Here is a 142,542-nt window from a genome sequence, read left to right as displayed (position 1 = left end):
ATCCACATCAAGCGGCCTGCTGGGCTGTTAGCTTTGGCCGCAATGGCCGATGGCCACGGTTGCCGAGGCAGGAGCCTGACCAGGAAGGCAGACAGGCAGGTCAGAGGGTCCAACGATGAATTCCTCAGGGAGAGCGAGAACAGCCGGTCTCACATGATCCTTGGTGAAATAAACAGCTTGCGCTCTTCCTTCCTTGTGAGCAGGGACTATATAATAAACCTTGCGGAGTAGGGAGGGGTTTGGGGACGTAAACGCATTCTATTGGCTGAGGTTAGATGCTGTCAACAGGGAGGAATTCCAGGTGCTATCCTGTGACCACCTTGGAGGTCGCTGGTTGCTACCTGCTCAGAGGCAGTCAGGGAAGCAGGGATGGAGACCTCCCACTCTAGCCATCGCAGGATGAGATTTTAAATCTCACGCTGGGATGTCCAGGGTTTGAACGTGTATGTGTGCGTGTGTGCGCGCGCGCATGCGCATGCACGTGCTGGTGCTGATGGAAGGCCAGCAGAGAGCATCAGCTCCCCTGGAACCCGAGTTACTGATGGGTGCGATCTGGCATGTGATTGCTTGAGAAGCAAAACCCGGGTCCTCTGCAAGAGTGGTAAGCGCTCTTCACCACTGGGTCACCTCTCCGGCCTCGATGGCCTGCTTTGCTTTGCTTTTTGAGGACTAATGAGATGGACACACAGCTTGGGCACCGGAATAAGAGATCCAGCTTGAAGACTCGGGTAGCACCGCCAACCCTTCAGTGTACCAAGAGTGAGTGCACTGTGCTGTTAAGCAGAACTCAGGGTCAGAACAACGGCAAATTTTAGATTTCCCATCCCCTTTCAAGGAGCCCAACCTCCCTCTCAGCCCTGCTTCCTCCTGAGCCCCTGGCAACCATCTGGAATAGGCCTGTTTCCTTGACTCTTAACTGTCCACATCACTCTCTCAGCACACCATCCGTCTAGAAGTAGCAACTGCACCAGCCAAGCAACTAGGGACGTCGTTTCTCTGCATGCCTTGCGGCTGGGCACAGCCCCTCCAAGTAAGACTTCAACAAGCAGTAACTAAGCGGAGGTGATACAAGCTTAGAAGGCTATTTCCTCCTCTGGACTTCTGGACCAGCCAGCAAGAATAAATGACACAGAGGCTTTTTAATACTTTAAAGCTTAGGCCTTTGAGCTAGGGCAGTCTCCCAGACCGCTAGCTAGCTTAACCCGACTAACCCTGGCACTATACATCCCACCATATGGCTTGCTCTACCTCCCTACTCTGCTCTCTTCCGTCCACTCACCGCCATGAACACTGGCGAATCTCTGGCACCTCTTTTCTTCTCCCAGTTTAGCAAGCAACAATTGAATATACAGAGACACACCTTTATACAATGAACCCCAACAGCTCTGTTCTCTTCCCCTTCCTGGACTGTCTGAGGGAGGCGAGTGCAGCCACCAGCCCTTGTCTAAGAAGACTAACTTTTCTTTTTTTTTTTTTTTTTGGTTTTTCGAGACAGGGTTTCTCTGTGTAGCTTTGGCCATCCTGGACTCACTTTGTAGACCAGGCTGGCTTCGAACTCACAGCGATCCGCCTGCCTCTGCCTCCCGAGTGCTGGGATTACAGGTGTGCACCACCACACCCAGCTCATCATAAGCAGTCTTTTTAGCCTTTGCTTATTTAACACAGTGGGACTACACATGCCAAGACTCATATGTGGATGTCAGAAAACAATTTACAGGAGGCAGACAACTGCTGTTTTCATACTCTGTTCAAAGAAGCAGCAATCACAAGAACCAAAACGTGACAGCAATCCAGATGTCTACTGTCACCTGAGGTTGTTCTCAGACCTTCATACACACATGCCATGGTGTGCAACACACACACACACACACACACACACTGGGCCTCTGTTAGTGGTTTTGGTTTTGGCAAATTCTCAATTTGTAGACCAGGTTATCTTTGAATTATAAATTCTCCTGCCTCAAACTCTCAGACACTACGCTCTCAACTGTTGTGCCACCATGCTTGGATGCCACTAGGGTTTAACTTTGGATTTGTGTGTCTGTGTTTAGTTGGTTTGTTATAGATAGGATCTTGCTATGTAACACTGGCTAACCTCAAACCTATGATCCTCCTGCCTCAGCTTCTGAAGTACTGGGGTTACAGGAATGTGCCAATACACCCAAGGTACCACTGTGTCTCTGTCTGACACAAACACACACTCCATTGTCTTCGTGTCACAGAGCTTACACTAAAGGAGGTCGCATCCTGGCTCTTTCTCTCCTCAGAGACTCTGCATCTTTAATGCCTTCTTTTTTTGTTCTGCTTTGTTTTGCTTTGTTTTAAAGATTTATTTATTTATTATTTATACAGTGCTCTGCCTGCACATGTGCCTACAGGCCAGAAGAGGGCATCAGATCTCATTATAGATGGTTGTGAGGCACCATGTGGTTGCTGGGAATTGAACGCATGACTTTAGGAAGAACAGCCAATGTTCTTAACCTCTGGGCCATCTCTCCAGTCCTTTAGATGCCGTCTTTAAGGAGATGAAATTCATGGACCACTTTCTCACTGCTCCCTGCACAGTGTAAGGGATGGCAATCTTCCAGAATAGCAAAGGCTCCAGGAAAATAAGCTATAGATGTGGGGCCCACAGGAACCCTCTCTCACTCAGGAGTGGATATAGAGGCAATGCAGGTGAAAATTTACAGCTGGGCCCAGAATCCCAGAGGCCCTGCCAGCAGCCCTATGGCCATCCTGTATCTCCAGCCCATCCTGCAGGCCCAGCTCAGCTCAGGAGCTACAGAGCAGTGGTTTCCTACACTTGAAAATAGACCATTCCCACTGCTGACCATCCAGGATCCCTTCTTCATGTCTCTCTGCCCAGGGAAAACAGTTTTGGTTTTTTAATTTGTTGTTTTTGTTTGGTTTTGGTTTTTCCAAGACAGGGTTTTTCTGTGTAGCATTCGCTGTTCTGGACTCACTTTGTGGACCAGGCTGACCTTGAACTCACAGAGATCTGCCTGCCTCTGCCTCCCCAAATGCTGAGATTACAAGCAAAAACCAGTTTTACATTCTTATCCTCCTGGGAATAACGTGGATGCCAACCAACAGTAAATGTGGCTGGTTGTAACACACCTCCATCTTGCTTCCCCCTTTGTCAGAGCCCCAACCCTACCATACCTATGATCAGAGCCCTGAGGTTAAAGCATTTTGCCACAAAGCCAATCTCCCCTGTGGACTCCTTGCTACCTTCTCCTGCCCTCACCCTACCTGGGGGATTTGCTCTTCCTCTGCTGGAGTTACTCACATGTAACATCTACAGAAGTGGTGTCATAGGGTAAGAAAAATCCAAGGCAGCCGGGCGTGGTGGCGCACGCCTTTAATCCCAGCACTCGGGAGGCAGAGGCAGGCGGATCCCTGTGAGTTCAAGGCCAGCCTAGTCTACAAAGTGAGTCCAGGACAGCCAAGGCTACACAGAGAAACCCTTGAAAAACCAAAAAAAAGAATAGTCCTAGGCTAGAATTATGGGTGATGGTTGGGCAGGATTAAGAATGACCTCCGTTTGTCTAATAGTGGTGGCACACACCTTTAATCCCAGCATTCAGGAGGCAGAGGCAGACAGATTTCTAAGTTTGAGGCCAGCCTGGTCTACAGAGTGAATTCCAGGGCAGCCAAGGCTACACAGAGAAACCCTTTCTGGAGTTAAGGGTGGAGGTAGGGAGGCGGGTGGAAGATAGGGAAGAAATTGAGAAATGGAAATAAAAGAAACATTACCAAAAAATGGCCCCCATCAGCTCATAGATTTGAATATTTGGTCATCAGGGAGTAGCACTACTCGAAAGTGGTGGAGGAAGTGTGCCACTGGTGGTAGGCTTTGGGGTTTCAAAAGCCCAAGCTAGTCCCAGTGTCTCTTCTTTCTTCCTGCTACCTGTGGGTCCGGATGTAGAACTCTCAGCTACCATGTCTGCCATGCTCCCTACCATGAAGATAATGGACTAACACTGGGGTGAGCCAGCACCAGCTAGACGCTTTCCTTTCTAAGAGTTGCCATGGTCATGGTGTCTCTTCACAGCAACAGAACACTGACTAAGACAATGATCTTCCAGACCAGGCCCAACATGAGCAAAAGCCCTAGGCATGAAGCTCTAAGTGTAAGGCCCACAGGGGTCCTTGGCCAAGGGACTTGATCTCTCTGTGCCTCGGTGTTCAAATCAGTAATGCCAGAGTTAATAAATGGAAGTAAAGACTAAGTGAGACAACGGCCTTCAACATTACCTTCCTCCTTGTTCGGGCTCTGGCCAACCTTGTTTATTCCAGCCTTTTTCCTACCCTGGGGTCTTTGCACTCTCCTCAAACATCTACAGCTCAGATGGTCGTCCCCCCCACCCGCCACCACAGAAAGGCTTTTCTTTATCACCCACCTCCCTATCCCTTTCTGCCTTTTACCCCACTTTTATTTTTTCCAAAACCCTAAAACTACCTACTACAATAGAGGGCAATTAGACTGTTGACTACCTGTCACTGAGCTGACAGAAATGGCATTTCCCTGGTCCTGGGACAGCCAGCGCCTGGCATGTAGCATTTCATGCGTGTGTGACCGTAGAAGCAGCAGCCACTGGTGGTGGTGTAACCTAGTCGCCTTGCCTTCCCGGGAGCTCAGCAAGAGCAGGTACTGACATTTCAGCCCTGTAGTAAGCCAAGAGGCTCAGGAAGGGACAAGCCTCGTGTCCTAGAGCTGCAGAGCTGCGATGGATGGGACTCAGGGGTGCCCATGGCCTCTTCTGAAGCCAAACACCCCAGGCTGTGACCAAGGTCAAAGAGCAGCCACTGGCCCTTGGAGAACTGCCTGCCTGAAGGCTCCCTGAGTCCTGTCCTCACAGCCTGGCTCTCCCCAAGGTCCTGTAGACTGATCAGGATAGGAAGAGGCAGCCAGCTGACCCCTCCCTGCCAGAGATTTAAGAAGAAACCGACTGTCCCGAAGGGATGAGACCCCAGAGCAGCGTTTCCTCACTGACAGACCAGGAAAGCAATGAAACAAGACACTAGCCAGAGGGTACAGGGGACACAGTCACAGGTGTACACCCCTAGGCCACCCCGCCAGGAGCCTGGCACATCACAATGTAGAAAGCCAGAGTTCTGGACTCAGGAGGCAAAGGCTGGTGGATCTCAGAGTTTAAGGCCAGCCTGGTCTATAGAGTGAGTTCCAGGAAAGCCAGGGCTACACAGAAAAACCCTGTCTCCAAAACAAAACAACAACAACAAAAGCCAACCCCAATCCCTTAACTCTATGTTTATGACCCCTCAGAAAGTCATTTAACAGTTCTGTGCCTCAATTTCCCCATCTATCAAGGGGAAATACTAAAGTCCACTTCCTGAGGCTGACAGGTTGTTTCTTACCACGTCCTGCTTTACCTCATATGGTCCCCAAAACCTTTCTAATGTGAGAGGTTTCTGTTTTGGTTTTTTTGTTTGTTTGTTTGTTTGTTTTAAGATTTATTTATTTATTATGTATACAGTGTTCTGCCTGCATGTACACCTTCAGGCCAGAAGAGGGCATCACATCACATTACATTATAGATGGCTGTGAGCCACCATGTGGTTGCTGGGGACCTTTGGAAGAGCAGGCAGTGCTCTTACCCACTGAGCCATCTCTCCAGCCCATGTGAGAGGTTTCTATACTGACTTTGTAGAGAAGGAAAACAAGGGCAGTGGCCAGAGAGGTTAGTGGTCAGCCCAAAGCCACACAGCTAAGAAATGGGATAAAAGTGGGCCCAAGTCGGCCTGTTGTAAAACCCAGTTTTTACTCCCCCACACCTGGAAAACACTGGCACCTCAACTCCAGCGAGAGCCACAAAGGTCCTCAAGTAATGAGAATGTTTTCCCTCCTCCCGTAAACATCCTATCTTTGGCCATATGATGGCTATAGTAGATCAAGGAGCCCAAGGCTGCAGACAGAGGCTGCAGCAATGTAGCCCCAAGGTCCCAGACAAGCACCCCAGCAGTGTGGGATGCCCTTCCTGGCCCCACACTTCCTCCTCTCCATCCCAGGCTGACTGGGGTCACCCCACAGCAAAAGTTCCTCCAGGCCAAGTCCAGTTCCCACAGCCTCAGTGTGACCTTCTATCACCTCTCCACTCACCTTGGGGGTAGAAAGACCCCTGAAGGCGCTGCCCACCCAGGGTCTGCCAGGCTAAGCTACCACTGGCATGGAACTCTCAAATAGGACAGCCCTCACTCAGATGTGAGCCTATAAGTCAGGGAGAGTGGGGGTGAAGACATTCAGAAATCCATATCAAACGGCCCCCAAATTATGACAGATGACATGGCAGTCATAAAATTGCCCAAGCAAAACTCACCAAGCCATTAATTTCATGGCCACAGAAAATAAACAGACACATTTTTCCTCGGCCCTAATAAATTTTTAAAAACTCAAAAGAATGGTCCATCTGCTTCAAATAATTTTTAATTTCCTATTCTGTCTCATTCCCATTAGCTATTCCACAGAGATATTTGCTAAATTCTTTCATTTACCTCCACCCATCTGTATTCAATTACCTGACTCCCAAATAGACCGAGTTTTTGTTTCTCCTATGCACGGGACAAAATGCCCTCACCTGTCCCCTAAAGCAAATGTTATGTGTGTTTTATTATCTGCTAGACTGTATGAGTCATTCTAAACTCGATTGCCCACTACAGAAAGGCTTGGAAAGCATGTGATTTTGATGTTTTCTGGCTTGGGTGGTGAACACCTGCTTGGTTCTCAGAGAGAGAATCTATTAACGTGGTAAAGTGCTGTAACAGATGTTCATGAGTGAGCAAGGGACCGGGCGGGCCTGTGACCGGGCCCGGTGTCAGGCGTGCCGTGGAAACGCTCAGAGATCAGAGGCCAGCAGTGCCGAGAGTGTGGCCAGGCTGTCAAAAAATGGCATTTTCTGGCTGGACCTCTCCTTCTTGCTACCTGGAGGCTCTTGACTGCCACAAAAGTTGTAAGGACTTTTCAAGGTCATTTTGGATTAACAGAAAACACACTGAGGACTAGAGAGGACAAGTGTCTTGGCCAAAGCCACACAGCACACTAGAGGGCTGCAGGTGGAGGCGGGGACCAGAGCGGTCAGCATAGCCTCCTGCTCAGCACCTTCTATCAAGGAAAACCACGCCATTCACTATGTTTTCAATCTCCTGTCACTTTCCCTCTTCCTGCAGGTGTTGGGCCAGGGCTGTGATACAGTAAGAAATGGAACAGAGCCGAGGGCCAGAGTCTGGCCCTGGGATGGTCTGGTTTCAGTGCAGCCACCCTCGCCCTTGAAGTACTCTTCCAAGGGCTCAGAAACATGGGCTTACAGAGCAGTAAGGTCTGCCCACCTGCAGAGTAGATGCCCCCTTCCCCTCAGAATGCCCAGCTGCCCTGGAGCTGCCAATCTCTCTCCATGTGCCTGCCTGCAGTGCTGTTCAGACACTGTCTCTTGATGAACAACGCCATATTTAATCGGCTTTCCGGATAGTCCAGGGACATAGGGCCTTGAATGTCCTCAAGAGCAACTCTAAAGCCATGATGGTGAGCCAGGCAGTAGTGGCGAACACCTTTAATCCCAGCACTTGGGAGGCAAAAGCAGGCAACTCTCTGAGTTTGAGGCCAGTCTGGTCTACAGAATGAGTTCGAGGCCAGCTAAGGATACGCGGAGAAACCCCGTCTCCAAAAACAAAAATAAACAATAGCACAAAACAATGATGGAGAGCCCCTCAACTCCTGGATGAGATGCTTCTGGGCCATGTCCTACTGTGTCTTGTCCAAGGGTGATTCCGCTCCCGTGGGAAACATCTGGTAACATCTGGAGACATTTTGGTTGGAAGGTTATGACTGACACCTGAGGTAGAGGCCAGGATGCTGCTAGCACCCTGCAGTGCCCAGGATATCTCCCCACGCCCTGACCACCAAGAGATGAATTGCTCAGCTCGCACTTTCCCACTGCTTCACCCTCCCTGGCTCAAGACCCATTGCCCCTGCCAGCCCCAGTCCTGCATCGCCCCACATAACTGCTTTCACTAAAATTCTAGTCTCACACCTGCTTCGTGGGCCACCAAACCTAAGATCACCCACAACTAGGGTCACATAAGAGCCTTAGAAGGGTCTTGCAGGCATGTCCACCTTTTCAACATGGCAATACGATATCTCCTTTACAGAGTTCATGTTTAGAAATCATGCAATTGAGTTATAAAAAGAAATCACCCCCATCTGGTTTTTTTTTTATACGCTTACAATTTGGTGTTGAACCACATAGGTAGCTATCATAGCCCCACGAGAGACCCACTGAGCATGTCCAGAACCCTTGGGCTGCCATTTCAGCCATCTAGACTCTCACCATATTTTCAGTCCCAGGGACAGCCACACCAGACCAACAAGAGCTAGCTGAAGGTGTACTTGCTCCATAAATACTGAGGTGCACACCCAGTGTGGCCCCATCAGAACATGGATTCTTTGCAGCTGGTTATAAAATCCAGAGGCGTGTACTGGTTCAACCAAACCAATCTTTATAAGAGGCCAAATGTGAGGACTGACAAGGATTCCCCAACTTGCTCTAAAGCAACGGTAGGTACTCCAGAAAGGGGAAGCAGCCCTTGACAGAAAGCAATGGATGGCAAAGGTTAGCTCAAACTGGATCAAAGACCTCAACACAAAACTCTTAGTAAAAGAACATAGCCAGGCTGATGCCTGTAATGCTAACATTTGTGGGAAGAAGTTCAGGTTTGAGGCTAGCCTCGGCTATGTAGGAAGACTTTGTTCTAAGAGGTAGAAATAACATGAAGGACTTCTCTATCACACAGGGGGCCCTGGGTTCAGGCCTCAGCACAACATTAGCTGCTTGGAGCACTCCTGTAATCTCATCTCTCAGGAAGTGCACACAAGAAGTTCAAGGTCACTGAGCATGGTGGCACACGCCTTTAATCCCAGCACTTGGGAGGCAGAGGCAGGTGATCTCTGTGAGCTCAAGGCCAGCCTGGCCTACAAAGAGAGTCCAGGACAGCCAGAGATATACAGAGAAACCCTGCCTCAGAAAAACAAAACAAAACAAAAGCAAAAAGAATGGCCTCCATCGGCTTACATATATTTGAGTGATTAGCAAGCAGAGAATGACACTGTTGAGAAGGATTAGAAGGATTAGGGGGTGTGGCCTTATTGGAGAGGGCTGGGATCAAGAGGTAGCTCTCAGCGACCGCCCCATCACCATGTATGCTACCATGCTCCCAGCCATGAAGATAATCAACTAAACGCCTGAAACCAGAAGCAAGGCCCCAATTCAATGCTTTCTCTCATAAGAGTTGCTTTGGTCACGGTCCCTTTTCATAGCCATAGGGCAGTGACTAAGCCACACAGTGACAAGGAAACCTACCACACTTGATAAGCAATGTCACATATTTTGAAGCCACATCGCTAGGTGGCAGTAGCGAGTTATTTTCTCCAGCAGCGTTGGGGCTGGCCCAGCCATTGGAGGCTAGTTACCAGGCTTGGGACACAGCCCTAGCAACGCTTGCCTTGCTGAGTTCTGGTCCTTCTTTACTCTCGCGCCCATTCTAGGCTTCAACATGTCCCTTTCAGAACGGGACTGTCCAGTCTGCCATTGCATGTTGGAAGTCCCTAGGTAGTTTTGGGTTTTTTTTTTTTTTTTTTTTTTTCCGTTTTTTTGCTGTTTGTTTCTGGGCTCAGTGCTGACAGCACACTCTTACTCTCCCAGGAGACTTTGAACATGGGCTTTTGGTCAGGATCAAAAATATTATGGTTGATTCTTGGACACCAACTGAACGCATTTTGCATGATGAGATGGGGATGGGCCTTATGAGGGCTTTAAGGAGACCTGTCTGGGTGTGAAGTCCATGGGGCGGGGGTGGGCTCGTTAATCTGTCCACTTGGTTGGATTGAGACATGCCCACAAGATGGGGCAAGTATAACTTTGGGCGTGTCCGTGAGAATCTTTCCAGGGAGGAGAAAGACGCGAGTACCCACCTTCAATGTTGACGGTTCAATCCCAGTGAAAAAGAGGGGAAAGAGAGAGCTATTTGCGCAGGCATTCTTTCAGGCATTTGTCACAAAGACTATAATAATGATAAGTAATTTGGGGCTAGAGAGATGGCTCAGTACTAAAGAGCACTAGCTGCTCTTACAGACAGTCCCCATTAACACCCACATCAGGCAGCTCACAACCGCCACAACTCCAGCTAAGGGAAGCTGATACCTCTGGCCCCTGCGCCTTCAGATACACATGCCTGTGCATAATTTTAAAAAACAATATTAACACAACTAAAAAAAGAGGAAGTCTCTATTTTTCGAAGCTATATTGTTAGGTATGATTATATTGACTTTATCCCTCTAATTTTCTCTTGTTGAATTTTAATTCCATTACATTCACACGCTGTCTCTGATAATGCAGCTTTGTCTTAAAACCTATTTTGCCTGACATTAGCACGACCAGGTTGGTTTTCTTTCGGTTGGTACTTCCCTGACTCCATCTCACTGCTTTACTGATTTCTCGTCAGTCCTCCCGTTAAGGTGAGACTCATGAGTAGAAGGCTAATCTCCTTTACAGGTTATCTTGTGTGTATATGTACCAGTGCATGCAGGCACATACAGAGGCCAGAAGATGAAAGCAGATCCCCTGGACTGTGGGGACAGATGGTTCTGAGTTACCCAATGTGGGCACTGGTAGCCGAACTTGGGTCTTCTATAAAAGCACTACTCACTCTTACCTGATGATCCCCATAATCTTTTAAAATCCAGTCTGGTAGTTTATGCTTTTTTTTTTTTTTTTTTTTTTTTTTTTTGTTTTGTTTTGTTTTTGTGTGCATGAACAAACTGCTGGGTTCTCCTGTGGCACTTGCAAATTATTACTGTTCTTAGCCTGCAGCACACCTCGTGACCTCTCCTCCAACCTCTTCTGTCCATACTGGTCCCACTTCCTCCCCACCCCACCCCCAACAGATAACCCCATTCTGCTTTCATATGTATATATTTAAATCTAGTGGTCTGTGCTTTTATCTGGAAGAAGCCAGTCTGGTTTTATTTCTAAAGGTCACAAATCTATTTGGCTTTATTTCGTGCTTTGTTCTTGGTGTCTGAGGGGGAAAGGATTCTATTTTCTTTTCTTTTCCTTTGTTTGTTTTGTTTTGCTTTTTGTTGTTTTGTTTTGTTTTGTTTTTCAAGAAAGGGTCTCTCTGTGTAGCCTTGGCTATCCTGGACTCGCTTTGTAGACCAGGCTGGCCTCAAACTCACAGCTATCCTCCTGCCTCTGCCTCCCAAGTGCTGGGATTAAACGGGTGCACCACCACACCTGGCTCAATTTCACTTTTTAGAAGGAAAATTTATTTACTTATTATTATGTATATTGTTCTGCCTGCATGTACACCTGCACACCAGAAGAGGGCACTAGATGGTTGTGAGCCAGCATGTGGTGCTGGGGATTGAACTCAGGACCTATGGAAGAGCAGACAGTGCTCTTAACCTCTCAGCCATCTCTCCAGCCCCCAACTTCACTTTTTTTAAAACCTTGTTTCAAAGTTAATGCTCTGAAGTAGGAGAGATGGTTCACTGGTTGAGAGCACTGGCTGCTCTTGCAGAGGACCTCGGTTCAGTTCCCAGAGCCCACAGGGCAACTCACAACTGTGTGCAACTCCAGTTCCAGAGGATCCAACATCCTCTTCTGGGCTCTGCAGGTATTGTACACATATGGTGCACACACACACACACACACACACACACACTCGTACACATAGAATACATATAAATTTGTTTGTTTCAAAGTTAATATTTTTCTTCCATTGTTATGATAGATACTATTGTTATTAATCGGCCATTAGTCTAATCTCTTCTAATCCTAAAAGTTGCAAACCATTTTTTTCTCATTCTGTAAAGACCTTCTATTTTCTGGTATTCTTCTATGTGACTATGATGTGTCTAAAAATGAATTTATTTTCATTCAGCTTGTTTGAAATCACTGTTAACTTCTACAGATGAGGACCCTTTTTTTTTTTTGAGTCAGAGTCTCATGTAGTATAAATTGGCCTTAGGCAAAATACATCCCTGAAACTGGCTTGCACTTCCAATCCTCCTGCCCCTACCTCCCCAGTGGCTGGGATCACAGGTGTGCGCCAGCACACAAAGCTAAGACTTACGGGGTTTTCCGGGTGTGCCTTGTTTTGTGTTTTGTTACGTGTATGTATGACCTGTGTGTACATTCATGTTCATATGTGTGCATGCAGTAGGACACATGCCACGGCCAGAGAACAAACTCGGGTGTCAGTCTTCACCTTCTACCTTGCCTGAAACTGGTTATTTCCTCATTCAGCTCTGCACAGGAGCCCTAAAGCTACAGTGACTTCGCCCACCGCCAGCTCCTGTCCTCCAATAGCATCTAAGGCCTCCAAAATGGGGTCAGGCTAGTGCAGCCATCACTTTACCCAATGAGTCATCTCCTCAGACCAGACTTACATTTTGTTTTCAATAATTTGGAAAATCATGAGCTACTGTTATTTTAAATGTGGCCTCTTTCCCTTTATTTTTTATTATTCCTTTCAAATAATTTAAGTTTTAATTCCAACTTTACTATCTCTTAATTCTTTGTACATTTCCACCTTTCTGTGTTTGCTATAATTTTCTAAACCTTTCACTTTACAAGTTGCTCCTCCAGCCATGTCGATTCCGCTTACTTTCTGAGTGTTTCGTGTGTAATTAATTTAAGTGTTTACCAGATATTCCTGGCGATTTTGTCCTCTCTGCCTCTTTCTTCTGCCCAGAGACTTAAGTTGTGAAAGTCCTAGGGTGCTCAGAGGGCCACTTATTTTCTGGTAACAGTGATTTCAATCTGTTCCTGGCCTCTGGTAATTCCGTCTCTTGCAGACTCTTGCTAGAGGGGATTTCACCAGCACTTTCCCTGACATTGTTTCATGCTCTGAAGCTAATAGGTCTTTGAATCCTTAGTCATTATATAGGTATTTTTAAATCGCTTTGTTCTTTTTCCATCATTCATTCTTTGAGCTAATAGCTGTGAGATATCTACTGCGTGCCAAGAACTGTGCTGAGGATTTGATAGAAAACATGACAAAGTCTTCCTGACCCCAAGGCTGTGTAAAGTCTCCAAGGAAGCCAGACGCTCAACCGGGACACAGCACCTCAGTTAGCCTTGCTCTGATGGGGTACACTGTGCCATACAGAATCCATGAGTCTGGATTTCTTGAAAGGAAAGTATGTCCCACAAAGAAAACTCCAAGTTCATTTCCTACTGTAAGTGCTGAGAGCACACCGGCTTGTCAGGAGGCATTTCAGAGGCATCCTGTTGTTATTATTATTCAAACTCATTTTGTTACTAGAACATTCATATCTGGGAGAGAGTCTAGTCCCATCCCCAAGCTACCAGTTAGTCAGTGATTCCACACACATATAGGAACCTCCTGGAAGGATGCTCTAGGAACAGTTCCCATCCCAATGCATTTTCACTGGTGCTTTAGTTACAACCCCAGCCATCCCATAATTTGAATGCTCTAAACAACCATTGTTACATGGCAAGTGGCTCCAAAGGATGGACTGTTGTGGCTTCAACTGTGTCCCACAATGAGATAGCTTGAAATCCTAATACTCAGTATTTCAAAATATGACCTTATGTCAAAGTAAAGTCCTTGGTATTAGTTAAAAGAAGGCGGGCCCAAAGGGGACATCCCCTCACCCCCAAAGATCCAAGTTGGATGACTGGTCTTCGGATAAAGGAAAGAAAACTGAACAGAAAAACAAAAACAAAAAACATTGTAAAGGGCAACACATGGAAAGAAGTCTGAAAGCTAAGGGTATCAAACATTGCCCAAAACATTCAAGCTGAGAGAGAAGCCAGGAGCAGACTGTTCCCTAAGGGTGTCCTGCCGAGGAAGACTATGATTTGGGCTCTGGTCCCAGCAACTCTGAGCCGAAACTCAAAGTTTCAGTCTCACCCAGCATGAGTTACCTAGGAAACCCATGGACCCAAACACACAATGTTTTGCTCAAACTGGAGGCTGCTGGACTCAACCTGGCACATCTCCCTCTGGCTCCATCAGGCACTGCAGGCATTTGATGGAGGTGAGGGCACCACAGAGCCTGTGGCCTCTTAGCATCACTGCCTGTGTTCTGTTCACAATGGCTGTCCTAGATGGTTGACCACAGACAAGGCCAGGGACACAGAATGCTCCATGTTTCAAGACCACCACAATAGCCAGACTGGGACCTCTAGCTTAGGAGCCAGGAGATCTAGGACAGCAAAGCCCGCTGCCTGCCTGAAACACAGGCCACAGAGGGGTGGGCAACCAAGTGAGCAGAGCCAGCAGGCTCCAGGGAGTAGTACGGCTCCTTTGCCCTAGCCTGGGCCTCCCGGCTGCTACAGGGGAGTGCCCATTCTATCCTTCAGCTACCAGCAGCTAGTCCTCGAAAGTTCGGCTCCATGAGGATGCTGAGGGCACTGGCTCTGCCCTGGCCTTGGGCACAGATACCTGAAGTCAGCCCTGGTCTACCTCTGCCTCTGTTTAAAGGTGGAGAGGGGCAACTCCAGGCTGCTTCTGTGCTGGATAAAGACATTCCTTTCTTTCCGAGTCAAAGGCCTTCATGCTCTTGTCTTACCCACAGTGCCTAGTCTCTCAGAGAAGGGTCCCCACACAAGTAAGCAATAGCCTCCAGGAGCTTGGGGCTCAGGGTCACATGTGACATAGCTAGTAGGCCCCTTCAAACCCCAGCTGTGGCTCGCCAGGTCTCTACTTTATGGAATCTTCTTCCTGCCCCTCGTCAGCCACACTGCTAACGAGGAAGCAGCGGAGGCCTCTGGGGCTTCCAGATAACCAGGGAGACACTTACCTAGGAAGAGTCCTGTGAGCATGTGGGGCAGGGCCGGGTAGGATCAGAGAGAGCTTCCCATGCCTCGGGTCACATCTTTTGAGCTGGAAGGAACCCTAAGAGTTCCTCCCTCCCTCCATCACACAGATGGGAAACCGAGGCCCAAGCTGGCCTGTATCCAAGCCAGGGCCAAGGATCGTGGGCTCTGAGCTCCTCTTCATGGTCTGATGGAGTCCTCCGGAAGGCAAGGTTCAGGCCGGGGAAAGTGTCTTCCTACAATGTGGTGCCCCAGAGACAGCACTCCAAGGCAGGAGGCAGAGAGGGAAAGGTGAGCCAGAACACCATCCCCAGAGGAAGGACTCACAGCTGAAGAGCCTCACAGTCCTCATCCCCCCTCCAGGCTGGGGAGTTCTCCCCTCAGTTATTCCAAAGCCTGCCCACCTGCCCACCCACCTGCCCGCCCACCTGCCCACCCACCTGCCCGCCCACCTGCAGGTACAGGTGGTTATCTCAAGAGAGGGACACATGCTAGACATCAGCAGCAACCTTCCACACCTGGGGACATGTGAGCAACGAGTTAGCAGCAAAGGAAGCAGGTCTCCTCCCCAAGGGCTCAGAGCCCCTCCCCCAAAACTCCCAGCACAGAACAGGGACAGGGCTACGGCGCCCCAAGCTCAGTTGCCCCATAAAGAACCATGGTGCGTGGGCACACTGGAGAGGGCCGAGTGTCCCTACCCATGTCCGCTCTTTTTTTTTTTTTTTTTTTTTTTTTGTTTTGTTTTTCAAGACAAGGTCTCTCTGTGTTAGCCTTGGCTGTCCTGGACTCACTTTGCAGGCTGGCCTCAAACTCACAGCGATCTGCCTGCCTCTGCCTCCTGAGTGCTGGGATTACAGGCCTGCGCCACCACACCTGGCTCCCATCTCCATTCTTTTATCAGGTTCTATTCCCCATGAAAGGTCCCACTAGGCCTGCCCCACCCCCACCCCACCCCACCCCACCACCACCACCACCACCACTTCCCTCAGCGTAGGAGAACCAGTGAGACCCAGCTGGGCTTTCCACTTCATCAAGCCAAGTTCCCTAGGGAAGGCTGGAGCGCCAACTTCATGTTGGGACTGCCCCTCCATTACCCCCACCCCACCAGCCGCCTGCCTAGTGAGCCTGGGGAGTCAGTACTTCCAGACTGTAAGTACTGAGACCACACTGGCTTGTCAGTAAATTCATTACTCCATTACATGAGCCTGAATTATTCAGTGCTCAGGAGGCGCCTCAGGAAAGCAGTGAGCACAGCTGATACGGGCATTAGTGGGATGGACGGAGTCAGTGCTGGGAGTGGCTGGTGCCGGGATGACGGTTCTGGGCCGGAGAGGTTTCCAAGCCAGGAAGGTATGGGAGATCTGACCCGTGACCCTGGAAGGCGGGGAGTCTACTGAGAGGTCCTCCCTTCCGAGCGTGTCTCTGGGGATTCTCGCTGCTTCCGGCAGGAACAGCACTTCTAAGCTCCACCCTTTCCCAGCTGTGTGACTTCCAGAGGATTGTTGGCCTCTCTGAGTTGTCAATATGTGCCACTGTGGCAAATGTTCCCAGAAACCGTTCCTTCCTTCTATTTTAAAGCTACAGCTGCTTTTACATAGTTACAAAAATAAAAGCCATTTGTTGGTACAAGTGTGACCAAAAGGCTGTAGTGGGGGCAGGTGGTGCATGGCATTAATCCCAGCACTCGAGAGGCGGAGGCAGATGGATTGGCCAGGAGTTCAAGGCCAGCCTGGTCTACAAAGTGAGTCCAGGACAGCCAAGACTGCACAGAGAAACCCTGTCTCAAAACAGAACAACAAACAAACAAACTCTCTCTCCCTTGCTGCTCTTAAGTAGCCTCCCTTTCCAGTCCTGTTCTCGTGAGAGTTGGACATATCCTCCTCTATTCACTCTGTCAAATCTTTCTCTGGCTCATCTCTTTGCCTGCACTTCAGGTAGACATCGCAAACATGGCTGCTCCCTTCTGTAAACCAGCCTTACTTTCATCGTTTGGTATTAAAGGTGTGTACTAAGGACGCATCTGTACTTCAGCCAGATCGTATTGTAGTCCAGAGTGTGTCTGTATTCCAGCAAGATCACGGAGACCTAGACGGTCTTAGATGTGATCCTTTGCCACAGCAGCCATGTTGCTGGGTTAAGGTGCCTCTACAAGTCCTGAAACCAGAAGACCTGGGTTCAAATCCTTACTCTACCACTTATAAGCTATGTAATATGGGGCAAGTTGCTTTGCCCCTCTGTGCTTCAGCGTTTGTATCTATGAGATGGAGCTGAAATGGCATCTGTCACTGCAGATAGACTATTGGTGTGAGGACTATGCGGGCCTAAGGAGTGGCTTGGATACAGTAAGACTGATATTCTCCCAGCTGCACACCTGGCAGGACTCCCTGGACAGCTATGAAATTCAGGCAGCTGTGCTCTTAGCAGCACTGCCAGGGATGCTGTGAGGTCCAGCTAGGGCCGAAGCAGTTTTCTCTGCAAGGGAAGAAGAAAAACAAAAGGTCTTTGCCTGGTGTGGTGGCACACACTTTAAGCCTAGCGTTCAGGAAGAGGAAGCAGGTGGATCACTGTGAATTCGAGGCCAGCCTGCTTTACATGGTAAGACCCTGTCTCAAATGAGAAAGGGAGAGGAAGAGGAAGGGGGCAATCAGAAGAGGTAGGAAAAAGAGAAAGGTCGTAACTGGCTATGTGGCCAGTGCAGTTGCCAGCAGGGGGCGTGCATGCTCCTCTATCCGGTGGGGAGACAATAGGGCTGCTATGTTGCAGCCATTCCTGGTACCGCTGTTTCTGGTGGTCACTTCGAGTGGGCGGGGTTTCCTGGGGATTTAGAACAGCAGCTTAGAAGCCTCCTCGCAGGTCCTCTCCACGTTGAGATGATGCTGGCCACTGTCTGATGTCTTCCTTCCCAGCAAGGAAAAACCAGGCGTCCCAGCAGAGGCAGGCGGATCGCTGTGAGTTCGAGTCCATCCTGGTCTACAAAGCGGGTCTAGGACAGCCACAGTCAGTGCTACACAGAGAAACCTGTCTCGAAAAAAAACAAAAACAAAAACAAAAAAAGAAAAAGAAAGTAAACACACTTCCCAGAAACTATTAGATGCACAGGAGGTGGCTTCACCCAATCAGATGCACTGTAGCAGCAAACGTGCAAGACCAGTCAGGTGTTGATCCAGGAGAAAGACATTGTGACTACCCGTTCGGCGGTGGCTGTGGTGGAGTCTCACCGTGACATGAGGGCTGAGGTAGGCGCTGGGTGTTAGGTAGAACAGTCTTACAATGGGACAGGTGATGCTTCCGACATCCCAGCACGCTGTCCGGAGAAAATTCCGCTGTGTAGTAAAGTCGAACCTGCTGTTTGCCACAAGGTGGCGCTGTGGCTTGTCATCAGGAGACCCTACCGTTCTGAATCTGCTCATTGGAGCAAGGAGGCAGGAAGGGGGTCAAAGTCCATTCGGGAAGTCTGGGGTTTGCGGCAGGCAGATTTTTTTTGCCCCAGGGCCTCTACCATCAGCGTTACTCTTTAAATCGTTATCTTACTTGGCAGTAGGGACCTTGCAGATGATGCCAAAGTTCCTAGCAAGCTCACCTGAAAACAGGGAGTTCATGAGGATTTTTTTTTTTTTTTTTTTTTTTCGAGACAGGGTTTCTCTGTGTAGCCTTGGCCATCCTGGACTCACTTTGTAGACCAGGCTGGCCTCGAACTCACAGCGATCCGCCTGCCTCTGCCTCCCAAATGCTGGGATTGAGTTCATGAAGTCTCCACCTGAGCCCTTGGAAGAAAAGGAGGAAGGCAGAGAAAACAGAAGCCTGCCTTGAAGACGGAGAACTCACAAAAGAAGGTGAGCTGTGCTGACAACCTCTGAGCTTGGAAGAGACACCCGCACCCCGAGAACTGCCAGCCTCGGGAGACCCCGAGTCCACAGCCCTGACCTCACAGGGCTTCCTTCCCTCGCTGATGCTGGACCGTGCACTGGTATTTTTAAGCTACTGGGTTTGTGGACATTCAGGACATAGCAATAGAAAACTAAGAAGCAGCGTCCCCGTGGCAGTCAGTGACAAACATGTGGGGCAGCATAGTTGGGGGCCCCGTAATTATGGCACTTGAGAGGCTAAGGTGGGAAGAACAGAAGATTAAGGCTAACCTGGGCTAGGTAAAGAGAGGCCTTTTTTTTGTTTTGTTTTGTTTTTCGAGACAGTTTCTCTGTGTATCCTTGGCTGTTCTGGACTCACAGAGATCCACCTGCCTCTGCCTCCTGAGTGAAGGCGTGCGCCACCATTGCCTGGCCAGGAGAGGCCATCTTGGAAGGAGTCAGAAAGATGGTTTATTTGGCTCATAACTTCAGAGTTTGGGGTTCACAGTCATTCGGCCAGCACCTCATGGTGGCAGGGGGCGTTGCCACAAGGAAGCAGAACTAGAGAAACAGGTGGGGTCCCGATATTCCCTTCACGGTCACACCCCCAGTGAGCCAGCTTTCTCTTACTAGGCCCCACTCCCAATATCCCCGCAGACTAGCCCCCAAACCTCTAAGGTCCAAACCATAGCGATCCATTTTATCCAAATGAGAGGTTCTGAGCTCAGGCAGGGCTGGGTCAGTGATGGGTCCCACGTTTGAACCCAAGTCCACCTAACTCAGGAGCCCATGTTACTGTTTCCCTATTTGGCTGTTCCGGTGAGGAAACTGAGGCGGTTGGGGGCGTTGCCAGTGCCAAATGCCCAGCATCCAAGCACCCTCTGTCCAGCACAGAGGGTGACCCAGTCTGTAAGTGCCTCCCCAGGCAGTTTGAGGGACCCCAGAAGGCCCCACCCCCACCCCACCTCGGCTCTGTGGTCCATCTCCTCAGTCCACTCACTTGAATTGCCCTTAGGATCCTTGGAGTCTCAACCTAGCCTCCAAGAGCCTGAAGTTCGCCTTCTCTGGGGAATCTAGCCGACCTGCCCAAATATGATGAAGCCAGGCTGCCAGTTTTTCTATGAGAGAGATGGGCCAGGAAAGGCCTTGGGAATCTACTCAAAGATGTCTTCACAGCCCAGGGTAAAGGGAAGCTAAGCAAATATAGAAAGGGTCCTAGAGGGCCCTGAGGTTAGAAGAGGCTTCCTGGGGGCCACACAGGGGTGGGCGGATGGCTGCTAAGGCCCTCTCCGCCCTGAGGGGTTCTAGTTTCTGTCCTGACTCCTCTGCTCTGCACCGGAAATGAGCAGAGTGTGAGCTGGATCAGACACGGTGCAAAGCTGTGTACAGGTTGACTGCCAGTGTTTAAAACACCAAACACCAGCTGGGTACGGTGGTGCACACCTTTAATCCCAGCACTTGGGAGGCAGAGTTAGGTGGATCACTGTGAGTTCAAGGCCAAGCTGATCTACAAAAAGAGTCCAGGACAGCCACGGCTACACAGAGAAACCCTGTCTTGAAAAACAAAAAACAAAACAAAACAAAAAAACCCACCAAACACAGGTGTTTGTAAAAATTCAAACCAAGACCCAGAAGCCCTGGCCACACGGGGCCATCTTTCTGTCTCACAGTGAGTGCTGAGTGGCTACAGTGTCCTCTGGTAGAATGTGAGCCCTGTAGTGACATAACCCCCTGTGAAGCCCGCTCACCCCTACCTCCCCTGACATGCCTCCCCTGCCTGGCTCCTGGAGACACTCAAGTTCCCAGCTCTTCGGCTCAATTTAATCTTCCACCTTTATCTTGTGCCGGGTCCTGGCTATGCCCACGCCAGGGCAGGGTAGGATCTGAAGGGGAGAACAAGCCTACGCAACAACATTAGCAGGGATGGAAAAAGTAGAAGCCAGAAGGCATCAGGAGGAAACAAACTCAAGGGCCTGTCCCAGCCCTGTGTCTGTGAACAGCTGGGACCCAATTTGGCCAAGGCTGCCCATTTATCTGCATGCATCCAGTTCCATACCCACTGGCAAAGAGAAGGACCAAACCTTGCCTTGACTCAACCCCCGCCTTTTAAAACAAGGCCCTGCGAACAGAGTGGGAGGCACACTCTGCTCTCTTCTCTGTGAGTACCTGGCCCTGCAGTGGAAGAGACGAGAGACGAGGAGTAAAAGGGGAGGGAGGTGGAAAAATTAAATTTTGCGTGATCAGCAAGGCTTCAAACAATGGCTCGCCAACTGAAGTGGGTGCCACGTGAATAAGTCATCCTGTTTTATAGACCATTAGGGTCTCCAGAGAGAATCTGCATAGAGACCAGTGCTTTCTGTTGAAATTAAAATGTCAGAGAAAAAGAAATAGAACAAAACAGGGAATCTGCAATTAATTACCAGGCCATAAAAATTCAATAATCAGGAGGCAGGGCGGCCGCAGGCCCAGAAGCATCAGAGCCAGCGTAACAGGAATGGAAGGCATTAATCTTTTCAAATTAGTTTTTTAATCTGACGGGGATATATGGTGACATGGCTCCCTCCTCTCCTGCTTCCCCCACCTCCACTGCTCCTGCCTGAAGCCAGGTTGGGGGAGGAAGGCTGTTGTGTGCACTGAGGACTTTCAGGCCACCCAGACCCCCAAATATGAGGCAGAGGGCTCCAGCTAAGGCCAAGGACCCTGTGCCACATGCTGGCTGGAGGTCCCTAAAGGGGACAGGACCGCAGGTGGCTTTAGGAGGACGAGGCAGCTGGGCAGAGAGCATGGAGCAACGACTAGTTCAAGGATGTCCTTTCACTCTCTTGAAACCGAGCAATACCGCTGCTTCGAGGGATGGTCCCAGTAGGTGCTCAGTAAACGCTTCCAATGCCATGTTTTCACCACTGGCCGCTGTATGGCACTGCCCGGACACTACTCAGAACACATGCATTTTGTGCCTGCTGTGTGCTCAGCCCTAAAGAACCTCGGTCCTTTCCTAGGAGAACATGATTCAAACTCAGACATTATCAGGGCTGAGAGGGAGATCAGGAATCAAAGAGGACAAAGAGCTTGTCCTAGGGGCGGTTCTCGGAGTAGCTAAGAGCACCTGCGATCCCACCACACACGCAGAGAAAGCAGGTTCCTTATCTGTCGGGCTGCGCCAGGGGCAGATGCTGAGCCGGGCGTGGTGGCGCACGCCTGTAATCCCAGCACTCGGGAGGCAGAGGCAGGTGGATCGCTGTGAGTTCTAGGCCAGCCTGGTCTACAAAGAGAGTTCCAGGACAACCAAGGCTACACAGAGAAACCCTGTCTCGAAAAACCAAAAAGAAAAAAGGAAAGAAAGAAAGAAAGAAAAGGGGACAGTAACACTCGGGCTGCCTACCGTTTGTCTCCAAGCCACAAACCACCGCCACCTTTTGCTTCCACCAGAGTTCAGAATACAAGATGTCACCGCCTCCCAATGACCATAACAGCAGCTACTGCTAGTGAGCACTTCCTATGCTCGAGGAATCTGGTGCTTTTCATGATAAGAATGTAATCCCTGCTTTACAGAAAGGAAACTGAGACGGCACAAATGCTACACCCAGCCTCTCAGCCCCTAAGGACAGTGTCTTGGAACCCACTAACCAATTGTCTCCAAATCCGACCCTTGGCTCCTTCAACGTGGGCACCTCTCCTGGAGGCGTCCCCTCGAGTGTCTCTGAGTTCTTCCATTGGCCACATTGTCACTTTATCCCCAGTACACAGCATCTGACACAATAGGAACCCCAGGTGTGGGACTGGCTCCGCGGCGGACGCAGTTCCGTATGCGGCCACCGGGTGGCGAGCGGTTCTCTCCGCCTGACCTTGCAATACTACGTTGTGTCACCAGATGGTGCCCGAGGGCGCGGCTCTGAGGGCAGGGCCTGGACAAGGTGGGGTCCAGGCGGCCCACTGGTCCCAATCCCATCCCGTCTACTCCGGAATAAGTGACCTTCAGCGCCGCCTGCTAATCCGGATCATGACCCAGCCGGTACCTCGGCTATCTGTTCCCGCCGCGCTGGCCCTGGGCTCGGCCGCGCTGGGCGCCGCCTTCGCCACCGGTCTCTTGCTGGGTGAGCTGGGTTGTGCTGCAGCAGCCCCCGGGAACGGGAGGGCGCGGAGCAGAGCACACGAACCGAGTCAGAACCCCAAATCTAGACTCGGCACCCTCTCCCCGGCAGGGAAACGGTGGCCTCCTTGGGGACCCAGGCGACAACTGAGCCTGCTGCCCCCTAAGGACAATCCCCTCTGGCAGTATCTGTTGAGCCGCTCCATGCGAGAGCACCCGGCGCTGCGGAGCCTGAGACTGGTCAGTAGGACTGGGGCTGAGGACGGGCTCCCCACATCCAGCGTGGTGGATTTCACCACGTGGTGGCTGTGTGACCTTGGGCTGGGCAGAAGCCCTCTCTGGGTTTCTGGGTTTCCGGGTTCCCTGCGACCTGTACCCTCTAAGTCACACCTGCCATCGAGCTCCTGCAGGATTCAAAACCTGTGCGGGATTGGATAACTGGCAGGAATGGCACCACCCTCTCCCCACACACAGCTGACCCTGGAGCAGCCGCAGGGGGATTCCATGATGACCTGTGAACAGGCTCAGCTTCTGGCCAACCTGGCGCGGCTCATCAAAGCCAAGAAAGCTCTGGACTTGGGTAGGGGCGCGCATCTAAGGTCTCTGGAAACTCGGGTCACGGGACCATCCTGCACCCCAGACTGAGCTTGTGGGTGTCCCCATCCACAGGTACTTTCACGGGCTACTCGGCCCTGGCGCTAGCCCTAGAGCTTCCGGAGGCTGGCCGCGTGGTGACCTGCGAGGTGGACGCGGAACCCCCGGAGCTAGGGCGGCCTTTCTGGAAGCAGGTGAGAGTCCTGCTTCCCCATGTGCGGCCCCATGTGCTCGGGCTCAGGGGCCTGACAGCCTGACCAGCCTCCTTCTGCAGGCGGAAGTGGAGCAGAAGATGGACCTTCGGCTGCAGCCCGCCCTGCAGACTTTGGGTGAGCACCGGCGCGGGAGGGGCCTGCCTGCACTGTCCACCCCGGGAAACAGCTGGCGAGCCCTCGGCGGCCCGCCCTGGGCAGGGGCTTCTGGCCACCCGGACCTCAGCTCGGCTTCACCTGCCCTCTGTCCCCGTAAGATGAGCTTCTGGCAGCGGGCGAGGCCGGAACCTTCGACATAGCGGTGGTGGACGCGGACAAGGAGAACTGTGCCGCCTACTACGAGCGCTGCCTAAAGCTGCTACGCCCTGGAGGCGTGCTCGCCGTGCCCAGAGTAAGGACTAGATAAGGGAAGCCTGCTCCCGCTCTGGGCCAGGTCCCGGCTCCGCCCCGCCCCAAACCCCGCGGCCCCGCCCCTGCCCCCGATGGCCCCACCCCTCCCTCTACAGGTCCTGTGGCGCGGAGAGGTGCTGCAGCCTCGGCCCACCAACAAGGCTGCAGAGTGCGTGCGGAACCTGAACGAGCGCATCCTGCGGGACGCCAGAGTCCGCATCAGCCTCCTGCCCCTGGATGACGGGCTCTCCTTGGTCTTCAAGATCTAGGGTTAATCCCAAGCCTAGGGCTTGGGTGAAAGAACCCGAGAACCCCATCCGGTGTCCTGAGTCTTTAAACCTGACAATAAAGAGACCGGGACACGTGATCTTCTGAGCATCACTATCCAGTGTTCACTAGGTGGAGAGTTCTCTGCAGGAGCACAGGCAGCTTTTCTATAGTAAAGTGGTCTCGCTGGCACCAAAGCTTGCGACCTTATCTGATGGGGTAGTGTCAATAACCGGTCCCAGCTGTACACACTGGGTGGAGTTGCAACAGGCTCTGAGGACTAGGTTAAGGGATGGCCTCATCCCGTCTCCAGCCTCCCAGCCATACGCCACAGATGCAAGGTCCTGCAGGGACTACACCTTGTCAAGATACGGGCCCTACAAGAAAGAGCCCAGCCTAAGCGGGGCGGTGGTGGCGCACGCCTGTAATCCCAGCACTCGGGAGGCAGAGGCAGGCGGATCGCTGTGAGTTCGAGGCCAGCCTGGTCTACAGAGTGAGTCCAGGACAGTTAAGGATACACAGAGAAACCCTGTCTTGGAAAAAGAGCCCAGCCTAGTCATGGGTACTTTTTCATGCTTTTAGAGCTGTTGCCTCCCTGCCTCACCTGCGCAGTGCAAGCTCTGATCAGTGGCCATCACCTAAGAACCAACCCTCTTGGCCTACACCCAAGGTTGGCTTCTATTTCTACCTGCCCTCCACCCCCAGTCCTAAGGGAGGGAACTGATGCCCACGGCATAGGCCGACAGGACAGTAGGCAGCAGACTTGTTTAAGGCACCTCAACAACTTGGGCCTTCTCCAGCGTTGTCCTATAAAGGGCAGTGGAAGGCGCCAACCTGCGGCCAGGTGCCCAGAGGTGCCCAGCGTTGTCCTATGGAGGGCAGTGGAAGGAGACAGCCTGCGGCCAGGTGCCCAGCGTTGTCCTATGGAGGGCAGTGGAAGGAGACAGCCTGTGGCCAGGTGCCCAGCGTTGTCCTATGGAGGGCAGTGGAAGGAGACAGCCTGTGGCCAGGTGCCCAGCGTTGTCCTATGGAGGGCAGTGGAAGGAGACAGCCTGCAGCCAGATGCCCAGCGTTATCCTATGGAGGGCAGTGGAAGGAGACAGCCTGCGGCCAGGTGCCCAGCGTTGTCCTATGGAGGGCAGTGGAAGGAGACAGCCTGCGGCCAGGTGCCCAGCGTTGTCCTATGGAGGGCAGTGGAAGGAGACAACCTGCGGCCAGGTGCCCAGCGTTGTCCTATGGAGGGCAGTGGAAGGAGACAGCCTGCGGCCAGATGCCCAGCGTTATCCTATGGAGGGCAGTGGAAGGAGACAGCCTGCGGCCAGGTGCCCAGCGTTGTCCTATGGAGGGCAGTGGAAGGAGACAGCCTGCGGCCAGGTGCCCAGCGTTGTCCTATGGAGGGCAGTGGAAGGAGACAGCCTGCAGCCAGGAGCTTTGCTGCTCTAGAAGGAAGGTAAAGTTCCTTGCATGCCTAGTGCATTAAGAATTCAGACAGAAAGAGCCGGGCGTGGTGGCGCACGCCTTTAATCCCAGCACTCAGGAGGCAGAGGCAGGCGGATCAATGTGAGTTCGAGGCCAGCCTGGTTTATAAAGTGAGTCCAGGATGGCCAAGGCTACACAGAGAAACCCTGTCTCGAAAAACCAAAAAAAAAAAAAAAAAAAAAAAATTCAGGCAGAAGGGGCACTTCCTGGGACACCACAGGTTACAGGTTAAGGCCGGGGTGAATGAAGCATGCTTGGAGGCCGCTGCAAGCGCAGCTGTATAAGCCACAACTCAGTATGTCCAAGCCCCACAGCCCCGTGTTCACAGCCCTCAGCCCAGCCCTTCCTCCCTCAGTCACAAATACATACTGAAGTACACACAGGTGACGTTGACGAGCATTTCTGGTAACTACTAACCCACATGTGTATACTAGCCTGGAGCACTGAGCAAACATGAGGTGCACTTGTTAGCTGGGGGGCACCAGGCCATCCAGAGACCGCAGGGCAGTGACCTGCACTATTTCTGTGGGGTAAGTCGCAAGTTCCCCCATTGTCTTAGCTGTCCTTGCAAGCTTCCAACTGAACTTCCACCTCTTATGCCAGAAGTGACCCTTGTCTGGCCATTCTCTCATCTTTCATTTTCCCTCTTTTGACAACTCTCCCTGGGAAGCTTGGGCCATCTTAACTTTTCCAACCAGAATCACTGGGTTATGTGGATGGCTAAAGGGGCTCTCCCATGCCCCAGACCTCAGCCTTTCAGCGTCTGTCTAGAGAAAAGGGCAACAACTTCTGGCCGGCACGCATTTCCTTCTCTCAGCCCGTCACTGCACGGGCTCACTCTGTCCCTTCCCACCTGCCTTCCCAGGACCCACTCCTCGCTCTGGGGCGGGGCAGGGCGGGGCAGGGTGGGGCAGGCCTGCTTGACCACTCAGCACCACCACTGCCTTTCCCTTCAGCATCCACGAGATGAACAGTGATTCACTATAATTTTGCACAAACTTAGAAACTGCAGAGTGTAAAAGCATGTATCCTCATATTTTATTAGAGTCTCAAAGACCTCGTGGAATTATGCTAGGGACACAGAGAATTTGGTTGCACAGATTTAGGTAAAGAGCAAAATGCTCATCAGAAAAAAGTATTAACCAAGGAGATGAAATCCTAGCTAGCCAATCTGTAACTGCACATACGTGGAGCCATTAGTTATGTACACTTGTTTTATTCATAATTTGTCATGTTTGGGGTTACCAAAGTAAATCTAATGATGGTTGAATATAACAAAAAAAATCTTTTACCTCATCTTAAAACATCCACTAATCCATGTCATTCAGTACAATAGTCAATGTTAAAGAAACATAAAACAAACATGCACACCATGGCACGGTTTTCATAAACGTCTATTTCATCATTGGTGGGTAGCACATTTAACAGTTAAATACATTTAAATAGTGTCTAGGTGGCCGCACGATGGCAGCCCTGACAACTAGAAACCAGCCCACAGGTAACTGTCTACATTCTTAAAATACAGCTCGTGTTTAATCATCCTTTGATGTGATCACCTTCTGGGGAAAGGGGGAGCCTGCTGGTCGCATGGAAATATATTAAGGCCAAATCTTCTGATATCCGTTCCCAGAGGTTTCTTTCAACTGGATTAAGCCTCCAGTTCCAAGGCAAGCCCAAGTTTGTGGCCTCCAGCATTAAAGCTCTTCCCGTCTACCAGAGCAGACAGCGTAAGCTTCACACCTGAAAGCAAAGCAAACCACCATGACAGGCCTGAAACCACTCAGCCCTGCCAGGCCCATCCTCAGCTGCAGCTACTGTACTAATTCCAGGTATTCTGGTGAACAGAGCTGCTCAATTCTGATGGCAAATGTACATCTTAGTAATACACCAGTTCAAAGTGCTCTAAAAGCCACAATCCTGTCCACTATACTACCCACACTAAACAACACTGAAGACCAGCTCATAACTGAGCCCTAGAAAGAGGCACCTGGAGACAAGTGACAACTGCACAGTCGGTTAAGTGAGTGCTAAGCTAAGAAGAGTGGTATGTATAATCGGTGACTGGCCTCTTTACTGTTCACTTCCGCTTTACTTTAGGTTTAAAAAAACATCAAATACAATTTAGGTGTAGGAAGTAGGGTCCCTGTTAGGAAAGCTGGGCTGCCAGTGCTTTAGGACTTTGCTGATCAACTGTTCTAAGCCGCTCTGAGCTCCAGAGCCCATTAGAAACACAGACCTCTCCATCATCTCAGATCTAGTGGGTGGGCATCTGTGTACGACCTAGACACTCCCCAGTCTGACACTGCTCTGGTATCCACTACCTGGAGGGACTGCAGGGACAGACAAGTGAAGCTCAAGTGAGCTATGATCTAAGACAGTATTTATACACCAGTGGGGAACCACAGGATGGTTGAAGGTGAGGGGTGGAGCCTTGCTTATTCAGAGCAGCCCACTCACTATAAAGAGGGGGCGGGGTCATGATAATCTGCAGCTTCGCAGGAAAGGAATAGCAGCCCCACTATGTAGGCTTGAAAGGTTTACAAAATAATAAACTAAAAAACGTAACTTTGAAAATAATGTAAAAATGGGTCTGGAGAGATGGCTTGGTAGTTAAGAGCACTGGGTACTCTTTCAGAGGTCCTAAGTTCAATTCCCCGCAGCTCAAACCCATCTGCATATGTTGTCTCATGGGACCAGATGCCTTCTTCCAGTGTGCAAACATACAAGCAAACAACCACACTCTTAAGTTGACTGTGTGTGTGTGTGTGTGTGTGTTTGTTTGTTTGTTTGTTTGAGACTAGTTTGTTTGTTTGTTTGTTTGAGACTATATGTACACTGGCTGTCCTGGAATCACTCTGTAGACCAGGCTGGCCTCGAACTCAGAGATCCGCCTGGCTCTGCCTCCCAAGTGCTGGTATTAAAGACGTGCACCACCACTGCCCTGCAAGTGACTCTTTTTTAAAGGGAGGAGGGAGCTGTAAAGACAATCCTACTTCATCAACAATACTTACCAGGCCTCAGAGTCTGAGTATAGCCCACTCCAATTAAACTAGAGTTGTTGACCTTTGCCTAGAAAGAGAAAAAAACATTTCTGAAGGAAGACAAAAGCTCTTGGGTATTTCTCCATCATTGAAATATGGGGCCTGTGACTTTAATTCAATGGGACTCTAAAACTTATTATCATGTTATTAAGCAGACACCAAATGCCACTTAAGAATCTGTCAGTCAGGCTCAACAACACTTTAGGATATGTACACAGACCCCACATGATCCACACAGCATAAAAATGACTCAAAAAAACTCACCCTTGCGAGCCGGGCGTGGTGGCGCACGCCTTTAATCCCAGCACTCGGGAGGCAGAGGCAGGCGGATCGCTGTGAGTTCGAAGACAGCCTGGTCTACAAAGTGAGTCCAGGACAGCCACGGGTACACAGAGAAACCCTGTCTCGGGGAAAAAAAAAAAAAAAAAAAAACCTCACCCTTGCATAACTCACAAAAGCATGATAATGTGGCTGATGCCGCCTGCCAGGCTCACTAGAGGTGAGACGCATCTTTGAAATGCAGTGAGGAGTTTATAAGCCCCTGGCTTAGACCCACATATCACTATGTCCAGGGTTCTTCCTCAAACCCCCCACAACTTAATTCCTTCCTCACATCCTTTCTTTTCTTTTTTTAAATTTTGTTTTGTTGTTTGTTTTTGTTTTGTTTTTCGAGACAGGGTTTCTCTGTGTAGTCTTGGTTCTCCTAGACTCACTGTGTAGACCAGGCTGGCCTTGAACTCACAGCAATCCATCCACCTGCCTCTGCCTCCCAAGTGCTGGGATTAAAGGCGTGCGCCACCATGTCTGGCCCCTTCCTCGCATCCTTACTTCATATTCAAAGCTGCTGGATTTTCGATGTAACTAGTTAGGGCCTGATAAAGCTCCAATAGAGCATGGTTTATCAATTCCTTATAGACACCAACAATTTAGGATTTAGGCCACAGAGCTTCAAGAGCCCAGAGAAATGCTGAGGGGCAAATATAAGAAGCAGCAGCTCCTCCTAGCACTAGCTAATATCTTCACTAAGCCACCTAGATGCTAGCAAGGGTATCCAAACCTTACACTGCATCCTGATGCTGTTGCCCACAAATGAGTTGGGCCATATTCATAGCTACACAGGACACATGCAGCCTGGAGGCCACAGCATGAATATGCCTTGGGGGGCGGGGGGGAACGCTTTACCCTCAACCCCAGAGCCTAGCCAAGCAACTAGGCTCTTCAGCACCCTGGGCTCCAATCCAGTATAAAGATAAAGCTTGCTGTAAGGACAACAGATCTGGAATGACTGAGTGACTATTCTTATAACACCAAAACACAGTCTAGAAGAAGCTGATGCTTCTTTCTGGCGCTACTCCACTGGGGCATCAGCAGCTCTACCTGGGTGGGAAATGCTGTATGTTTCCACAGTGGCTGTCAGCAGTCACTCATTCACACATAGGTCCCAAGCCACCGTCCCACAGAGCCCACGGAGACTAGTAGCTGAAAGGTGTTTCTGCCGGCTGGCATACAATCTGTTATGGTGCCACAAGCATACATCTGAAGAGAACACTCATGTAAAAGAGAACCCTGGCTGAACACAGTGCAGTTAAGACACAGTAGCAAGTCACTGGTCAGACCAAAAAGCACTAGATACTTTTCACACTATCTCTGATTACAAATGTTTTAACAAAGTAAAGACAGGGCTAAAATATAACTGTTTAAGGTATCAAAACATACTGCCTTTGGGGATCAAGAGTTCTTTATGTAACAGAAATAACTCTCCTGGACTGTTAACTTCCTGTCATCCCCAGTACATATAGTACAGACAGTCCCTGACAGACAGTAACAGCTGCTGATCCACCAGAAACAGAAGCCAATTCCTGCCCCTTACAGCGCACTCACTCTTCTACCTCAAGGCACTATAACTAAAGACATAAACAGGAAAGAGAGCCAAGAGTCAGACAAGACTGGCCAGCCATCTCACTTTGCCCTTACAAGAGCAGGGAATAAGTCCTGGAGGTGCAGGTTTTTAGGCAACAGTTTGACCTAAGGGAAAAATAAAATCCCACCCTAGGTTAGGCGCAGTGCCCCACACCTTTAGTCCCAGCACTCAGCAGGCAGAGGCAGGTGGATCTCTGTGAGTTTGAGGCCAGCCTGGTCTACAAAGTAAGTCCAGGACAGCCAAGGCTACACAGAGAAACCCTGTCTCAGAAAAACAAAAAACAAACAAACAAACAAAAAAAAAACAAAAAAACAAAACCACCCCAGGCAGGATTAAAATCAAATACTGGGTCTAGTCTTGGCTTTACTCCCCCTCTCACCCCACCACCAACAGTAAGTAATATTTAGTCTTTCCTCTTGCCAAATGTGAGTCTCTTCATCTGTAAAAATGCTGCTAGACCAGTGAACTCTCAGGTAAGTATTTCATAAACCATAAAAAAGATGAAGTCAAAGAAAGTACTGTTATCCCCAACACAAATATAAGTCGTCCAGGGCTACAAACCCTGGCTACCGAGAGCTTAGGCAGGCTTGGGGGTTCCAGGGTATTAGCACAACTAATCCAGATGCTCTCAAAATGAGGTGAACAAGCACCTAGGATTATGTTAGTTTTGCTTTGTTTTTTGTTTTCTTTTTTGAGGGTGGGGTGGAGGTTTCAAGCTTTGGCTATCCTGAACTTGCTTTGAAGACCAGGCTGGCCTCAAACCCACACATCACATTCATGAAGATCCTTCTGCCTCCACCCCCCAACTGCTGGGATTAAAGGCCATGCCCAGCTCTTAAGTCATTTCTATTGCTGTGGTAAGACACTATGGACAAGGCATTTAATTCAGGGCTCCTGCTTCCATGACCACCACGGTGGGACGCACGGCAGCAGGCGAGCAGGTAGGCAGGGTACTTGAGAAGCAGCTGATCCACAGGTATCAGGCAGGGAGACCTAACTGGGAATGGCTGGGCTTTTGAAACCTCAAAGCCTGCCTCAAGTGACACACCTCCTCCAACAAGCCCACACCATTGTTTTTTCCAAGATTTATTTGTTTGTTTGTTTGTTAGGTATACAATGTTCTGCCTGCACGCACACCTGCACATCAGAAGAGGGCACCAGATCTCATTATAGATGGTTATGAGCCACCATGTGGTTGCTGGGAATTGAACCCAGGACTTTTGGAAGAGCAGCCAGTGGTGCTCTTAACCTGTGAGCCATCTCTCTAGCCCAAGCCCACACCTCTTAATCCATCTAACCAACTGGGGACCAAGCATTCAAACATATAAGTCTATGGGGGTGACATGCTCATCTAAACCAGCACAAAATTTAGCTTGAAAGTCACACCTCTATCACAACTTCCATATAGGAAAAGCAGCATTCCAATTCTAATCCCAGTACATCTGAAAACATGGACTGTGTGAATTCCAGGCAAGCTTTCCACACCATCCAATATAGCCGGAGTAATTCTCATGACCAAAAACCCCACTCGAAGCCGAAGAAGTACTCACAGAAATGGAAGCAGTAGGATCCAACTGGTATTTAGCTGCAATGCCAAAACGAGTGCAGTTGGTACCTGATGTCCAGGCAAGATTTACTGAAGTGTCAAAATCTTCACATACTTTCTGATAAATTGATCCTCCAAATTCTGTCCCATTATTGCTATAAGATATTTTGAATTAGAATCTAGAATAGACAATGTAACCACTCCTAAGGCACAGGGTAATACTAAGCCCCTCCTAGCCACTACTACAACTGAGCAGGTACCACAGTGGCAGAAGGCCTACTACTGTGCAGGCCTTGGGCTCACTCCCCTAGAACTGAGGGGTGGGAAAAGATGGCATCCTCATAGTGCTCTATAATGTTCTACTGACATGGTTGAGACAAGATGAGTCTTCCTCTGTAGCCCACACTAGATTCATTCACGGCAATCCTTCATGCCTCAGCCGCCCAAATGCTAGGATTAAAGGTATGAAGCACCACAGCCCACCAAGCACCATATGCATAGCTGTTAAGACAGTCTTGTCAACCCACGACCCCATACATCACAGCTCATTGTGCCAGAAAAGACACTGGAAGCAGACCGCCGGTCTAACTCTGAAGGCATATAACACCGTAAGCCCAACAGCAGGCGCATTCACTCCTGGTACCCACACTATATGCTTCTAAGAACACCTTAGAACCAACCATGTCTACAGAAAGCCTTCAAATTGAAAAAGATCAAAAGGGCTGGAGATGGCTCAGAGCTTAAGACTGCTCTCCAAGAAGTCCTGAGTTCAATTCCCAGCAACCACATGGTGGCTCACAACCATCTATAATGTAATCTGATGTCCTCTTCTGGCCTCCAAATATAATGCAGGCAGAGTATTGTATACATAATAAATAAATCTTTTTTTTTTTGGGGGGGGGGGGGTTGTTCCAGACAGGGGCTCTCTGTGTTAGCCTTGGCTGCCCTGGACTAACTTTGTAGACCTGGCTGCATAATAAATAAATCTTTTTTTTAAAAAATTTAAAAAGAAATCACACACCATCCTCTAAGAGCCTGTACCTCAATACCCAATAAGAAATACTTACACATTTGTGTGTAACTGGAAGTCCCCAGTCCTGTAGCCTACTGCAAAGTTACTCCTTGTCAGCTTTGACTTGGCACTGTCAAAGGTCATCTGGTACCCAGCAAGCCAGCCCTCGTAACCAAAGACGGCTGACCCATGGATTGCAGGTCCAGCAAAATCAAAGTCAACATCACAGCCAAGGTTTATACATTCCCTCTTGTACGCAGACTTGATTTTACCACTTTTCTTTCTGGAAAAAGGAGGCTGATTTGAAACTGATGCCAGTGACAACGACTTATACACGTAGAGCTGGGCGTGGTGGCACACGTCTTTAACCCAAGCACTTGGGGAGGCAGAGGCAGGCGGATCTCTGTGAGTTTGAGGCCAGCCTGGTCTACAAAGTGAGTCCAGGACAGCCAAGGCTACACAGAGAAACCCTGTCTCAAAAGATAAATGAAGGAAGGAAGGAAGCAACCCACAAGGAGCAACGGGCCTGCCCCATCATAGCAGAAGCACTGGGTAGGACTCGCAGTCACAAAGTCCCTACAAACACGTAATGAGCATGGGTGGCTACTATGAAAAGAGGCATGCAGCAGCCAGGAGCAGACTCATCAAAACAGCAGCACTTACCCTGTGTTTGGTGAGAAGGTAGTATCAAATGTCAGTTTCAAACCTTGACAAATCTTTTTTAGAGGAAAAAAATTATGTTCAGTTATTCCCTTTTTGAAATATGAAAATAAAAAGTAACAGGAAAACAAGTTTGTGAACCATTACCTGGTCTTCGATGGCAATCTCTGTGCCCAGAGTGTTATCCGTGTTCCACTTCTCTGTGAAGGTCAGACCGTACTCACACCACTTGTACTTGGTCTCCAGGGTCCCACTAACTTTACCAGTGTCTGTGTTAGATGAGCCAGAGGTTGAAAATTCCTAACAAGACAATGCACAGCTTCATGAGCCGACTGCTAAGCCTGGAAGAATCCACCCTGAGCTTCTCACTGTCTGCTTCCTAAGCAAGCACCACAGCAGCAAGGAACCTCTGACCAAGTGACCACCATCAGAATGTCCCTAGCTTTTCTAACTACTCAATAAAAATTACGTACACAGGGCTGGTGGGACAGCTTACGAGGTATAGAGGCTTGCTGCCAAGCCTGATGACCATCTCTAAGACCCACATGGTGGAGGGAGCTGACCCCAGCAGGGTGTGCTCTAACCCTGTGACCACACTGTGACGTGTGCACTTGAACACACACATATTACACACACACGAATGTGAAAACTTTTACATAAGTAAAATTTAAGTTCTTTGATAATCCATTTTCTTTCTTTTTTTCCTACCGAGACAGGGTTTTTTCTGTGTAGCTCTGGCTGTCGTGGAACCAGCTCTGTAGACCAGGCTGGCCTCGAACTCATATTGATCCCCCTGCCTCAGCCTCCTGAGTGCTGGGATCAAAGGTGTGTGCTACTACCACCCAGCTTCTATTTTTCTTCTTAAAGCTCTATCTTTAACTTATGTATGTATGTGAATACTAAATGCAGGTACTCATGAAGGCAAGGAGTCATGTCCTTGAAACAGGAGTTATGGCAGTTGTGAGCCATCATGTGGGTACTTGGAAATGAACTAAAGAGTCCTCTGTAAGAGCAGCACCCACTCTCAAGTCCTGAGCCATCGCTCAAGTCCCTCTGTTTTTCTGGAATGAGTCTTTACTACATTTCATGCCTTTCCAAACATCTAACATATCTTCTTTCTGGTTTTTTTGTTGTTGTTTTCTGTCTCACTATGTGGCCCTGACTGGCCTAGAGCTCCCTTTATACCCAGGGGGGCCCTGACCTGCCTGCCTCTGCCTCTCTAGTGCTGGGGTTAAAGGTGTGCCTCACCACACCTCACCCAACTCACCATATTTTCATTTTTTTAAGCAGTAGGAAGGGCTGGAGAGATGGCTAAGTAGTTAAGAGCACTTGTTCTTGTAGAGACATGGTTTGGTTCCTAGCATCCACAAGGTAGCAACACCAGTTCCAAGGTTTCCACTGCCCTCTTCTGGCCCCTGTGGGGGTACTGCACACACATGGAGCACAGATCCACATGGAGGCAAAAACCATACACATAAACTTAAAAAAAAAAACTTTTAAAAGTAAAGCTTTATTGATTCCTTTACACTTGGTTTATGTCATGTGTCAGCAGAAAAATAATAGAGATTAATTTGAAATACAATAAAAAGCTTAGGTATCGGGCAGTGGTGGCACATGCCTTTAATCCCAGCATTCAAGAGGCAGAGGCAGGTGGATCTCTGGGAGTTCGAGGCCAGCCTGGTCTACAAAGTGAGTCTAGGACAGCCAAGGCTACACAGAGAAACCCTGTCTCAAAAACCAAGAACAGAAAACAAAAACAGCTTAGGCTTGACACTGGAGAAACGGCCAGCAAGAAAACTCGCTTGCTGCTCTTGCAGAGGGCTCAAAGCTACCAGCACAAGACAATTCACAGCTAAGTGTAGCTTCGGTCCCAAGGGGTCTGACACCACAGGCACCAGGCACATAAAGACACGAGACAATTCACAGCTAAGTGTAGCTTCAGTTCCAAGGGGTCTGACATCACAGGCACCAGGCACATAAAACACCCACACGCCTAAAATAAAAACATTTTAAATTAAAAACTTTTTTTTTTTTTGGTTTTTCAAGACAGGGTTTCTCTGTGTAGCCTTGGTTGTCCTGGACTCACTTTGTAGACCTGTCTGGCCTCGAATTCAAAGCGATCCACCTGCCTTTGGCTCCCAAATGCTGAGATTAAAGGCGTGCGCCAGCACACTCAGCTCTTTTTTTCTCTTTTTGGTTTTTTGAGACAGGTTTCTCTATGTAGCCTAGGTTGTCTTGGGCTTGATTTATAGACCAGGCTGGAAGAGATCTGCCTGCCTCTGTTGAGATTAAAGGCATGCGCCACCATGCCAGGCCTTTTTTTTTTTTTTTTTTTTTCCTTTTTAAATAAATAAATAAATCTTTTTAATAGCAAATGAATCTGCCGATCCCTGGTGGCATAGTAAGTGAAAGGGGAACAGAGGGAGGATGTATCTTAGAATCTTCTAGTGGACCTAAGTATCTGTCTTTACCAAGCACAACATGTGAGTGAAATATCCCAAGATAAAATGTAACATTTTAAAAGATTTTATGTATGTATGTATGTGAGTGCTCTACCTGCATGTACACCTGCATAACAGAAGAGGGCGTCAGATCCCAGTATAGACGGTTGTGAGCCACCATGTGGCTGCTGGGAATTGAACACCAGGATCTCTGAACAGCAGACAATGGCTCTTAAGCATTGAGCCATTCTTCCAACCCTAAAATGTAACTTTTAAACAGCCTGTCAAAAGTTCTGAGCTGGAATGTTGGCAAAAGCCTGAAATGCCAGCACTCGGGAGGCAGAAGCAAGCAGATCTCTGTGAGTTTGAGATCAGTCTGGTCTACAAAATGAGTCCGAGACAGCCAAGGCTACATAGAGAAACCCTGTCTTAAGGAAAGAAAAAGAGAGAGAGAAGAGTTCTGATTTATAGTTTCTGTATCAACATCTCTATACTCTAGCCACTTTAAAGCTATATCTAAAATTGATCTTTGTTTATCAGAAATTGTGATACCTATAGAGAAATGTCAAACCCTGCCAGGCAGTGGTGGCACATCTCTGTAATCCCAGCACTCAGGAGGCAGAAGCAGGCAGATCTCTAAATTCAAGGCCACCCTAGTCTACGATAAGTTCCAGGACAGCCAGGGCTGCACAGAGAAACCCTGTCGTGAAATACTAACGAAATAAAAGTAAAATAAAGGAAACATTAGGGGCTGGAGAGATGGCTCAGAGGTTAAGAGCACTGGCTGCTCTTCCAAAGGTCTTGAGTTCAATTCCTAGCAATGACATGGTGGCTCATAGCCATCTATAATGAGGCCTGGTTCCCTCTTCTGGTGTGCAGGCAGAACACTGTATACAAAATAAATAAAAGAAATATCATTTCATATAAAGTTAGGAATCTTGATATCTGGCTTGAGGTCTTTTGCTGAATGAATAACACTGAGGAACACACTTAACTTTTGGAGGTCTATTTTCTCAGCCTACTGCAGATAACCCGCCTGAACTGAGAATGTGAGAGTTTTGTAGCTTCGCATGCACATCAAACAATGGGATAACATTAAATACATATTGTAGTGACATTTTTGAGATTTCTTAAATTTTTGTTTCTTTGGAAAAACACACACACACACATAAATATAAGAAGATGATTTCGTTTTAATCCAAGGTGTAGGGATGTGCGGTTGCTTCGCACTGTCCATCACAGCTGACCATGATTTGCCTCATGCTCTAGCAGAGGCCTGGTTTTGCCAACTATAGGTAGTTTCTGGGATTGTTTGGAATTCTGGGAACTCTTCATAGATAAATTCAAGGTAGGGTCAGTGGTTGTTGGTCGTTTAGGGAGGTTGGGTGCAGTTTGTTAGCAGCAGTGGTCAAAGAAGAAATAAAAAGAAAGAAATTAGATTCAGGGACTTTCCTAATTCCCCTCTCCCTCTATCCTTTCTCGTCTATCTCGGGTTACGAGGTGAAACTGGGGGAGGGGTGTGTGTGGAGGGAGATGGGAAAAAGAAGAACCCACAAAGTGGCAGAAACAATATATGAAGCATGTCCTTCCAACAGTTTAAATGGGAGTTGTGTATGGGCAGCACTTTTTAATCCTGCATGATAATGATTAATGACCCACGCTCCACCTACTATCATCAGTCTGAGATCTAGAACCAGCCTAATGTATGCCAAGGGAGGCCCAGGACACAAGGCCAGCACCAGCCTGTGGGTTGAACTGGGCCAGATGAAACCAACAATAAAGCAATTCACTCCTCACTAGGAACTTATTTTCTGCATTTTGGGTAGCCTGAACATTTTTGCATTCAAGAAAGAAGGGCCTTAACATGACTTAACTGTGGTAGGTTTGTGTTATAGCGTCAGTCCTACAACTATTCAATTTTACTCAAAAGTATAAACAAAACATCTTCTCTTTAATCCAATTCCTATATATCCTTCAAGATCTTAAATTTACTTCCATATAGCTTTTAGCTGTTTTACAATAAGCCTTTCCTTTCCCACAAGAATTTCTGGCTTATAAATCTAATGCTTGATACAATTCTTTGATTATTCTCACCTTAAAGTCTTCCCAATAGAAAAGGTGCTTTGTTTGTTTTGTAGCTGGGTAAGCACTCTACCACTAAGTAACACTCCTAGTCTGAAAGGAAGCTTTTTAAAGACAAGAATGGTGAGTTCAAGGCCAGCCTGGACTACAGAGTAAGTTCCAGGACAACCAGAGCTGTTACACAGAGAAACCCTGTCTCGAAAAAAACAAAACAAACAAACAAAGACAAGAATGGTGTGTTTATTTTAGGATAACATACATGCACAAACATACTTAAAACCAAAAGGCTGGAAATAAAGATTAGCAGCAGCAATCTAAGGCCCTGGGTTCAACCTTCAACGACAGAAAGAGTTTGAGGCCAGCCTGGTCTACAAAGTAAGTCCAGGACAGCCAAGACTACACAGAGAAACCCTGTCTCAGAAAAACAAAACAAAACAACAACAAAAAAGAAGAAAGAAAGAAACCCCACCAAAGACAACTTTAAATACCAGTTATATTCAGAAAGCATGCTTACAGTGTCCAGTAATCATAATACACCCATCTCCAATCTCAAAACAAAAACCTTTTTTAGAGAAAGAAAAGGTATACAATATTGTACTTTAACCCTTTTTAACAGTTGGGAAGCATCAACACATACCAAAACAGTAAGTTCTTTAGAGACTTCAAGTCAGGACAGACATATGGAAAAATCTCCATAGATGACTGTTAGAATACAGCCATTACATTAAACGATCAGTGTGGTCAAATGAACAAGTTACTATTAAGCCCAGGACTGTGACAGGACTCAAGAGAAATGGTGAAGGAGTCTACTAGGCCTCTGGCCTTCAAGCTTGTAATAGACCTGAGTAAACAATCCCAAATAACCAATGTCTTTCCCAACTTCTTTGTGCAATCATAGTAACACATATATTCACAGCAATATAACAACACAAAAGTCAGAAACTATCAAAGCCAAATCAGATTACATGTAAATCACTCAAAACCAGTAACTCTGCACTCCTAAGGGAAAACATCTGAGGGTATTTATGGACTACAACATTAAAAGGTTCACGAGAACCTATTAGTCACTCACCACACCACTGCATGACTTGGTCTTCACATCCAGCTTAACCAACCCAAAGCCTGCAAAAAATACAGAGCAAAGGTCAGAGTCCTGCACAGTAAAGATGTATGGCCATTACTGACATTATTGTTAACATGATTCCAAAGCCCAAGGGAACAAAAGTGTACTAACAAACATTTAAAAAGCAACCAGTTCTAAGACAGCAAGCTGCTGCCCAGTGTGCTGGCAGGTAACTGGCTCTACCTCCAACACACCCTTTTCAACATTTTTAAATGTTAAATTAGAAAATCACTTCCTCAGAATAGCCTATTGTTGCCAGGTGTGGTGGCACATGCCTTTAATCCCAGAATTTGGGAGGCAGAGTCTGATCTACAAAGTGAGTCCAGGACAGCCAAGGCTACACAGAGAAAAACCCTGTCTCAAAAAACAAAACAAAAACAAACAAACAAAAATAGCCTATTGTTTATGGAAACACTATTAGGACAGTTATCCCAAAAGGGTTATCACCAAAAGGAGGATGTGCAGATGTGCTATACTATTTTCAAGAAAACTTAAATTTACTCTAAAATGCCCATAACTCTTAAGTTTCACCCCTACTAGGCATCACAACCACAAAATTAAAACAGTTCCTTGGGGCAGCTCTTTTAACCAAGGCCTGAGCTTCCACTAGAGAGAATAAAACACAGTATTTTTTCTGGGCAGTAGAGGCTCATGTCTTTAATCCATTTACTTGGGAAGTAGAAGCAGATGGATCTGAGTTTGAGGCCAGCCTGGTCTATAGAGTTCCAGAACAGCCAAGGCTACACAGAGACCCTGTCTGGAAAAAGCAAAACTCCAAGTACAAGCTTTTCCCTTATAAGGATAGAGCCCATCAGCTGTGACCTAAGCTCACCAACTGGGGTAACAGTGTAGCAAGCTAACATAAAACGCAACTGGCAGAAGCATTAATGCAAGATATTCAGTCCGGAAAGACAAAGTCAATTTTTTGAAGGGATATAAGCATATATTTTCTCTTTTAAGTTAAAATTAAAAGAAAAAAAAAGTCCTTACCAAATCCTTTGTTGAAAATATCTCTGGCAGCTTTGCCAAGGTCAGCATAGCATGGAGGGATACACATTGCTGGTAAAAGGAAACATTCTACAGTTAATGTGACTGGACCATCCAAGCAATCCAATGGGAGCTGTGGTTTTGATGCCACTAGAACTACAATAAAATTTACTCCAAGTAGCCACCCATAACAAAAAATTATTTCTAAATAGCTACGTGGGAACATAAACCTGGGACATTACTACCAATTTTCTTTAAGGGCAGTGAGAAGCCTTTCTAACTCCTAACCTTAGTGTCTACAGTCTAAGAGGGCTGGCACAAGTGTACACACACTTGCCAGAATTCGAGGGCACTGACTGACTTAACTGAGAAAAAGACGAAAATTTGAGATTAGCCATCTTCCCCTAACAAGTCTCTTGGTACTCCGTCTTCCAGAACAAAAACAACGCTCAAGGGAGGAGCTGAAAACTTAACGCTCTAGGAGCTGACATCTGGAGGCATAGGGGGTAAAATACAGCCATCTACGTTTCAGTCAACTGTCTACAGCAACTAAGTATCACTTTAAACACACTCATAAGGCTCCCAAGTCCTCGCTAAAAGTGAGGCTCAACCGCAAGGAATCTGAGCTCCCGAAGCGGCTCATTCATTCTACAATGCACATCCACGCCCTTAGGAACACGTGTAATGAATGACCTTGTAGTGCACTGTGCAAGCAGGACGAGCACTACTTCCTCATGCACAGTGACTACCTAATTCTCCCCCAAGGTAGAATTCAACCACTAGGGGTTTGTTTTGCTTTCAGATTTGTAAATGACACATCCAAAAGCAGAGGGTGGGTACGGTCAAGGACCAACGCCCCGGGCGCGAGCCCCCTATCTGCAACCCAACAACAGCCCAGCACCCTGTCCTTCATCAGGGGTGGCAGTAAGCCTTAGGGGATGCTCAAAGAGGCAAACTTTCAAAGTCCTTGCAAGCATGTGGGTCGCGGCGGGAGCAGCTATGGCTTTCTAAAGAGGAACAGAGCAGCCCCATGGCGCAAAGATCTCTTCCGCTACTTACGCCGTGGGCATGTCCGTACACAACAGTCCGCCATGGCGAAGCCGCGGGGGAAAGGTGATCTGTAGAAGGGATAAGAAGTGTGGTCAGGGGACGGTCAAAGGGCCCACCGGGGATCTCGGACAGCAGAGCAAGGGGCCGGAGCTGGTGCGGCCATCTTAGAGGAGCAGGGCCGCCCCGAGTCCGCTCAGGCGGCCGGCTTGGCCTAGGGCCCCAGGCTGGGCGTGAGGCAGGCGCCACAGTACCTGAGGGTGTCCTGAAGGACGCTGCCGCCACCACTCGGCTCGCAGCTGAGGCCACTCCGCTATATGGAGGTTGCGCTGCAGCCACGGCGGCTGGAGGGCGAAGTGAAGGAGACACCGTTGCGCCCAGCCGCAAGCCTGGCCTCCCCCAGCCAGGACCCCGCCTTGGCCGCCCAGGCTGTCCGACGCGCCTGTTCTTGCCGCGCCGCCCGCTGCCCACTCCCACCTGCTCCGGAGTGGCCACGCGGGTCGACAGCACGGCGGTCCCCCGGGATGAGCTGTCTCGGACCGTCTGGCAGGGACGGGGCGAGAAGGAGCTACGAGCCTCGGGTCAGGCAGTGTCCGGGGCAGCCCCAGGGGTGAGGGCCGGGGAACGGCGGAGGCGGCGCAACGGCACCCGCGCGGTCAGAGGATGGGAGTGGCCACGCGAGTCAGGACTCGGCAGGGTGGGGCCCCGCAGGGTCACGTGCATCTCCTCCGTCTCCCTTCTGAGTGTCCCAGCCTAAGAGAGCAGGGCGTCCCCGCCTCTTCCCGGACTTAAGGTCCACGGAAGTAGGAGTGAGATTCACTGCAGCATCTGCGCCCTTCCTTCCCCCTTTCACCGCTCACCGCAATGTCCTCCCCTGGGGGAACTGGGCTAGGCTCCAAGGGACAAACTTGTGCCGGTCTCAGTGGGCTCCACTCTCAGAGCCTCAGGGTTGCGCTCCTGCAGCCTCCTTCCTACCCATACATGGGATGACGTTACACACAAGCAGAAGCCATGCTGCAGTTAGGGAAATAAGCTTCTCCTGGAAGATAGGCCTGGAAAGATAAGGGAGAAACTGTACTCCTGTCGACGAGCCATTAGAATGCTGCTCTCGAGATCTCGACATGTGCAAGAGTGAGAAAGCAGCCAGTCCTGGGGACCTATACCTGTAATCCCAGCTCTTGAAGGCAGGGAGATTTCACCCAGTTTGAGGCTCATTTACAACGTGAGGAAAAGAGAAACGCACAAGCTAATAAATACAGGAAAGGGGCTTTGGGGAGAAGGATCAGTGGGCAAGCAAGAGGACCTGAGCTCGGACTGCCAACACCCACATTAAAAGCTAGGAGTAGCCCCTGAAATAGAAACAAGGACACTAGGGGCCCTCTACCAAGCTGATCTGTAGTGTACTTTAAGTTTTGTAACAGATTGTATCTGAAGGGAGTAAGATGAAAAGGTAGTCTCTAGTCTCCTCAGGCATGAGAGTGCACACCCATACATACACACACCCCACCCATACAGAAGATTCCAAATGGAGACAACTGAGGCTTCATCTCGATAAACTCAAATAATTTAGCCTGTGTACCTCAATGGCCTCATCTCTAAAAAGATGTTCAACAGTCTTCTATCGCCATTCCGACACAGTTGGGCTGAGAGCAAAGACACCAAATGCGTGCACACAGAGACAGAACTGATTTGTCCCCGAACTCTACCTCTGCTCACATATCATTAAGGTTTCACTCTGCTAAACCAGGGAAAAGATGGCTAGGTGGGCTCCCCTAACCCAAAACCCAAGTTTAAAGTTGTACACGCACGCCTTTAATCCCAGCACTCCGCAGGTAGAGGCAGGCGGATCGCTGTGAGTTCAAGACCAACCTGGTCTACAAAGCAAGTCCAGGACGGCCAAGGCTACACAGAGGAAACCTGTCTCAAAAAACAAAAACCAAAAAAAAAAAAAGTTGTACGTTGGTATGTTTCTCTGCCGTGAGCAAAGGCTGGCCAGCAACCTTGCCTGCTCACAGCTGGGACTGTGTTGTAAAAAGTTAACTGGGAAGAGTCTTTGTGCGAAAGCGATCAGGCTCCAGCACCCGACTCATCCCTCCACTCCAGCTCAGGCAGGCTGGTGTGCAATGCCCGGAGGGGAGGAGGGGGTGGGGGGGGGGGTACACGGGGGGGGGCGGGGGGGGGGGACGGGGGGGTGGGCGAGGGGGGAAGTCATCTGCCCAAGCTGTCTGGTGGCGGTTTGATGCTCATGGTGGACTTTTTGGCCTCCCCATCACAACTGTCTCACAACACCACCTGCCAGAAAAATTCAGTCTGCTAAATTAGTAACCTCAATTACCTAGAGCAGGGCCTATTTGTAGTATGGATTACCTGTCGCCGCTTTGATCTCTAGAGACATCACTCTCTCTGACACAAGTCTGAGGCTTTACTCTGTAAAGTATGAGGGCAGTGCTTCATGACCACTGGGGACAGGCTTATGCCTAAGTGAACAATTACGGGGGTAGAAAAGATATAACTCCTTCTCATCATAAAGACATCGCTGACACTCCCATATAAAAGACAGGTTAGCAAGAGAAATACCTAACTCATTTATTTGATCATGATTCTATATGACACACAAGCCAAACGGAAGAGCCCAAACATCCAAGGGGAATTACTGATTTTTTTTTTCAATTATTGATTTTTGTGTTTAGGTTGAATGAAGCCTGGGCAGACATAAAAAAATTTAAATGAACAGAGTATAATCTAATAAGAAAGAATGTGTAAAAAAAAAAAAAAAAAAAAGAATGTGCAAGGATCCTACAAGGCCTGTCCAGGTACCCCCTTCCCAGCTATGAAGAAGAACCCTTTCTAAAAATAGGAGGTTTTTTTTTTTTTTTTTTTTTTTTTTTTTTTTTTTTTTTGGTTTTTCGAGACAGGGTTTCTCTGTGTAGCCTTGGCCATCCTGGACTCACTTTGTAGACCTGGCCTCCGAACTTACAGCGATCCGCCTGCCTCTGCCTCCTGAGTGCTGGGATTAAAGGCGTGGGCCACCACGCCCGGCTTAGGAGGGTTTTTTTTTTCCCCTTGGGGTATTGCTGGGAATTAAACTAATGTTTAGAACAGCATTCTAACACTGAACTATAACCCCACTCCCCCCCCCTTTTTTAAATTTTTATTTATTTATTATTATTATTTATTTATTTATTTGGTTTCTGCTCCCTACATAGTCCACACATGCACAGACACAAAAACACAAAATAAATAAGTAGATAGAGGTCTTACGGTCTACTATGAGACAGGGTAGCTCAGAGAGTGTCTTTATGGCAGGCAAGGTGAGTACTTTTAAGCTTTGAGGGTTTGGGGCAGGGGGAAAGGATCTACATTTCTATGGCTCGCTTCAGATGAAAAAAAAATCTAATATCTTGGCTTGCCTTGGGTGGTGAACAAAGACAGGACACGATAAGTTTAGAGAGAAGCTCTGTTTTAAGGCCTTCACTCTGAGCAGGTTCAGTGTATTCACACCCAAACTCCTTTAGAAGAGCAAGGCCAGGGTGGTGGCATGCCTGGAATCTCCGCTCGGCAGGGGCAGGAAGGGGAAGCAGGAGTTCAGGGTCATCCTTGGATACTTAAGGAGTTTGATGTCAGCTTGAGCAACATATGAACCTGTTACCACAAGCAAAACTAAAGAAAACCCGTGATACTGAAAACGAAAAAAATCTGGCAAGACAGATCGACGCTGCAGTGTCTCGTAAAGTCAATCTGAGAGACCACACTGCGGTTCTGCAGCATTTGGTTTGCTAGGCATGGATGACTACACTGGGCAAGGCAGCACACACCTGAAAGGCCAGCATTTGTGAGGCTGAGGGAGAAGGAACAAAGTCTGACAACCAACGTAGCTAACTTAGACTCTGTCTTTTCTTCTTTTTCTCTCTTTTTTTTTTTTTTTTTTTTTTTTTTTTTTTTTTTTTTTTTTGAGACAGGGTTTCTCTGTGTAGTCCTGGCTGTCCTGGATTCACTTTGTAGAACAGGTTGGCCTCAAACCCCCAGTGATTCACCTGCCTCTGTCTCACAAGTGTTGGGATTAAATGTGTGCACCACCACGCTTGGCCTGTAATAATTTTTTTTTTTAAGTTGAGCCAGTCATGGTGGTGTACACCTTTAATCTCAGCATTCAGGAGACAGAGGCAGGTGGATCACTGTGAGTTCAAGGCCAGCCTGGTCTACAAAATGAGTCCAGGACAGCCAAGGCTGCACAGAGAAACTCTTGTCTCAAACAAAACAAAACAAAACAAAAAAGGGCTGGAGAGATGGCTCAGTGGATAAGAGCACTGTCTGCTCCCCCAGAGGTCCTGAGTTCAATCCCCAGCAACCACATGGTGGCTTAAAACCTGTCTATACTGGAATCTGATGCCCTCTTCTGGCATATAGGTGTATATGCAGATTGAGCACTCATACATAAAATAAACAAATAACACCTTTTTAAAATACAAGACAAAAAAAATCAAAACAACAACAACAACAAAAGGTTGCAGACTTGGAGAGAAGGAAAGGAGAGAAGAGAGCCAGAGTTGCTGAGGGGACTCCGACCTACAGAGCAAAAATAAAGGTCACTGCTAACTGAAGCTGGGATTTTGCTGTGAGCTGCACTAACTTCCCACACAATAGTGGGACAGGCACATGTAGGTGGCAGAGATGCTGGAGCAAAGAGGGTATTATAAGATGGTATATAGTGGAGAGGAAAACTCTGAGTCAGGGGCCAAGGTCCTCAGTGACTGAAAAGGAGAGCTCAGCAAATGGGTCATAAAGGATAATAGGACTTGGGTCCAGTAGTAGGGAATTGCCTAGTATGTGCAAGACCTCGAGTTCAGCCCCTACGCACCCCACTGCCACAGACAAAACCACATGCCTATAAACCCAGCACTCGGGAGGCAGAGGCAAGCAGATCACTGTGAGTTTGAGGCCAGCCTGGTCTACAAAGGGAATTCAGGACAGGCAGGGCTACACAGAGAAACCCTGTCTCGGTGGTGAGGAAGGGGGAAATGAAATCCTGTCTCAAAAAAAAACTAAAAACAAAAAACAAAACAAAACAAATAATATAAAGTGTCAGTCTCTTTTAAAGCATCCAATCTCTAAAATTCCAAAATCTTCCTCTCTTTCCTCACCTCCCCCCCCCCCCTTTTTTAAAGGGGTCTACAAAGAGAGTTTAGGACAGCCAGGGCTACACAGAGAAACCCTGTCTCAGAAAAACCTTTTTTTTAAAAAATTGTGCTCTTTAACTGTGAGAACTGTTTCTTACTCAACCATGCCCACTCACCCATCCACTCACCCATCCACTCACCCATCCACTCACCCATCCACTCACCCATCCACTCACCCAACATGGAATACTGCTGACAAAGACATCGATCATGAACAAATCAAAACAATCACGATTAACACACGCCAGGCTCCTCCTTTGCTCAGAAAGGTTCCTATGTTTTATTTTATTACAGCAACCTCCAGAGAACATGAGTAAGTCCCTGGCTCCAAGTGCACACAGCTGGTTCTTTAAGTGGGGGAGGCAAAGTGTAAGACCAGCTCTGTCAAGCCACAGAGGCAGAGTCTTAACCACCTGCTTCCCATACTCAGAGCTTTCCCCACTGAGGAAGACCGACACAAAAGAAGGAAGAAATCAACTGCTTCAGGCCAGTCGTGGCGTTTGATCACTGACAGATAGCTGCCTTCCTAACTTTTCTCTTTGAAGTTTTGGGTGAGGGCCTGAGTCTCCGGCAGAAGCTGAGCAGGGGTGCAGAAGCCGGCTTCACATGGCCACTGCTGGGACTGTCCCGTGACTTGTACCCCACGCCTTTCCATACCCCCCTTGACTTGTACCCCACGCCTTTCCGTACCTACTGCGTCTCTCCAGTTGGTGTGGGAGGAAGTGGAAGAAGATGGGGGAGAATTCTGGGCCCCGGGAAGTCACAAGGGCAATTTGGCAAGCTGCCTGGACACTCCATACAGAGCAAAACTGAGGAGGAAGCAAAAGGACAATGGGCCATTATTTCTAGCTGTGGGAGGTTGGTCAGTGTGGCACAGGGCGACCTGCCATCCCTCCAGCAGCCTGTACTGAGCTTTAGTTGAGAGTAACTAGGCTTTAGATGATTCACAGCCTATGTCTAGAGCAAGGGCTGGAGGGTAAACCCAGCTGGGCCTGGCTGTGAGGACTGACCTAGAGGCCTCCCTCTTCCCCGGTCTGCACTACACACTGAGCACACAGCACTGCCTCTGCCCTTTCCCCAGGAAGCAATCCACACCCTGGTCTGAGTCCAGGCTATGGGCTCCACTACATGCCTTAAACCTGACAGCCTAAGCCGGCACAGCCTTGTTTAATGCTAACTCCACAAAGAATTAATATAATTTTGTTTTCTTTTGAGACAGGGTTTCTCTGTGTAGCCCTGGCTGTCCTGAACTTGCTTTGTAGACCAGGCTGACCTTGAACTCACAACGACCCACCTGCCTCTGCCTCCCAATGGTGGGATTAAAGGCGTGTGCCACCACCACCCAGCTGGCTGAATTAATAGAATTTACACACACAAAACAACTGAGATGGAATGGATTTGGAAACCAGACGAGTTAAAGCAACAGTAATCAGCTTCTCTAAGTAGAACTTCTCTGAGCCCAGCCACTCTGTATGGCAAATCAAAGAGAACGCAGAGCAAACCCAGGTCTTTCAAGGATCTTGAGAGCCAGAGTCCCACAGAAAGTATGCCAATCAAACAGCATTCTCAACATAGCCACCCCGAAACTTAACCAGCTCTGGGTCGATCCTGGTAACTGTGAAAACAGTTTAGCTCTACTGTGGTAAGTTGCAGGACTAGTGCGTGCCCCACCTACTGCCCATGAGAACCTACTGAGAGTCACACAACTGCTCCCAAGCATGACGGGAGCTCTTATAACGGTCCATCCTTGTAAATGTCATGACTTGTCAATCAAGGCACCTTGGCTTGAAGATGTGTTGTCTTAGCTGGTTCCTCTTAGGACTGTAACTGCTTGGACCATAATCGGAAGCCTCGCTCCTTTGTCTTGAAGCCTTCACCACATCTCTTGTTCACTTTATTTCACATGCCATGGAGCATGTATGGAGTTCAGAGGAAAACTTTCTGGAATCCGTTCTCTTCTTCTACCTGGGACCTACAGGGTCTAAGGGGAGAATAAGCTGTCCTCTGACCTCTACAAGTAAGCCGCAGTATGAACATATGCATAAACAAATGTAATTTTACAAAGGAAATCCACAGATATACTCTGTGCTCCTAAATCCATACATTGAGGTGGGATTCTTTTTCTTTCTTTCTTTCTTTCTTTTTTTTTTTTTTTTTTTTTGGTGGGGTTTTTTGTTTTGTTCTGTTTTGTTTTTTGAGACAGGTTTCTCTGTATGCCCCTGGCTGTCCTGGACTCACGTTGTAGATCAGGCTGGCCTCGAACTCAGAAATCCTCCTGCCTCTGCCTCCTGAGTGCTGGGATTAAAGGCGTGTGCCACCACCACCAGTGGAGGTGGGTTTCTTTAAACCCTACAGGCCATAAGGACTATTTTAGCAATGAAAGCCTTAGCTCAGTCCAACTAGGGAACAAAGCCGGGGTAGGGAACCAAAGGAAGGAAATTGCAAAGGGTAGTAATACAATGTGCCAACACAAGAGCACAGTTAAGACATTAAGACTATGGTCTTTCTTGCCAAGGTCAGAGCCTGACTTCATGTTTCATTCAGGGTGCCAAACCACCTTGGCTTAGGCCTTTTCTTTCTTCTTCTTCTTCTTTTTTTTTTTTTTTTTTTTAATTTTTTAATTTTTTTTATTTTATTTTGAGACAGGGTTTCTCTGTGTAGCCTTGGCTGTCCTGGACTCACTTTGTAGACCAGACTGGCCTCAAACTCACAGTGATCCACCTACCTCTGCCTCCCGAGTGCTGGGATTAAAGGTGTGCGCCACCACTGCCCAGCTATACCTGTGTTTTCTGATGGCCTTAGCTGACCCCTGTGAGGTGAGGACCATGACCCACAGATTGAGAACCACTGTTTTAGAAGTTTGGCTCTGTCTTTGTTTTGAAAAAAGAAAGAACTATTATCACCTCAAAGTTGAGGGTAGAAAGATTAAGTAACTTCCCAAGATCACCTAGGCAGTAAGCAAAGGAGCTGGCATTTGAATCTAGGCACGTGGCTCGCTGCTTTCCAGAGACTACCATCCCCATGGCAAGTGAGGACGCAGAAAGAGGGTGGTCTGGTGGACCTGAGTGAACTCGAACACAGTTCCATTACTTACTCAGGACTGAGACAGAAGCCAGATCTCTCTGCTGTGAGCCACAGCGTTCTACAGTGTGCTGGTGAAGGCTGCCTGCCATTCTTACTCAAAATGTAGCAACAGGAAGGATTCTGGAGAAAATGGGGCAGACATGGTGGTTTAGTTCAGAGTAGGAAGGCCAAATGTAGTACTTTTTTTTTTTTTTTTTTTTTTGAGACAGGCTTTCTCTGTGTAGCTGTGGCTGTCTTTGACTCTTTTTGTAGACCAGGCTGGTCTTGAACTCACAGTGATCCGCCAGCCTCTGCCTACCAGACTGCTGGGATTAAACGTGTGCACCACCAACTAAATGGCCTTTACTGTAGCATTCAATAAAAAGCGCTTCTGCGAAGCTGCTAGCATTCAGCTCCACAGAGCTGAGCCCTTGACCTTGAGAAGCCAAAGTCCGTCCTGCAGGGTTCCTCTTATTTTCATTGTCCCAAGGAAGCCAGAACACCAACAGGTCACAGCCATCTATCTATGAAAGCCCTAGTGGCCAGGTGGTTCTGAACACCAGGAAAACAAAGGATCAAGATAGGGTCGGGGGATGGGGGGGGGGGGGGAACAGAGCTGTCCCCATTCGTGGATGATGTGACTGTCTACACTATGTATAAAAAAAATTATAAAGATCTTGTAAAAGAGGGCTAGGAGAGGACTTAGTCAGTAATGTGCTTGGGGTGCTCACAAGGACCCGAATCCGATCTCCAGAACCTGTATAAAAAAGCCAGGCTCGGCGTTCTGTGGTTATAATTCAGTGCTGGAGAGGTAAAGACAGGCAGCCTAGCCTCCACAGCACTTTCAAGGCAGACCTTGTCTGAAAACTAGGGGTACACAGCATTTCTAAGGTATGACCCCCAGACTGTCCAGCCTCCACACACACTTGCGTGTGCACACACCACCACACCACCACGCCCCATGTGGCACCACACACTACCAGACCATACCCTCACCGCCCCCCCCACATAATCTACAAAAGAACTCTCTAACTGAAAGGACTCTGTGCAGCCCAAGCACAGCAAGTTCGGCTCTGGTAGGCCTGGACCTTCTCCCCATTTCCCCCTGCCTTGCTAAAAACCATCAGATTACATTCCTAAAGCCAGCCGCAAAGGCCTATTCCCTTATTTGGCCACTTCCTCCTTTCACTGCCGACTACTAAGGTCCAGCTGTCAAATTCTTGGAATCCAGCAATCGAAAGCCCCCTTTGGCTCACCTAACTAACATGCTCAATTAAAATTAAACACCTCATCCTAACACGGGGTTCCTGCTTTTGCCTTTATAAGCCACCATTTTCCTGGGCCATGCCTGTCTCCTCCCTCCCCAGAGGCAGTCCTTTGTCCCACTCCAGGACAAGCACTCCTTCCCCATCTTCCTTGTCTCTTTCCTCCTCTCCTTTGCTCCCGTCCCCTTCTCCCCCTTCCTCTGTCTCCTGACTTTGTCCCTTATCCCTGCCCTCTGTTCATCTGGGGCAGATACATTTCCTTTGTGCTAAGAACGTGGTCCTGGGGTTTCTTGAGCCGACTCCAAGCTTCCCTCTACACTTACAACTTGCCAATAGCATAGGATATAAGGTCAGAATCCCCAAACGAAGTGCATTTGTAGATACTAAAATTCTACAAGTGAAACTCAAAGAATAAAACTCAGGACTCAAACCGCTTGGGGAGAAAACCTGCAGTGATCGTCTGTGCAGAGCCTGTAATTTACACAGTGCCTTCACCAACGATAAGAGGAAGCAGGAAATGAGACCTCTGGAAACATCCAAGGCTTGCTGAAATGCCTCAGGTGCCTCAAGAGAAGGGTAGATGGAGGGCCAATGAGATGCCTAGCTGTTAAAGCACCGGACACCAGGCCTGATGACAGGAGCTCCATCTCCAGGACACTTACGGTGGAAAGAGAGAACAACCCACACACAGTGTTCTGTGACCTCCACATGGGTGCCATGGTGCACACATGAAATAATAAAATGTAATAAGATGTGTGGGCTGGAGAGATGGCTCAGTGGTTAACAGCACTGGCTGCTCTTCCAGAGGTCCTGAGTTCAATTCCCAGCAACTACATGGTGGTTCACAACCATCTATAATGGTATCTGATGCCCTCTTCTGTAGTGCAGTCACACATACAAATAGAGTGCATATCTACACAAATACACAAATAAATCTTTTTTTTCAATGTAATACAATTTTTAAAAAGATGCCTGGTATTTGGGCTCAATGGCACACACCTGTAACCCCAGTAGTTGGGAGGCAGAGGCAGGCAGATCTCTGTGAGTTCAAGGCCAGCCGGGTCTACAAAGTGAGTCCAGGACAGCCAAGGCTACACAGAGAAGTCCTGTCTCAAAAAAACAAAAACAAAAAAATATGCCTATGTGTCTTCTGATCTTCTGATTAATGCCTCCCTATGGAGAAAGAACTGGAGGCTCGGTATAATCTAAGAACCTGGCAGAAATGAACATTCCTACCACATGCAGAGTCATGCTGCTGCAAATGGCAGCTGCATCGCAGTGACAGAGGAGCATGCATGGCTAGAGGTCTGGAGCACCCTCTGCTGGTTTCCATCTGCAAGAGATGAACTTGGTACCAAAAAACCAGGCTCTTAATACCAGCCTGTAGGTATTTTTTTAAAGTTTGAGGTAAGTTAAAAAGCAGCTTTCAATATCTACAGCATTTCACCCAGCGTGGTGGTGCACGCCTTTAATCCCAGCACTCGGGAGGCAGAGGCAGGCGGGTAGCTGTTAGTCGAGGCCAGCCCGACTATACTTATGCGGTCTGTCTTCTCAACAAGTGGTTTTACCGCCAGAATGTCACCAACCTCCACCTTATTTTCGGAGATTGGGTCTTGCTATATAGATCAGACAGGACCAGAACTCAGAAAGATCCACCTGTCCTTGCCTCCTGAGTGCTGGGCCTAAAAATGTGCACCACCACGCCCAGCTGCCTAGCTTATTTTCTGAGATAAGATCTTTCAATGAAAATGGAGCTCATGGATTCTGCTAGTGCAGCTGGCCAGGAGGCCAAGAAATCCTGCCTCTGCCTGCCAAGGTGCCCATCCGTCCACATGCCATGGAGGGTGGTGGGGGAGGAAGAAAATGACAGAATTTAGATCCACTACTGGTGTAGCAAACACTGACCAAGGCCTCACTAGAGCCCCCATTTTCCCATTTTTAATTATTTATTTTTATTTCTGTGTATGATGTATAAGTGGCTTTTTGTTTTTGTTTTGTGGGGTTTGTTGTTGTTGTTTTTGTTTGTTTGTTTGCTTTTTCAAGACAGGGTTTCTCTGTGTAACAGTCCTGGCTATCCTGGACTCACTTTTGTAGACCAGGCTGGCCTTGAACTCACAGTGATCCGCCTGCCTCTGCCTCCTGAGTGCTAGAATCAAAAGCATGTGTCACCATGCCCGGCTTGTACAAGTGTTAGCTGCAGAAATGTATATGGACCATGGGTGTCTGGTGCCCACAGAAGAAGAAAAAAAATCATCAGATTCTCTAGGACTGGAGTTAAAGGTGCATTTTAGCTGCCATGTTGATGGTGGGAACCAACTCTGGGTCATCTACAAGGGCATTAACTGATGAGCTATTTCTTCAGTTCCCCACTCCCACACTGTTTGCTGAGACAGGGTCTGTCTCTGTAGCCGAGGCTGACCTTGCGTTGGCAGTGATCCTCCTGCTTCAGCATCCTGATTCCTGGTGTGCACCACCTCACTGAGCCCACAGCAGCTTTTCTGAGTCAATGCTTCCTTTTCCCGTGTGCCTTTCCTCTCTCCCTGTGAGTGAAGGATGGAGAGGAGCTTGGTGAGGTTTTCACAGGTAACAGGCTTCAGGGCCAGACTAGTTGAGTTGCCTGAGAAACCAGGTGGAGGCCTCCTCTGCTCTGGCCTAAGTAGGCAGTGTCACTGTGGTAACAATATAAGGTACTTTGCATCCTCTAAGACCTCCCAAATCTTAACCTTGACCGGAGTCTTCAAGGCCCATAACCTGGAACCCTAGTTACCTCACTCAGTTTACTGTCTTTCTATTTATGAGCCCTAATGAAATTTACATTGGAAACCTTTTCCCACAGAGAATATTGAAAGAAGGCATCTGGCCAATGGCTTGAGACAATGAATCTTGGCTCTGACTGTTGTGTGCAGCCAGACAGAAACGGCTTGCAAGAAAGTTAGGACCTTGATATAACAATACCTGGCTAGATACTGTTAGGAGTCGAAAAGTTTCTTTAGAATCTGATTTAAGAGCAAGAGAAGGTGGGCTTGGAACATCATGATTCACAGATACTTTACAATAGAGAACTCCTTGGAATTTAGCCTAGGCTTAGATAGCACACCTGTTGTTTTGAGACTGTGTTGAGAACATTTAGCTAAAGCTATGTTGTTATGACAATCATGAAAACACAATGGCTTTAGCCCGGGAAACTTTATGATTATACTTTCCTGAGAACTGTTTAAGAAATAATAATCATGTCATGCTGACCATTGTTGGATATTGATTTATTCTTTGCTGTATGCTTTATTGTAGGTTACAGAGAACTGTTTGTATTTCTTTGCTAGACTGTTTTTTTGCTCTGTTGGTTTTTAAATTCTCTATTGATTGTAAAAGATGAGAAAATCATGATGTAATCTATAATGAAAAAAAAATCTGAACTTCAGTTTAAATAAAGTACTGGGGTTGGTGCAGGAGAGAAGAAAAGCAAGCAAGTAACAGAGACAAGGAAAACAGAAAAAAATAAAGTTCTCCTGGGCTATAAGATCTTTCAGTTTGCACCACATATGTCTGGGTCTCAGTATTTCTTTTTTTCCTCCATTCCTCAACCTCTCCTCAACAACTAGCTCCTTTAGCCAGCTGTTCACCACCTGCCTAATTCTCCTTACCACAGAACCACCAAGACTCCCTCTTCACTGGTTCCCAGAAATGGTCTGCAGGGTTTCTATTGCTGAGATGAAATACTATGACCAAAAAACAAGTTGGGAAGAAAAGGGTTTACTCAACTTACACTTCCACAGTTCATCGGCAAAGAAAGTCGGAACAGGAACTCAAGTAGGCCAGGAAGTCGGAGGCAGGAGCTGATGCAGAGGCCATAGAGGCATGCTACTTAATGGTTGCTCAACCTGCTTTCTTACAGAAACCAGGACTATCAGCCCAGGCATGGCCCCACTCACAATGGGCTGGAACTTCCGCCATCAATCACCAATTAGTGATGCACGACTTTAATCCCATCACTTGGGAGGCAGAGGCAGGTGGATCTCTGTGTGTTTGAGGCCAGCCTGGTCTACAAAGTGAGTTCAGGACAGCCATGGCTACACAGAGAAACCTTGTCTCGAAAAAACAGAGGTGGGGGTGGGGGAAGCCCTGCAGGCTTGTCCACAGCCTGATTGTATTAGGGAGGCATTTTTTTCTCAATGGAGGTTCCCTCTTCTCAAATGACCTTGTTTTTGTCAGGTTGACATAAAGCTATCCAGAATAATTGACCCCTTGTCAATTTGAAACACAAGCACTGACAAGCCACAGGCTTTCCTTTCTTGTTCAACCCCAAGATGGCACTCTTAATATCAGCATCACAATAAAAAACATTTTACAAACTTAAAACTGCCACGGTCCTTACAAACTCCAACACTTTAAAATTCAGGGCTTTTGTTTTTGTTTTGTTTTTTCACAAATTCAAAGCTTCTTAAAACCTAAAATCCCTTTTAAAATTCAGTCTTTCTTTTTTTTTTTTTTTAAAGATTTATTTATTAAGTATATAATGTTCTGTCTGCATGTATACCTGCATGCCAGAAGAGGGCATCATATCACACTGTAGATGGTTATAAGCTACGATGTGGTTGCTGGGATTTGAACTCAGGACCTCTGGAAGAGCAGTCAGTGCTCTTAACCTCTGAGCCATCTCTCCAGCCCCCCAGTCTTTCAATTGTAGGATCTTTTTATTATTATTATTAATTTATTCATATTACATCTCAAAACTGTATGATCTTATAATATAAAAAAATTAACTATTTCCTTACTTCAAGAGGAAAAGAATGACGGCACAGTCACAATTTAAACAAAGCAAAACTAAACTCTTGACAGTATAAACAACTCAATGTCCAATTATCTGGAATTCACTCACAATCTTCCGGGCTCCTACGAAGGCTCTGGGCTCATTTCTCCAGCTCTGGCCTCTGCAGCACACACAGCGTGTCCTCTAGGCTCTGGCTGGCCCAGTCCACTGCTGCTGCTTTTGGTGGTCATCCCATAGGACTGGCATCTCTAACATGCTGGGGTCTTCTGTGCAACTAGGCTGCACACTCATCCTGGCATGGCTCTCTGCATGGTGCCAAGCCTCAGCTTCTTTCATGACCTCTTCAGTCCTGGGCCTTCAAGTGCCACCGAGGCTGCACTTCACCAACGGCCTCAGCTGGCCTTTCACAGTGCCAATCTTCATGACTCCTTCATGTCTTCAAAACCAGCACCACCTGGATGACTCTTACACATTACCAAGTTCGGCTACCAGCACAAGACACAACCTCAGCCACTTCAGGAACAGTTTTTGTGTGCTGACTTTGAGGAAACACATGCCAGCTTTCACCTCAGCAATGCTAGTCTCTTCCTTCTCTCTCTCTCTCTCTCTCTCTCTCTCTCTCTCTCTCTCTCTCTCTCTCTCTCTCTCATTCGTTTTGTTTTTGTTTTTCGAGACAAGGTTTCTCTTGTAGCCTTGGCTGTTCGGGACTCACTTTGTAGACCAGGCTGGCCTCAAACTCACAGAGATCTGCCTGCCTCTGCTTCCCGAGTGCTGGGATTATGGGCATGTGCCACTGTGCCTGGCTTAAAAAAAAAAAAAAAGAAAAAGAAAAAGAAAAAAAGATTTCTATTGCTGCGATGAAACACCATGACAAAAAGCAAGTTGGGGAGGAAAGGGTTTATTTTATTTTATTTTTTTTCTTTTTTCAAGACAGGGTCTCTCTGTGTTAGCCTTGGCTGTCCTGGACTCGCTTTGTAGACCAGGCTGGCCTCGAACTCACAGCAATCCGCCTGCCTCTATCTCCCGAGTGCTGGGATTAAAGGCGTGCGCCACCACGCCCGGCCCGAAAGGGTTTACTAAACATATGGGTCCACATCACAGTTCATCATCAAAGGGAGTCAGAACAGGACCGTAAGCAGGGCGGGAACCTAGAAGCAGGAGCTGATACAGGGGCCAGGAAGGAGTGCTGCTTACTGGCTTGCTCGACCTGCTCTCTTACAGAACTCAAGACCACCAGCCCAGGTAAGGCTACATATCTAAAGGGTTGAAACTTTCCCCACTAATCACCAACTAACAAAAAGTGCCCTACAGGCCTGTCCACAGCCTGTTCTTCTAGAGGCATTTTCTCAGTTGGGGTTCTCTCCTCTCAAATGACTATGGTGTCAAGTTGACTTAACTGCACAGCACAGCTGGTTCTAGTTACCACAGACACCAGTTGCACCTGCTATTTCAAGCCTCTGTCTAAATGTCACTTCCCTGCCTGCTACGTGTAAAAGCCAGAGGGCACTGGGTGGCTTCTTCAACTGTCCTTTGCCTTTTTCTTTTCTTTTTCTTTTTTTCAAGACAGGGTTTCTCTGTGTAGCCTTGCCTGTCCTGGACTCCCTTTATAGAGCAGGCTGGCCTCAAACTCACAGAGATCCTCCTGACTTGACTCTGCCTCCCCAAGTGCTAGGATTAGGCATGCTCCACTGCGCCTGGCTTGTCTTTTTTTTTTTTTTTTTTTTTTAAGATGGGGTCTCTCCCTGAATGTAAAGATCATTGAATAAGGGTGGCTAACTGGTCAATAAGCTATATGGGTCCTCCTGTCTTCTGTCTCCCTAGTGCTGGGGTTATAGAAGTGCTACAAGCTAGCTCTCCAGTCTCTGTAGTCTGACTCTGGCATTTCTGAAACATAGTTTATTACACAGCTCAGGCTGATCTCAAACTTGTGACCTCTCTGCCTCTGCCTCCCAAGAACTGGCATGGCATGTGCGCACCACCACACTTGGCTTCTCCTTATTATTTGCTTTTTGGTTCTAGCGCTCTGGGTACCTGAAATGTCAATACTTGCCAAGCAAAGATCATCACGGCACACCTTAGTCAAACAGGTTAGATTTTATAAACTTCCTGCAGCAAGAGACTAAATATAGGTGAACAGAGGGCTCCCTATACAGGATTTAGGCATGTGTGATGCAACCTTAAGGAAGATATGGAAAGAAATACACTATTCTAGATCGATGCTTCTAGAAAGGCAGGGGCAAGTAACTGGTCTTTACGAAGCAGCAAAGCAAGGAGTGTACAGGCTTGTTCACCTTTACTGGCTCTGAGGCATGACGATGGTGAAAATGAGTCAGCAGTCATACCCCATCCTTGGCCCCTGTTGCTATTCTATTAAGTCGCTTGTGTGCAGGGCAGCCCTACTGGACTTTTCCAACTCTCCCTGGGAATAGATAGGGCCTGGCTTTTCCCAGGTCATCAGGGAAAACAACTGGAAATAATATTTTCAATGATAATGAATGGCCAAGTTACAGATTATGCTGTAAGTGGAAGAAATATTCTTTATTCAATTATTCTTTCTCCACTTGGACCCCTACCCCCACTTTACTACCCAGGATGAAACCTGAGTTGGTTCTCCTGAGAAACTATAGGCCTTTCCAGGAAGCATAATAATTCTGGGTTGTCATGAAGAGCCAGCCGATGCAAACAGAAGCTCTTCTTTCCTCTTTTAATGTTTATGGGTTTTTCTGCATGTGTATCTAAGCATTAAGCACATACCTGGTGCTCACAGGAACCAGAAGAGGGCATTGGATGGTGTAGAACTGGAGTTACAGTTTTGAGCTGCCATGTGGATGATGGAAAGTGAATTCCAGTCCTCTGAAGAGCAACACGTGCTTTAAGCCATCTGAACCATCTCTCCAGCCCCAGAAGCTTTCTGATATGCCCTTTTGTCACTGTCCCCGCCTCCCCCCACCTGTGTGTGAATGTGTGTGTGTGTGTGTGTGTGTGTGTGTGTGTGTGTGTGTAGTCAGCCTCTGGTGGCATTCTCAGGAAATACCATTCACCTTCTTGAAATCAGTGTCTCTCATTAGCCCAGGACTCCCAATTATCATAGACTGGCTAGCACTAGGGACCCTCCTTGTATTAGCTGTTTTTTTTTCTTTTTTAAAGATTTATTTATTATGTATACAGTGCTCTGCCTATATGTACATCTGCATGCCAGAAGAGGGCATTAGATCACATTATAGATGGTTATGAGATAGCATGTTGTTGCTGGGAATTGAACTCAGGACCTCTGGAAGAGCAGCCAGTGCTCTTAACCACGGAGCCATCTCTCCAGCCCTATTAGTTCTTTGTTGTTGTTGTTGCTGTGATAAAACACCGTGATCAGCTGGGCTTCATGGTGCATGCCTGTAATCCCAGTACTTGGGAGGCAGAGGCAGGTGGATTGCTGTGAGTTCTAGGTCAACCTGGTCTACAAAGGAAGTCCAGGACAGCTACACAGAGAAACCCTGTCTCAAAAAACAAAACAAACCACCATGATCAAGGCAACCTATACAAGAGTTTATCTCAGAAAGCTAGAGTCCATGATGGCTGAACAGAGGCAGCAGGTACAGTGGCTGGGACAGCAAGCTGAGAGCTCACATCTTGAACCACAAGCAGGAAGACAGAGAGGGCAAACTCAAAAGGGCATTAACTCTTTATTTTTATTTATTTATTTTTATGGTTTTTCGAGACAGGGTTTCTCTGTGTAGCCTTAGCTGTCCTGGACTTGCTTTGTAGACCAGGCTGGCCTCAAACTCACAGCGATTCAATCCTCCTGCCTCTGCCTCCCAAGTGCTGGGATTAAAGGTGTGTGCCCACCTTCAATGCCACACTTGCTTCAACAAGGCCACACCTCCTAAGCCTCCCCAAACAGTGCCACCAAGGGGAACTGAGTATTCAAATATCTGAAGGGCGGGGCATTCTCAAAGTACCAGACTCCAGTCTGCACTGCTGGGAGTCTATGTATGTAGCACTACATACAGAATTTTTAATGTGGGCACTGGGGATTTAAACTCAGGTCCTCGCGCTTGTGAAACAAGCACTTCACTGACTGAAGTTATCTCCCCAGGCCCATGGCCTCTTCTTTTCTAGGAGGAGACTGGAGGCCAGACACCTAGCCCAGGAGCCTTCACTGCATTACAAGATAAGCCTGCTTGCTGTAGACGTCTCCACCCAAACTTCCAGAGCTGCCTCTTTCCCCCAGAGAATGAATCATGGAAGCCTAAGCCTGGCCTATCTGCCTCGACAGGCATGAGTCATAGGTTTTTCAGTTTAGAGTCCCTGGCTCCTGGGGTACTGTGTGCCTTTCAGTTCCTGAGAAACCAGGCCACTCCCTCAGGCAGTGGAACATTCAGGCACCTCTGTTTCTGTCAGCAAAGCACATAGAGGTTTGATAGGATAATTAGCCTTAGATGGGTATTAATCTTGTTTTACCCCGTATAGCGTGCAAACGTCATTGTATCCTGGTAACTACAATGGTACTGTTTCTGATAAAAGCATAAAAAGTCCGACTGCTTGCCTGAGAGATGACATTCCCACAGACCATAATCGGGTAAGCCTGACTCAGTAAGCAAGCAGTGGCACTTACACCCCAGAAGCCCAAGCCCCTACTATGTGTTCAGCCCTGAGTCCTACACTGTGTGTGTGTGGCTTCTGTCTTACGCACATGGACACACTGTAATTGTTAATCTGCATGCCGCTGGCTCATTTCATATTACTGAAACTTCAGAGGGAAAAGGTAAGTTAAAACTTTTCTAGACAGCTGGGTTTGGTGGCACACACCTTTAATTCCAGCCAAGGGCAGCTAGGGCAGATGAGTCTGAACTCAAGGGCAGCCTGAACTCCAGAGCAAAACAGTCTCCAGGAATGATAAAGCTTTGCCACAAAGCTTTTACTAAAACAGGATAGTCAGAAATGTATTTGGAAATTTTTCCTAACAATGACCTTGTAACCATTCCACATTTGCTTATCTTACTATTTTAAAAACCCTGTGTGGTAGTGGTAACACATCTCTTGAATCCCAACACTCAGGATCCTGGTAGAAGCAAGTGGATCTCTGAGTTCTACAAAGAGTCCAGGACAGCCAAGGCTACAGGGGGCGGGGGAGGGAGGAAGGAGGGTGAGTGGAAGAGGGAGGGAGGAGGAGGAAGAGGAAGAGGAGGAGGAGGAGAGAAATTTCACAAAGACAAAGCTGAGCAAGGTAGGCAGGCCTCTTGATTCCAGCCCTTGGGAGACAGCAGCACGCAAATCTGAGTTCAAGGATAGCCTGCCTGGTCTACACAGTTCCAGGGCAGCCAAGGTTTTATAGTAAAACAGGCTTCAGATACACTTTACACATGCAAAGGAACACACCACTCTACACAAGCTGAGTTCCTACTGATTTTTATGTTTTTAGCACTAACACTAATTGAATATTAATTACAGCTTTGGTCTCAGTTCATTCTTCTAAGAGTTATACAGCTAATCAGAGATGGCTGCACACGCTGATGGCAGCTAATCTGGGATAAACCTTGACATCTTTCCTAAAAGCATCTGTATTGATTGCTGGTCTTGTTGCTACAACAAATGCCCTCTGAAGTACCTGCAAGAAGGCCTTATTTACACTTAGGTCCCAGTGGACACCGTCTACCCTGGACTGGAAGGCCAGGCAACAGGAGCATATGGCTGATGGTCACAACGTGCCCAGTCAAGAAGCAGAGAGCAATGAGCCCTAGGCTCAACTGGCTCAAGGTCATGATTTATTTAAAATAAACAATTTCCAAAAAAATTAAAAATGAAATAAACAATTTCCACCAAAAGACAGTAAGAATGACAGGCAACATTGTGGAATGACTAAAGAATGGGTAGACTCAACCAGGTGTGGCGGCTTGGCTGTCCTGGACTCGCTTTGTAGACCAGGCCGGCGCCAACCTCACAGCGATCCACCTGCCTCTGCCTCCTCCGAGTGCTGGGCTTAAAGGCATGTGCCACCACGCCCAAGCTCACAACTGCATCCTCTTAACCCATAGCTGAAGTTGGCCTCTTGATTCCTACTTCCATAGTGCTGGGCTTGTCTTGTCTTTCTTGGACACTTAGGGAAGGAATACTCCAGGAGAGACCCAGAGCCGGCTTGGTGAAATGGAAAATGTACTGGCTGTAGACTCGGAGCTGGTGTAGATTTACCATCAGATTTCACCCAGCTATATGTTGAAAGGGCTTGAGGGAGGGGCTGCCTGCCTCACACGCTGCATGGAGGGCCAGACTGTGATACTGCTGTGACCTTGGTGCCTCAATACCCATACAGAAAGACTAGAGCATTTCTTTCTTTTTTTTTTTTCCCCCTTAAAGATTTATTTATTAAGTATACAGTGTGCCACCGCACCCAGCTTACACCCTACAGCTTTGAAGCCACTATGTAGCCAGTAAGAGGACTCCACAGGGGCTGGAGAGATGGCTCAGTGGTTAAGAGCACTGACTGCTCTTCCAAAGGTCGTGAGTTCAATTCCCAGCAACCACATGGTGGCTCACAACCATCTATAAAGTGATATGATGCCCTCTTCTGGCTTGCAGGTGTACATGCAGTTAGAGCACTCATATACATAAAATATATAAATCCTTAAAAAAAAAAAAGCCTCCATAGGTAAGCACACAAGCCAACAAATGTGATGACCTGAGTTCAGTTCCTGAGAGACAATAGTGACCAACTCCTCCAAGCTGTCTTCTGACCTCTACATTATATTCTGTGAACTGTAATTTCAATTTCTTTCTCTCTCTTTTTTAAAGCTGCAGTGCTTAACCATTTGAGGAAAGACAAAAAGTTAAAACTCCACTGAACCTGACAATGCCACACTTAGAAGGCTGATGCGGAAGAACAGCAAGTTAAAGCTGGGAAGGACACAACATCTGAGCGCAGAGCACACTCACAGCAGGCTCTGCTCAAACAACAGAGACATACTGTATTGACAGTGCAAGGACAGTTAAATAAGAAGCCGAAAGCCAATTTTCAAATGTTTTATTTTTAGTGTTTAAAACATTTTAATACAACAAAGATATAAAATAATATATATTAGTTAAATCTGGATTTAATTTAGAATCAGGTATTTACTTATATACAACACTGTGCTTCATGGTATGGCTACCACAGGAACTTTCATATCTTCAAGTAACACTAGTTTCTCTGTGGAAAGGGAGACCTTTAGGTAGAATTCCCCAAACTAAACATGCCTGGTTTAGTCCAAGCAAACTGCTTCTCCATTGAGTACAAGTTTCACTTCCTTCGTTCCATATCAGAAATATTTAATTACCTAAAAGTCTGTGAATTTTCAAATGAAAAATTATTAAAATTATACATTTTAAAGATGTTAATAACAACAGGCTCTGTTTAGTTCTTCAGACAATCCAGTCGTCAGATTAAGAGACATGAAATAACAATGGGAAACCAAACAACATAACATTCCTTCTCTTGTCAAAGCACAAAGCTTCCTTATACCAAGACAGGAGATAACAGAATAAAGAATCCTTTGATTACCAAAAAGTAGAACTTAGTGTGGTTGGAGAAACAGCTTAGAGTTCACACGCATTTGCACTGAATTGGATACAGTGATCAATCACATCGGTGTATGAAATCAGTGCCACTGAGTGGACAGGCAAACCAACACCCATGTCTACGCTTAGCCATTTAAAGCTAATCATAAAGAGAAAAAAAAAAAACCCTTTTTCTTTCCATCGGTCACGGGAAGCACTCTGAGCTTTGATGGTACTTCAGTTCCCAGCTGCAGAAGTATAGGGGTGACTGGGGTAAAACTTGCTTTTTAATAAACATCGACTGTCTAAACTGTCCTGTAAAGTTGCCATTAAAACTGACATGCTTTGGTGGCTTTCACACTGTAAGAAGGAAAGCAAGTGAACTATTCTAAGGAGCAGTCATATCGCCCCAGTCTGATAACGTTGGAGGGCTGACAGGGGACTATACTATCACTGTTTTCACTGTGGGATTTCTGTCCACAGACTATCAAATAATTAAGTATACTAAATCAGAGTTCAAGAATGTTGTAAACATCCATAAGCATTTTGGATCAGAGTGTTTCACTGATAAAATTGCTTTTCACTGAACATAATCAAGACATGTTTTCATCATGAATCTATATGTATTAGTATTTCGTCATAAATTGATAAGTATTAAGTTTTACACAAAGGTGGGTGTGGTGGTGTGTGCCTTTAATCCCAGCAAGGGAAGCTTTGAAAAAAAAAAAAAAAGGTTTTGCACAGATATTCCTAAAACACACTGCTTCTTCTCTGCCATCAAAGGACTTAGTGCCTCTGTTCTCCACTTATAAATTAGTCTCAGTCATAACACAGGCAGACAGAGTAGGGCCGATCATCACTTGCAGTGTCAATGTTATGCTCTTGGCAGTGGGTTTTTCTTGGTTACAGTCCACATTTATTAGATTGGCTAGCTCTAAGATAAGCCCATTGCTTTCTGATTTAAAAGAATATTAACATATAGAACCAGCATATAAAAGTAGTATTTTTGCCACAGCAATTTTGGTCAGAGAGAACCAGAGGATACCCTCATTGGGAACTGCAACACAGACAAAAAAAGGTTTCTGCCAAAGTATCTGGGGATGAGAGCAATCTTCAATTTCTTAAAATCTTGTTCCTTTCAAAAAGACATGCTGTCTTGCTCCATAGAAAAGAGAGAGCTGAGGATGCCACTCAATAGTAGAGAGCACTTGCCTAGCAGAGCAGACACACAGCCTAGGCTTAGGGCAACGACAGACGCTGTTTCTAGAACATAGGCAATCCATCAAGGACTTCCCACAGAAGCCCTAGCCGAGGAGGAAAGCCCCGTATGACTGCACAATCAAATACAAGGTCCAGAAGCACGAGGCCTCTGCACCCAGCCACATCAAGCCCAAAATGTAGACACAGATTCTATCTTCACTACCATTAAGATTTTTACAAGAAAAAAGAAGACAAAAAAAACCTGAAAATGAATTTTGCCTCAGTTTTGAAATCTGATGATTAGCTCGTGTAAACACTGTCTTATACATAGTAGCTAACAGATTATACATCTAGCTTACCTTTTCCTCAGAACAAATGGAGTAACTGCAAGGCCACTCAGAAGCTGCACTGCAGGCTGCTGTCAGGCACGCTCCCCGCCAATAGCTCTGCAAGGCTAGCTGCACTTATTTTCCTATTTTGTTCTACAATAGAATCCATATGGAGGAGAGAAGCCTGATGTTAAGATGTTTACCATTAATACAGTTAGCATTTAAAAATTCATGTTGACACAGATGTTTTTGGAACATTTTCCCAAAAGCCAACACTGTCTTCCCTACCCCTCCTAGCTTACTAGGTCCTGCTGTGTGTGTGTGTGGGGGGGGGGGGGGCGGGCGAGTAAGGAGGTTGGTAGTTAATATCCCTTGATCTCAAGCCAAACCACTCAGTAAGAATGGAAAACCTTCTCTCCACGAATATGCAATTTCTTTAGATGAGATATTGGCATTTTTGATCCTGGCTTGTAACAGAATCAACAACTTAAAATACTGTCAGATTCGGAAGTATAAGATTTAAACGCCATTAATCCCAGCACTCGGGAGGCAGAGGCAGGCAGATGGATCCCTGTGAGTTTGAGGCCAGCCTGGTCTATAAAGCGAGTCTAGGACAGCCAAAGCTACACAGAGAAACCCTGTCTCAAAAAGATTTAAAAACATAATTAAACTTGAGTTGCTTCACATCATTTCTCAGGTGAGAAATGAGTGATGTTTCCAGAATATTCCAAGTGGGGTCATTCAGCATGGGCCAAAACCTGCTTGCCTAGTATCCCCTTTTCTGCCTAATACAGCTTCCAGAGGGTGGGACTATGACGCCAACTGCAAAACCAAACATATCCGTGGTGGCGCACGCCTTTACTCCCAGCAGAAGCAGGCGGATATCTGTGAGTTAGAGGGCAGCCTGGTCTACAAAGTGAGTCCAGGACAACCAGGACCTGTCTTGAAAAACAAACAAACAAACAAACAAACAAACAAACAAAAAAAAAAAAACAAAAAAAAAAAGAAAAGAAAAGAAAGAAAGAAAGAAAGAAAGAAAAAAAAGAAAAAGAAAAAACAAAAAAACCCAAACATTTCAACAAGCGCCTGGTGTGGTCTAATTGTGACCTTAGTATAGCCTGTACCTCTGGAAGTCCTTGTTTTAAAATGGAATGTAAAAACTATAAAATTCGTATTCCAATTTAAGGTAAATTTCCAGTTCTACAACCAGGCTAAGGTTAAAACTGTTACATAAAAGCAATACAAAATAAAGTGACAAATGGTATCAGAGAGGTAAAATTAATTACTGAAGGTAATTTTCTAATGTAAACAACAGCTAATTTATTTCAGTTCTTGACTGTCAAATTAAGACTATAGAAAGAATGTATGTACACAATTATTTTAAAAATAAAAAGCAACAAGCTTTTCTGTGTCCAAGTGTGTCCCAGACGGTTTACTTTCAATGGTCAAGAATGAGAACTTTCAGGAAAAACAGAACAAAAAACCCAAAATGAAGCCCAAAGAGCTAACAGCCTGTTGATCCCCCGCAGAGGAAAGGACTCTTTGCATGCACATACACTCATTTACTGACAGAAGGACTTCAACAAACACCCGGCAACACACACTTATTTGTCTCACTAAGTCACGTCATTAAAAAAGCATTATACTGGGCTGTCGTCTGCCTAACTAACTGTTACAACAAGAATTTATTCCAGATACTTACAGCACTAAAATGTCACCACTGTACTATTATGAACGCAGCCATTTTCCCCTCAGGAATCCTTAATGCTGTTCACACTGAAGCTTCAAAACAAAGCAGGGACTGCAGCTGGTGCTGCACCGGGGTGAAATGCCAACCCCCCATAAGTGCATCAGTGTGAAGGCCAGTGGCACCCAAAGAGTATCACCTCACACGTGGCACCTGGCGTTCTCGTCTTCTTCCGCAAAGGCTGCTGTGTTCAATATGCTTTTCTTAAAAATGGTTCAGCAGGTAAAATGTATCTAGCAGTCAGACACTTTCCAGACAGACATGGTTCTGGCCATCAACAAGTGAGACTGGCTCACTGGCTAAGGGGAAAAACTAGCTTCAAAATATGTCTTGACTTGAGTCCTACTGGAAATCAACAAAAATTCTTCAACCTGCCCAAGCTGATGTGCTTGAGTTCAGTAAGGAAACCCTCAACGTGCTCAGGTAAAGACCTGACACCACCCACGCACTGGGTCTTCCCAGAGTGAAGGGGCAGAAATCACTCCTTGATCTCTCCGTTCAAACAGCTGGGTAAGGAGTCTTGTTTCTCTCTCTCGAGTTCTGCAGTCACAGCCTTGCTCAGAATGGGAAGCCTGCCAACATATAAGCCAAGAGACACACATCCAGGACCCTGGGGACAAAGCAAAGTTATTCATTTTCATTCCATAACTATATTTGACAACAAACTCATTACAGAGATACAGTCTTCATCCAATCAGTCTTTTCATTATTGCTGGTTTAGAAAATGGCCAACAATATTCATTAGGTACTGTGCCATTAACATTGCATTCAAAGAAAGAAAACATAGGAAACCAAATCCTTGCTCTCCTACTCTGATGATATGCTCTGGTGTTGGCCAGAGTATGGTAGTACAAAAAGAGTCTCGTTGTGATATAAAAGGCAATAAAGACGTCAATGGAATAATGTTCATGGGCCGCCAAGATGAAGAAGATTCCAAAGAGGTTGAGAACCCAGGATAGAGTGTGCAAGAAATTCCAGCTTCTTGGTGTATCTAGGAAAAGGACAGAAAGGCCGTTTAAGAACACATTTCTTCCAATGCTTCTCAGGGTAGGCTGCCAGCTTTTGTTCCCGGACCTACGCCCCAACCTGCTTTCTTTGCAACTCTGTCTCATGCAGCCCAGGCCGCCTTGATCTGGATACATAGCTGAGGATGAGCCTGAACTTCTGGGATCTTACAGGCCTGCAGCATCCCAGCTGGCTTTATGTGGCGCTGGAGATCAAGCCTGCGGCTCTGTGAGTGGCATGCAAGCGCTCCACCAACTGAGTTACAGCCCATCCCAGTCCCTCCCTATTCTTCCTAGGACCTTACATCTCCACTTCCTCTTCCACTACAAGTTGTCTAATATGCATAGAAACATTAAAGACATACTTACATTCTGTGACAAAGAAATTCAGCATGGTTAGAACAACTGTGTGGCCACTGAACATGTAATCTCCACAAGTGTGGACGCCAGTCAGGGTCATACCAAAGCCGCTCCAAATGGCAAACGCACGGTGTAGTTTCTCCCATACACTTCCATATATCTATAAAGAAAACTGTGAATTAGTCTTCACATGCTCGGGGAGGTTCAGAGCTTCCCCAAATTCATTTCTGGCAATTTATAAGAAATAATTTGTTAATAAGAGCATCCAGGCAAGGTCTAACCCAGCTAATATCAAGTGGGCCCAGAAAATGACCAGAGCTTGACTGTACTTAGAAAATGCTAATTAAATGAATCATTGCAATTCAACTCCTTCAAAGTAACTCCTTTAAAGTGAAAAGGTCAAGCCAGGCATATAACATATGTCCATACTCCCAACACTTCAGAGCGAGAGGCCAGTCTGGTCTATAGTTCCAGGACAGCCAGGCCTATACAGAGAGACTCCACTTTAAGACAATAACAAACACAAAAAGTGAAAAGGTCAAAGCCAGCCATGCGTGGTGGCGCACACCTTTAATCCCAGCACTTGGGAGACAGAGGCAGGCGGATCAATGTGAGTTCCAGGCCAGTCTGGTCTGCAAAAAGAGTTCCAGGCCAGCCAGGGCTATTACACAGAAACTAAAACCAAACCAAATCAAAACAAACAGACAAAAACAAAATGTCAAAGCCAAGAACTGATGGCACATGCCAACACTTCAGAGTCACATTCGGAGGATCAGGAGTCCAAAGCTGTTCTTGGTGACAGAGGCCAGGCTAGGTACATGGAATTTTGCCCTAAAACAAACAAATAAACTGGGCATGGTGGTGCACACCTTTAATCACAGCATGCAGGAGGCAGAGGCAGGTGCATCTCTGTGAGTTCAAGGCCTGCCTGGTCTACAAAGTGAGTCCAGGATAGCCCAAGGCTACACAGAGAAACCCTATCTCAAAAAACAAACAACCCCCACCCTGAAAACCAAAACCCAAACAAACAAATAGCCAGATGGTGGTGTATGCCTTCTGCACTTAGGAGGCAGAAGCAGGTAGATCTCTGAGCTCAAGGTTAGCCTGGTCTATAGAGCACATTCTGAGACAGCCAGGACTAAATAGAGAAACCCTGTCTCAAAACAAGCAGCCACTACAAAACAAAACCATCTGTAAGTTTCATTTTTTTATTTACTTTTTTTCTCCCATAATGCCCATGTTTACATCTATATTAAAATATTTTTTTCATATTTTCTTTTTTTTAAGATTTTATTTTATTTATTATGTATACAATGTTCTGTCTGCATGTGAGCCAGCAGGCCAGAAGAGGGCACCAGATCTCATTATAGATGGTTGTGATCCCCCATGTGGTTGCTGGGAATTGAACTCAGGACCTTTGGAAGAACAGCCAGTGCTCTTAACCTCTGAGCCATCTCTCCAGCTCCCTGGTATTAAAATATTTTAATAAGCTCCAACTTTCTAAAAAAAAAAAAAAAAAAAAAAAAAAAAAAGCAAGGAAACAAGCTATGCTATAACTTCCAGGCCATTATTTAGTATCTATTGTCTCTGCCTTCACTGGTAACAGAAACACACAGACTGACAAGGCCAGGAACTCAGCCAGACCGTACCCCTCAAGGCCTTCCCTGTAGCTAGACAGAACAGTGTCATGTTCTGTACAGTAAGTTGTAAGCAGCAGTATGAAAGATGTCTAGGACAGCTACAGAGACACTTAGAGGCCTTTTCTACCACTCCACCCCACCTGCCTTCTACTACAAGCCAGACGAGGCAACTGAAGCTCCAGAAGCCACTGAGGACCACAATGTGGCCTTGAGGTAAAAGTCTCAGGTAGGATAGGAGAAGACAAAGACAAAAGGGTTCTGGGTTTATGATGAGTCAATCATATCAAAGCACCTTTTTTGGGGGTGGGGGGTGGGGGGGTATTTTGAGAAATATATTTTCTCGTGTGGCCCTGGCTGTCCTGGAACTTGCTCTGTAGACCAGACTGGCCTCAAACTCACAGAGGTCTGCTTGCCTCTGCCTCCAAGTGTTGGGATTATAGGTGTGCGCCACCACTGCCAGGCTGGATAATATCTTAACTAAGGACAGGGAACAAGTAATGTTAAGTCTCAAACAATCACTACTTAGTAAATCAAGTCTTCTTCTTCTTCTTTCTTTCTTTTGGTTTTTCGAGACAGGGTCTCTCTGTGTAGCCTTGGCTGTCCTGGACTCACTTTGTAGACCAGGCTGGCCTCGAACTCACAGTGCTCCTCCGGCCTCTGCCTCCCGAGTGCTGGGGTTAAAGGCGTGCGCCACCACGCCCTGCGTGTGTCAAGTCTTTTAATCCTTTCCCATTCTCTCTCTCTCATACATCCTTCTAGAAACGACACTGAAAGAGAAGAATGAATAGGAAGTTGTCTGGACAAGATATGCAAATTAGCTTTGTATTGCTCAGTTTCAAAAATAGGCATGTTTTTGGCTCTGTCTCAGTTCCATAATTTTAAGACATTAATTTATTACAATATCTCACTGTAAAGGATCTGACTGCTGATTGTGTTGAGACCTACTCTTTAACACAGCTGCAGCCACTTTTGTATTCAGCTTCCATTTTGTTTATAAGGTGAAATTAAATTCGAAAATTTTAAACTTTTTGGCTGTGTGTGTTGGCCCACACTTTTAATCCCAGCACTTGGGAGGCAGAGACAGGCAGATAGCTGTGAGTTCGAGGCCAGCTTGGTCTACAAAGTGAGTCTAGGACAGCCATGGCTACACAGAGAAACTCTGTCTCGAAAAACAAAACGCAACAAAAAAATTTAAGCTCTGCAAGTCAGCTTCCTAGAAGGAGTTACTCATAGCTGACACTAACATTTGCTGCCAGAGGGTCAAGTTAACCTACACTAGATGATTCAATGGTATCATAATTCATACTCTGTTGTTTAGATACTTGGCTACCCTCTGGCCGCTCTCTTGTTATCTCCACACTTGGTTACACTTTGGATGTACCCTAAGCACTACCTCACTTATCTCACTTAGGGACAAACAAACTAAAGGTCAATTAGAACTACTTGTTAGCAAAATAACTTGAGTCGGAGTTTATCACCATATTCCACCATCTACTCCCTTGTATGAGCTAGTTGCAGGTTTTGCCTATATAACCTGACTCTGGAAAACAGGTTGATGTCACAGTTAGGCTCCTTTCTGTGGCCCTGATTGCAATCAGCCTTGTCTTAGGTAGGTGTTCACTCAATAAAGCATCCGTATCTCACTGAGACTGGGGTCTGAGGGCTGTGTGGCTCCCCTTGTACTACAACCGCTGTTATCCCCATAACATTCTACTTCTAAGGCTGCTATAAATAATGTAGGTCAACAGGCGGCTACATTATACTTCAAAGCAATTAGCAGCATTTAGGGCACATTTGGATGGAAATATCCATACATTAACTAATTAGTCTTTTTTTTTTTTTTTAAAGTCCCTGGGGACAGAAAGAGAGCTGTCCACGCTGGAGAGCGACATCTAATTTGTTTTGTAGCACAAGATGTGGGTGTCTGCAAAAAGCCTTCTCATAAGTGGCTGTTCTGATAAACCTTCTCAGGAGCAGCTTATTCTCTTATCCATGTAACAAACTTTACATGGAAGCAAAAAGTTCCACTCAAACACATTCCTTTGATAACTTTGGATCTGGCTATTCAGAAAATCGCACTTGGTAATAGCTTTAAAAATCTCTCCTTGAGGGGTTGGGGATTTAGCTCATAAGCAAGCGCAAGGCCCTGGGTTTGGTCCTCAGCTCTGGGAGAAAAAAAAAAAAAAGACAAAAATCTCTCCTTGAGTAAAAAGAGGCACCTATGTACATTAGCCAGTTAAGCACCAGATGTGAACCCTGAAGTGCTGACATCTCCAGACCTACCTAGGATTTTCTGTAGGAAGAAGAGACTGGGGGTCTGATACCTCCTAGACCAGACAAAGATGAAAAGGCGTCCACGTGCTGCTACCTGGGAAATTGTTTCTGGACAACAAGATTACTATGAATAACCATGCAGAGTTCCTCTCCTAACCCTGACAAGATTTCTATCACCATCTCATACCTCCAAAAGCCCCATGTCCCTGTCCAGGCACAGACACATGCATGTAATAAAAAAATTAATCTTTAAAACTTAAACTGGCATGGCAGTGACAACTTTAATCCCAGCACTCAGAGGGCAGAGGCAAAAGGCTCTCTCAAGGCCAGTCTGATCTACAAAGCAAAGTTTCAGAACAACAGGGGTAGACAGAGAAACCTTGTCTTAAAAAACCAAAAACAAAAACAAAAAACACCAACCAACCAACCTGACAACAATTTAAGGATACAAATCAATGAAATAATTGTTGTGAAGACAAGGACATAGCTATGAACACAGCCAAAGAATGGAGTCAATAATATGGTGGACATTGTCTTCACGGTGGTACCCTACTGTCTACCTTAAAGCAATGTATACTTGTTTTATACAAGCTATTAATACAACTAAATTTGATTGTAGTCTTTTCTTTTTTTGCTAACATTTCTAAAACAAAGTCAATTTTCTCAGGTGCTTAAAAGGAAATCATGGAGAGCAGTAACCAGGAATGCTTAGAGACGCTTGCAGATCTGTCCATACATAAAGCAAAGTAAAATGGGAAACAAATACTACTGTGATGATTTTTTTTCAGACAGGGTCTTGTATCTGAGGCTGGTCTGAGACTCACTATGTAATCCAAGTGTCCTCGTTTGCCAGTCTCTTGCCACAGCCTCCCGAGTGCTGGGACTACAGTTATGAATTGCCATGCCCAGCTCCTGATGGCTCTTTTTCATTGGTGTTCTTTTGTTTTATTAACTATATGCATGAGTGGGTCTGGCCAGATGGTTCAGTGGGAGATGTGCTTCCAATGACTGGAGTTCAACCCCTGGGTTTCACAAAGTGGCAGACAGAACTGGCTCTCAAGAACTGTCCTCTGAAACATACATTCTTGCTGTGGCATGTGTGTGCCCACACTTGCATGTGAGTACTCACACTCCCTACATTTAAAATTATTTTGAGCGATGTCTGGAGACCATGAAAAGGAAATGTGATGCTCACTACTGCTCTCTGAAATGAACAAGCTACTTAAGTACAGAGTTGCCAGGCGTGGCGGTGCACGCCTTTAATCCTAGCACTTGGGAGGCAGAGGTAGGTGAATGTCTGTGACTTTGAGGACAGCCTGGTCTACAAAGAGAGATCCAGGATAGCGAGGGCTACACAGAGGAACCCTGTCTCCAAAAAAACCAAAAAAACAAAAAACAAAAACAAAAACCAACAATCAAACAAACAAAAAGTTTCATGTTGCTGGGTATGGTGCCTAACACCTTTAATCCTAGCAGTAGTGAGGCAGAGGCAGGAGGATTTCTGTGAGTTCCAGGCCATTTACAGCTGTCTAGTAAGACTTCCTCGAAGGAGGGAGGAAGGAGATAAAGAAGAAACTTCAAACCAGACCTATGTAACCAGACACAGCGTTAATAGTTTTACTTGTTAGGTGGGGAGTAAAGGGGTCTATGTAAGTTTTTGCTTTTAAACATACATTTACATATAATTTGAGTTCTTAGAAGAAACTTGTATAACTCCAAAATAAAAAAAGGTTTTTCTGCCAGGCAGTGGTGGTAGTGGCACACACCTTTAGTCCCAGCATCTGAAAAGCAGCGTGGGCAGATCTCTGAGTTTGAGGCCAACCTGGTCTACACAGTGAGTTCCATGACAGCTAGAAGTACACAGAGAAACCCTGTCTCAAAAACAAAACAAAGTTTTTTCTATATTGTAAACCATGAAACACCACACAGATTTTATGACTGAACTACAGCTCTGCTCTATCAGCTGAGCAATCAAAGGAAAGCATGTCCACACAGATTTTAAACTTAAAAATATCCGCTTTCAGCTGGAAGAGGTGGTGGCACACCTATAGTTCTAGCATGCTGGGGACGCAGAGAGAGAGGCAGAGATCTACAAGTTTGAGGCCAACCTGGTCTACAAAGTGAGTCCAGAACAGACAGGGCTACACATAGAGAAACCTTGTTTCAAAAAAACAAAAAGAAACTAAAATTTTTTTGCTTTTGATAAGTCTGAAACTGCACCAGGCCCGGTCTCACTGCTTAGTCTGCCATGCCTGACACCCGCAGACTCTGCAGCCCTTCACCTCAAGGGCAGCGTTTTTAGCTCTTCATCTAATTTAGGCGTTTAATCTTCCTTCCCTAACTGGCATGTCAGCTATTTCTATTACTGCAGTACAGGAATGGCACTTAATCTTGTTTTATAAACAATATTTTTAAAATAACAACAAAGGAGTTGATGGAGCCACCAAGTCCCCTGCCTACAAAAGTAGACTAATATTTTTTGTCCAAAATTAACCACCCAGGGGCTGGAGAGATGGCTCAGCAGTTAAGAGCACTGACTGTTCTTCCAGAAGTCATGAGTTCAATTCCCAGCAACCACATGGTGGTTCACAACCATCTACAATGTGATCTGATACCCTCCTCTGGCTGCAGGTGTACATGGAGGCAGAGCTCCGTATACATAATAATAAATAAATAAACCTTTTTTAAAAATGTAACTACCCATAACAATTTTGTGCATCAAGAACAGGTGAGTCCTTCACTTTTGTTTCTTTAGACAGGGTCTTTCTTTTCTGTTTTTGTTGTTTGTTTTCCTTTTCTGAGACAGGGTTTCTCTGTGTAGCCCTGGCTGTCCTGTATCTCTTTTGTAGACCGAGCTGGTTTGAACTCAGAGATCTACCTGCCTCTGCTTCCCAAGTGCTGGGGGTTAAAGGCTTTAAAATATGTAGCCCAGGCTAGCCTCAAACTTGTGATCCTCCTGCCTCCACCTCCTTCAGCAAATCCTACCAGCCTTCTACATAGCCCTGGCTGTCCTGGAACTTGGTGTGTAGACCAGGCTGTCCTCAAATTCAGAGATCTGCCTGCCTCTGCCTCCCAAGTGCTGGAATTAAAGGTGTGCAGCACTACAGCAGCCTGAGAGACTCAACTTTTAAAATTATTTTACTGATTTGGTTTTTTATTTTGTTTGGTTTGGTTTATTTGTTTTTGTTTTGCTTTTCAAGACATGGTTTCTCTGTGTAACCTTGCCTGTCCTAGACTTACTTTCTATACCATGCTGGCCTCAAACTCACAGAGATCCACCTGTCTCTGCCTTCCTGAGTGCTGGGATTACAGGCATGTGCCACAGTGCCCGGCTCTGATTTGTTTTTAATTAATTAGTGGGAGATGGGTACTGGGACTGAACCCCAGGCCCTGTGCACAGCAGGAAAGCATTCTAGCACTGAGCTTAACTGTAAAAAGCAGCTCTTATCCTTGATCTTAAAGTAGAAGCAACAACAATTTACAACCTAAAAGCATGCTTTGTTTGTTTTGTTTTTTGAGACAGGGTTTCTCTTCTAGTCCTGGGTGTCCTGGACTTACTTTATAGACCTGGCTGGCCTTGAGCTCACAGAGATCCGGCTTCTTCTGCCTCCCGAGTGCTGAGATTACAGGCATGTGCCACGACGCCCGGTGCTTTTTTTGTTGCAGTTGTTATTGTTGTTATTAGAGACAGGGTCTCTCTGTGTAGCCTTGGCTGTCCTGGACTCAATTTGTAGACCAGGCTGGCCTCGAACTCACAGAGATCCACCTGAACTCTGCCTCCCAGAGTGCTGGGATTACAGCCACGTGCCACCATATCCGGTCTAACAGCATAATTTATCCTCTCTGTTTAATAGAAGAAAGGATATATCTATACTACAAAAACAACAAGAACAACAACAACAACAACAAAAAACAAAAATCAAAAAGCTATAAAGCACACACCAAAACCAAAGGAAAAAATTTATCAATATTCCATATATCATGCCAAGGATAGTGGTGCACGCCTTCAATCCCATCACTCAGGGAGGCAGAGGCAGAGGCAGAGGCAGGCAGATCTCTAAGTCTGAGGCCAGCCTGGTCTACAAAGTGAGTCCAAGGCAGCCAAGGTTACACAGAGAAACCCTGTCTGAAAACAGCAACAACGAATACTGTATCTTAGAAAGTTTACAGAGTACTGAGCTAATTGTAATGTAAGAGGCTTCCACTGTGATGTTTAAAGAAAAGGAATGATCAGAGCAGTGAAGGGACCGGAGCATATGAAGAGCTAAAGATGCTGAGATCTCAAGGGCGGATGTGATGGCTCAAGTGCACGGTGAGTATGCATGAGGCTGTGATAATAAAGCCCATTATGGTGCATGCTTAATATATAATAAAAAACATTGTAAAAACGATGCTGAGTGTGGTGAGACATGGAAACTGTAGCAGAAAAAGACAATCAAAATAATTTTTTCCCATAGTCACATAGCATGGAACTAATAATATTCATGGGTGGAAGCCACAGGGAGATGACTCCAGCTTAAAGTCACCTAACCCAGCTATTCCTAGACGTGTGCTACTGATTTGCAAACACCACAAAACAAAACAAAACAAAACAAAACAAAACAAAACAAAACAAAACAGGGGCTGGAGAGATGGCTCAGTGGTTAAGAGCACTGCCTGCTCTTCGAAAGGACATGGTTCAATTCCCAGCACCCACCTGGCAGCTCACAGTTGTCTGTAACTCCAAGATCTGACACCCTCACACCAATGCACATAAATTAAAATTAAATAAAAAACAAAAAAACACAACAAACAAAAACCCACATTTTAAAACAAAAACCAAGATCTTCGACCTCTAGCATATACCGTGGCATTAATCCAACAAGAACAAGAAAGAACACATAGAAGGTAGCAGGCTACCTTTCCAGTACACTGTAGGTGCTGTCCTGGCACGGAGAGGGAGGTCACAAACATGGTAAAGCAGCGAAGCAAGAATACAGTGCCCATCAGACTACAGAGCCTTCGCAGAAGGATTGACCTGTGAACAGAGTGACCAAGGCAAAAATCAGAGACACACCAAACCCTCTGAGGCATCAGACACTTTCCTAGAGAAAGCAAGGGGAAGACCACTAGTCTTTAAGGCAGAAATCCATACCCCCCACACTTGTAAGTTCTATATTAAAGGAAAAACCATAGCGACAAATAGATCAGCCTGGAGCTGGGGCTGGGATTGAAAATAATAATGAAAGGACACAAGCGAAGGTTCAGATGGTGTTCTAAAGTCTAGGCATGGTGCTGCTTGCTAAATGTAGACCTGGGGACTTAAAGGGAGAAAAACTCGTTCCACTCGAGTTACATCTCTACAAAGCATTTGGGATACACGTGTGTGCATGTGGCTTTATTATCAGGCTTACATTCAGAGTGATGGTTTTCATTATATTTAATTCTAATTCAGAGGAGAGGGATCTTAGAAGAGCACCTTAACATGCTATTAGCCAACAGAATTCTGTAGCGATGGGGGGATGCTCTGTGTTCCATGCAGCCAGCTAGACGTGGCTGGTGAACACCTGAAATGAGGCGTATGTAACTTAAGAACTGAGTTTAATACTAACTAACTGAAATTACCAGGCAGCTAGTGCAGATCTGAGAGAGCATCCTTCCAGTGGTAAAAATATACCACACCAAAGTGGAGTTTTCAAGATAGCAGTATCCTTGGACGCTGAGAATCAGTGCTGCTACTCCTAATCTATTCAACACTTGCTGTGAGGTAGAGCGATGGTGGCCAGGGCTTCTGGTCTTGGCTTCAATTCTTTTTGTTTTTTGAGACAGAGTTTCTCTGTGTGGCCCTGGCCATCCTAGAACTCACTATGTTGACCAGGCTGGCTTTGAACTCACAGAGATCCACCAGCCTCTGCCTCCCAAGTGCTGGGATTAAAGGTGTGTGCTACCACACCCAGCTCCAAGGTTTCTTTTTTTGTTTTGTTTTGTGTTTCGAGACAGGGTTTCTCTGTGTAGCCTTGGCTGTTCTGGACTCACTTAGTAGACCAGGCTGGCCTCGAACTCATAGAAATCGCCAGCCTCTGCCTCTGGAGCGTTGGGATTAAAGGTGTGCACCAGCACGCCTGGCCCAAGGTTTCTTATAAGGTTAGATTTGTTTTATTTTCAAGAGTGGATACATTCAAGTCCACAAGGTCCTATGATGCAAAGCTAACCAGAAAGCTTTTGAACCATTTTATCTTAAAATGAGTATTTATACAGGACACAGTGAGAAATGGGTTCATTATGGCCTCAAAATGTGACAAAAATAGCAGTCATCAACCTTTCTGTCCACCTTCAATGTACGGAAATAACTGCAGCTCAGGATGTACGTGGCTACCACAGAATTTCCTGGTGAGGAGAGAGGTCTCCAAGCTGCAAGACAACACCGTTATTTCTCTCCAGGGTTCTAAAAACACGGGCAGCAACTGACCACAAGACTTTTTTTTTTTTTAATTTTTTATTATTAATTTATTCTTGTTACATCTCAATGGTTATCCCATCCCTTGTGTCCTCTCATTCTTCCCTCCCTCCCCTTTTCCCCCACAAGACAGTTTTTAATGTCTTCTTCACCACTAAGCCTGGTTCGCTTTCTTATTTCTTTTTCAATATCAAGAGAGGTTCATTAATGTAGACAAGGGGCCTTCCTACACTTATGCCTTCCTTGTTGTCTTTATTGATAATAATAAAAAGCCTTCCCTTGGTTATCTCTTGGTGAAACTGCCAAGAAGCACTCTCCCCATTTAGCAGCTTCTGCACCACCTCAGATGTGCACAACATGCAGGTAACCTTGTTTACCGGGCTTTCCCTCCTCCACTCAAACACTCAACCAAATGCTGGCCTTGGAAGTATTTTCATCCATCCATCCACCCATCCATCCACTTACTCACCCATGCACCCATGCACCCATGCACCCATCCATCCATCCATCCATCCATCCACTGAACTGGCACTTCTAGTTTGTTTCTGAAGAAGAAAGGAGGAGGTGGGTAGACGAGCAAGGGTTGACCCAAGGCTGACTTTCCCTTTCCTTATAAAATACATTCACGATATTACTAAATACATTGGTCTTATGACCTTGCTTAATCAAATTTTCCTTTGTCAAAAGCAACAGTGCACAGAAGGAAAATTTCCAGGGAAATGCAGGGGGAAGGACCAGGCTTGACAATCCGACATGACACTCAGTCAGACACGTTGTCCTTAGGGATCAGGAAGTGAGTACCTGTGCTTGTGCAGAAGAAGAACCAGGATCCAGATGTAGCACAGGATCACGCCACACACTTCCGTCATGGAGAAGGCCCATGGGATCCTAGGAACACTGCAACAGAGAAACAATCCTTTCTGAGACTGAAGACGAGCAGATCTGCCCCTTACATACAGCATTTTTCTAACAGAAATCTCAGAATTGCTCTGTAAAACTTTACTTCTCCCAAGAGATGACATCTGAACAACTCAAAAGCTGAAAATCTGCTTCAAAAACTATCAGAACCTACTAGCTGTCACTGAATTCCAGTTGTAGTTCTCTGTAAATAATCAACCCTCCTTCCCAGACTATAGCATTCAATTTCTTTTTAAATAGATCTTATTTTTAAGTATGTCCATGTGTAAGCATATGAATTCACGTGGTTGAGGAAAGTAGAACAGGGGATCAGATCTCTGGGAGTTGGAGTGACAGCAACCGTGAGCTGCCCGGAGTGGGCATAGGTTCTCTGCAAGAGCAGTGCCCACTCTGCACCCTCTGAGCCCAGCACCCAAGTTCTTAGACTGTGGGTTACAGGGCTGAATGAGGAAGGGGCCTGCAAACAAACACCAACAAACAAGGAGGAAAGAAAAGAAAAAAAAAATGGCTACTGTCAAAGGTTTCTCGAGTGGGAACAACCAAAAGACAATTTATCACCCAACGTGCAATGAGTCTGAGGTGCTTCTGGCAGTGCCTGCCTTACTTACACTGCACTACATAATCTTACTGCAGTTTTGGTTCTGAGCACAGAAGGCACACTTCAAACCGCACACCATCACTCTGTACAACAGCAATGAATGCTGCCTGCAACACCTCAGCTCAGCTTCAAAGGCTGCTGTGTGGGATGAACCCTGTCTTTACTACACAAGTCCTGTGCTCTGATAAAAAGCAACGCTTGAATCCTAGCACTGGGGAGGCAGAGGCAGGTGGATCTGAGTTCCAGGCCAGCCACGAAAGAAACCGTCTTGGGGGGGGGGGGGGGAAGGAGCCAACACCAAAACAAAGAAAAAAGGGCAATGCTTTAATTATAAAAAACAGATGTAGCTGGGGGCAATGGCCTGAGTCTGTAATCCCAGCACTCAGGTGGCAGAGGCAGGTGGATCTCTGTGAGTTTGAGGCCAGCCTGGTCTACAAAGTGAGTCCAGGACAGCCAAGGCTACACAGAGAAACCCTGTCTCAAAAAAGCTTAAACAAACAAACAAAAAAAACCAGATGTAATCAATTTTTCTATTTCTTATTCCTGAGCATATAAGCAACAAGCTATCGTACTCTTGGAAGTATTTTGTGATGATGGCTTATTTTAAACACTACTATTGCCAGGTGGCAGTTTAATCCCAGTATTTGGGAGGCCCAGGTAAGTGAAATCTCTGAGTTCAAGGCCAACCTGGTCTACAGAGAGAGTTCCAGGACAGCCAGGGCTACACAGAGAAATTTTGTCTCCAAAAAACAAACAAAAACCGTTACATTAATTTTGACTGTGTTAGAATAACATTGCCAACAGTTTCTAACTGGTCCTGAACACCTGCCATTTTCAATACCAAATTTATATTAAGTGGTATTCTCAGAAGTGAGAACTATAAAAAAATAAAAATAAAAAATATTAACTCTAAGCCAGGTGTGGTGGGGTACACAACTGTAATTCCAGCACTTGGGAGGCAGAGGCAGGTAGGTCACTGTGAGTTGGAGGCCAATCTAGTCTACAAAGAGAGTCTAGGACAGCCAAGGGTACACAGAGAAACCCTGTCTCGAAAAACAAAAATACAAAATAAATTATCTCTGAAAAACGCAGATGTCCAGTGTCCTCGAGTATCAAATAGTTAGATAACATTATTATGTACATTTGCCTTTTCAACTTTAATAATAGTAAAATTATATGTGTGCCAAAAGAATTATCTAAAAATAAGTTTATGATATATTATCAGCAAATGTTTGATTTGTTAGAACCAAATGCATGTGCTGTAACACTCTTAAAATAAAAACTTTAAAAACAATATACATATAAGACAGGCATGGTAGCGACATATTTGTTCCTAGTACCTAGGAGGCAAGAAGTGGTGGATCTCTGAGAGCCTGGTCTACAGAGCAAGTTCCAGGACAGCCAGAGCTACAAGGAGAAACTCTGTTTTGAAAAGCCAAAAAAAAAAAAAAAAAAAAAAAAAAGAGTTCAAGGACAAGGGCTAGAGAGATGGCTCAGAGGTTACAAACACTGGCTGCTCTTCCAGAGGTCCTGAGTTCAATTCCCAGCAACCACATGGTGGCTCACAACTGTTTGTAATTCCAGTTCCAGGAGACCTGGAACCCTCACATATGCATACGTATAGGCAGAACATCAATGCACAGAAATTAATTAATTAATTTAAAAAGTTCTAGGACCACCAGGGCTACATAGCAAGACCCTACCCGAAACACAAATACACACACACACACACACACACACACGTTTTTAAATAATTCTGCATGCTTAGGATAAAAGTAAAGCTTCTACTTCCTTCTACAACTAAGCCTAATTACTGCTTCTCAGAGGCAGTTTTAACTCTATCCCACATTAAATCTTTCAGTAACACACCCACACTCACCTAACACACACACACACACACTCTCTCTCTCTCTCTCTCTCATCCAACACACACACTTATAACCCTTCTTCCTTTGTATGTGTCTCTCATCCACTTTATTTATTTATTGGTTTTGTTTTTTGTTTTTCGAGACAGGGTTTCCCTTATAGTCCTGGCAGTCTTGGACTAGGCTAGCCTAGAACTCACAGCAATCCCACCTGCCTGTGCCTCTGGAGTGCTAGGATTAAAGGTGCAACATAAAATCCTTTTTTAAAAACAGATCCTAGCCGGGCGTGGTGGCGCATGCCTTTAATCCCAGCACTCGGGAGGCAGAGGCAGGCGGATCGCTGTCAGTTCGAGACCAGCCTGGTCTACAAAGTGAGTCCAGGATGGCCAAGGCTACACAGAGAAACCCTGTCTCAAAAAACAAAAAATAAAAAAATAAAAATAAAATAAAATAAAAACAGATCCTTCACTCAGATCGCCGCTCCCTGAGAACTGCAGCACTGACTTTGTCAATGGCTAATACATAACTCAGTCACACTTTCCCACTTTCCCCAACACGTCCTCTACAACTGTATTTTCTTGATTAGGATCTAATCAATTTCCCTCATGGTTCCTCCTGTGTTTTGTTTACTACGATAATGACAGTTCTGGAGAATCCAGATCAGCTCTCATGCAGAATGCTCCTTTTTAAAGTGTGTCAATTTCCTCGTGATCAGATTTATGTTCAAATTTTCTGAGGGGCTTGGGAGGCAGAGGGAGGTGGCTCTTGGTGAGTTCAAGGCCAGCGTGACCTCAGAGCAAGTTCCAGGACAGGCAAAGATGTTACACAGAGAAACCCTGTCTCAAAAAACTTAAAAAAAAAAAAAGCCAGGTGGTGGTGGTACACCTTTAATCCCAACACTTGGAACACTTGGAAGGCAGAAGCAGGCAGATCTCCATGAGTTCAAGGCCAGCCTGGACTACAAGGTGAGTTCCAGAACAGCCAGAGCTGTTATACAGAGAAACCTTGTCTTGAAAAACAAAACAATACCAAGAAGAGACTTGATACCCTATGAGCATATAAAGGGGGAGGAAGTCCCCCTCAGTCACAGTCATAGGGGAGGGGAGTAAGGGGAAAATGGGAGGGAGGGAGGAATGGGAGGATACAAGGGATGGGATAACCATTGAGATGTAATATGAATAAATTAATTTAAAAAAACAAAAACAAAATTCTGAGGGGCAAGATTATCAGAACATTGATGGGCATGGTGGCGCACGCCTTTAATCCCAGCACTCAGGAGGCAGAGGCAGGCGGAGCTCTGAGTTTGAGAGCAGCCTGGCTACAGAGAGAGTTCCAGGACAGTCAGGGCTACACAGAGAAACTCTGTCTTGAAGAAGGAGGAGGAGGAGGAGGAGGAGGAGGAGGAGGAGGAAGAGAAGAAGAAGAAGAAGAAGATGATGATGATTATCAGAACATCAAGGTGGCCCTTTGAACATTCTATCCAGCAGACACTGCCAGTGTGTGCTACTGTAATGGTAGATCTGACCACGTGGCTAAAGGTAATCTTTGTCAGGTCCCAGCTCTGCAAAGTACCTGTTTTCTCTGCAATTAAATAACATGGAAGCAGAAACTTGAATTGTGTGACTATGCTGCTGTCCAGCGGCTTTCTGTCAAATCGAAGTTAGCATCTACCAGTAGCTTGCCTGAATCAACCAATCGCACACTGAAGGATGCAGACAGATAGCGTCACTTCTGACCTACTATTTCTTGTCTGTTTACTACAGTCATAGATTATTTTCCTTGATGCTTTAAAATACATTACTATCATTTTTTTTTAAACAGGAAGAATAGCTTTGAGTCTACTGTAGGAAGTGAGCAGCTTAGCACTAACTAGAATCCTGTCACCTACAGCAGGCAGGCTCACTACTCTACTTGACATCCCTACAATATAGCTACAGATGCAGCTTGGTGCCAAAGATGCCCTCGGCCATGGGCTCACTCACCAGCCATGGAAAACAAGGTGGTGCTGCTGATTTTTAAAGATCACTGAAGTAAACCTTACTGCTTTTTTGTTTTGCTTTGTTTTTCATAACCACAGACTGTTTCTTTTTTATTTAATATAGATTTACTTAGTTTTGTTCAATATATAATAAAAACAGAATCAATCCCTGAATTAATCTGTACTACTGCAAATAAATTCAATTCATATAAAATAAACATCTTTAAAAAAGAAAGTCAGCTAGAACTATTACAAACATCCTCTTATGTAACACCCCTTACATACTGCAGAATTTGAACCTGTGGTCCACCTACCTCAGTTTCCAGAGTACAGTGTGTGCTACCACACTTGGCGGAGCACATCCTTTGATGGCACAAGACAAGGCAAACAGAGTACATATGGCAGCTACAATCATAACGTCATCATCTCACTTACTACCATGGCTGTGACCCCAGAAACCCCCACAAACTACATCTCGAAACAAAACTTACCTGTCTAAGAATATATCTGGGAGTGGCGGATAGGTCTGCATGTCAGGGACTCGCTCGTGAACAATAACCATGATGAAAGACGTGAACCCGAATACTATAAAAACATACACACAGCTCAGGATGGTCTTCCAGTACTCTGGATCCAATCTTCGAACAGAATGCTTGTTTTTGCCATTCATGTACTGGTACTGATCAGAATTCAAGTCAGTGATGGGTCCATCACAGTCGTGTGTGGGCTCTCCATTACAGAGCCAGTCTGCGCTCTGAAGAGCACTGATGAATGGAGTCATGGGACTCATAGGACTGTCGCTGTTGTAGCCCATCTCCTCCAAAACATCAGTATGTATTTTCTGTAATTTTCGGACTGAGAGCATTAACCTTTTAATGTCTCCTAGGACTTTGATTTCCAGAGGAGGAGAGCGGAGATCATATTCAGTCAGGGTGAGCAATGTAATACCATCAAGTCGGTGCTTGTTGCATAAAATGTCCACATATTCAAAAAACCCTTCATCTTTCAGCCACACAGCTACATGCTTGGTAGTCCAGCGGCGAATGCAGAGTTGACTGGGGCCTGCCATTTCTTCCTCCACTTCCTGTAAAGGAAAAACATGAGAACAAAACAAAAACTTGAACATAGTCCAACATCTTCATGGAAGACCAAACGCAATTACACACACCAAAACCCAATGAAGTACCTATACGGCCCCACTGGCATCCATAGTCAAAGAAACAACAGCTATGAGTAATGTGTGGTTCTGATAGATCAGCATTCTAATGGTTGTATGAGGGCGACGGCACATGTTTTGGCTTTACAGAGGGCTCACAAAGGGTAAGGCCAGTGATCCACCCTGAGCTACAGACCCAGCTTTAACACTTTACAAAAAGGTATTTTACAAATGACATTTCCACAGAATGTCAGCCATGATTACTTTAAAAGATTACTATTGAAACAATGAAGGGAGGGAAAATCTCATTTTAATACGTTTCATAAAATATAATCTATAAAAGATATATAAGAAAAATAAACCTCTGAGACTGTCATGTTTATGGGAAAAAATCTCCACTTGAGGAGGAAAAGAACACACAAATTATATATAGTGTAATTCTAGGAAACTTTAGGTTAAAACAGTTCTATCTATCTGTAAATGAAATGATTTGTTCAACAGATATAAAGGACTTAAACTAGCTGTGAGCTTGAGCTCAGTTTCTCTTAGTTCTTTTTGTTTTGTTTTTTCAAGACAAAGTTTCTCTGTGTAGCTCTAGCTATCTTGAACTAGCTCTGTATGCCAGGCTGGTCTTGAGCTCACACATATCCTCCTGCCTCCACTTCCTAGGGTGCTGGGACTAAAAGTGTGCTGCTGCTGCTGCTGCTGCTGCTGCCGCCGCCGCCGCCGCCGCCGCCGCCGCCACCACCTCCATGGCCCTCACCACCACCACTGGCTCTTACTAATCCTTAAAATCCACTATAGAACTGAAAAGGACCTTCTCAGAGTTAGTGGTCAAAGTTTTAAAAGGAAACTGTCATGTCAACATACTCATAAATGTGAAACAACTCAGATTATAGTCATAAAAGGCTACTTAAGATGCAGTTTTTAAAAGTACTGATAATTTTTGCTACTTTGATCTTACTTAGTTATTTTTATGTTCTGTTTCTTTTGTAAAGCCAGGGTCCATTGTAATTTTTTAAAATGTATCACGTACATGGGACATAAAGCCTACATGGGAAGAAAAGGAAACAAAGAGCTACTTCTCATGCGTCTGCCTCTGTAACTATTAAAGCTGGTGCGTTTCATGGTTTCAAATAGCTCGCCATACTTCCTTCTGAGTAATGTCTAAAAACAAGACAGGTTTTTTTTTTTTTTTTAAGCCCACAATATACAATGAATATCTAGCTTTTAAAAAGCTTTAGTAATGTTCTAGGTAGATATGAGTTATATGTTTCTGTTGTGAACATTCATTAAACTATGTGTTTAAAAGGGCTTACTTAAAAAGCAAGACAAAACATTCTTACAAATGAGTGTCCTTCAGGACAAAGGTTCTCCACACAACCAACGCAACATCTTCTTCCTCTCCTCCACCCAGATGACCCTCTGATCTCCTGATTTAACATTTAATGTGGCTCTATAGCACACATTCCGGGGTAAGAAAAACATCTTGGCTTCTTTATGTAAAGGAAAGTAAAAGGCAGGTGATGTTACAGTCTTCCCTACCCACTCAAGACATCATTGCTGAACAAAAGCAGACATTCTAACTAAAAAGCTCACTCATATCATCAAAAGTATTCAAGAAGTAAGAAATAGACATGATAGAATTCACCCAAAGATGAAAATGTCCATCATTAAGTACTTTGTCTTGATACTAAAAAAGCAATCCTCCTTTTTGGAACCCTGAAGTGTATTTCATTATGAACCCACATTTTCCCCCCAGTCCTAGAAAAGTAACACTATACCTATCTACAGGGAGTTTGAACTTTGGGTCTGTGCAAAGTTACACACAGCATATGTAAAATTCCATTCAACTACAGTTTTGCCATGTTTGAGTTTACATCCACTGCTAGATGGTTTCCCCTTCGGGTTGCAGCTGTGTCTTCTTTCCCCCAGGCATGCTGACTACAGAGTTATACTCGCATACCTAACTAGACCTACCAAGCAGCAAACCTCACTCCCAAGTAAAACCGCTCCACTTTATGTCTACTCCGCTGCCTCCCCCTTCTCCAGTGGCTTACCACCAGCAGCTTCCAAGTCACTCCCATCCTTGGAGCATTACTCCTTAGCACAGTTTCATCTCATACTCTGAGCAAAATGATTTTCTCTTCTCTCACGTTTCTTCCCCATATTAACTTCAATCAAGCTAGCTGGCTTTGATGTCCATGCTTTAGCTACTAGATAATTCGAGTTACAACACAGGAGCCTTTGAGCTTGCTGTGGGAATGCCCTAAAAGCATGACACATCGCACTGCTCTGCCTCATCAGGTTAATGCATGTCCTTTAATTGTGTGCTACCATATAATAGTTAAGGGGCCACAGTAACCACTACTTAGCTCCAACTGTGAGAACTTATATTAAAGAGGAATATTAAAAATAATAGTAAGCTTTAGGGTCCATTTAATAGTCATGCTGTACACCACAGGAATTTCAGGAGACAGAAGACTTTGAACAAAGAACACGTCAGATATTGGTTTTATACAAATCAATAAAATAAAATTTAGTCAATAAATGTTCGAGGATGCTTTCCATTTTAACTATAATTGATTCACATCACTTATCAGTAGGACTGCTACTTCTGGCCAAGATACAAAAAGAGAACAAATTTTACTCTCTGATTTGAAATAATCAAATGATAAATAAAATATATGAAAAAAATTTAAAATGTTGGACATCAGCCAGCCGCAACCCCACCCCAGACAGTAAACAAATGAGGCGGGCTCCTATTTAGCTTCATGCCTGGAAAGGCTTTTAGGCCAGAAGAGGCAATAGATGAGAAACACTGGTGTGATGAGGCCTGGTAGACACGCTGAGCTGAACTGATCAAGGTGGCTGTATACTACAGAGACACTCAGACGGAGAATTGCAGAGATCCACAGAGGGTGTCCCTTGAATCACTCATCAGAACATGCATATGCTAAGGCAGAAAACAGACCGTCCAAAGGGTTTTTTAATATTCACACATAGACAAGAAAAAGCCTGTCCCAATCAGGCTGAACAGTCATTCACAACACACGAGGCAGTGAGGCAAAATTAAATCTAAAGTCATAGTTTTCAACTAAGGCTTTAGCTCCTCACTTCCCAGTGATATTTAGCAGTATGTGGATGCATTCTTTGTTGTCACCACTTGAGGAGAGGGGTTACTAGCACGTCTGAAGTAAGACACCAGGGACATTTGTAAAAATCCTACAACGCTGCCAGTACAGTGAGACACTCTGTGCTGCGTATTTTGTCTAACTTGACACAGGGCAGAGTCCTCTGAAAGGGGGGAACCCAAACAGAGACAAGCCTCCATAAGACTGGGTTGTGGGGGAGCCTGGAGAGCATTTTCTTAATTAGTGATTGATGGAGAAGGGTTTGGCCCATTATGGGTGGGGCCATCCTTGGGCTGGTGGTTCTGGGTTCTATAAGAAAGCAGGCTATTAGAGCAAACCAGTAAGCGGCATCCTCCATGGCCTCTGCATCAGCTCCTGCCTCCAGGACCCCGCCCTGACTCCCTCAGTGATGAACAATGATGGACAAGTGTGAGCCAAATGAATCCTTTCTTCCCCAAGTTGCTTTGGTCACGGTGTTTCATCACAGGAATGATGACCCTAAGACATCCTCCCTCAAAAAATTAAAATAAAAAGCTACCAGGAATGATGGCTGCACATGCCTTTACTCCCAGCATTCAGACAGAAGACAGAGGCAAGTCTATCTCTTTGCGCTCAAGGACAGCCTGGTCTATATACCAAGTTCCAGACCAGCCAGAACGACATAGAGAGACCCTGCCTCAAAACAAACAAACAAACAGCAGAAAACTATGGTATACTGGAATCCTCTCTTGCAAACAAAAGGATTGTTTGGCCCCCAAATGTCATTTTGTTGCTAATGAAAAAAATACCCTAGGCTACGAGTTTCTCTGGCCTAGCTTTACAAATCTTAAATGCATCTCGCAACTTCAGAAATATTTATAGGATTTGTAAGAATATAAAGATATCTAGAGTCCAGAAGCAAGACATTATAATCCATGAAATAAAAACCAGTAGAAATTGACCAGAATGGTCAGCGATAGCAGAATTAGAAGGTTAAAAATATTGTATAATTATGACAGCTGTATCGTATATTTAAGCATGTTAAATAGAACACAGGCATGTTGGAACATGCCTGTCACCCAGCACGAAGGGGTCAAGAATAGCTAGACTTTGAGGCCAGTCTGGGCTACACAGTAAGTTCGGGTGAACCCCAGCTGTATAGTGAGGCCATGTCTTTTCCCCTCAGGAACTAGAAAAAGAGAAAATTAGGCAACTCTCTGAGAGAAGCTGTGACTCATATTCTCGGGTGTCTGCTACTCCTCCCTTCTTTCTCTTAACCGTCTTGATTAAAATCTATGTTGAAAGTATCTTTTAATAAAATCCTCCAACTCTAAGACTGAAGAGATGGCTCCACAGTTAGGAAGGAACACTTGCAGCTCCTCCACAGGACTCAGGTTGGAGTATCAGCACTCAGATGGTGGCTCACAACCACTGGCAACTCTAGGTGCCGGGGAATCTGTCATCTTCTGGCTTCCATTAGCATCAGACACACACATGGTGCACAGACACACATGCAGGCCAACACCCATACGCATATAATAAGTGTTTTAAAGATTTAATTCCCGACTGTGGAGGCTGGAGAGAGTGCTCAGTAGTAAAAGGTACATAATGCTCCTATACAGGACCTAGATCCCACGTCGGGTGGCTCACACTGCCTGTAGCTCCAGCTCTAGGGGATCTGATGCTTTGCTGGCACCAGCACCTGAACTCATGTGCACATACCCGAGGCGCGCACACACATATGCCTGCACACATAAAATGAAATAATATAAACCTTAGAAGCCCAGCTCTGCTTCAAAGGGGCTCACCCCAGATCCTTTCTGCATAGACAGCACTAATCCCTAAATGATTTGGGGGAGTCCTTGGGCTGCAGTAATGACACTGTGAAGCTGAGCCTCCCCAATTCTCTACACATGACTTTCTCATCCACGTCCCCCAAGCACTAGGAATGCCTTTCAAATGACAACTCCCTCCAACGTCCGAGCATGGACCCTTCTCATGTCTCCTTGGAGCAGACACGTTGAGACTTGGCAAGTAGGGCCCATGTTCCTACTCGCATGGAAGAGATTACAGAAAACAAACTTCATAAGGATCAGCCGGGCATGGCTTAACCCCAATGCAGGAGACAGGAGCAAGGTCAGCCTCACTGCACAGTGAGCTCCAGGACAGGCAGAGCTACACAGTGAGACCCTGTCTAAAACAGGAAAAAATGGGGCAGAATAGAAAGAGAGCGAAAATTACACGGGAAGAAAAGTCCTTCACTCCAATTGAAGCCTCCTGCTCCCTGAGAAGCAACAATTACTATTTGCTGTAAAAGCTAGCCATATAGAGCTGGGTGTGGTAGCTACCATGCCTGTAATCCCAGCACACGGGAGGCAGGCAGAGGCAGGCGGATCTCTGTGAGTTTGAGGCCAGCCGCACCTACAAAATCAGTCTAGGATGGCCAAGGCTACACAGAGAAACCCTGTCTCAAAAAACAAAAACAAAAAACAAAACAAAACAAAAAAAGATAAGGGCATTGAGATATTCCTTTCACAAACAGATGTTTTATGTTAAAGTCATAGGTGACCAGGCATAAAGCCTAAATTTGTCTTACCCAGGGTGGCGCCTCATTCTTTTTCTTAGATATTTTGTGAAGAAAATCTCAAACAAGACTATTAGTTTGTTTATAGTGAAGGTATCTCATGATCTAGACTTTTACCTTATCAGTTAGAATCCTGCCCAGTGCCCTTCAGGAACCATATTAAGATCTTTAGTTTTTGTTTTTGTTTTGTTTTCAAATCCCTTTGATAATGGCTTCAAACTCACCAAAGTCTCATCCATGAGTGTCGTACGGGTAGTGAAGCTGCTCCAGTGAAGCTACACCCACACCCTGCTTTCTTCTGACACCTCCTCCCAGCCCTCTGCTTTAACATCTATACACTTCATTAAAATACCTAACAAAAACACCAAAACACCAACGCTGGGGCTGGAGAGGTGGCTCAGTGGTTAGAAGCACTGGCTGCTCTTCCCGAGGTCCTGAGTTCAAGTACCAGCACCCATATGGTGGCTCACAACCATCTATAATGGAATCTAATTCCCTCTTCTTCTGTGCATATATTAAATAAATAAATCTTAAAAAACTCTCTGCTTTAAGCAGGGAGAAGGGGGAAGAAAGGAAAGAAGGAAGACAGGAAAGAGAATTTTTTAAAGACTTACTTATTTACATATTTTATCTATATGAGTGCTCTATTTGCATGTAAGGCTGCATGCCAGAAGAGGGCATCACAACCCAGTATATAGATGATTGTGGGCCACCATGTGGGTGCTGGGAATTGAACCCAGGACTTCTGAAAGAGCAGCAACTGCTCTTAACCAATGAGCCATCTCTCCAGCCCTGAGAGAGAGAATTTTAGGACCAAAGTAGAAGGAAATAGTAGCATTAAGAACACATATCATTAACCAAAAGGGTCAGGGTGGGGGCAGAGAGATGGCTCTCTCTGTGGATAACGGCATTTGCTACCAAGCCAGATAACCTCAGTCTGATGTCTTGAACACACATGTGGAAAGAGAACAGACTGTCAAGTTGTCTGCTAACCTCTATCCACATGAGTGCCACTACAATCCTGACTCCCTCCATAGATAAATGCAAAACAAAACAAAATTCAAACCTCTAAAGAAATTGAGTATGTAATGCATTCTTACCAAGAAAATTTCAGGCCCAGAGGGCTTCACTGATCAAGTGTAGCATTAAAAAACAATACCATGGGTTAGAAAGATGGCTCAGCAGTTAAGAGTACTGTCTGACCTTCCAAAGGTCCTGAGTTTGATTCCCAGCAACCATTCATAATGTGATCTGATGCCCTCTTGAAAAAGAAAAAGCAAAAACCCAATTATGTTGGAAATACGTTTTTGTTTTAATTCCAGGTGTAGGATATGGGCTGCTTCAGATTGTCCACAGCAGCTGACTATGATTTGTCTCATGCTATGGCAGGGATATGATTTTGATAACTGAAGATGGTTTACATTGGGAATTCTGGGGATTTTTACACAGGATAATCAATGCCAGAGCCCCAAGAGAAGGGCGGCTGCTTAGGCTGCTTGCTGGTTGGAGGATCAGCCCCGAGGAACTCAACAACTCTCTCTAATCAGCAGGGAGTCGTCTAACAAGATCAACGTTCCCTTTCCTCTCTATCCTCCTTTCTGTCCTACCTAGTGTTGGGGGGTGAGGTTTGGAAGGGACGGGATGGTGTAGGAAGGGAGATAAAGAACCCAATTAGCCAAAAGTCCAGTTATACCAGGTGGTGGTGGTATGGTGGTACCCACCTTTAATCCCAGCATGCAGAAGACAAAGGCAGGGAGAGCACTGAACTCAAGGCCAGCCTGGTCTACAGAGTGAGTTCCAGGACAACCAGCAGTACACAACAAACCTTGTCTTGAAAAAACAATGAATTCTGCTGGACAGTGGTGGCGCATGCCTTTAATCCCAGCACTTGGGAGGCAGAGGCAAGTGGATCTCTCTGAGTTCGAGGCCAGTCTGGTCTACAAAGCGAGTCCAGGACAGCCAGGGCTACACAAGAGAAACCCTGTCTCAAAAAACCAACCTCCCCCCCAAAAAAAACCAATTACAATTCTCTACGAGCCCTTCAAGGTAAGGATATTTCTGAATTCATTCTTGACAACAATATCAAAGCGAAAACAAGATACTAAAACCATGAACTGTCAAGACCTCATGCACAGAGATATAGTAACTCAAAACAAATTTAAGGACATAAAATTAAAACCAAGTGGCATTTATTCCAACAATGGCAAGCTGACTTAATATCTGAAAATGAAAATAACCAACTCTCCATATTAACAAGCTAAAAGAGCAAAACCACGAAACCACATCAAATATGAAGAAAAGCATTTAACAAAAGTCATCAATTGTTCCTGGTTGCAAAAAACTCAAACTAAAATTGAAATAAATCTCATAACTTGATAAAAAGGCATCTTTGAAGAAGCTGCTAGCTCCTGATTTCATGAGGAAAGCCTTCCTCCTAATACCTGGAATAAAGATGATTCTTGATGCTTCTAGGAAACATCTAGGCTTTTGCAAATGCAGCGATGACAAAAAGATGTGCAGATAACTTGACCTCTCATTCAGAAGACCCAAAGGTGCTTTGGTAGCATATACACCAAAACTGGAATACAAAGATTAACATGGTTTCTGTATTAAAATGACACACACATTCATGAAGTGTCCATAATATTTGAGACTGAGGGTGTGCATAGCTCAGTGGTAGCCTGTGTGCTCATATGGAGGAGGCCCTAAAAACTACCATACGTACAAAACCTTTTTTGGAAACAATGTAAACCATCAAGTTTCTAGAATTGGCCAGGCCTGGCAGTACACACCTATAATCCCAGCACCTGGGAGGCAGAGGTAGGCTGTTAAAGGCTATTTTTATAAAACTGTGTTTGTTTCTCTTAGTTTCTTTCTTTCTTCTTCTTTTTTTTTTTTAATTAATTTTTTGTTTGTTTTTCAAGGTAGGGTTTCTCTTGTAGTCCTGCACTTGTTTCGTATACCAGGCTGGCCTCAAACTCACATTGATAAGCCTGTGGAGTGCTAGGATTAAAGGTGTGCACCACCATGCCCAGCCTTAGTTTATTTCTTAACCAGCCTATTAAACTAATAATTGAGACTCTTTTATATTTGTTTATAAAGCTTTACAACACAATCTTAAGCAGTTTAAGTCTGTTCTTATCTCTCTATGTTATCTTGACTCTATCTTAGCCAAAACCACCAGGTTACTTGCTTTTTAGTTCTTCCTTTACTCCAGCTGAAGCTTCATCTCTCCTGCACCTCGGCTTGTGGCTAAATTCCCGGCTGAATCCCCTACTTCCTCTTCTAACTCCTCCTTCCTTGGCTGGCCAGAAGTCCAGCCCCATTCTCTCCCCTGCTCAGTGATTGGCTGTAAGTTGCTTTATTGATATATCAGGGAGACAATTGGGGAGTTGTTTAAACAGTGTTTAAACAACATTGAGATAATAAGAGATTCTCAGAACAAGAAGTGCAACCAGACACTGTGTGTGTGTGTGTATGTGTGTGCGCGCGTGCACGCGCACAGGCGCCATACAAAAATCAAAATTTGAATTATACAATAACCTTGTACCTACAGCAGCAGGCAGATCTCTGTGAGGTCCAGGCTAGCCTAACCTATATAAGCTTCAGGCCAGTCAAGGCTACACTGTGAGACCATGTCTCAAAGAAACAATAACAAAACCAACAAACAAAAAAATCCCAAAAGTTTCTATAGACCTAAAGCCAGGTTAGCAAGGCTGTTACATGTAAGTGCAACATGCACAATCAAGTACAGGGCTGGCTCAGTCAGTAAAGTGCTTGCAGGCAACATGAGCACTTGAACTGGGTCCCCAGCAGCCATGTAAGAACTACTTGAGATGTCTGGAGTAGGAGGGTGGAAAAGAGTATAGCAATATATTTGTACCCCAGTGCTGGGGAGGCAGAGACAGGTGGACTTCTAGAGCTCACAGGGCAGGCAGCCCACCCAAGTTAGTAAGCTCCCCATTCCCAAGTTCAGTGAGAGATCCCATCTCAAAAACAGTACGTATATGTATTTGTGTGTGTGTGTGTATATATATATGTGATACATATTCAAAGAACACCTTTTTGTTTATTTGGTTTTTCGAGACAGGGTTTCTCTTGTAGCCCTGGCTGTCCTGGACTCACTTTGTAGACCAGGCTGTAGACCAGAGATCCGACTGCCTCTGCCTTCCAAGTGCTGGGATTAAAGGTATGTGCCACCATGTCCGGCTCAAAGAGCATTTTAAAACTATAAAATTACAACATACAAAACTAAGTTATATTTTCTCTCACATACAAAATTTATTTACCCAGCATTCGGGAGGCAGAGGCAGGTGAATCACTGTGAGTTTGAGGCCAGCCTGGTCTACAAGGCGAGTCCAGGACAGTCAAGACTACACAGAGAAACCCTGTCTCAAAAAAACTAACTAAATAAATAAAATTTATTTAAAGAAAAACCTTAGCATAACATGAGTGGTGTTTAGAGTTATGAACCCTAGTGATGCTACAGTGCATTCCTCGCTGTCCAATCCCTCACTGTTAACATTGTTCACAATGTTATTCCTGTCAGCACATTACACAGGTCAGATTTCTGTAAAGAGTAAACAGTAAAGATCCAAGATGCTATCTAAATACTAACTCAGTCACATCATTGCATCCTGATTCACTTTTTTGTTTGTTTGTTTGTTTTTGCTACCGTGTCTCACTGTGGCCCTGGCTGGCATTTGCTGTGCACACTTACTGTGATCCTTCGACCTTTGCCTCCCACAGTGCTGGGATCACATGCCAGCTTGGCCCTCATGTAAAGTACTGCATGTAAAGTTTGGTACTTGTTCCTTTCCTAAAAGTGTTTTGTTTTGACACTGCTGGGGCCTAAACCCAAGCCTCATGTATGCTTGCCAAGGGTTGTACCTCTAAGATATATCCCCAGCTCTAAAATGTTTTTTGGTTTTTTATTTTTTGCTTTTCGAGACAGGGTTTCTCTGTATAGCACTGGCTGTCCTGGAACTCTCTCTGTAGACCAGGCTGGCTTCGAACTCACAGAGATCAGCCTGCCTCTGCCTAGAGTGCTGGGATTAAAGGCATACCACCCACCTCCCCCAAGCATTTCAATTTGAGGTGAAAACTAAAAGTACATTCTGAAGTCATGAGCAACTAAGGAAGCCCTGAAGCATCAAAAGTTAATACTGTCTTATTAAGACACAAAAATAGTCCACTTCATCTTAGCTAAACTTCAATCCAAGTTATAGGTAATAGAAAATGAAAACAGCTGACTTCTGTGTAACATGAAACAAATAACATTTTATCTTTTGTGTGGCTCCTGGTGATGCACTTAGGATACTCTGAGCACAGCAGCTAGCTTACTCTCTCTTTTTTCTTAATCAGATTAGTCTGGTTCCTGCTAACTAGAGATTTCAATGGCCTAACAACAGGCACTCAGTCCATAGTATGGTGAGTTATTTGAGCAAAGGCCTTACTTGTAGCCCAGGGTGATCTCCAACGTGAGGATTACTAGTGAGTACCAATATGCTCACCTTGAGTTCAATATATTTTCTATAATATATATATATAATAAAATATATTTCTACAATATAATTGATTGATTGATTGCGCGGGGTACAGAGGCCAGACAGTAACATTGGTGCTTGCTCTATCACTTTTCATTTTATTCCTTTGAGACAGAAGTTTCTCGCTAAACCTGGTGCTAAGCTGATGGCCAGCAAGCCCCAGTAATCCATCCTGTCTCTGCTCCTAACAGTGTAAAGCTGGGGTTATAGGTGCCTTCCACCCAGTCTGAACCCAGGTCCTCCACACATGTGTAGCAAGCACTCTTACTTGTAGAGCCATTTCCCTACCCTCTGGAATGGGGTGTGTGTGTGTGTGTGTGTGCGTGCGCGCGTGTGTGTGTGCGTGTGTGTGTGTGTGCGTGCGTGTGTGTGCGTGTGTGCGTGTGTGTGCGTGTGTGTGCGTGTGTGTGCGTGCGCGTGCGTGCGTGTGTGCGTGCGTGTGCGCGTGTGTGTGTGTGTGTGTGTGTGTGTGTCCGTCCGTCCACCATGTAAATTCCCAATCTATCTTTGTGAAATGAAAAATAAAAAGGTTAAAATAAACCTAACTTTTAGTCTGATTTTTGTTTTTTGGTTTTTTTTACAGGTAACTTCATTTAAGTCTAAACTGAAGGCAGGGTTTTGTGAACATCATTGTTATCTAAATTATTCACAGAACTCAAAATGGGTATAATTTGTTTTCGAGACAGGATCTCCTTTAAGCCACTACGTAGCCAAGGATGGCCTAGAATGCTCTTGCCACCAAACACTAGGGTCATAGGTATTCACCACTTTATACAACAGATATACTTTTAAATTTTTCTGTAACTGTTGTTGAGGCAAGGTCATACTGTATAGTCTAGGGTGGCCTGTAATCTGACATCCTCCTGCCTAACTGTGCCGGAAGTACAGACAAGCCACCACACCAGGCTTGAGTTCTACCGTCTGTGATGAGAAGAGCTTAGAACAAACGTGACTTAAATCTGGTGCTCTTCCTATCAGTACAGGCACTCTTTCATCACTGGCTCTTTACTGTGTCTTTTGTCTCTCTTCTTTAGAGAAATGCTTATTTAAGAGCTGTGGCAGGCTGGTTGGTGGGAGTGCACACCTTTAATGCCAGCACTTGTGAGACAGAGACGGGCATATCTCTGAGTTCTAGGCCAGCCTGGTACACAGAGTGTATTCCAGGACAGTCAGGGCTACACAGAGAAAGCCTGTCTTGGGAAAAAGGAAGAGAGAGAGAGAGAGAGAGAGAGAGAGAGAGAGAGAGAGAGAGAGTGTGTGTGTGTGTGTGTGTGTGTGTTGGGGGGTAAACTGTGGTCGTCTGATGAGAATGGCCCCAAAGGCTCATATGTTATATTTAAATACTTGGCTTCCCACTTGGGAAGGATTAGGTGTGGACTTGTTGGAGACTCTGTCCCCTCGGGTGGGCTTTGAGGTTCCAGGTTAGCGCTCTTTCTCTCGGTTTCTTACTTAAGGATAAGCATGTGAGCTCCCAGCGCTCTGCCCACTGTCTGCCTCATGCCTGCCGTGCCTGCCTGCCATGCCATGCCTGCCTGCCTGTCATGCCTGCCTGTGTGCCCACTGCCTTCGTGCCTGCCCACTGCCTGCCATGCCTGACTGCCATGCCTGCCTGCCTGCCTGCCTGCTACCATGCTCCCAGCAATGGTGAAACTGTAAATTCCCAATAAACTTTTGCTTCTACAAGCTGTCTTGGTCATGGGTCTTATTACAGCGACAGAAAAATAACTAAGGCTTTTCCCCATTCTCTAATTGAACTGTTTTCCACTGCTAGGATGGTGTTTTGTTTTGTGTTTGTTTGTTTAAAAACTCAATAGTTCCATGCTCTTCTAATACCAACTTTCTGTGACAAAGGTAGCATTCCTCTACAGGCCAGCCCACATCAAATGCTAGAAGGTAGTCCTAGCTCAAATTTTAAAGTAATTTCTATCCATGCAACTATACTGTGGTTGAATGTGTGTGTGTGTCTGTGTGTGTGTGTCTGTGTGTGTGCGTGTGTATGAGAGAGAGAGAGAGAGAGAGAGAGAGAGAGCGCGCACACACACAAGCACTCCTCCCTACCCTTGCACATAAGTGTCACGGCACTCACATAGAGGTCAGAGGACAACTTGTGGAATCCTGTGGATGGACTGCAGTCACCAGGCTCAGAGACAAGCACCTTTACCCACCAAGCCATCTCAGCGACCTCACATAAGCCCTTTGGACCTCTGGTTTTTAAAACTAGGTCCATATATGATGCGGGTTCAAAGCTAAGTAAAGCAAAGTCCCTTCAGTACCCAGGAGAAACTAAGAGACGTCTTTCTCCTTTCTCAGCAAATGTATTTGCATTCTTTGAAAGCATGGGATATTTTGTTTCAATAAGCTGCAAAAACAACTTTTCCAAACCAGGATTTAGTTAGTATCAATGTAAAGCAGTGGTTCAACCTTCCTAATGCTGACCCTTTAATACAGTTCCTTATGTTGTGGTGACACGCCTTTAATCCCAGCACTCGGGAGGCAGAGGCAGGTGGATCGCTGTGAGTTCAAAGTCAGCCTGGTCTACAAAGCCAGTCCAGGACAGCCAAGGCCACACAGAGAAACCCTATCTCCAAAATAAAATAAAATGAAAGAAAGAAAGAAAATATGTATCCTATTACAAATTAAGGAAAAATAAAGAGAAGAAAGGCAAAATAAGAGTATCTAGCAGGCCTGGGAGTAAAAAGGCTCTTTCCACCAAACCTAAGTTTAATCTTTGGAACATACATGGTGAAAACCCTCCCTCCCTCCCTCCTTTCTCCTCCTTTTCTTTCTCATCTCAATTAGTTCTCTATCAAAAAATATGAAATGTATTACATAGCTAGTCCTAGCAGAAGGCAGAGAGGCAGACAGCTCTCTGTGAACAGTGATTTCAGTACTTCAGAAGCTGAGACAGATTAACCATATATCAAGATTGTTTTTAGTTTTCAAAAATTAGAATATCCAATTCCCGGTGACCCCAGCCAGGGTCACATATTTGGTAAACTCACAGGACTCCATCACAACCTGGTACTCAGACTCACAGATTCAATACTGGATGTTCTTAGCAACCTAGAGTAGAGCAAACCAAGGGAGACTTACAAGCCAACCTGCCATGTGAGAAAGACTACTGTAGGGGCTGAAAGAATGGCTCAGTGGTTGAGAGCAAGGGTTGCTCTTGTACAGGACCTGAGTTCACTTCCCAGCACCCACACTGGGAGGCTCACAACCACCTGCAACTCCAGCTCAACAAAGCTCTCTCTGGATCCCAAGGGACGAGCACACAGGTGGCATACACTTACAAAGACACAGACCAAATCTGCCTGTAATTAATATATATGATAATTATAGGTATAAAAATAAAAACATAGTAATGCTAAAAAGCAAACAAAAAGCAACCTTAAAATTCATTAGTTTTCAACTTTCCTAATGATGTGACCCTTTAATACAGTTCCTCATGTTGTGGTGACCCCACCAATAGTAAAACAACAACAACAACAAATTAGTTATTGTTATTATTATTATACCTAATAATTTATTATTATTGTTGTTGTTATTTATTATTATTATTATTATTATTATTATTATTATTATTATTATTATTATTATTGGAGGAGGTTCGAGACACTGTTTCTCTGTGTAGCTTTGGCTGTCCTGGACTCGCTTTGTAGACCATGCTGGCCTTGAACTCACAGAGATCCACCTGCCTCTGCCTCCCGAGTGCTGGAATTAAAGGCATGCGCCACCACATCTGGCATAAAATTATTTTTGTTGCTACCTCATAACTGTAATTTTCCTGTTATGAGTTGTAATGTAAATATTTGATATACAGGATATCTGAGATCCCAAGGGGGTCACCAGTTGAGAACTGGTGCTATAATTATCTCTAAAAATCTATACATTCTTACTAATATTTAGTACTGTCCTTTTCAGCTTGTCTTTTTCTTTTTAAGATTTATTTATTTATTGTGTATACAGTGCTCTGCCTGCATATACGCCTGCAAGCCAGAAGAAGGCATTAGATCATACTAGAGATGGTTGTGAGCCACCATGTGGTTGCTGGGAATTGAACTCAGGACCTCTGGAAGAGCAGCCAGTGCTCTTAACCACTGAGCCATCTCTCCAGCCCTCAGCCTATCTTTTATGCCAGGGAAAATAGTACGATGGAGAACAAGAAGCACTGGATTCATTATGGTAGGTCTTGGGAGTTTAACTTCAGTGTTCAAGTGACAAAACCATCCAAGTATCTGGGTACCTCAACACCTTCTGTGTTAGATGGGGAAGGAAGGACAGGGGAGCCCGAATAGAACTGCAGATAGACAGTGCACATGCGCTCTCTTCACGGTACCACTAATGCCATGTCATCTTTGCCTGCTCACTCAAAGGGACCTCTCTGCTTCATAATTTGTACTCTTGCATCTCCCAAGTTACAGATTAAAAATAAATACAATAAAAATAGTGACAACGCAATACAGCTGCATTTATTAATTTGGAGACAGTATTCGGAGGCTATCTGAGTTTTTTAATATTCAACAGTTTTATGAGGCAGATTACCTTTACTTTATAGATGAGACAACAAAAATCAGAAAAATGTAATTCAAGTGACTGAGATTCTACTGTAAATTAGCAGGCAAGAATTCAAATGTAAGAGTCAAACTTTTTCCACATGCATTTTACATGTAGATAGATAAATCTAGCGAGTGATGTAGGATAAGGGTAAACCATTTAACATGACATTATGATATTAAATGCAAATATTTCAGCACACACACTGCAATAATGACAACTGCTTTCAGGCATGATGGCCTGCAGGCAAACGCTTGCAAGCCTCTACCTTGGGAGGCAGAAGTCAGGGGATTGTCTCACAGCAAGACCCTGACTCCAGACATCACTGCAGCCAGGCTTGGAGGCGCCCACCTTTAATCCCAGCACTCAGGAGGCAGAGGTAGGCAAATCTCTGTGAGTTTGAGGGCAACCTGGTCCACAAAGTGAGTCCAGGACAGCCAAGGTTGTTACAAAGAGAAAAACCAAAACCAAACCAACCAAACAAAAAAAGACATCACTGCACCAAAGAAAACTAACCTTATGTCCCTACCTTTGTCTTTCTTATCTGATTTCCATTCAAGATAGAGGCTAGAGCTATGAATTATCTTTAATACAATGAGATCTCTTGAATAGAAAATCCTTCATCTCTTTTTTGAAGGGGCAGGGGACAGACAGGGGTCCGTTTGGCACAATCATAGGGAAAAACCTACAGTCTGGATTTGCCTAGTTCTTGACTATGCTGTGGTGGTCAGTGGTGGGTTACCATCACAAACCTTGGACTATAAACTGATTAGTATAACTCCCCTGATAGAGAGTGTATTAGAACATCTGGCTTTGGGACGAGAGATACAGCTCAATAGTTTAGGGCACTTGTTGCTCTTCCAAAGGACTCAAGTTCAGTTCCCAGCACCCACACTGGGAAACCCACAAATCCCTGTAACTCCAGCTCCCGGTGGTCTGAGGCCTCTGGCTCCAGAGTCACTGCACACACATGTATGCATGCATGTGCACAGACACAACTGAAAATAATAAAATACATCTTTAAAATATCCCCCTTTCTTTCTTTCTTTTTGAGGCAGGGTCTCACAGCGCTCAGGATAACACAGAACCCCTGGCCCTTCTGGCCCTACCTCTTGAGAGGCAGCTTACAGGCAGCAATGGCTCTATTTTATCCTTTACTTATTATACAGTAGGGAGTATGAACAAGCCATTTTCTACTGCCTGTAAGACCATAATTCATCCTCTAAGGGATGGATAACAAATTCAAACCAGAAGATTCATAATAGGCCAATCATTTTAACCTTAAAGAAGCACAAAAGGGGGGCTGGAGAAATGGCTCAGTGGTTAAGAGCGCTGCCTGCCCTTCCAAAGGTCCTGAGTTCAATTCCCAGCAACCACATGGTGGCTCATAACCATCTGTAATGTGATATGGCGCCCTCTTCTGGTTTGCAGGAGTACATGCAAGCAGAGCACTGTATATATAATAATAAATAAATAAATCTTAAAAAAAAAAAAAAGCACAAAAGGTAAAATTATATCTTCAGAACTACAAGTGTACTCAAAATAAGATGCAGGTAGATTTTAGGTACTTTTAAAACAGAAAGGAAATGTTTGTAGACATGTGCTTGGGGGGTAAATTGACAGAGAAAGGGGAACAATCAAGCACGAGTTTGTGGTTGCTACAAGGAAGAACAGCAGAGCTGACTAGGAGCGGTGCACAGGGATGCTGGCCTACTGACCTGATTAGGGTTCTAAGGCTCCAATGACATGAAACACTTGCATGCCTGAAATGCTATTTTCAATACATGCATAACCTGTTTTTGATGCCTAATAGCAAAGGTTCAAAGAGAAGTGGAGGAGGATCTATTTTTGCTTATTTTCAAGTCTCAATGAAAGCAGAAACTTTCATGATACAGAAGCCACACTTTCCTCGTGTCTCCTGGAGCGACCACAAAGCAGCCAGCTGTACAGACACCAACGCACACGCCTGTAACCAACGCAGCTCAGCTTGCCCATCTTCATATTTTATACAAATGGAATTGAAGAGAGTTAAGGAGGTGCCATCTCAAAATACACCGAATTGGTTTGTTATTTATTAAATATTTCCAGTTGAAATCACTTGAGGAACACTGGAAAGCCATTTGCTTGCCCTGTCCTTTTTGCTTTCCTTTCAGACCTGTCTTTTCTACGAGCAGCCAGCCACAAAGGTTCTTGCGAGAGGACTAGCTTTCCTGTGCCAAAGCTGGAGGAGAGCCTTGGCTACCGAGACTGGCAATGTGACTATAAAGAACTCAAATAAACAAAGTCATCCTTATCCCCACTAGCCTGTGTACCACACTCATCATCTCTGTGAAGCCACGATTACTGCCCACTACAGGTATCCACTGTCCTGCCCTTCCTTCACAGCTTTGTTATTTGCCTAAAATGTATAAAAGCCTGTTTTCAGACTACACCTTCCTTGGGAAGAATTCACACTTCACTATTATTAATCACTCCTTATATCAGTTAGGATCCGAGATCCAGCCAAAGAGCCAACATAAAAATGAACAGAGGCAGAGGGAACGGCATCTTTTTTATGTTGAGGAAAGTGACAAAAGTACATATTGAGCCGTGGTGTCAACCATGTAATCCTTTCTGAGTTATAAAGTTTGAAGCGTACTTGGTTTACTCAGCTCTTTTAAAGTTTCAGTGATAGGATGAGAACTATGACCTCTCTTATCAACAGCCATTAGAAGAGGCCTGGAAGAGACTGTAGAGCACCTGAGCACGGAGTGGACAGCTGAGCACAGAGTGGACAGCATGCCAGAGATGGTTCTGTGTGTTACTCTCGTGTTCAAACCATCACAACAGCCATATAAAGCAGACACTACTAATGTCTTCATTTTATATATGAGACAACTGATAGAAATGGGGCAGCAACTTACCCAAGACTGACTTAAGTCAGCAAGCAAAACAAAGGTTTCAGCCCCAGAAATGCCAGTTCAAATGGATGTTCGTATCCACCGCAGTGCTCAGCCTTGGGAACGGAAGGCTTCAGTCCTGCTGTACAAGACAGCTCCAAGTATCTTCTAGTCAGTAGTGTAATAATGTATCAAAAGTGCTCCAACTAGAAACAGGTGACAACGATGTGCCTAACAGTGGGGCTGTAGAGTCACAGGTTTTGAACATTACTGCACTTACCAAGGGCCTGCTTCACACAAGTGCCAGAAACTAAGACTGGAGATGTAAATGCCCTTGCATGCCTAATGTAGTCATCCATGAAATATTACTCTGCATAAAGTATGTATAAAGTATTGCACTAGGCAATGAGTCATATATGCCTAAATGAATCAAAATGGTCCTGCCCTCAAATTTACAGTCCAGAAAGGGTCATCAAAGAGAAATAGTTATTTCCAGCTGGTAAGATAAAAAGAGGTCATTAAAGTGAGCAGAGCCTGTGGAGATGGAGCAATAAAGGGACACCAAGGACTGTGTGAACAAAGACAGGAAGGGAAAAAACAGCTCAGAACCAGTGACAACCAAAAGGACAAAGGCGTACGATGATTAAGCAGACATACCACACAAGGCATGGCAACACACATCTTTAATCCCAACACTCAGGGGACAGAAGCAGGAGGATTTCTGTGAGTTTGAGGCCAGCCAGGTTTATACAGTGAGTCCAGCCAGCCAAGGCTGCACAGTGAGACGGTGTCTTAAAAGCATTAGTGTAAACCACCAATGGGTCCAGAGCACAGGAAACACTACAGTTAAAGACATTCTGAGCAAAAAGAGGACGTAAGTGTGCTTTAGAAATAATTTTCACCAAGCGTAGTAGTATGTGCCTTTAATTCCACCACTTAGAATGCAAAGGCTAGTAGATCTCTCCAAGGAGTTCCAAGACAATCAGAGTTACATAATAAGGCTGTCTCGAAAAAAAGAAAAAAGAAAGAATGAATTTTCAAGGCTGGAGAGATAGCTCAGCACTTAAGAGCACTACCCACTCCTCCAGAGAACCCTGGTTCAATTCCCAGACATGCAAGGCGCCTCACAACCCTAGGTAACTTGTTCTGGGGGATTCAATCCCCTCTTCTGGCCTCTGTGGGTACTGCACCCATGGCGGAGATACACAGGCAGGCAAAGTGCCCAAATGCACAAAATAAAAATCAGTATCTTTTAAAAAGAAAATAATTAAGCCAGGCGTGGTGGCCCACGCCTTTAATCCCAGCACTTGGGAGGCAGAGACAGGTGGATTGCAGTGAGTTCGAGGCCAACCTGGTCTACAAAGTGAGTCCAGGACAGCCAAGGCTACACAGAGAAACTCTGTTTTGAAAAACCAAAAAAGAAAACAAAGCAAATGACAGCAGCACTACTTGTGATAGCTGAAATGTCCAAGAAACCAAAAGATCCCATAATATGTCAACAGTTAAAACCCTGCTACTGGTACTATAAATTACAACCCAGCAATAAAATGAATAGATGATTGCATATTCCATACCTTGGATGAATCTCAAGGGCATTCGACTTGATGGAAAGCCAGCCTGAAAAGGTCACATACTGTATGGCTACTTATGTAACACTTTCAACCTAACAGGATCACACAAACGGACTTGATTAGTTGCTGCCAAAGGTTAGCGCTAACAACACAGAGAAGGATCTTTGAAATGAAGGAACTAGGATCAGGACAATGGTTAAGAGACTCTATTCATGATAAAATGAGTTTCCTGTTTTTTGATACTGTTTCATAGTTACATAAGATGGCTACAGGAAAGTGGATTAAAAGTACATGGGTTCTCTGTATTATTTTTTTTAAACAGGAGTCTGCTACCACCTGTATATCAACAATTCAAAATAGGAATCTTAAACGTTGTTCCTTTTTTTTTTTTTTTAAGGAAAACTATCCTAAAATGGCATGCCTTTTTTAGTTTAGAAAAAGAATGAGGACTCAGAAGTAAGAGCATGCACTGTTCTTCCAGGACCTCAATTCTGTTCCCATTACCTACATCAGGTGGCTCATAATCACCCGGAACTCCAGCTCCAAGGGTAATCTGACACCGCTGGCCTCCACAGATACCAGTGTTCAAATGCGCACGCGCGCGCGCGCGCGCGCGCACACACACACACACACACACACACACACGATTGAAGAAATAAAAATAAATTGTTAAAAACTATTAACAGTTATTCCTAGAGTGGGCTCTTCATTCTAGATTTCTAATGTTTGCTTTATACATTAAGCATGTAATACTTGGTGATTAGAAAGAATAATAATTTTTAAAAATTAAAACATTATATTTACTGAAGTACACTTAAATAGATATAAACAAAACTAATCATTCATATATGTATACATACAAAATACTGAGTCAACCAGCAAAGCCCTGATATCCAAAGGCCAGACATGATTACAGATCCAACTCAGTACCCACCAGCTGTAGCTGTGACTCAAAGCTGCTGGCACTTCACGCTGGGGGAATCTGCTCATGCTGCGAGATCCCGTTAGCTACATCACTTTAGTCACCACTAGGACAGAACTCTACAATGTTAACACTGGCAGCAATCTAAGATATCTTGCATAACTGTTCAATTTTCAGTTGAATAAACTAAGGGTAATGAGATAAATTTGGGAGAGCCTGTCACCAACAGAATCTGATATAAAACTCAAAAAGAATAATGGTTAAGAGTGTTGCCTCTGATAGAATTCTGCCTAAAAATAGGCAAGGTTGGATGCAGGTAGAGTTGACGGCCAAGCTCTGCCAAGACAGGGTAATCAAGTCCTCAATAGTTCCTGCCTCACAAATATGTCTGTCACATATAATGAGCCAGAAGATTGAAGACAATGCTCCAACATTAGAGAGTTTTGGGTGACTGTTCAGCAGCAAACTGCTACTGTTTTTGATTTGGAAGCTGTTAACCTGCACTTCCTGTTTACTCAGGTAACTAATTTTACTCCTCAAGTCTCTGATGGGGTTGAGGACCAGATAGCCTAGTTTCACAATTATGTTTAGTTGTTTAGGGGTTAAAATGTTTTTAGGTCCAGATAGATGTTTTAAGTTGATAGAGATGAGATATGACAGATATTGATTTACATTCAGAATTTTAGACTCACCTAAATAGGAAAATGTTTTCTTCAAGGTTGCCAAACAGCCAAATAGCCAAAACACTATGAATGTAACATTAATATAATTCCTGATTGTTTCATGGTTCTTCTTGCTCTATGTAGTTTATTTTGTACATGTATAATAATATAAATGTATATGTAAAAATATTTTTAAAAAACCGGGTGTTGGTGGCGCACGCCTTTATTCCCAGTACTCGGGAGGCAGAGGCAGGTGGATCTCTATAAGTTCGAGGCCAACCTGGTCTACAAAGCGAGTCCAGGACAGGCAAGGCTACACAGAGAAACTCTGTCTCCAAAAACCAAAAAATTATAAAAATAAATAAATAAAAGGGGTTGCCTCAGCCAGGCATGGTTCAAGGCCAGCCTGGTCTAGAAAGAGAGTCCAGGATAGCCAAGGTTCTGTGTAACAGCAAAACTCTGTCTCAAACAAACAAACAAAAAAAATGAGTACTGCCTCTGAGCCAGGTGGTAGTGACATGTGCCTTTAATCCCAGTACTTGAGAGGCAGACGCAGAAAAGAGGACGTCTGATTTTAACACCATCCTTGGCTACAGAGTGAGTTCCAGGACAGGCAGGGCTACACAGGGAAACTAGCTTGTAATCGTAGCACTCCGGGAAGCAGAAGCAAGCAGATCTCTGTGAGTTTGAGGCCAGCCTGGTCTACAAAGTGAGTCCAGGCCAACCAAGGCTACACAGAAAATCCCTATCTTGGAAAAAAAAAAAAAAGAAGAAGAAGAAGGAAGGAAGTAGCCGGGCGTGGTGGCGCACGCCTTTAATCCCAGCACTCGGGAGGCAGAGGCAGGCGGATCGCTGTGAGTTCGAGGCCAGCCTGGTCTACAAAGCGAGTCCATGATGGCCAAGGCTACACAGAGAAACCCTGTCTCGAAAAACCAAAAAAAAAAAAAAAAAAAAAAAAAAAAAAAGAAGGAAGGAAGAAAGAAGAAACAACAACCAAAAGAGTGCTGCCTCTGGGCTGGGCAGATGGCGCAAAGCTGGCAATCTGAGTTTGACACCCCAGAACCCACATGGCAGGAGAGAACCAACTACTTACTGAAAGCTGTCATCTGACCTCCAAAAGAAGGCTGTGGCATATGCCACAGTGTGGGGGCATATCCACCCATCCATAAATAAACCAAAAAACTATACACAACAATGTATAATATGAAATCTAAGTATTTCAACAGGAGCATTATTATTTACCAACAAATTCTTTTTAGTGGTACAGCTCGAACCCAGAACCTCAGACAACTGGCAAATGCTCTGTCTTCAAGCTACACCCCTAGCACTTACCAACACTGGAGTGGGGGGCGCTCATTGCCCTGGCTGTCCCCGAACTCACTAGGAACACTAGGCCAGCCTCCTATTCAGAGATTGCATGCCTCTGCCTAAAGGTGTGTGTCACCAGCATCTTTAAAGGCATATACAGGTAGCAAACGGAAAAGACCATGAGATGGCATCAGCTAAGAAGCTTTCCACAACAAACGAAACCACCAACATGGTAATGAGACAATTAACACAACATGAAATCATGTACAGCTATTTTAAAGAAGTTACATCCATAACATAAAAGCCTCAAAAACTCAGTAACAAATGAACTCAAAATAACCAGTTTCTACCTTGTCATGTGAGCACAGAGGGCATGACCAGGAACACAGCTGGCTCTGGTGTAGAGGCTGTAATCTTACGTTCTTAGGAGACTGAAATGGGAGGATGGAAAGGTCAGCGTCATGCCGGGCGTGGTGGTGCACAACTGTAACCCCAGCACTCTGGGAGGCAAAGACAGGCTGATCTCTGTGAGTTCTAGACCAGCTTGGTCTACAGAGTGAGTCCAGGACAGCCAGGACTACACCGAGAAACCCTGTCTCAAAAAACAAAAACAAAACAAAAAAAGAAAGTTAAGTGTCTACCTGGGCTACAGAGTGAGTTCAAAGCCAGCTTGGACAAATCAGTGAGAGCCTGTCTCAAAATACAGTAAAAGTTGGCTAGGGCAGTTACTAGCCTGGCATGCCAGAGGGCCTAGGTTCAAACCCTATCACTGGGATTCAATCAAACAAAAACTTCAAGGAAAGAAATCCAAATGGCCAACAAATGACTAACATGCCCAATCTCACTATCTCCAAGGGAAATACAAATCTACTCCATCTGAAATGGAGTTTACTATCAAAAGGCCCCAAACTATCAAACATATAGATTAAGAACTAAATATAAGGGCAGCTGAGAGGCAGTGGAGCACGTCTTTAATCCCAGCACTCAGGGTGCAGAGGCAGATGGATCTCTGTGAGTTCAAGGACAGCCTGGTCTACAAAGAGAATACCAGGGCAGTCAAGGCTACACAGAGAAATTGTATCAAAAAATCAAAACCAACCAACCAAGCAAACAAAAAGTCCTATATGAAGTTGCTTCACAAATCTAAAGTAAGCCATGTGTTGTGGTGTAAATGCAGCACTCTGGAGGTGGAGGCAGGAGGGCAGGTGTTCAAGGTCACCCTCGTCTACAGAATGAGTTCAAGGCCAGCTCGAACCTTGTCTCAAAAACAAAACAGAGGATGGAAAGCCCCTAGAAACCCCACTTTTAGATTTTCATCTGCGAAGCTCCCAGAAGCCCCAGGGGAGGCTGTAAGCTGGTGGGGGAGTGTCCTTGAAGGGCCTGCAGAGCCCATCTCTTCCCTGCCCTGCCCATTTGCTTTGCTGCCCTCATTGCTTCCTCACCAACTATCCGTGGAGCAGCGCCTCTGACATCACAAGTCAACAAGCCATCTCTGTGAGTGACACTGCTAAGGCCACAGAAACCTGATTAACACTGCAACCAGTGGAAATGATATCAACCTATCAGAGACTTTCACAAACCTATTATGACAGGTAAGACACAAAATCAACCTAGATGACCATCAGACTCATGACCAGATGAAGAGAATCACATCTCAGTGGTTAAGAGCACTGTCTGCTGCTCTTCCAGACCTCCTGAGTTTAATTCCCAGCAACCACATGGTAGCTCACAACCATCCATACTGTGATCTGATGCCCTCTTCTGGACTGCAGGTGTAAGTGCAAACAGAGTGTTCATATACTTTTTGTTGAACTTTTCTTGTATTCTCAAGCATTCTGTGTAAATGTGCACACATTTTCCATGTGTACAAAATACTCCAAAGCCGGGCAGTGGTGGTGCACGCCTTTAATCCCAGCACTTGGGAGGCAGAGGCAGGCAGATCACTGTGAGTTCAAGGCCAGCCTGGTCTACAACGCATAGGATAGTCAAGGCTACACAGAGAAACCCTGTCTCCAAAACTCCCTCCCCCCACCCCAAAAAAATAACCCCTCCAAAACCCTGGAGTGCAGCTGAAGCACTCATCCTCTGCCGTTAGACTCTGTGACAGCCACACTTAATCAGTGGTTCTCAACCTGTGGGTTGTGATCCCTGATGGGTGTCGAATGACCGACCCTTTCACACGGTCGTCTAAGATATTTTACATTATGATTCATAGCAGTAGCAAAATTACAGTTATGAAGTAGCAAGAAAAATAATTTTATGGTTGGGAGTCACCACAATATGAGGAACTGCATTAAAGAGTTGCAGCATTAGGACAGTTGAGAACCACTGCCCTAAATGAATTCACAGCTGAAGAAACTTGATTCACAAACACAAAATATGACATTTTGGAAAATTACTGATTTGACAATCAATACAAGTTTAAATTTTTTTTATTGTTTTTAAGTGGTGTTCAAAAAAAAAAAAAATGTCACAAACCTGGCATGGTGGCGTACACCTTTAATCCCAGCACTTGGGAGGTAAAGGCAAGAGGATCTCTGTGAGTTTATGGCCAGCCTGGTCTACAAAGTGAGTCCAGGACAGCCAGGGCTGTTACACAATGAAATAAAGCCCTGTCTTAAAAAAAGAAAAAAAGAAAAAGAAAAAGAAACAAAACCAAAAAACCCTCTCTCAAAAATACAATAATATATATAAAACCAAACAACAAAAAAAAAAGAAAAAATCTAAAAGAATGAAATCTGTGTCTCAAGGCAGGGCAATAAAGAGTCTTAAAAACTATGAACAGGGGCCGGGCACAGTGGCGCAGCACTCAGGAGACAGAGGCAGGAGGATCACTGAGTTCAAGGTCAGCCTGGTCTACAAAGCGAGTCCAGGACTGCCAAGGCTACAACAGAGAAACCCTGTCTCCAAAAACCAACCAAACAACCAAACAAACAAACAAAAACTATGAAAAGGGTGTGTAAGAGCATGCTTTCAATTCTTCCAGTACCTAAGAGATCCTGATCTATGTAGTGAGATCTTGTTTCAAAGGGCAGGAAGTCTGGGGTGGGAAGAGACTGACAAAATAAATCATAAACAAGGCTAATGTATTTCCAGGGCTGGAAAAGTTCTACTTTCCTGGTAGGATGATTTTGCCTGACTTGCAGAAGGCCTGAACTGGATCCCTAGCACTGAAGAAGATTCTTCTTAGGGAAATAATAATAATAATAATAATAATAATAATAATAATAATAATAATAATAATAATAATAATAACAACAACAACAATAATTTTAAAAGGATGGATGGTCACGGGCTGGAGAGATGGCTCAGAAGTTAAAAGCACTGACTGCTCTTCCAAAGGTCCTGAGTTCAATTCCCAGCAACCATATGGTGCCTCACAACCATCTACAATGAGATCTGGTGCCCTTTTCTGGTCTGCAGGTATACAGGCAGGCAGGACACTGTGTGTGTGTATGTATGTGTGTATATATATATGTATACACATATATATGTGTGTATATATGCATGTATGTATGTAAATAAGTCTTTTTTTAAAAGGGAATGGCCACATAACTTTACTTTTCTTTCTTTCCTTTCTTCCTTTCCTTCCTGCCTTTCTTTCCTTTCTTTCTTTTTTTCAAGACAGGATTCCTCTGTGTAACAGCCCTGGCTTTCAAGGAACTAGTTTTGTAGACTAGGCTGACCTCAAACTCTCACAGATCCGCCTGCCTCTGCCGCCTGAGTGCTGGGATTAAAGGGCTGCACCACCACACCAAATGCCACGCAGCTCTTCAATTCATATTAGCTGGCCACTGCTTTGGCTGTTCCCTTACAGTGTGATTTGTTTTTTAAATCTTTATTGGCTGTGTACATACATGGCAGAGATCTAAAAGACTGAAGGCTGGAGTTGATAACTGACACGGCTAGCTTTCTCTGGAACAATATAATAAGAGTCCTGTTCTCTTGTAGGGTTTGGTTCTCTTATAGAGAATGTGTTCTTCTTCTAAAGATTGTGATATCATTTGTATGTTGATAATTTTCCAAATATTACAACAAAATCTGAGAGTGCTGCATCTGATACAGGAAATACATGTTAGAAAAGTTACTTTTATTTCTGCTCTTCGAGTTGTTGCAATTTGTTCAAGAAAAATTAATTCATAGTATTTATTAACCAAAACAAACAAAATCACTGTGGACTGGAGAGGTGGTTCTATGGGAAAAAGTGCCAGCTGCCAGATCTGACAACCTAGGTTCTGTCCTTAGGACTCACGTGGTGGCCAGGCATGGTGGCGCACACACCACGCCTCTGATCCCAGCATTCAGGGAGGCAGAGGCAAGTGGATCTCTGTGAGATCCAGGCTAGCCTGGTCTACAAAATGAGTCCAGGATAGCCAGGGCTACACACAGACACTCTGTCTCGAAAAACAAACAAACAAAAGAACCACGAGTGGAATGAGAGGACTGACTTATTCAAGTTGCCTTTTGCCCTCCACATGTGTGCCATGACTTACTTGATGCTCCCTCCTGTAATAAATAAATAAATAAATAAATAAATAAATAAATAGTATTTTAAAAACTATACTCAGGCTAAAATAAGTTCAACTCCAATTTAATGTAATATAGTCTATGTAATATGCATACAATTATATCCAAACTGCAGAGATAAACAAAAGCAAAAAACAAACTATACTACACTTTTGGGCATTTCCATCTAAACTTCATGATTAACAACTCTGTAACACCTATTTGACTCTCTAGCTTTTTTCCATTCTATTTGAAAAACTGTAAAAGTTTAAATAGCAACATTTTCAGTGAGCAAATAAAAACTCTTCTCTCTAAATTTATCCAAAGACATTTTACTTTTTCTTAGCAAGCTCAGGACTTGCTCAATGTCTTTCTAAAACATTTCATAGGAACTCTGCATTGCAAAACAGTAGCAGAGACACAGAAGCAATTGCTAGCCTCCATATGTCAGCCTCTGGGCAGTGGCCTTTCTAGGGAGCCCGCACACCACCGCACACCAGCAGAAAGCAGCAAGGGTATCTGCCCCCCTGGCTTTACCAGCATCCTCCTGGCCGCACCTCAGTTCTGGGACATGTTTATATTTTCTGTGCTGAGCATGCACTATCATACTCGAGTTTTCCTGTATATCAAAGGGCATGAATCTTGTCTGCCTCTGTCATGCCTTTAAATCAGAGCTTCTACTATGAGTTGCACCTGACTCTGTCCATGTACAGAACTGAGCTCAGTGAATAAAACTGTGACTGACAATGGTGGCCAGTTTACAGCCTAGGCTAGACCAAAAGCATTTACACGGCCACTAAGCTTCAGTGGGAAACTTGGTGCAAGATTCCAAAACCCACTAGTAAGAATGCTGAATCTGTAAAGCTCTATTCGTATTCGTAGGCAGGCTGGCACTCTGACATATTTACACACAAAGTCTTTTATTTTTATTTTTTTATACTGGCAACTGAAATCAGGGTTTGAGCAAACTAGGCAAAAACTATCAACTGAACTACAGTTTGCCTGGCCCCCTTCTGAGAGAGGGACAAGGTTGTCCTTGACTTCTGATCCTCTTAGTTGGTCCTGAGTCCCAGGATTACACGTATAAACCATACTGCCTGGATTAAAATATTTATTTTTGTATGTTATATCCCCAAATCTAGTCAATGTAACAGAAAATAAGAATCTGGACCAAGACTTCATAATCTAGTATACACTACGAAAATGTACTTGTTAACCTTTAAAAATAGAAGCAAAAGACAGAAAAGACATTTTAAGTTAATGGCCACACCAGTTACAACCAATAAGTAGCCCATATTACACTAGGCTGGGAAGCAAAAATCTGAAAAGACTTTTAACAGCTAGTTAATAGGGCTCTCCCTTTCCAACTACTTAGACCTCCAGTTACAGCCTAATATAAACTTTTTTTTTTCTTGTCCTTGGTTTTTTGGGTTTTTGTTTTGTTTTTGTTGAGACAGGGTCTCTCTGTGAAATAGCTTTGGCTGTCCTAGACTGACCTTGTAGACCAGGCTGGCCTCAAACTCACAGAGCTCCACCTGCCTCTGCCTCCTGAGTGCTGGGATTAAAGGTGTTCACCACCACACCCAGCAGCATTTTTTTTTTTTTAAAAAACAAAATAATAGCAGCATTTATTAGAACATTTGAATTTAACAGTTTCTCAAAAACTGTTTAATTCTAGCTCTGAGAAGAGTAACAAAGCCAGTTAGGGAGGTTTTAAAGTACTGAAGAGTTGACAACAAAATCAAGGCATTTACAGGCGACTGTGTGGCACAAACAGTAGCTTTGCAGGGTAAGGATAATGCTACTGAAGTCACAGCAGCTGCTTCACCGGAAGGCTGATTTTCTTTACAACTAAGTGGCTGTGAGAAGCCAGCAAGGGAAATGAAAACAGTCCTCGTTAGGCCTCCTGACCTCCTCCTAACAGCTTCTCTCTTCAATTTCATAACAACAGTAGAATGTTACCTTAGCACAGAAGCCTTGTATTTCAGTTCAGTAAATTTTCATACATCAAAAATTTGACTCAGCTGAATTTGGCTGGATGAGGTAGTGCACGCCTGTAATCCAAGCACTCAGGAAGCCAACACAGCAGAATCATGTTAAAGGCTAGCCCGTGTTACACATGGAAACTGCTTCCAAAAAAAGACCAAGGCTAATACGAAAACAAGTTCTTTGAAGGTTCGCAGTCGGTCAGGAAAAGCAGAAACATAAACAGTAATGCTACATAAAATCCTTCATCTAAAGACGGCGCTGGCTAACAACGGGATATCCGACAGCAGCCCCAGTGACGAGCTGGTAGCGATGGTGTAGGCCTCCAACCAGACCCGTGACTCGTAGCAGTAAACATTTGAAAGTAAACACATGTGAACAAAAGGCTATACTGCGTGATACACTACAGCTTCTGTGACAAGGTTTTTTGTTTGTCTGTTTGTTTTACTTTACTAGGGGGAGGAGACGGATTTTGGTGCATGATGTGTAAACCACAGACCTTCAATAAAAGTATACATATATATATATATAGAGTTCATTGCAATCAGTAAATGGTCATCTCATGAAGATAACACAGTAGATGCTTGTGTGGAGTTGAAAATAATTAAAGTTTGGTTTTGAAGCATCAACAAGTTAGGGAGACCTATCTGATGAGCCGTAAACGTAAAACACGAGCCTCGGTTAAAAGTTAAAAAGGAGTCACGTTACCATTTCTCATTTCTATTAGGCGAACACAGATTTTGGGATCAATACTTTCCTGGCAGAGTTGTGGCTCTGGTACTACGTCTTCTAGAAAAAGCACCTGTGTGCTCACTTGTTCCTTTTGTCAGAGGCCAACTATAACCTCCCTTTACCTCCTTTGTTGTTCTAGATCACTCTAGGAAAAATATCATTCATGCAAAACCCTGCAAAATAGCAGAAGAATTCTGGTCCTGTAAAAGGCTGTCAAAATTACCCCTCAAACTTTTTATGAGGTAACCTCCAATCCTGGAGTTACTAATGAGAAGATCTTGTAGATTCTTGGGCTGTTGATGGTTTCACTTCTTGTCCTAAATGCCCTTTTAACCCAGAAACTTTCACAGACCATAATTCCACCCTTTGGCCAATATGTGGTCAACTCAAACCATACACAAGTGTTAACAATTCGCACGAGAATTGTCTGTAAAAATCCAAGCGTCCAAATTCTTCTTTCAGGTTTAATTTTTAAAATTTAAAGGTAATGTATTACATCTCTTTTTAAGACTTAAGCTTGTCTGACATCTAAACCTTTTAAAGAACGAAGCACAAAGAATAAACCACTCGCGTCAGAAAGGAATCTGAGTGACAGCTTTATTTTCAGAAATCACTACCCTCTTCGAACATCACTTCCTCTCCACTCGCCTCCCCCAGTCCCTGGACGCGAATCAGTGATGCATACCCGCCCCTCACACTTCCAATTCTCAAAAGGATCGCAAACAAGAAAGAACCACAGCTTACATCCATTACCCAGAGATCTTTGACGCCTTGAAAGACACTAACCTGTAAAAAAGCCAAGGCTCTAAATTAGATCCCCCAAGGGCTCCTTTTTTCCCCTGGACTTTTCCTCTTTAACCTTTAGGCCAAGCGACTCCCCATGCGACAGCCCCTCCCTCTTTCCAGCCAACCCCAACACCAGCTCTTCAAAGCCACCATTCCCACCGGATCAGGTGGCTGTCAGTCCCGACTCGGCTGCCTAGCCCTCGCGTCGTTTCAGGCGGCCAGGGACCAACTCTTCCTGCCCCTCATCTCTAGAGCCGCAGCCCAGGGCACCTCCTCCTCCGGGTCCGGATTCCGGGGACCCCTTCGCCAGCGGGGCTGCAAGGGCCCGAAGCCCCTGTGCCTCGTCCCTCGTTGCCCGTGGGTCAGCTAAACCCCCTGATTTCCTCCGGATTCCATTCCAGAGCGGCCTCCCTGGCTCTCCCAACCGTCTCCCCGCGGCCCTGAGCGCCCCCGGCTCTCCACTCACCCTTGGCTGCAGGCGCCCCCCAATCTCCCCTCTCCTCAGCCTCGGCGCCCGCTCACCTCCGCGGTGGGAGCCGGGCTGCCCGGACCCAGCTGGGAGTCGGCGTCCGAGGCGCCGTCGGAGTCGGGGATCCTCGGCGCGTCGGCGGAGCGCAGAGCCTCGAGAGGCAGACTCGGAGCCCGGGGCGGGGAGCCGGAGCGCAGGCGAGACCCGGCTCGGCTACGCGCGGGCATCGCTCCGGCACCGTCGGCGCCGAGCCGCCAGCAGCGGCCAGCTGAACCGGAACTGCTTCGGGAGGCGGGGCACTGCCGGGGAGGGGCGGGTCCAAAACCGGAAGAGAGAGGAGGGAAACCAGCAAGGGGGGCGGGGGCGAGAGCGCATGCGTCATACTCAAGCGTAATCTGCCGAAAGGGTCTTAAGGAAGATGGTAGAGGCGCTGGGGCCTAGGAAGAGCCTATTCTGAGTCTTTTGGCAGGGCTAGCTCCTCTTCAGCCAACCCCCCCAAGTAACATCATTTATTGCTCCATTATTCTGTGTCTGTGCTAGAGCCTATTCTCTCAATTGTTTCAACTCTGCAAAGTAGATCTCACATGGAAAGGTCAAGAAACACTGTAGCCTGACATAGCACAGTTAATATGAACCCAAGCTGGTATTCCAACCCCAAGCTGTTATCAGAACTTGAGTTCTTTCCTGCCACTATTGTACCCCGCCTAGCACTGGCAGAATCCACGTCCAAAGCCAGCTGCTGCTTGAATTCCAGGTCGCCTTTGGCTCTACTTTCCTGACCGATTCAGGACCAGTTTTGGTAGTTCTGAAAGGAATGGGGGCGAGGTTCTGAGGTGAATAGGAGGGCAGACATGGGTGCCTCGGTGTAGCCTTTCCCTTCAAGCTAGACTCCAGGAGCAGGGGCAGCCAGGAATCCGCCCAGTGTGCTTACACCCTTCAGGGCCTCCATGAAGATGCACGACACAGGGCAAAACATGCCATCTCCTGCAGCCCTTGTAGGCAGAGGATTCTTCCATCCGCAAAATGTTTCTGATGGGGTAGAGATGTGGCTCAGTGGTGAGTGCACTTGTTGCTCTTGCCAGACACCCAGGTTGGTCCCCTGCACCCACTTGACACCTTGCAGCCACCTAGAACGCTAATTCCAGGGGATACAACACCCTCTTCTGGCCACAGCAGCCATAGGACACAAATATATAAATGTACTGGAGAGATGGCTCTGAGGTTAAGAGCACTGGCTGTTCCTCCAAAAGTCTTGAGTTCAATTCCCAGCAACTTGGTGGTGGCTCACAACCATCTACAATGAGATCTGGTGCCCTCTTCTGGCCTGCTGGTGTACATGCAGGCATAATACTGTATAAATAATAAATAAATCTTAAAAAAAAAAAAAAAAAGTTTGCCTGCTGCCAGGCATGGTGGTACATGCCTTTAATCTCAGCACTCAGGAGGCAGAGGAGGCAGATCTCTGTGAGTTCGAGGCCAGCCTGGTCTACAAAATGAGTCCAGGACAGCAAAGGCTACACAGAGAAACCCTGTCTCAAAAAAGTCCAAAAAACCAAAAAAAAAAAAAAAAAAAAAAAAAAAAAGTCTGCCTGCATGTATATCTGTGCTCTTAATTACTGAACCATCTCTCCGTACCAATAAAATTATTATTATTATTATTATTGTTGTTGTTGTTGTTGTTATTATTATTATTATTATTATTATTATTATTATTATTATTAATTTTGTTTTTTGAGACAGGGTCTCTCTGTGGAGCCTTTGGCTCTCCTGGACTCACTTTGTAGACCAGACTGGCCACGAACTCACAGAAATCCGCCTATTTCTGCCTCCCCAGTGCTAGGATTAACAGTGTGTACCACCATGCCCAGCTAAAAATAAATCTTTTTAAAAAATGTTTCTGATGCCAGGTCCTTGAACTCTTAGACCTAAGGGCAATGCTCACCTTCTTTGACCTGCAAGGACTCATCAGCTTTCTCTTTAAAAAACAAAAACAAAAACAAAACAAACAAAAAACAAAAATGCTCTCTTCATTATAGGATAATCGTTCAAATCTTCCATGTGAACCACTTCAGATGCTTCCTTCCATGTGAAACACAAATTCCCCTGTGTTCCACAATCCAAAGGCTCCAATCCAACAGACATTGGTGGCTCACCCCGTTTGTGGTCTGCTTAGACCTGCAAAGTTCTAACATCCATCACTCAGTGCTCTTCTCTGCTTTAAGTCTGTCCTTGGAACAAAACAGTCTATGCAAGGGCTCTAATCCTATGAAGAAAACTATTTCAAAGCACTTACTGTATGTTAGACACAGTGAACCTTTGGTTTAACCCTTACAACAAATATCACCAGGCAACTAAATCCTTAGCTTTACAGAAGAAACTGACAGGCGGGGGGGGGGGGGGGGTGTGATGGTGACTTGTAGGCGGCTAATTCCATGTTCTTGAAGAATTTAGGGTTGGGGGTTGACTCGAGAGAAACAGGTCTTGCTCTCTCTGGAGGCCCCTGGGATTTGCTGAGTCACTTTGTCCCACCTGTCACTGCCAATCTTTGGGAAGGAGAAGTGACACGGGAGAGCCAAGAAGAGGGACCTGACTGCAGGGCCAGTGGGGTAGGCTGGCTGGCCCATGGCTGAGGCCTCTGTCTCAAAACTGGGAGAAGAAACAGAAGCCACACCTTGCCCCAGTGTCCTGCAGCTGGAGGAGCTCCTGAGGGCCGGGAGAGCCTCCTGCAGCCGCGTGGACGAAGTCTGGCCCAATCTTTTCATAGGAGATGCGTGAGTGGCTGCTGACAGGGTTGTAGGAGTGGGCCAGCAAGAGGCAATCCTTGAACTCTTTACCTGAGCAGGCGCCTAGAAGGAGCAAGGAGGACAAGTTGCTTCTAAGCAGCCCCAGGCCAGGAATTTTCCCCCGACTCCAGAGGGCCAGGAGCGAGTCAGTGACCAGTTTCTACCACCAGAGGGAGCCTGAGCGTTTTGCTTTTTGTTTCTTGGGGAGGTCTAAGGGAATTCTTGGCTGGAAGATCCCTGGGGTCTTAAGGCACGTTTTCAGGCAACTGGCCAGTCTGGGAAACAGTAACGTTGGAATATGATGGCGTAGACGTAGATCGTACATTCTGGTCCCAGCTTGCCTCGTGTGGGCACTGAGTGGGTGGAGAAGCCTGACTGAGGATGAATCAGAAGAGGTGTCATTTCTAAATATTTGTAGATTAGTAGCAGATATGACGTAGTGACCAAGTGACTCGGGATGATGTTTATTAGTAGGAGGAGATGTGGCAAGAAGGGAGGGGCAGCTAATTCTCAGGGCTGAAGCAATCTTTTCCTTCCTGCCTTTGGTGGGGGCAGGCTGCCCGAGACCACGAAAGGGTCTAAACACAGCTTTCGCAACAGAAAGCTCTGGGGCTGGGACAGAGCTGGCTCCATATCGCTGAATTCTAGCCCCCTTTATGCACTTACAGCTTTATTCTCCCCAAGCTTCCTTCCTGACTCCAGAGGCTCAGCCCAAATCCAGACCCCTTTCTGCCCTTCCCAGGGCCACGGCAAATAACCGATTTGAGCTGTGGAAGTTGGGGATCACCCATGTGCTGAACGCCGCCCACGGGGGCCTCTACTGTCAGGGGGGCCCTGACTTCTACGGCAGCAGTGTGAGCTACCTGGGAGTGCCAGCCCACGACCTCCCGGATTTCAATATCAACACCTACTTCTCCTCGGCAGCTGACTTCATCCACCGCGCCCTCAACACACCTGGGGGTAGGAGTTGAGCCCGGGCCCATATTTCGCTCACTTGTAGGAAGGCTATCTAATTCCACCCGCCCCCATCTTCAGCATCCTACCTCATCCCTGTTTTGTTTTGTTTTTTGTTTTTTTGGAAAAAAAAAAAATCTACGCTATGCCTTAGCATTTTATCTAACAGCATTGCTTCTCAGGTAGGGAAAGTGAGGCCAAACAGCAAGGCCATAATAAGTTAGATGTAGCCCCCAGGCTGGACGCCAAGTCTCACAAACATCAGAACAAGTCTTACACCACAACAAAGCAGCCCTGGGAAGGTGTCACGTGGTACCCAGAGGTCTGCCCCAAAGTACTTCAGAGTGGACAAAACAAAACTCCCAGGATTCAACAGGTCTTGAGAGGCTAGAGCCCTTACTGTATGTTCGGTCAGCTTGAGGAACAGGCACACACACCCCTTTGCTCTGTGATCCCGGGCAAGCCAGTGTCCTTTCCTCAGTTTCTATTTCCTCATATTTTTTTTGTGATGAAGAACTTGGTAACATTCGCGTTGCTTTGTAACAGCCAAAGCATTCCGACATTCTTCGCCCCCACCCTTGCTCTCTTTTATCTGTTCATCCATCACCTGGTCATTATTCACCCAGTGTCTGGGAAAGAACTAAAAATCCTAGGACACTAAACTTAAGTAAGCCAGGGCCCCTGCTTTTGTAGAACGTGCTAATCACACAGTGGGGTATTCCGAGTGTTACTGGCGTGAGAGGGCACATGTGAAGAGCTACTGGAACACCCAATCCGGAGGACCATGGAGCTGGGGATTTCCCTCCCAGGCAGTTTCCCTCTGTCACACGCAGAGGGGACTGACTGCTTTGTGATTCAAGGGATACCTTAGGCGGTGAGGAAAGCCAGTGGAGGAAGCCGTGTCTGACATGAGACATGGTGGATGAGCAAAGGCTAGTGAGACGAAGATCAGGGAAAAGGTCAGAGGCCATGGCAGCTCCAAGGAACTGCAAACTACAGTTCGAGTTTGAGGTGGGTTCTGGCAGAGGTGGGGTACAGGGTCGGAGGTGGGGTACAGGGTCAGGAACAGCTCTTTCTCCAAGGCTTTTATAAGTCATGTTGAGAGTTTAGACTGCAGTTCAAGACTTAGCGAAACAGATGAAGATCAGGAAACTGAGACCTATAAAAGGATGAGGGACTTGCATGGGGTCCCATAACACGCCTAAGAAAGGTTTGGGGGATGGAATTTGGGTTTCAGCCCCATTCCCTGGGTGGGCTGGCTGGTGGGAAGGAGCCATTCACCTGTGTGTCTTCCTCAGCTAAGGTGCTAGTGCACTGTGTGGTAGGTGTGAGCAGATCTGCCACACTGGTCCTGGCTTACCTCATGTTGCACGAGCAGCTGTCCTTGCAGCAGGCTGTGATCACCGTGAGGGACCGCCGATGGATCTTCCCCAATCGCGGCTTCCTCCGCCAGCTCTGCCAGCTGGACCAGCAGCTGCGGGGTGCAGGCCAGAGCTAAGGAGCCAGGTAAGGCAGAGCAAGGAGGCAAAGCTAAGTGTGACTGGCAGTGAGCAATCTGCTAAGGCGTGGGGGAGGGTGGAGGGGTGGGAGGGTGGGGAGCTGGTTTGTGTGTGGTGGGAAGTGAGGACTCATTCCCTTCCCCAACATGCTAGGTTCTCCTTGACTATTCAAGATTTCACCACAGCCTGCCAGGCAATCCTCCCACCTGGATTTTTTTTTTTTTTTTTTTAAAGATTTATTTATTATGTATACAGTGCTCTGCCTGCATGTACACCTGAAGGCCAGAAGAGGGCATCAGATCACATTATAGATGGTTGTGAGCCACCATGTGGTTGCTGGGAATTGAACTCAGGACCTCTGGGAGAGAAGGCGGTGCTCTTAACGTCTGAGCCATCACTCCAGCCCCTACCTGGATTCTTTAGATCTCCAAAGAATAGAGAAAGATGGAAGATGGCTCAGTGGGAAAAGCACTTGCCATAGAAGAACGAGGGCCTGAGATTGAATCTCCAGCGCCTAGTAGTGCATGGGAAGGTGGGAGACAGAGACAGAACAGTCCCTGGAAGTCAGTGGACCTGGCATACTAAGTGGAAAAAGACAAAAAAAAAAAAAAAAAAAAAAGATAGTCCATTTCAAACAGGGGAGAAGGCAAAGACACACAGACACAGGGGCGTGGGAAGAATAAAAGAGAAAGATGAAGAGGAAAGGCTGGGAAGTCTTATGCTCAGCAGACATGTCATTCATATATCTGCATATATATATTCCCACCCACTCTGGGGTGCTGTCCAGCCTCTCCTGGGGTCCTGTAGGACTTACCAAATTCCCAGACAGCAGCAAAAGCAGGCTGGCCTGTCACACACGTCCTGGGAAATGTGCTGGTGTTAGTAACCAAGGATGTGTTCCCGTGTACATGGTGAGTTCACAGCCTGCTCTACCCGCTCCAGACAGGAAGGAAACAAGTGGCAGAACAGCGAATTTTGCATCATGCCCTGTCACTCTACCAGCCCACCCCGCCCCCTTAGCCCGGGATCTCAGACACCCTGACCTCTGACCTCAACATCTTGCCCATCAGGCAGCTGCTTTGGGGGAAGTTGTTTGAACAGCGCTGCAAGATTGCACAATCTGTGGAAAGGACATCCACAAAACTGTCATGAGAATCCTCAGAGCTTTGCAGTATACAGGCCGTGCAACTGTAACCAGCAACCCCAGGGCTGAGGCTCTGAAGTGAGGGGGCTGTGAGGAGAGAGCTGTCTCTCTCAATAAACCATGGATAGCAAACCTACCGTCATCACTTCTTGTAACTTGTATCCACTTAACCTTGCACACAGAACTGAGGTGCAGCACATTTAGGTAACAGCTCTTATCCTGTGCTAACACCCCAGCCAGCCTGGGCCTTGGTTTGCCTGCCTCTAACATGAAGGTTCTCTCTTCTCCAGAGACAGTCCTTACCCTCTGCCACAAGTCTCTGCCAGTTTGCTACTCTGGTCCTGGCCCTGATGGCAGCCTTAGCTGGAGCGGATGCCCAGAAGATAGAAAGGGCCCGGCATGGAGCTCACCATAAAGCCCGCTGCTCCATCAGCTTCCTCCAGTGTCCCACACGTCCTCTCAGCCGCTGTCCTCAGTCTCCACAGGTAGCGGTAGGCCGTCTGTCAGCCAGTCTCCCTTATAGAGCCAGGGAGAATGATTCTCAATGTTCTCCTCAGCCTGCTTGAGGCTCAAGGGCCTGAACAGTGGTTGAGTCTTAGCTCCTGGGAATTCAGTGGACATAAGACTGAGGGAGGGTGCAAATGTGTATGTGTGTGTGTGTGTGTGTGTGTGTGTGTGTCTGGCAGGGCTGGAGAGTATTATGGTATGGGTATATGGTTAGAGCATCTGGATTAAAAGGATAGTTTTTAATCTCAAATCCAGTGGGCCCTCACTAGGCATAGCCCCTGGGGTGTCCCTGCCTTTGACAGAGGAGGAGGGCAGTGGAGGGGACAGCTGCTTCTGGATAAAGCCGCTGACTGTACACACCTGCTCCATGATCCATGCCCTTACACCTTTGTCTGCCCAGGCTACTGCGTCTGAATCTGTCAGGTCTTGATCTTGAACCAGTCACCCCCAAAAAGAGGCTCCTAGGCCTACACACTGATGTGTACCCCCAGTGTGTGTGTGTCTGTGTGTGTGTGTGTGTGTGTGTGTGTGTGTGTGCTTTGAGCTAGTTTCATCTGTCCTCTGGCATATATCTTTTCAGGTCTTTACTTCTACCTTTGTTCTGGGTAACTTTTGAAAGCCAAAGGAGTTAGGGGCGCAGCTTGATTGTTTGTTTGTTTGTTTGTTTGAGGCAGTGCTGAGATTGTAACTCAGGATCTCAACCATACTAGAAAAGTAAGTGCTCTACCACTGGGCAAAACCTCCCAGTCCTAAAGGGAGGTGGTTTTCTGGATTTATTTATTTATTCATTCTTATTTTACTTGCATTGGGGTTGTGCCTGCATGTGCGTCTATGTGAGTATGTCAGAACCCCTGGAACTAGAGTTACAGTTGTGAGCTGCTGTGTGGGTGCTGGGATTTGAACCTGGGTCCTCTGAAAGAGAGGCCGATGCTCTTAACAGCTAAGCCACTTCTTCAGCCCCGTCTGTTTTGTTGTGTGTGTGTGTGTGTACTGTTTTGTGTTTTAGACAGAGTCTCACTATGTAGTCCCGGCTAGCCTAGAACTCACTCTGTGGACCAGGCTGTCTTTAAACTTACAGAAATCTGTCTGCTTCTGCCTCCTGAGTGCTGGGATTAAAGGTGTGCACCACCATTCCCGGCTCCAAAGGGCATTTTTGTTTGGTTTTGGTTTGGTTTTTTGAGACAGGGTTTTTCTGTGTAACTGGACTTACTTTGTAGACCAGGCTGGCCTGGAACTCACAGCATCTGCCAGCCTCTGACTCCCCCAGTGCTGGGATTAAAGGCATGTGCCACCACACCTGTCTCCACAGGGAATTTTTAAGATAGTTTGCTTGATTTCCTTCTCCCTGCCCAGCTACCCAAATACATCTATGCCACACAGCACAGGTACCCCACCCCCTGAGCTTCCTGTATGCCTGACATTAAGACTGAGGCCTGGATCTAGGGTGAAAGTACCAGGCTAAGGCTGGTGCTGGCCATGCTGTGGGACCAATGAACAAGTTGGGAGTGGCGACAGGAGACAGAAGGGACAGCATGCTTTATAATTAAACTCAAATCAAAAAATAGAAACAGCATCAAGTGTGCGGAGAAAGGCGGCTGGAAGCCGGCAGCACAAAGTGCCTGTTGGAGAAGACTACAGCCTGGGCAGGATCTCCTTACAGGTGGGTGAATATACCTAATTCAGGGGCCCCTGAGAATGCTGGGTAGTGGTGCCGAAGGCACTTATGCCTATGTACGCTGGGCAACTGTGAAGTTTTGTTGGCAGGGTCCAAATGGGTCAGCGGTAGAGGCACAGAACTCTGCCGCTCACTCCTACGTGGCCTTGGGCGTGCTGTTTTTCCCATCCCAAAAGTGGGGATGTCCATACCACCTGCTTCATGAGAGCACTGTGTGGACTCAGGGTGAAGATGTGAGTGCTGGGCTCCATCTGGCCTGTAATGTGCTTCCTTAAGCTGTGGATATAACCAAGAAACACGGAGATGCAGGGGAAGCCTCCGCAGACTGTGGAGATCTCCGCTCTACAGGGCACTGCTGAGTCTGGAAAGGGCGGAAGTGATTGGAACAACATAAATAGCGTGATGCCTCTTTTAGGCGGCATCTCCCACGATGCGATGCGGGGCCTCTAGGAGGCGCACGGCATTTACGCTGCTGTGGGAGTTTCCCTACAGCCCTTAGTGAAGATTCAGGCTCACAGACTCCCCCTCAGGCCTGTCTCCCCCCAGGGATGCACACTGGGAAGAGAGTACCTCATCCCACCCTTGGCATTTGCCTGCCATGGTCCCCAAAACCCCTTTCTGAGACTCCTCGATGTTCTACTGTGAAAATTCCAGCCCCACCTGGCCTATGCTCCCCTGGGGAACAAGGGAGGCAGAGAGCAGACGGCAAAAGGGACCAGGAGGAATGTGTTCCAGGCTCACAGATAAAGAGGTAGGCAGCAAACAGCTGCCCTGTCCCTGGGTGGCTGGGCAAGGCCTGGGGCTGAGGGCATGCACGGTGGTATATTCTAGAAGGCCGTGGTTCTTGGGAGAAATGGAAGACAGGCAACAGAGAGCAAGCCAGAGACGAGCGATAGCAATACCAACAGAAAGCAGGTGTGTGCCCCAGACACAGTGACAGCATGGGCAAGAAAACCACTGCCCTTGAAGGCAGCTGCTCGGCTGAAGCCACAGGGAAGCAGAGGCCAGGTGGCACTAGGCTACAACTGTGAGGGCTATCACACTGCACCCTCTTCAGCCGTGTCTCATCCTGACATGTCTAAGATGTACAAGTCAGGGTCAAGCAGGGCCCTCTATAGATGGAGAGGCAGCAGGAATCAAGGGAACTGATTCCATGGGCTGACTATGGGGGCAGGGGTGGGGAAGGGGTGGGGGATGCCTAAAACTTAAATGGGTCACTGAGTGAGCCGCTGGCCCTGCCTCTGATTGATAGGTGGGAGGAGCCCTCAGTGGACTAGAGTAGATAGCTCAGCTATATGTATCCTGAGCTCCAGGAGCAAGGCTTTAAGTAGGACCTGATCATGTGGCCCTAAGTCCAAGAAAAACCTTTCCTACAAATCTGAATTTAGGCCAGGAAGGCTAAGAACAGCTCCTATGTCCCCCACCGAGCTCCTGGTGCACAGTTGTACGCCTGACAGTCATTGGCCACTAGAGGGCAGACTTACCCCATGCCAAATTTAGCAGGCTTGTGAAGGAAGAAGGGTCCTGTGGTTTTCCCAAATCCCTGTTCCACTCAGAGCTGGAGCAGTCTATCTGGTGGCTTCAGACCACCTGGATTCAGGGGTCCCCCTCCACCCCAATGTCCCTTGCCCCGGTGTTACTCCATGTTGTCATTTCTTGCAGCCAGCCAGCTGAACGCCAGGGCGTGTAGAAAAGTCAGGCAGCCCCAGCACTCTTTACATGAGGAGGAACTAAGACCCAGGCAGGAATGGACACTTGCCTAGGTCCCAGAATATATGCTTGCCAAGTTTTAAGGGGAACCCATTATCTAGGCACCCCATCAGGTGGTCGCCCATCTTCAGGGTGGTTATGGGGACAAATGTTTTCAATACCAGAGGCACTAGGGAGATGTGACGGGTCACTGCTTCAGCCCAAGCAGCCTACAGCTGTCCGCATCCCACCCACCCACCCACCCATCGGCTCAAATGTTTATGTGTGGCCCTGGAACTCTAGGCGCTTCACAGAATTTGTGTTCTGGACGGAACCTGCCTTGGGACTGTTCCACTCACAAGCAGAGTCCTGCCCCTGTGCCCCCAGTACCCCATTCCTGGCCCTAGACCATGCCCTAGGTAGGAGGCAGGCCACTCAGCCTGCCCTGGAGAAGTCACTGAAAAGGATGAGGGAGAAAGCCTGGTCTTCCCTTCCACCCAGCTTACCATCCACTCGCTGGGTGAGCTTGGCCAAGCCAGTGGCCTCCTGGGTACCTGTTTATTTTTCCAGTCTTGGCAGTGCCTACCAGAGGGAAAAGAGTCTCTACCCAGTCTGCACCTTCTCTAGTCACTCCTTGAGGGGACCAGGGGCAGCTGGCTTTCAAGACAGGTCTTCCTTCCCACTCCAGCACCAGACCCGGGTTCTGGTGCCTCTGACACCCCAGCTCTGCAGGGGCCCGGATGGCCTGAGCCAGCTGACTCCAGACATACCCCACCCCATCTGTGTGAGGCCTAAACAGATGCATTGGCCTGAACCACAGGGGTAAGGAAGAGAATCCTGGGGCCTGTAAGCAGAGGTGTAGCTCAGCCCTGACAGCTCCCCGGGAGAGACGCGAGATGGTGACTACCCTGTAGCAACTGGCAGGCTTGAGGAAGGGACTGGGGTCACTCACTGGATATTAACCCCAGGGTTGTCACCTGCCATTTGTCTTTGGATATCATTGAATTGACACCTCCGAGCTTCAGTGTCCCCTCCGTGTGAAACACAGAACGCACCACAAGGGATACGTTCTGCCTATGAGAGGTTCCAGCTCGCTTGGTGGGAAAAACCTGACCAATGCCAGCTTGTAGCTGGGCTCTGACCCTGGACAATGCTCTGACCTCAAGTACCAGCCCTAGGAACAACAGGGGTAGGGGCTTGAAACAAGACGCCTGCATTTGGAGGGACATCTTGGTTGTTCTCCAAGAGCCTCAGCCAACTGGGGTCTCCAGAGACTTCTAAAGGGTGGGTTCTGAGTTGATTAGTCCTACAGAGCACCCCCCGACACAAAGTCCCTAAGGCCAATGCTTCTAACAGCCACGGCCTCAGGAAAGGTGTGCCTAGCGCCATGGTGTTGACAAGGAAGTTCTAGTTCTCCTTGTTCCCAGGGAAAGGGTTCTAGGTTCCAGCCCAGCGGAGCCAGTTAATAGCCTCATTCAGTGTAGGCAAGGCTGGTCCCACAGCATCCCAGTAGCTCCTGGTACTGCAACGCGGGCCTCCTTGTCCACAGGACCCGTCCTTGGGAGCCTGCTGCAGCTACTGCTGTTGTCCACTCTGTTTCAGGATGGACTCGTTGCAGAAGCAGGACCTTCGGAGGCCAAAGATTCACGGGGCGGTCCAGGTGTCCCCCTACCAGCCACCCACGCTGGCCTCACTACAGCGACTGCTATGGGTCCGTCGGACTGCCACACTGACCCACATCAATGAGGTCTGGCCCAACCTTTTCTTGGGAGATGCGTAAGTAAACCCAGGTAGGGGTTGGGGGTGGCAGACAGATACGAGTGCCAGGACAAACCTCTTCCAAATGGCATCCAACGCCTCTCACCATTGCCTATTTATCTTTCTTCTTCTATTTAATAATGGAAACAGAACACAGGTAAGAAAAATACACAAAACATACAGTTTCACCTTTCAGGCCATTGAAACAGGAAACTACTTGTGCCCTACAAGTTCCCCTTTTTAGTGGAAATCCACACTTTAAGTGACTTTCTTTTTCTTTTTTCTATTTTTGAGACAAGGTGTCAATTACTCCAGGTTGGCTTGAACTCCTTATGTAGCTGAGGACACCTTGAGTTTCTGATCCTCCAGCCTCTATCTACCTCCAAAGCACTGGGTTTACAAGTACACATCACCATGCCTGTTTTATGCTGGCGATCAAACCCAGGGCTTTGTGTGTGCTAGGCAGGCATGCTACAAATTGAGCTACGTGCCTAGCCTACCCAAAACCACCACCACCACCACCACCACCACCACCACCACCACCACCACCAGCATCATCGTCAACATAATCGTCATCGTCATCGATACAGAGTCTCACCCACTTAGCCCCGGCTGTCCTAGAACTCACTAGGTAGAAGGGGCTGGCATCTAACTCACAATGATCCTCCTGCTTCTGCCTTTAAATATTTTTTATTTTGTATACATTGGTGTTTGGCCTGCATGTGTATCTGTGTATATCCTATATGTCACAGGTCCTTGATAAAGTGTAAGCAGCCTGCATTTACCTGTTTACCTGCATTTGCCATATTTTAGTGATTCATGGTGTTTCATAATTTAGACACACAGGAACTTGCTTTACCTGAGGGGTTTGTTCCATGTCCCCCAGTGGATACCTGAAGCTGAAAACAGTGCCAAGTGCTCATAACATAACACTGGGATTTTTCCTACTAATGCATACAAAGTTTAATTTGTAAAGTAAATTAAATAACACTAATAATAACAAAACAGAGTAATTACTCTATTAAGTAAGGGCTAATTGTACACAGGCCTGTGATACCGTGATGGCCAGTCTTACTACTGAGATATCTACTAAATAACTAATGGTGAGAGTGGCATAGGCAATGTGTATGCACTGGCCCAAAGGGTAACCCGTGCTCTCCTTCCAGCCTGCTTTCTCGTGCTCTCCTTCCAGCCTGCTTTCTGTTACTATTATAAAATGGTGGTCAACACTGACTGGTTATAGTTACAGTTCATCATGAAGAGAAGCCAAGAGGAGTTGGAAGCAGGAAGCAGGAAGGACCACTACCTACTGCCTTCTTCCACCTGCTTGCTCAGCTACCTCTCTTAGATAGACCAGTCCCACCTGCTAGGGATGGCACCACCCCCTGTGGGCTTCGTCCTCCTACCTCAGTTAGCAACTAAAAATGCCCCATAAACATGTCTGTAGCCCAGTTCAATGGTGGCAATTTCTCAATTAAGATTTCTTCTAGAAAAAAAAAAAAAAGATTTCTTCTAGCTGGGCGGTGGTGGCACACACATGTAACCCCATCACTCAGGAGGCAGAGGCAGGCAGATCTCTGTGAGTTCAAGGGCATCCTGGTATACAAAACAAGTCCAGGACAGCCAGGTCTCTGTTACACAAAGAGACCCTGCCTTAGAAAAACAAAAACAAAAACAAAGATTTCCTTTACATAGATCTGTAAAGTTGACAATTACTGCTAGCTATGACACTTGGGCACAACACAACAGGACAGTACAAAAATTCAAATCTATTAGTTGTTTATTTATAGATTTTTTTTTTTTTTTTTTTTTTTTAGTATTTTGAAGCCATGGTTGACACAAATGAAACTGTAAAATGTAAAACCACAGATAAAAAAGGATAACTGTACCATACTTAATAACTCATTACAGGACAATTAAGTTTTTTTGTGTGTGTCAAAAATGTTTTCTTCCCTAATATTTCAGGGTTTTCTTTTGTAAGATTTATTTATTTATTATGTATACAGTGCTCTGCCTGCATGTATGCCTGCACACCAGAAGAGGGCATCAGATCACATTATAGATGGTTGTGAGCCACTATGTGGTTGCTAGGAATTGAACTCAGGACCTCTGGAAGAGCAGACAGTGTTCTTTGTTTTTTTGTTGGGCTTTTTTTTTTTTTTTTTTTTTTTTTTTTAGACAAGGTTTCTCTGTGTAGCCTTCACTGTCCTAGACTTGCTTTGTAGACCAGGCTGGCCTCAAACTCACAGCTATCTGCTGCCTCTGTCTCCCAAGTGCTGGGATTAAAGGCGTGTGCCACCACCCCAAGCTAGACAGTGCTCTTAACGGCTGAGCCATCTCTCCAGTCCCCTAATATTTCAGTTTCAAACACTATCAAATTCAGCTTACATAGTGTCTGTTGGCCCACTTTGAATTCTTCCTTTTAATCTGTTCCTAAAGAAGGTGTTTACACAACATATACACACATACTAAGGCTTCTGATGCACGGAATTAAACTGCCCTCCAGGAAGTCTCCTGAGATGAAAGGTCTAGAGTAGTGGTTCTCAACCAACGGATCACGGCCCTTTTGGCAAACCTCTATCACCAAAAATATTTACATTATAATTAATAACAATAGCAAATTCACAGTTATGAAGTAGCGACAAAAATACTCTTATGGTTGGTGGGGCGGGGGTTCACCACAACCTGAGGAACTGTACTCAAGGGTCGCAGCATTAGGAAGGCTGAGAACCATTGGTCTAGAATCCTTCACCAGGGCAGTTTCCTGCTCAGTGTCTGCACTTGGAGAAGAACAGAGGGTGAGGGCTAAGTTCTGATCCAGTGAGGCCCCACCTCCACCCCACTGACTTCCCATGTGCCTTCCTTCCCTTAGGTACGCTGCCCGGGACAAGAGCCGTCTAATCCAGTTGGGCATCACCCACGTTGTGAATGTTGCTGCAGGCAAGTTTCAAGTGGACACAGGTGCCAAGTTTTATCGTGGAACACCTCTGGAGTACTATGGCATCGAAGCTGATGATAACCCCTTCTTTGACCTCAGTGTCCACTTTCTGCCTGTTGCTCGCTACATCAAAGATGCCCTCAATACTCCCCGAAGTGAGCTGCTGGGGAAGGCAGGGTCTGGGTTGAGGTCAGGGAGGGATGAGGAGCTATCTATTTCTTGCCCGGCATTGGTGGGTAGGGAGCCCACAGCGCCAACCCCATCAGTGACCCTCCTACTCAATGGAGCAGAGGGCTGTTCTCTTTGACTGAGTACATGGTGGAGACCAGTGGTTTCAGGTCTAACTTAGATTCAGCACAGGGGTTGGAGTGATGGTTCAGGGGCTACAGGGCTCGCTCTGCAAGTACGGGGATCGGTGTTCAATTCCTGGAACCCACATGAAAAAGGCGGGCACCATAATGTGTTCTTGTAATCCCAGCATTAGGTAGATGAAAATAGAATATTTGAGGTTCACTAGCAGGGCAGCCTAGACAGTGAATCCAGGCCAGTGAGAGACTCTGTCTCAAAAAACATGAAGGCGAAGTATCCAGATTTGACTTCTGGCTTTTATACGCACATGTACACACTTGCATGCACACGTGTACATTCATATGTACCACCGTATCAGTGCACGCACACACACAAACACTCTCCGCTATGGTCACCAAGATAACCATACCTTTTAGAAAGAGGCCATGCACTAGGCAGAAATCACAAGATTTTGCAAAGGCTTTTCTTGGGTAAGGCACCCCAATGAGGAGACATAGGTGCAAGGACGCGTGCACAGGAGAGGACGCGTGCGCAGGAGAGAGGACAGGGCTGAGCGGGGGCGGGAGAGGACACATGCGCAGGAGAGAGGGCAGGGCTGAGCGGGGCGGGAGGAAGACATTTCCTGTGATTTAAATCCAAGGGACTCTGGAAGTTCAGTGACCACACATCTGGAGCTACAATGGCGACTAGAGGAAGCCTGTGGCGGGGAGGGTGGCACGGGGTTTGCCACAGCTCACCTTAGCCCAACACTAAATTGCTGTGTGACCTTGAGCTGCCATTTTCCCAACTGATAACAATGAAGACAGTGCCGGGTTTCCAGGTTGCTGAGACAGGTGGATGGAAGGGATGGCCAGAGATGTCCCTTATCCCCAAAGGTGAGGTAGAATCAGGTGGCCAACGCTGTTATGTTTTCCTACAGGCCGCGTGCTGGTCCACTGCGCCATGGGGGTAAGCCGCTCTGCCACAGTTGTACTGGCCTTCCTCATGATCTTCGAGAACATGACACTGGTGGATGCCATCCAGACAGTGCAAGCCCACCGAGATATCTGCCCTAACTCAGGCTTCCTCCGCCAGCTCCAGGTTCTGGACAATAGGCTAAGGCGGGAATCGGGGCAACTCTGAATTAGGGAGCGCCTGAAGCCCTGACCCCTCCATCCAACATGGCCCAACCTGACCTACCTGGCCCTGGGAATGGCAACCTCTGCTGTTTCCAGAGACCCTAATGGCACCAGCAAGTCAGGGCTCCAGTGAGACAGAGGCAGGGTGGGCTGGGTGGTACCCTTCAGCAGGCAGAGTCCCCTGACCCAATACAGAAATTCTTTATGCAGAAGAAAGTTCAGTCTGTCTCTATAATAAAAGGTTCATCATATTAAAGACAATTTGTAAGACAATGACTTCATTCTCACAAAGGCTATGAGCCTCGGGATGGCTTACCAGCTCTGACTCAGTAGCCTGGGCGAGGAAGGAGGCTGAGGTCATACCAAGGCCTAAAGAGGAGAGTAGGAGGCAGTCAGTTAGTGATAATGTCTAGGTTCAAGAGAAGGTTTGGAGCTGGGCGTGGTGGCGCACGCCTTTAATCCCAGCACTCAGGAGGCAGAGGCAAGTGAATGTCTGGGAGTTTGAGGCCAGCCTGGTCTACAAAGTGAGAAGTTCCAAGTGTCAGACCCTCTCTGGGACCCAATCATCGAAACTCACTGTTGGGAGCCAGTAAGATGGCTCATTGAGTAAAACTTCTTGTAGCCCAAGACTGGCAACCTGGGTTCAGTCTTCCGCCTTATGAAGGTGCAGAGAGAGAGGGAGGACTCCACAAAGATATTTTCTGACCTCTACACTCACGCCAAGGCACATATGCATATCCTAACACACCATGTCTACATTCTGTAATGATATAAATACAATAAAGTTTATTTAATTTTTTATTATTTTTCTTTTTATACAATATACACTTATTACACATAAACTATGTACAGCTAGAATACCCACAACACAACCAGGAATTATATAAATGTCGCATTCATATTGTTTTGGCTATTTGTATTTGGCAACCTTGAAGAAAACATACTTCCTATCTTGGTGAGTCTAAAATTATGAGTGTAAAATCAATATCTATCATATCTCATCTCTATCAACTTAAAACATCTATCTAGACCTAAAGACATCTTAGCCCCTAAACAACTAAGCTTAATTGTAAAACTAAACTTTCTGGTCTTCAACCTCATCAGAGACTTGAGAAGGAATAAAATTAATTATATGAGTAAACAGGAATTATAGGTTAGCAGCTTCCAAAATGAGAAGATGACAGAGACAGTTTGCTGCCTGCACAGTCACCCATAGCTCTCTGTAACATTGGAGCATCATCTCCAGTCTTCTGGCCCAGTATATCTGACAGACATATTTGTGAGGCAGGAAGTATTGAGGACTTGCTTACCATGTCTTGGCAGAATTTGGCCATCGACTCCACCTGCATCCAAGCTTGTCCATTTTTAGGCAGAATTCTCTCTGTGGCAGAAACGAGGGCATTTTGCCCAGTGGCTGCTTTGCCACATTTGAAGCATTTGAAATCTCAAAGCCCGCCTCCGTAGTGACACACTTCCTCCCACAAGGCCACACCCCCAATAGTGCCGCTCTCTGTGAGCCTATGGGGGCCGTGCCCATTCAAACCACCACAGCCAGCATGACATAAACCCATGTGCGCCTGTCACAGCCCTGTAATCCCAGCATTTGGGAGGTAGAGGCAGAAGGGTCAGAGGTTCAAGGCCAGCCCCAGCACACAGTGACTGTGAAGGCAGCCTGAGCGACATGAGAAAAGGAAAACGACCACAGTCCAGCAACTTCCCCTTGGGAAACAGCACAGGCTGGCCATGGTTTCAGGGGTTAAATGATCGGCTTCCCCGCTCCCTCTGGCTGCTCCAGTTTACCCTGTGCTCCTCTGACTGACTCTAGAACATGAAGGTTTCTCTGGGGTTGGTCCTCTTGCCTCTTACCTCCCTGGTGCTCCCACTTTTCTGGGTGGATCTTGGCTCCCACAGCGTCAGGGAACATCTTCAGGCTAAAGATGCAGACAGTGACTTAGTTCTATCTGGGCTCCAAGCCTCGCCCCCTTCATTTGCATATTGTACTTGGACTCCGGACACAGCTGAACCGGTACCTCACACGCCCCTCCTCCACCCTTCTATCTGGTTCCCTACCTTATAGCAGGGTTCCCCAGGCACTGTCGCCATGCCAATGATGGGTGTTTATTATTTATTTATTTATTTATTTAATCACCACTGTGACAAAATATCTGATAGCCACTAAAAGGAAAACGTCATTATTTTGGCTCTCAGTTTCTGAGGAAATTCAACGTTGCTCTGTCTGTGGTGGCAGAAGCAGGAGGCTGTTCACATGGGAGCTGAACCCACCTGCTTACCCCAAATCCCCCCCCAGGGGCTCTCCTCCTTCTGACAACTCAGTCCATGTTGCTATTTCTTGCTCATCCTCTGTCAGCAGCACTCAAAATAGTGGCTCCAGAGGCCAGCCTCTAAGTCATCACCCCGGCCTGTGCATGTGGGCAGCCTGCCCCTGTCGCCTGGGCTGGGGTGTCTACAGGCTGGGACAGAGCCTTCCCCTTAGCCCAGAGCTCAGGTTTCAGCAGGTCATATTCTTCCGACTCTGCAGATGGAGCTCAGAATCTGGGGCTACAGTGGGAAAAGGTAGGGAGGTCATAAGAACCCAGGCCGCAGAAGCCAGGCTCCCAAGGAAACAGGCTGGCCTGGGAAAGGTAAAGGAAGCTGACTAAAGATTGTCAGGTAAGTAAGGATGACCATGACCAACACCTCAGCCAGGAAGACAGAAGTGAAACTACTGCATAGAACTTCTGAGCAGTCTCTTTAAAATAATAAAATAAAATAAAATAACAGTGTGCTAGCCAGGCTTGGCTGTGCATGCCTTTAGTGCCGGTACTTTGGGAGGCAGAGGCAGAGGCAGAGGCAGAGGCAGGCAGATCTCTCTGGTTTTAAGACTAGCCTAGTCTACACTGTGATCTCTTGGCCAGCCAGGCACAACAGAGTGAGATCCTGTCCAAAAAAAAAAGTGTGGGGTTGGAGGAGATGGCTCAGTGGTAAAGTACTTGCTGTGAAGACTTGAGGACTTGAGTTCATCTCCCCAGCACCCACAAAAAAAGCTAGGCCTGGGGGATGCTTCTGCAACCTCATCACTGAGCCCAGAGACAGGCTGGGTCCTGGGACCCATTGGCCACCCCACCTATCTAAAGCAGTGAGCTCCAGGTTCAGTGAGAGACACTGCAGTATAGAGCAAAGGGGAAAGGCCCTGACACTCATGATTTCACACACACACACACACACACACACACACACACACGGGCACACACGGGCACACACATACACACACACACACGCACACACACACACACGAGTGACAGAGAGACTGCACACCACACGTACACACAAACATATTTGGTTTTCACCTCCCTGGTGCTGTGTGGAGTCTGAGTGAGATTCTGGGGCTCTGTCTCAGTCCTGGCCAGCCCTTGCCTCCACATTTCCTTTAATCCCAGCATTCGGGAAGGAGAGGCAGGCAGGTCTCCAAGTTCGAGGCCAGCCTGGTCTACAGAGTGAGATCCAGGACAGCCAAGGCTACACAGAGAAACCCTGTCTCAAGACAACAACAACAACAACAACAAAACAGAAACAAAACAACAAAAACAAAATAAAGAAATGTCACTGGTGGGGGCTCTTCGCTGGATGAGGTATGCCAGCTGGGTGAGATTCTCTTTCTGGGTGGGGGTGGCACCGTTTGTGTTACTGTTGTGTGAACAAGAGCAAAGATCATAGGACATATATGGGTACATGGAGGGAAGTGGGAAGAGGAACCGTGAGGCCACAGGAGTCAGGAATGGAGAAGCAAGAAGGGTCAACAGACGACACCACCACCATCAGAGGCAAAGCAGGAACAGTTGAGTCCCTGTTCAGCCAGAGCCAGGGACTATACCCCAGCCTATACCTAAGGATTTTCTACATTAGAGTCCTCACTTACGTCAGAAAGTCCACTGGAGACAGTTCCGTTTTCTGGAACAATCTTGGCTTTCTTTTTGGGGCTCATTTTTGTTAGCTTAATTTGGAATAGGATCTCATGTACCCCAGGCTGGCCTGGACCTCTTTTATGTAGCCCAGGATGACCCTGAACTTTGGATCTTCCCACTTCAACCTCCCACCTGCTGGGATGACAGGCATGCAAGCCCGTGCCTGAGTTGCGAGGTTCCAGGAACCATGTGCAGGGCTTCCAGAATGCTAGGCAAGCACACTCTATCAACTGAGCCACATCCTCCACTAGAGAGTATTGGATTTCCCGAAGAGATTCTCAAAATGCGTCCCAGAGGCCGCCTAAACACAGCTGATCCATTTATAAACTTGAGTCAGATCACAGACACTGCCTGCCGAGGCTGGCTGAGTATCTTTGAGGGACGGTGGGTCAGCACACTCAGGCTGAAGCAAGCCCTCCCTTCTTCCCTTGTCTGAGATGGAACCTTACTATGTGGCCCTGGCTGCCCGGAAACTCAAGATCTTTACTCAGCCTCTTAAGAACTCTTACCAAGGTCGAATTACAGGCATGAGCCACTATGCCTAGCTGTTCTCTTATGTTTTTGGTTTTATTGTTGTTTCATTTACTTATTTTATTTATTTTTATTATTTGCATGTTTGTACATGTGCACGCCATGGCGCATGCGTGAAGGTCACAGGATAACAGAGTGTGGCTTCTCCTCTTCCATCATGAAGAGTCCCAGGGTCTCAGGGCTTGAACTCAGGCTATGGCTTCCAGGTACCTTCACCTGTTGAGCCATCTCTCTGGTCCTGATTTGTTTTTTTTTGTTTGTTTGTTTGTTGTTTTTGAGACAGGGTTTCTGAGTGGCTTTGGCTATCCTGGACTCCCTTTGCAGACCAGGCTGGCCTTGAACTCACAACGATCTGCCTGCCTCTGCCTCCCGAGTGCTGGGATCACAGGCATGCACTACCCGGCACTTTTGAAGCCCTCCCTCAGGGTCTTACTTCCTCTAACAAGCCTGAGCCACCTGACTCTCCCCAAACAGCCCTACTGGGACCAAGTGTCCAAATGCCAGAGCTTATGAGGACATTCAAGCCACTGTACCCCACTTGATCTCCACTTGGTGGCACCGTTTGGGTCGGCTATGGAACCTTTAGGAGGGGAAGCCCTCTAGGCGTACAGCGTTAGGGGTGGGCCTTGAGGCATAAGGCCTGCCCTTACTCCTTGTTCGCCCTTTCTGCCTCCTGTGTGTGACTGGCACGCTGCCTGATTCCAGCCTCACACACCCACTGCTATGCTTCCCACCATGATGGACTAGTCCTTCTGCCTCTGGAAGCCAAAATATGGAAGCCTGCCTCCCTTAACCTGCTTTTTGTCAGGGTATTTTATCACAGCAATGTAAACATGACTTCTTTTTAAGATTTATTTAATTTTTATGTATGCAATGTTTTGCCTGCATGTACACCTGCACACCAGAAGAGGGCACCAGATCTCATTGTAGATGGTTGTGAGCCACCATGTGGCTGCTGGGAAGAGCAGCCAGTGCTCTTAATCTCTGAGCCTTCTCTCCAGGTCATAAACATAACTATGACATCACCCCAGACAGCAAATTAGCTCAGTCAGTCATAGAGCTGGTGGTCCTGTGGGTGGTCAGGTGTATAATAAATGTCTTTGTCCAGAAAGATTGGTGCTTTTCTGGAGAAAGAGAACTGGACTAAGAATAAGAGAGGGGTCAGGCACATACTTTCAATCAAAACATTTGGGAGGTGGGAGAAAGAAGATCAAGAGTTCAGGGTTGCCGGTGGTAGTGGAACATACCTTTAATCCCAGGGCTCGGAGGCAGAGGCAGGCAGATCTCTGAGTTCAAGGACAGCCAGGGCTACAACTCTATCTCAAAAAACAAAATAAGAGTTCAAGGTTATTCCCAGCCACACAACAAGTTCAAGGCCAGCATCATCTATTTGAGATGCTGTCTCAAAAAAACCAAATCAGGAGCCGGGTGTGGTGGTGCATACCTCAAGAAAAGAAAAAGAGAGCTGGAAAGATGGCTTAAAGGTTAAGAGCACTGTCTGCTCTCCTAGAGGTCCTTAGTTCACTATGGTGGCTCATAGCTATCTGTAATGAGATCTGGTGCCCTCTTCTGGCAGGCAGGCACACATGCAGGCAGAACATTGTATAACACACACACACACATATATATACACATATATAATTTATTTATTTATTTATTTATTTAAAGAAAAAGAGAGAAACCCCTCCACTAACTCTAGCTCACTCCCTCTGCTCCTCAGTTGAGGGGCAGGCCTACAGTCATGATGGATTCTCAGCCCTTTGGAACTGTAAGCTCAAAAGAACTCTTCCCCCCCCCCCCAGTAGTTGCCTTGGTCACATGTTTACTCACAGCAACAGAAAAGTGAGGAATATAGGGAGACATTTCTCACACCACAGCAGGCTGGAACATAGCAGCGGGAGCCGGAACACCAGAGAACTGAGGTTTGCCGGGATTGTCCAGCTGCGGGAACCTGCAGATGTGGACCCCTATGGACCTTGAGTTCCTCAAGGGTTTGGGTAGCATTTGCTGCACTGTAGGTCTGCTGTGAATGTGGAAATAGACAAGCAAGTCCAAGGGTTGTGGGTGGTTGTACACACCCAGGAGACAGAGGCAGGTGGATCTCTGTGAGTTCCAGGCCAGCCAGGGCTACACAGTGAGACCCTGTCTCAAGAAACAAACAAACAAACAACAACAAAAAAACATTAAAAACAAAAACAAAACCCCAAAACAAACAAATAAAAGACAGCTCAGAGTCTAACACACAGTAGGTGTCGAATGATGACTTGAATTTCTTCCCTTCTTTTTGTCCATCTGCTGTGGGTGGCAATGCTGGGGCTGGCTACAGAGAGCTCCACCTTGTCCTGCCACTTCTCTGAAAAGCCTGTGCCTGGATTTGGGCTTTAGTTTTTATTTATTTATTTATTATTTAATCTGTTTATTGTTTTTAGAGACAAGGTTTGTCTGTGTACTCTGGCTGTCCTGGAACTCACTCTGTAGATCAAACTGTCCTCAAACTCTGAGATCTGCCTGCCTCTACCTCCTGAGTGCTTGGATTAAAGGTGTGCCTTGCTGCCACAACCACCACCCAGCTAATTTATTGTTATTATTAAAGAACAGTTCTTTTTAGGGCTGGAGAGATGGCTCAGAAGTTAAGAGTACTGACTGCTCTACCAGAGGTCCTGAGTTCAACTCCCAGCAACCACATGGTGGCTCACAACCACCTAGAATGTGATCTGATGTCCTCTTTCGGCATGCAGGTGTACATGCAGGCAGAGTACTGTATACATAATAATAAATAAATAAATCTTTTTAAAAATAGTTTTTAGTTTTTAAAAAAAAATATTTTATTCTAATTTTTACATTATGTGTATGGATGTTTTACCTGCATGTCTGTCTGTGCACCAGATGCATGCGAACGGCGACTCAGATTTCCCAGGACTGGAGTTACAAACAGTTGTGAGCCATTGTGTGGGTGCTGGGAATTGAACCCCAGTTCTTTGAAAGGGCAGCCAGTGTTCTCAACTGCTAAGCCAGACCTGTAGCCCCAATTATTTTTACCTTAAATGATGATGTGTATGTGTGTCTGTCAGGGGTTCTATGAACATCGTTTGTGGTGCCCAAAGAGACCCAAATAACCGTTGATTCCCTGGAGCTGGACAGAGCTCCCAGCCCGGGAGCTCAACATGTACACTCTTAACCACAGAGTCACCTCTCCAGCACCCTGGATTACTTTCTTTTTTTTCTTCTTTTTTTGGGTTTTTGAGCAGGGCCTCTTTGTGTAGCCTTGGCTGTCCTGGACTCGCTTTGTAGACCAAGGTGGCCTAGAACTCACAGCGATCCACCTGCCTCTGCCTCCCTCCCGAGTGCTGGGATTAAAGGCGTGCGCCACCACGCCTGGCTTCATATTCTTTTAGTTCTTTTTATATGATGTATAACTTTTGCCAAGAAGTTTCACATACAAAGCTGACTGTATTCTCTTAAGAGTTTTCCTAAGTAGGGTTATAAAGTGACAGCAGGCTACATTAGGAGTCCACAATGCCAAGTACAGGCTCCTCTGCAAACCCTCGTCTCCAAACACCAGAGAACATTTGATTTTATGGGAAGCATTTTATAGGTGCCACAGACCTGGCCGGTCCTTATTCTGGTCTTTAATTTAGAGAGAAGAGTTAATGACCCTTACAAAAACCTGCTGACATTTTCCTTAGCTTTGGTGTCATTTCGAGGTAGAATAGGAGTACTTACACACAAACACACACACAGACACACACAGAGACAGATGTACACATGCACAGACACACAGGCACACACACTCCTGAATCAGGCTTATGAATAAAACCTGGAGTGTCTAAGAGTTGTTTGTTGTTGTTGTTTTTCTTTTCAATTATAACTCAAAGGGCCGGGCGTGGTGGCACACGCCTTTAATCCCAGCACTTGGGAGGCAGAGGCAAGCAGATCTCTGTGAGTTCGAGGCCAGCCTGGTCTACAAAGTGAGTCCAGGACAAGCCAAGGCTACACAGAGAGACCCTGTCTCAAAAAACAAAACAAACAAACAAACAAACAAACAAAAGACCCTCATAAAGTCCTGGAAAGATGAGGTTCCCCACACTCTGAGAAAGAGAAAGGCTGAGAGGCAGAGGCAGGCAGATCTCTGTGAGTCTCAGGCCAGCCTGGTCTACAAAGTGAGTCCAGGACAGCCAAGGCTACACAGACAGACCCTATCTCAAAAAAACCAAAAAAGAAAGAAAGAAAGAAAGAAAGAAAGAAAGCCCACTTGGTGTGATTAGGGGAGAAGAACAGAAGCCAAAGCCAGCTCTTCCTGCATCCTTCCCCCTTCCCTGCCAACCATTCAGCACAATATTTAGGAATTACTAAGTAGTAGGTTTTTTTTTTTTTTTTTTTTTTTTATCTTCCACCATGAGTGCATTTCTTGGGGATACTGCTGGGAATAAAATACAGGACGTTCAGTTACATTTTAATTTCAGAAACATATTTTAAACCATACGTTTGCTCCAAATATCACATGGAACAGATGTATGTGAAAACTGTATTTACCATCCAGGTGTGGTGGCATATGCCTGTAATCTCAGCGCTTGTGAGGCAAAAGCAGGTATGTTAGGAACTCGAGCCCACCTCAGCTCTATGAGTTTGAGGTCAGCCTAGGCTACAGGAGACCTCCTCCCCAACAACAACCCCCTGTATTTATTTCTTTTTTTTGTGGGGGGAGGGGTTTCAAGACAGAGTTTTCCTGTGTAGCCCTGGCTGTCCTGGACTCCCTTTGTAGACCAGGCTGGCCTCGAACTCACATCAATCTGCCTGCCTCTGCCTCCCGAGTGCTGGGATTAAGGCATGTGCCACCATGCCTGGCTTAACCCCCTGTATTTATCAATGGTCACTCCTACCCAGACATTATATTGTCATTATGGTCTCAGAGGAAAGGGGGAAGGAGACGATTCAATAGAGGACACCAAGAGACTCTTCAGGTACCAGAGGAAAAGAAAACGAATGTGCTACCTGGCTTCTGGTTACTGTAACCGGGAGATAAATCAACTTTAAAAGAGGAAAGGTTCATGGTGGCTCACAGATTTGGAGCTTTCCACAGCCAGCTGGCATGTGGCTTTGGAGTCTGTCTGGGTCAGGGTGACACATCATGCTGTCAGCACAGAGCTGAGGAGCTGT

General features: G+C 46.1%; 5 protein-coding genes across 6 annotated transcripts; 3 read left to right on the top strand and 2 right to left on the bottom strand.

Moving 5' to 3' along the window:
* Nucleotides 1-22,536: 22,536 nt before the first annotated feature.
* On the top strand, nucleotides 22,537-24,346 carry Comtd1 (catechol-O-methyltransferase domain containing 1). Its single transcript, XM_051142890.1, has 7 exons — nucleotides 22,537-22,797; nucleotides 22,906-23,033; nucleotides 23,268-23,373; nucleotides 23,463-23,581; nucleotides 23,662-23,716; nucleotides 23,857-23,990; nucleotides 24,106-24,346. The coding sequence occupies exons 1-7, from the start codon at nucleotides 22,575-22,577 to the stop codon at nucleotides 24,256-24,258; spliced, it is 918 nt and encodes a 305-aa protein (XP_050998847.1). The 5' UTR covers nucleotides 22,537-22,574; the 3' UTR covers nucleotides 24,259-24,346.
* Nucleotides 24,347-26,935: 2,589 nt separating this feature from the next.
* On the bottom strand, nucleotides 26,936-42,016 carry Vdac2 (voltage dependent anion channel 2). The gene is made up of 10 exons (XM_051142885.1): nucleotides 41,850-42,016; nucleotides 41,608-41,666; nucleotides 40,552-40,620; nucleotides 39,511-39,560; nucleotides 34,063-34,215; nucleotides 33,919-33,971; nucleotides 33,311-33,538; nucleotides 32,248-32,398; nucleotides 28,747-28,804; nucleotides 26,936-27,475 (listed from the first exon to the last, which is right to left on the bottom strand). Exons 2-10 carry the CDS (start codon nucleotides 41,639-41,641, stop codon nucleotides 27,384-27,386), a joined length of 888 nt encoding a protein of 295 aa, XP_050998842.1. The 5' UTR covers nucleotides 41,642-41,666; nucleotides 41,850-42,016; the 3' UTR covers nucleotides 26,936-27,383.
* A 25,183-nt stretch (nucleotides 42,017-67,199) lies between these two features.
* Samd8 (sterile alpha motif domain containing 8) lies at nucleotides 67,200-116,770 on the bottom strand. Of its 2 annotated transcripts, none has more exons than XM_051142862.1 (6): nucleotides 116,572-116,770; nucleotides 84,233-84,825; nucleotides 79,184-79,279; nucleotides 76,846-76,963; nucleotides 68,042-68,192; nucleotides 67,200-67,659 (listed from the first exon to the last, which is right to left on the bottom strand). In XM_051142862.1, the coding sequence occupies exons 1-6, from the start codon at nucleotides 116,743-116,745 to the stop codon at nucleotides 67,355-67,357; spliced, it is 1,437 nt and encodes a 478-aa protein (XP_050998819.1). In that variant the 5' UTR covers nucleotides 116,746-116,770; the 3' UTR covers nucleotides 67,200-67,354. The 2 variants fall into 2 exon arrangements, with proteins under 2 accessions (XP_050998819.1, XP_050998823.1); XM_051142866.1 differs by having other exon boundaries at nucleotides 116,516-116,704.
* Nucleotides 116,771-119,140: 2,370 nt separating this feature from the next.
* Nucleotides 119,141-120,272, top strand: LOC127187123 (dual specificity protein phosphatase 13). The gene is made up of 2 exons (XM_051143346.1): nucleotides 119,141-119,289; nucleotides 120,044-120,272. The coding sequence occupies exons 1-2, from the start codon at nucleotides 119,141-119,143 to the stop codon at nucleotides 120,270-120,272; spliced, it is 378 nt and encodes a 125-aa protein (XP_050999303.1).
* LOC127186623 (dual specificity protein phosphatase 13) lies at nucleotides 119,143-133,170 on the top strand. The gene is made up of 7 exons (XM_051142879.1): nucleotides 119,143-119,289; nucleotides 121,554-121,761; nucleotides 123,189-123,383; nucleotides 124,971-125,065; nucleotides 128,372-128,545; nucleotides 131,400-131,620; nucleotides 132,694-133,170. The coding sequence occupies exons 2-7, from the start codon at nucleotides 121,675-121,677 to the stop codon at nucleotides 132,894-132,896; spliced, it is 975 nt and encodes a 324-aa protein (XP_050998836.1). The 5' UTR covers nucleotides 119,143-119,289; nucleotides 121,554-121,674; the 3' UTR covers nucleotides 132,897-133,170.
* Nucleotides 133,171-142,542: the final 9,372 nt, after the last annotated feature.

This window comes from Acomys russatus, chromosome 3 (genome assembly GCF_903995435.1).
Source record: "Acomys russatus chromosome 3, mAcoRus1.1, whole genome shotgun sequence".
Lineage (NCBI taxonomy): Eukaryota > Metazoa > Chordata > Mammalia > Rodentia > Muridae > Acomys > Acomys russatus.
Note: the sequence above shows the minus strand (reverse complement) of the source record. Positions and strands in the feature narration are given on the sequence as shown.

What these genes read in the sequence shown, in the direction of transcription:
- Comtd1 (XM_051142890.1), top strand. Translation starts at nt 22,575, where the DNA reads ATGGTGCCCGAGGGCGCGGCTCTGAGGGCAGGGCCTGGACAAGGTGGG. An exon ending in CGCCACCGGTCTCTTGCTGG is followed by an intron (nt 22,798 to 22,905) that starts GTGAGCTGGGTT and finishes TCTCCCCGGCAG; the next exon opens with GGAAACGGTGGCCTCCTTGG. An exon ending in CGCTGCGGAGCCTGAGACTG is followed by an intron (nt 23,034 to 23,267) that starts GTCAGTAGGACT and finishes CCCCACACACAG; the next exon opens with CTGACCCTGGAGCAGCCGCA.
- Vdac2 (XM_051142885.1), bottom strand. Translation starts at nt 41,641, where the DNA reads ATGGCGGACTGTTGTGTACGGACATGCCCACGGC. An exon ending in TGTACGGACATGCCCACGGC is followed by an intron (nt 40,621 to 41,607) that starts GTAAGTAGCGGA and finishes TCCTTTTACCAG; the next exon opens with CAATGTGTATCCCTCCATGC. An exon ending in CCAAGTCATGCAGTGGTGTG is followed by an intron (nt 34,216 to 39,510) that starts GTGAGTGACTAA and finishes TTGTCTTGTTAG; the next exon opens with GAATTTTCAACCTCTGGCTC.
- Samd8 (XM_051142862.1), bottom strand. Translation starts at nt 116,745, where the DNA reads ATGCCCGCGCGTAGCCGAGCCGGGTCTCGCCTGCGCTCCGGCTCCCCG. An exon ending in GCCCGGCTCCCACCGCGGAG is followed by an intron (nt 84,826 to 116,571) that starts GTGAGCGGGCGC and finishes TTTCCTTTACAG; the next exon opens with GAAGTGGAGGAAGAAATGGC. An exon ending in ACCTACAGTGTACTGGAAAG is followed by an intron (nt 68,193 to 76,845) that starts GTAGCCTGCTAC and finishes TTTTCTTTATAG; the next exon opens with ATATATGGAAGTGTATGGGA.
- LOC127187123 (XM_051143346.1), top strand. Translation starts at nt 119,141, where the DNA reads ATGGCTGAGGCCTCTGTCTCAAAACTGGGAGAAGAAACAGAAGCCACA. An exon ending in AATCTTTTCATAGGAGATGC is followed by an intron (nt 119,290 to 120,043) that starts GTGAGTGGCTGC and finishes TGCCCTTCCCAG; the next exon opens with GGCCACGGCAAATAACCGAT.
- LOC127186623 (XM_051142879.1), top strand. Translation starts at nt 121,675, where the DNA reads ATGGATCTTCCCCAATCGCGGCTTCCTCCGCCAGCTCTGCCAGCTGGA. An exon ending in AACCTTTTCTTGGGAGATGC is followed by an intron (nt 128,546 to 131,399) that starts GTAAGTAAACCC and finishes TCCTTCCCTTAG; the next exon opens with GTACGCTGCCCGGGACAAGA. An exon ending in TGCCCTCAATACTCCCCGAA is followed by an intron (nt 131,621 to 132,693) that starts GTGAGCTGCTGG and finishes GTTTTCCTACAG; the next exon opens with GCCGCGTGCTGGTCCACTGC.